The sequence below is a fragment of the Dermacentor andersoni genome, chromosome 6 (genome assembly GCF_023375885.2).
Source record: "Dermacentor andersoni chromosome 6, qqDerAnde1_hic_scaffold, whole genome shotgun sequence".
NCBI lineage: Eukaryota > Metazoa > Arthropoda > Arachnida > Ixodida > Ixodidae > Dermacentor > Dermacentor andersoni.
Window position 1 is genome coordinate 126645053 of NC_092819.1, and position 144179 is coordinate 126789231.

The 144179-nt window shown below is 45.9% G+C and overlaps 4 long non-coding RNA genes across 4 annotated transcripts; all 4 read right to left on the minus strand.

Annotated features, from left to right (window-relative positions):
- Nucleotides 1-30264: 30264 nt before the first annotated feature.
- Nucleotides 30265-32301, minus strand: LOC129382623 (uncharacterized). Its single transcript, XR_008610666.2, has 3 exons — nucleotides 31911-32301; nucleotides 31724-31845; nucleotides 30265-31249 (listed from the first exon to the last, which is right to left on the minus strand). It is a non-coding gene; the product is annotated as an uncharacterized lncRNA (long non-coding RNA).
- Nucleotides 32302-57205: 24904 nt separating this feature from the next.
- On the minus strand, nucleotides 57206-65280 carry LOC126523349 (uncharacterized). Its single transcript, XR_011894986.1, has 3 exons — nucleotides 65210-65280; nucleotides 60323-60409; nucleotides 57206-57372 (listed from the first exon to the last, which is right to left on the minus strand). It is a non-coding gene; the product is annotated as an uncharacterized lncRNA (long non-coding RNA).
- Nucleotides 65281-70036: 4756 nt separating this feature from the next.
- LOC129382624 (uncharacterized) lies at nucleotides 70037-74369 on the minus strand. The gene is made up of 3 exons (XR_008610667.2): nucleotides 74263-74369; nucleotides 71413-71501; nucleotides 70037-70140 (listed from the first exon to the last, which is right to left on the minus strand). It is a non-coding gene; the product is annotated as an uncharacterized lncRNA (long non-coding RNA).
- A 6111-nt stretch (nucleotides 74370-80480) lies between these two features.
- Nucleotides 80481-114958, minus strand: LOC129382567 (uncharacterized). The gene is made up of 3 exons (XR_011894987.1): nucleotides 114706-114958; nucleotides 104045-104202; nucleotides 80481-80609 (listed from the first exon to the last, which is right to left on the minus strand). It is a non-coding gene; the product is annotated as an uncharacterized lncRNA (long non-coding RNA).
- Nucleotides 114959-144179: the final 29221 nt, after the last annotated feature.

Consider the following 144179-nt stretch of genomic DNA (forward strand, 5'->3'; position numbering starts at 1 on the left):
TTACAAAGAAAGCCAATCGTCTATCGCTGAATGTGAAGCAACTTGCGTTTCTATTACTGCATGAGACCTATCATGACCACATACATATATATACCATTGGTTCGACTTCACCTAACAGGTCAACTACCGCATTCGTCGGTCCAGCTAAGCAGGTTACAGTTAGATTCAAATTGTCACACATGAATACATGTACGTTGGCAGAACTTGCAGCTCTCCATGCCGCTATGACGTACGTTACCGAAGAGTCCACAGAAAAGTGGGTCGTATTTTCTGACTCTAAGCCAGCTCTTCACGGTATCAAGCCAGCATTACATCCCAAAACTTACAAACAGATGATATCTGACATCAGGAAGCGCACCACCATGCTCTGGAAAGAGGACACAACATTATCTTCCAATAGATTCCTGCTCACTGTGGAATCAACGGCAAAAACCTTGCTGACAAGGATGTCCGGTCCGCCCGCAAAGACACGCAGACGCGTGCAATTCCTTTGGCGAGGTCGTACGCTGCCAGGGAACTTCGCCTACTTTCACGCAAAAAGTCGCATCATCTCTGGAGTTCACGTGCCTTCAATTGCCGATTGCATAAACTGGACCCCACGCTGTGGGTACAACTGTCATCTAGACTTTCCCGCGGCGAAACAACTTTGCTGTGCCGCTTGTGGCTACTCTTAACGCCTATTCCTATCGTATGGGAATGGCCGAGAGCCAGGTGTGCGACTCCTGTGGGTGTGAGGAAACCATCGAACACCTATTGTGTACCTGCCTCACTTCGATGTACAACGCCTTTCTCTGTGGGCATATTTAAACCAACTGGACTCAAGACCATTATCCGAGTCACAGACACTCGGACCGTGACCACACCCGTCACAGCCACAAAATCGATTCGTGCACTAGTACAATACTGAAAGTGCACCGGCTTACGAAACCGCTTATAGTGTCCCTGTGCATCCTCCCATAGGCACTCAGTGCTCACTGTCTTCGTTTTTCCTCTCTCTAATTTTCTTTCCCCCACCCACAGTGCAGGGTAGCAAACCGAGTGCTCGTCTGTTTGACCATCTTGCCAATCCTGTCCTTGTTCTCTCTCTCTTGCCGCGACACGTAGTTTTTGGTATCAAAGTTTCTGACATGCTCCACTGAAGAGAGACTTCGTACGCGTTCTCTGGCTTTAGTTAGCAAAAGAGAAAAAGGAATACAGAAGATATTCACGCTGAACATGGAGGGAAATATGCACTCAGTTGGTGGTCTTACCTCGAATATGGACGTTATTCGAAGGCGGTAGAGCACTGGGACGAACACGTGGGTGGACAATGGCATAAACACCAGAGGCATCACGTAAGCCCAGGACATGTGCCAGCCATAAGCGTAGTAGTGCGCCGGAAAGCCGACAAGTCCCGTCGAAGAGAAAAGCGACGCCACGGAGGAGGCCGCCAGAGGAATTGTCTTCAGCAGTCGGCTTCCAAGAAACACTTCCTCCGTCGTCGCACGTGCTCCGACTCCTGTGTTAGACTTCCGAAAGGAAAAGTACAACCCCAGGGAGAGGTTGCACACAATCAAGGCGCCGAAGATGGCGTACTCCAGGACGAGCGTCATTGGTTGCTCGGCTTCCTCCTTGCGATGCAGGTTTGGCAGGAAGCTGTCAATTGTAATTTCTATGTTTGATACAATAGAAGTAGCATCTGCACAGCGCTAACTCTTTTGAGAAATGGATACTGTAGTGCTAACTAAAAATGGCAAAATTGTAAAAAATTGCATCGAGAGGCCCAGATAACCAGTGAGCCCTGGGCACTGCATTGTACTAGTACAATGTATACACGAAGGCCTATTCGTAGGGAAGTGCATACGAATATTTACACAAGTTTCAGGGGCAGTTGGGGTTGCTCATTAAATAATTGACACTTAAGAAAATCGCCACCGACGCGCCGGCTATACTATAATAAAAAAGAACTTCGAGCGCCTAATAAATGTAGAAAAGAAAACAAAACAGAAAAAATATTAGAAGGATAAAGACCGAAAGAATAAAGCATCAATTAACGCACCGACTGCCTGGAATGCTATGCTAAACGCGTACTCTGAGCGCGGTGTATTGGCAACACGATAACGTACAATCTCAGCCCTTGTTAGTAAATCAGCCACTGTAGAAACTCTTACTACACGAAAACATACACAAAAAAGAACCTTCGCACAGCCAAGAATAAAGCACACCCATACGAATACTACATCTATACATTACCTGCGCATTCCACCAAAGCGAAAACAGGAAAGGCTGGTGCAAGTTGTGATGAGCGTGCACAAACTGCGTTTTTGGTAACTCGTCTGCAGCGGGGCCACTAAAGTGTGGACAACGCCAAAATACTTTTCAAATGTGCGAATCCAAGGCAATACTTTCTTTACCCGCGTGCATTTAGAAACTATCGCTGGACCTGCGTTCGCGTACGATTTCCAATTGAGTTCCCTTTGTCAAGCCGTAGTGTGGCTGTCCCTTTTGGCTCGCTTCAGTGATGAATGACCGCTCGGCTGACTAGTAGATTAATGCTGAATCTTGTGGCAAGCGGTGAAAAAAACAACACAACTGCTGTGCCAATTCTGTAGCACTGTACTTTTTCGAAGTGCGTGCGCAAAAAATGTTGCTTGATCAATCAACTGTAAAAAAGGTAACACCGTAGAGCTTTAGTAAAGCAATAAATGGAGCTAGATGGTGGATTTCATGATTGTATTGTGCTTACTGTTGCACGGCCGGAATAGGAATCCATTCGTTCTTCTATAACTGTAACACTAAGCGCAACACATATGTGGAAGACCGTAGAGCTATTCGATTTCGTAGTGGCTGACGTTCTCGGCGTAATTGGAAATAGCAGTCTAGTTTGTAAGCGCCAAATGGAGAGCAGCCGTGAAGAGGGTAACGTGTGATTTTTAATGATACCCACTAAAGCGTGGTTTTGCTTGACACATTACTAATTTAACAGCAATCTCACGCATGCGGTACAACATTGAAGTGTCGCTTTATCCATACACAAAAGCAGAAAAATGTTGCCGTCAAACTGCGCAACTGACGCTTTCGCTGCACTTGTACGGGTCACACAGGATGTTACAATCGAGCTGCCAAGCGTGAGAAGAATTCAGCGGTGCGATTCCGTGACGAGATAATTTGCCCCATACCAGGAAAAACTGTTCGTTTAAACCCGGACATCAACCTGTCAAATGTGAGAAACGTTCAAGCGTGTGTTCCCATGACGAGATAATTACCCTCTTACCCGAAATAGCGTCACCCATTTACGCCCTGTGATGACACAAAGGGAAGGACGAAGAGGAAGAGACACGAAGGGCACGAGCTCGTCGACTGCAGAACTTGATAGAGACACTGGCACTTCTACAAGTGTCCCAGCCTTTCCAAGAAAATGTCGACGACCACAAGACAGCGAGGGGTTATTTAAGGTCGTCCTGGCCCCATGGTAATCAGAACCGCTCGAGGCTCAGATAGAGTCACAACCATGTACCAATGAAGTGAATAGGTTCTTTTCAACTTCTTTTCATCATCATGATGCCCGCCTTCGTCGTAGTTTCCTGATTCTTTCAGTTAAGACCCACCTCGCCCAGTCGAGATCATATCAGCTGGTCGGCAGCAATGGGATACTGGACGCTTTGCCCTTGCTTCTGTAGAGTGGTGAGCGCTTGGCTTTCTTTGACGATTTGCCAGGGTTTAGCTCCGGTGTTTTCTAAAACGGAAAATTAGTTTCTCTATCTGCAGGCTCCTGTTGAAAGCTGCGTCAAGTCACAGTAGAGTAAGAAAGTTTTTGTTCGGGATTGACCACGGATTTAAGCAAACGAACAAAGCCAGAGTTCTTATTAATATATGCAGAGCTCGGAATTGAGGTCGGGGAAGGTCAAAGAAAACCGCAGCTTATTGAGGCGATTGAGAAGTTCGGGGCTCTGGAAGACGAAATTTCGGAAGCACAGGAAGAGATAGAAAAACGAGCTTAGAAAGCTGAACAAGATTGGGTAGTAGAAAGGCACAGAGCTGATCAAAAGAAAGCTGCAGAAAGAAAGAAACGAGAGGAATGGAGAGCTCACAAACGAAAGCTAAAAGAACTAGACGTATAGCGGCATCTGGCCGGGCAATCGGCAAATACCATCTCAATAAATGAAAGACGTTCAGATGAAGCTCGAGTAAAAATAAGGGATCTTATGCCGTCGTACAAGGTAAACGATGACATGACATTGTTTCTCGTTACTCTTGAACAAACCTGCCAGAAAAATGGGTTGTCACTAGAAAGTTGGCCACAAAAGATTCTGACCGTTCTTCCTGGCGAAGCAATCCAAATAGTTGCAAGGCTAATGAGAGATGACGCAGATGACTATCAGGAAGTAAAAGCTGCGTTGCGAAGGGAATACGCGCTCTCAGCGGAGGCTTTCCGTCACCGTTTTTGGGTGACAGCCAGAACGCCGGGTGAGTCTTTTTAAGATTTCTTATAAGCTGAAAGGCAATTTAATTGAATGGCTAAAAGGGGAAGATGCATTCGGTTGTCACGACAAGGTTGTTGAGTTAATCCGCATGAATCGCTTTTATGGGTCCTTGAGCGAAGAGATGTGCCTGTGGATTCAAGAAAGGTGAGGCGAAAAGGGATTGGAACGTGCTGCAGTGCTAGCAGATGAATTCGCTGCACGTCGTGAATCCGAGAAAATTCATGTCGGGCCATTCACTAAATTCAGCAAAGAGGAAAACAGGCGCCCTTTGACAACGAGAAAGATGGATGTGGGACTGAAGACGTGCCGACCAATAATTCAGGCCAGAATAACACCAAGAACATCACCAAGAACATTGGAGGCTACAAAGCCGGTCGTCTGTGCCCGTTGCCAGGAGCCTGGACACCTTGCGATCGGTTGTCGGAAGCCTAGAGTTGTTTTCTCTTCCCTCAATGGCGACGACGACAACTTGGCACTCTTGGAACCCTACCTTCATAACCTAGTAGTGAATGGAAAGTCATGCAAGGTACTTAAGGACTCAGCGGCGACAATGAACATTGTCCACTCCGGGTATGTGAAACCTGAGGATTTCACCAGGGAATGTACGTGGATCCGGAAGCTAGTTGAGGGCAATAGTGCTTGCTTGTCCATAGCCAGCTTGGAGATTAAGGGACCGTTCGGACTATTGCTGATTGAAGCGGCAGTATCGCAAAATATTTCCAAACATAATCCCTGCTTATTTTCTAATCGCTAAGCGATGCCGTTGAAAAAGAAGGGTTTCAGTTTTGGCGACCATACAGTCGATGCTCTCACGCGTTCAAAAGTTCGGGAGATCGCGGCGAAGACAAAACACGGCAATGAAGCCAAAATATGCCTAGTGACAAAGACACTCAGGAAACATAGGCCATAGCTAGTGAAAGCGCGGAGGAAGAAATTTGTGAGGAGGCATCCGGGGCTGTAGGAATACTGCAGCAAGGGCTAGCAGGCGAATTAGAGACTAATTTGGTACTGCCACATTCGGAAGGCTTTTTAGTCCTACTGAGGGTTGAAAAGAGGGACTCGCGGCAGAACAAGAGAGTGATGTATCCCTCGATAAGCTGAAAGAACTAAAGGAAAATGGGATAGCCAGAAATAACACTTTTCAGCGCCGGGGTGGTCTTTTGTACCGACAGTACAAGGACACGAAAGGAGTACAGCATGATCAGCTCCTTGTTCCCTCAAAATACAGAGCTCCATTCCTCAGCCTGTGCCATGGCAACCGCTGTGCGCGTCATTTAGGCATAAATAAGACTGAATACAGGTTTCTGCAAGAATTTATTATTTATTGGCCGGGATCCTTCAAAGATGTACAAAATTATGTCCAGACATGCGAGGCTTGTCAGAAAGTTTGGAAGCCACACGAAACGAGGAAAGTGCCTATGAAGTTGGTTCCTGTAATCACTGAACCCTTCAAACGCTTAGTGGTTGATGTGGTGGGACACCTTCCTGTGACTAGCTGAGGGTACAAATACATTTTCATAATGATTTGACCAGCAAGCAAGTTTTCGGAGGCCATTCCCCTAAAAGAAATCAATTCAGTCGAGGTAGTTGAAGCTTTACTCTCGGTGTTCTCCAGATTAGGTTTCCCATTTGAGCTGCAAAGCGATCAAGGCAGCATATTCACCTGCGTCATCACTACCACATTCCTAGGAAGATGCGGAATTCACATCATCCGCAGTTCAGTGTGGCATCAGCAGAGCAACAGTGTAAAAGTATGGCACTCTGTGCTGAAAAGGGTACAGTGTGCTTTCTGTTACTAGCAGAGAAAGGACTGGGAAGCGTGCTTAGCAGCCAATATGTTTGCATTGTGTTCGGTGTCGCATGAAGCCACAGGGCAAGCCTAGCCGATGTCGTTTAAAGGAGGTCGCTTCGATCTCCGCTTCAAATGGTGCGCGAGGCATGGGAAGGGCGTGGAGATGATCCTAGAGTTGTTGAGTGCGTATTAGAACTGTTAGAGCAGTTGCAATCTTGTCAAGAGCTGGTGGAAGCAAACATGAAATCCACCCAAAGGAAAGCTAAAGTAAACTACGATAGCAACGCTCGGAAGCGGACTTTCACTGTATTAGATAAGGTGCTTTTGCTAACCGCGTCCAAGTAAAACAAGGTAGACGCCATCAGATTACCGGGCAGACGTAAAGAGCTGAGGATCTGCCAAACGAACCTAATGTAGCCATACCAAGATAGCGAAACTATAGTTCGTCTAGCAGTAAATATACCTGAACGAGTGCGAACAGAATTTGCTTATAAGATGCCGCCAGCGGAGCTTCCATTTTCTAAAGTTTACACGGAATCTCAGCAGTCATGGAGGCATTACGAAACCAGGGTGTAGACGAGCCGTATGTAAAAATACTGAAAGATATCTATAGCGGCTCCATAGCCACCGTAGTCCCCAATAAAGAAAGCAACACAATCCCAATAAAGAAAGGCGTCAGGCAGGGAGATACGATCTCTCCAATGCTATTCACAGCGTGTCTACAGGAGGTATTCAGAGAATTGGATTGGGAAGAATTCGGGATAAAAGTTAAGGGAGAATACCTTAGTAACTTGCGATTCGCTGATGATATTGCCTTGCTTAGTAACTCAGGGGACCAGTTGCAATGCATGCTCACTGACCTGGAGAGGCAAAGCAGAAGAGTGGGTCTAAAAATTAATCTGCAGAAAACTAAAGCAATGTTTAACAGTCTCGAAAGAGAACAGCAATTTACAATAGGTAGCGAGGCACTGGAAGTGGTAAGGGAATACATCTACTTAGGGCAGGTAGTGACGGCGGATCCGGATCATGAGACGGAAATAATCAGAAGAATAAGAATGGGCTGGGGTGCGTTTGGCAGGCATTCTCAGATCATGAACAGCAGGTTGCCATTATCCCTCAAGAGGAAAGTGTATAATAGCTGTATCTTACCAGTACTCACCTACGGGGCAGAAACCTGTACGCTTACGAAAAGGATTCTATTCAAATTGAGGACGACGCAACGAGCTATGGAAAGAAGAATGATTGGTGTAACGTTAAGGGATAAGAAAAGAGCAGATTGGGTGAGGGAACAAACGCGAGTTAATGACATCTTAGTTGAAATCAAGAAAAATAAATGGGCATGGGCAGGACATGTAATGAGGAGGGAAGATAACCGATGGTCATTAAGGGTTACGGACTGGATTCCAAGGGAAGGGAAGCGTAGCAGGGGGCGGCAGAAAGTTAGGTGGGCGGATGAGATTAAGAAGTTTGCAGGGACAACATGGCCACAATTAGTACATGACCGGGGTTGTTGGAGAAGTATGGGAGAGGCCTTTGCCCTGCAGTGGGCGTAACAAGGCTGATGATGATGACACAGATATAAGCAAAAACCAAAACCATATGCACGCCAGCGAATCGAACTGCCAGAGCTCATGGGCGGCTTTGAAGACGGTTTTTTGGATTGAGGAAGTAGAACGAGCATGATAGGGCACAATAATAGGCTGGTATCTGACGCGCCCACTCAGTGCACGCCCTACATGATTTCACCTAAGCAGAAGAATATTTTGGAAATTGAGATCCAGAGGATGTTAGAGCTAGAGTTAGTTTCCTCCGTGTGGGAGTACACGTCCCCACTTATTCTGGTGGATGATCCGGGGGAAAGCCCTAGGCTTTGTATCGATTAACGCAAGCGAAATGCCATAACGATGGATCAGAATTACCCCATTCCTAATATGGAACAGCGGGTAGAATCCATCAGCAGTGCTGAATATGCATTTACCACGGGTTACTAGCAGGTACTATTGACAGAGCAAGATAGCCATTACGTCGCCTTTACATCTCCTCTAGGTACCTTTCGACCCCTTATCGTCACCTTCGGATTAAAAAACCCTCCGTTTCGCTTCTCACGACTTATGGACCAGCTTCTGCAAGGAATGCAGGACTACGCGCGTCCCTACTTAGTAGATGACGTCGGAGTCTTTTCTCATACTTGGAAATATCATTTGCAGCACCTTAAGAAGGTGCTGGAGAGTTGGCGTGCGGCAGGTTTCACCCTGAAAGGCGAAAAATGTGAACTAGGATAAGCCGAAGTTAGCTACTTCGGCCACAAGGTCGGGCGTGGCTGCAAACGCCCCCTTGAGATCAATGTAGCAGCCATATTCTATTACCCAAAACCACTGACGAAAACAGACGTGTGTTCTTTTTGGGGACTAACTGATTATTATCAAGCGCAGCGGTGGCGTAGAGGTAGAACACCCGCCTCGCGTGCAAGAGGTCCGTGGTTCGAATCCCGGTGCCGCGCAATTTTCCACCGGATTAAAAAAAAAAAAAAAAAAAAAATCCGCGTGTTGATAAAATTGCATAAACAGGCCTGGAGTGTGGCCTGATGCCGGTGACCAGAACCGGTAACGCACTCCCTCACCAGAGCAGGATTGGCCACCCTGGTGCAGTACTTGGCCACAACCTCCTATATGAACATATCGGAAGTTTGGAGGGTCAACATGGCCACAATTAGTACATGACCGGGGTAGTTGGAGAAGTATGGGAGAGGCCTTTGCCCTGCAGTGGGCGTAATCAGGCTGATGATGATGATGATGATTATTATCAACATTATATCCGCAACCTTCCGTAATCGCGAGTCCCCTCACGGACAGTTTACGAAAGAATGAGGCTCTTCTGGACGCTCTTCTGATGCGGTGTGTGCCACCCTAGCTCTGGCGTGAATGTTTCAGTCAACCGGGGGTATGTCCCTGTTCTTAACGTTATAGGCACCCCACAATTTCTTCGCGAAGGCATCACGTTGCGAAGAATATCATTTTTAGACAAACACGACCCTCTGGCCTTGACTATCGATGCTCCGAAGTCCTCACCTGGAAGCCCGGACACAAGAACTGCGTCTGACAATCATCTTGGTGGTTTGATTGCCCCGGACCTCTCCCCTTCTCACTCCGAAGATCTTCGCTGCGTTCTAGCATTTTACCGCGAAGTTTTCGAATTTTGTTCGCACCATCTGGGTAAGACATCGCTGGTAACCAATCGCATCTATACTGGGAATGCTAGATCCATCCTTAGGCGCCCTTATCGAATGTCTGCGACCAAATGCCGTGTCATTCAAACAGAAGTTAAGAAAATGCTGACTAATGACGACATTGAACCACCTGAAAGTCCTTAGGCGTCCTTTGTGGTGCTTGTCCGAAAAAAGGGAACACATGGTGGGTGTCTACCGACTCACGGTACCTGAACAATATTACAGAAAGGACGTTATGTATCCATGCATCGCCAATGGAAACAATGGAAACATTTGAAAAATTACAGACGATGTAATTAGATCAGAAAATATGAAGTTACAGGGTGTTTTCTTACATCGATTGAATAATTATGACTACTAAACAGTGCAGGCTTAAGTTTGCTTATGGTGATGCGAGCTGAGATATTTCGAGATTGTATTACCGTATTTAATAATGTAATGTTGTGAAAGCTCTCTTATGCGTAGCCGTAAGAATAAAGGGAATAAGTGCAGGTTCTAACCTTATAAGATTTGATCTGTAACTTTAACAGCCTTTTCACTGAATAATAAACTTTACGTATTTATTCAGTACTAGAAAAATACTATAAATGGCACGTGTTCTGGATAAATGAAGAAGAAAGTGTGGTTTTGTGAATTATGTCAACCCAATCTTGATTGCATCTGAACAGCGAAAAAGCAGATGTGCGTTGATAATAAAGACACTTGCGTATGGTACTTTTTTCAAAATACGGGTGAACCAATTGCTATGAATTCACGCAAAACTGTCAAGACATAGCGGTGTAATGCTTTCCGTTATAAAATGAGGTCTATGAGTGCAGATGGCTCTATTGAGGATACATTGTGACGTGATGTTGTCGCGAATATTCTCACTTACTTATGCTTCAGTTAAATTATGGGGTTTTACGTGCCAAAACCACTTTCTGATTATGAGGCACGCCGTAGTGGAGAATTCCGGAAATTTCGACCACCTGGGGTTCTTTAACGTGCACCTAAATCTAAGTACACGGGTGTTTTCGCATTTCGCCCCCATCGAAATGCGGCCGCCGTGGCCGGGATTCGATCCCGCGACCTCGTGCTCAGCAGCCCAACACCATAGCCACTGAGCAACCACGGCGGGTCTTATGCTTCAGTTTGTACTCTTGTGCGCTCGGTATATGCGATCTGATGTGAGCTGGCGCAATCAGTAATAGACGACTTGACGCAACAAGTCTCGAACAGCAAAGCTTGATTTTTGAAGTAAACAATGGACAGCAAAAGATCACGAGTGTTGCAATGTGGGCTTGTTTGTAATGCATCTTCAAGGGGAGTACGGTAGCGCGATTAAAAGACGGGACAAAAGAAGACACATAGGGAGACACAGAGCGCTAACTTCCAACAATGTTTATTATGAAAAACCAGGTCGTACTTATACACTCAGCCAACATGAGTCACAGCCACGTGAACAGATTAACAATCAGAGCGATACATTTTGCGATATGTTAAGCCATGCGCAAAAATTTGAGTTCTTTTTCAGAGAGAGCCAATGATGGTTTGCTCATACATGAATCCCCTAGGGCGTCAATCTGCTCGGCTTCCATTATAAGTCTAGTGAGTTCGCACTTATTTCTACCGGTAATGATTGTTGATTCAAAGAGAGGGGAGCACTTATGTTGCTTACAATGAAGGGAGAGAAACCGATCTGATACAAGCTTGTCGACTTTATTTTTGTGTTCGCGCAGTTTATCAATAATGCATCTGCCCGACTGTCCGACGTAATACTTCCCACACGATAAAAGTATACGATATATAATTGAAGTCTTACATTCTCGAAACTTCTTCCTATGTTTGACTTGGCAGCTAGGGGCACTTTCTTTCTTTTCTGGTCTTGTTTTCCTGCACAGGCTGATTAGTTTGTTGGGTGCAGAAAAAACCAAATCAGTGTTACCTCGGCGGGCAATTTTCTTTAGGTTGTGCGACAACCGGTGGATATAAGGTATCACTGTTGGTCTTTTTTTCTCTCGGTTACTATTTCCTTCCGCTCGTTCAGCAGTCCCTGATTGCTGCACTTGCCTAAGTATTCTCTCTGCAAATGATGCCAGCACATGATTGGCATAGCCTGCTTCATGTAGCCGCATGGCCTGTTGTGTGAATGCTTCGTCAGTGCAATGATGGCATGATTTAGTAAGTGCGTTAGTAAAACACATTTTCGCAATTCCTCTTTTTTACTAGTTTAGAGTTGGCTGAATGATATGACAACAACGGTTTATTTGTCCTGGGACTGTAACATCAGCAAGTTAGATCATCACCAAAGGTAAATTTAACATTCAGAAACTTGATCTTTTGTTCTATAGGCACTTCGAACGTAACTTCTAGTGGACAAAGGCACTCGCGTATAATATTACTAACAGCTGAACACTCTGTGTCAAAGTTGTCTAGCTTAACATTGACAAACACCAAAAAATCATCAACAAATCTAAATATTTTAAGAACTTTTGTATCATTGATGCGTGAGCACAGGTCTCTGTCTAGCTTGGTTAAGTACAGATTGCTTAAAACAGGCGCTAAGCAGGATCCTATACAGACCCCTTGTTTTTGAAGGTACGTGATGTCATTTCCTTGCACAAATGTTGACTTCATGTACAAGTCTAAAAGTTCTAAAAAATATTCAACGGTTGTGCCCGCTTTCGTACTAAATCTTACTGCACCAAATTCATCTGTACATGATTGAACGCAACTTAACAATTCATTCTGCGGCAAAGAATAATACAGGTCTTTCACATCTGCTGAGAAGGCCTTTAGTCCCACGTTACAGTTGGCCTCTACAAAGGCTAAAACTTCCTCGGAATTTTTCCTCGGACGGGTGCGTGAGCGCTGTGTGGGTCCCTATGTGTCTTCTTTGGTCCTGTCTTTTAATCGCGCTACCGTACTCCCCTTGAAGACAGCAAAAGAGGCGACATACGCAGACAAGTGCTGTTGAGGTCAAAAATAACGTACAGCGCGAAGGACAAGGACTGCGAAGACGACATACACGGCGCTGTGTATGTCGTCTTCGCAGTCCTTTTCCTTCGCGCTGAACGTTATTTTTGATCAGGAATTACCAACTAGCTCAAGCAACCACCCTAGTTCACTGCTGTTGAGGGTTACGAGAAAGGCCGAGTACCTAATCACCCAGTTATTAAGGCCTGAAGAACGAGAAATAAACGGTATTAAGGTATGCGACGGGGCTAGTTGGTGTTGATCCGTGAAATATGACAGCGCAGACAAACGCTATTGAGGGTTACGAGAAAAGACGGGTGCGTGAGCATTAAGTTATTACGTCCCGCAGAACTAGAGATAAACTGTAGAAGGTATGCGACAGGGACAGTTGGTGTTGATTCATCATGTTTTTCAGCGCGAACTAGTCACCTCTGTCTCCGACCTTTGTCTAAGTTCGCAGTGTCAAACATCATGATTTTTCATCGCACCGAGACGTTGGCCTCGCGAAATGTAGATGGCATTGCCCTGCCTCTACTAGCCGCCATTGCAGGACATATGGGCTTCTACGGCACCTTCGCTTCCATGAGCACATATACCTTGGTTGCTCGGCTATGGAGCGGTAGCACTGGCGGTGGGGCAGAAAATGGAATCCTCACTTGAACTAGCAAAGGCAAGGCGCAGAAGACCAGTACTCAAGAAGAACACAAACGACAGGACCGGCGCGTCCTGGTCTTCTGCGCCTTGCTTTTACTAATTCAAGCATGGACCAAGTAGCCCAAGCAAGAGTTTTGCTTGGAATCCTCACCATGGGGAATTTAATTGTTTTTAAACAAAGATGACGAAATTTGTTCGTTATTTTTCTGGCAAGGCTTTCCGATGACAGCGGGATGACAAAATAAGCGAAATACAGCTTATACTATTCAAACAAATTTTTCAGCATCATGGTCAGGGGGCCCTGCAATCTCTTCAACGTCTATGTAAAATCCCCCCAAATGTCAACATAGGCCGGCAAAAATGCTGACATCTTTGGAAAAGTGATACTACTTGAAATCTCAGGAGAGCACTAACGGAAATTTTCGTGATAACGTAAACATAAAAAGCCATAACTTCGACGGGGTGGCCAAATTTCGGAGCAAATAAATCTCCTTCAGGTGTTTAACTGAAACCCGATGTCACGCTAAAAGGCGAGAATGCCGGCAAGTGTTAAGGCGCCTACAGTTTCCTACAACATCTACGAGAGTGAACTCTGGCGCTGCAATCGTTCAGCCACCAAGAGAATTATGGCTAGTACATAGATTTGTCTGAGCTTCATTCTTGTTGGTTAAAACGTTGTTGTGGATTTCTTTATTATGTTTTAATTCTTTTGATGTGCTGAATTTCAGAGTGATATATACTTTTCTACGCATAGAAGACTGATCACGGACAATCGTGACTAAGTGCAGCAGTTCAGCCTGTCCAGATGGCCGAATTGGCAGACGCCAAGCATCTCATCGCACTGGCTTGCACGCGGTAAATTCATAAGGGCGTTGTAAGCCACTTGTCGATGCATGCATCCGTGGCGTAATTGTTTAGATATTGGGCTACCGTGCAAGAGGTATTTGTTCCAATCCAGCCACAGGAGAATTGTACCTATGTTTATTTAAATATTTATTACACAGTAATTCGTCTAAAATGATGAGTAGAAGTCACAAAGCCGTTGGCAGCCAGAAACAATGTACTTACTATCAATCAATCGTATGCTGGCCGAACCCCCGGGCTTTCAGCTTCAGAAGCAAGTAGCGCCAGAGTTCTCTCACGTGGTTATTCTAGGAAACTCATACTTGAGAGAGGTCCAGTAGGTTCTATGGCCCACGCCAGCGCCGGGCAATGGTCGGGCGATGTCCGACAGCCTGCGTCTCAAATTTCAGACTCTCGGACTGTGTCATTCGCAATCGCAGACATTGCAGACGTCCGCGTCCCAAATTTCAGATCCGACTATACCCGGAAACCCGCAAGTGTAGTCTGAAGTTTGGAACGCGGACTCCATCATATTCAATACACTGAGCGCTAAGGTACCAAGGATGCGAACAAGTTGTTTCCTGTGCCGTCTGTCACCTTCCTCGAACTGCCAACATTCCTTAATGAGGTCCTTGACAATGACACAACTCTCAAATACCAGTGTGAGGAGCTGTACGGGAGGCCTTTGAGCTTGTGAGCAGCCTTTCTGGCATTCGATATGTGCTAGTCTGCAATGCGGCGATGTTATAAAGGCGGAACGGTGACATGGTGGACAATATGGAGAACAGATAAATCTCGCATGTGTAACTGCGCAATAATAATAATAATGTGCAACTGTACACTAATAATGAATAACGCTTTTCCTTCACGCACGTGGATAACCTTGACAGAACAGCATTTGGACCCCTAAAGCATGTTCATGTCACACTAAATAGTGTATCTATCTTTGTGGCCAGTAAATGTGACACAATATTCTGAACAGTTTCTGTCATATGATGCGAACAGACTACGACACAGAGACAGTTTGCAGAATTCGTGTGTTTTGCTTTTTGCCTCAAGGTGCAAAACCAACTTGTCCATGTGTCTGTCTTATTACCTAGGCGCATATTCTCCCCATTTGCAGCCGTCACGCAAGCCCATGAGAACAGATAGGAACATTGCTTGGGAACGCCGAAACAGTTCATCATGTTCTTTGCCGGTACCCGCAGCACAGTGTGCTGAGGCAATCGCCTTCCGTCATGCTGAAACACTTGGGCGGCCAGCCTCTGTGTGAAAAGTAATTTCTAAACATTGACGCGGCTTAACATCTTGTTGTGACTCGGGGTCCGAAGATGGGGAATGTAGTTGTCTCGTGGAGGAGTAAGGGAACGTGTGGCTGCGCCCGATATCCAGGACGTTCTACAAACAAGATTATATTTACGTATTTACAAGAAAGTTCAAAGTAGCACAGAAAAAGTTTATGAACAAGTTGCAGGTGCCGATCCCTGTCCCCGTCCGTTGCTTCTTTTGTGCCCTGCGTGGTCATTGTTCAGTCACCTGCCCCAATCCTGCGTCAGGAGACCGATGACATCAGGTCCCACCAACCGGAAGGTCTGCTGCCCTTTCCCTCCGAAGGGAGCTTTGGCGGAACAACTCCCACATCACTGGGCACAAACAGGAGAAGGGGGATCGTACACTGACTCCGATCGTACACTGACTGCATCTTCAGCGTGGATGTGCCCATGTGGGCGGCTGACAAGTGAATGACCGTATCAGTGCTAAGCAGCAACTGCCGCGGCGGGCCCGGGAAACAGCAAGAGCCGCCGGAGACCTGAACTAAGGGCGCGTCCCGCACAACCAGAAAGACACCTGCTTGTCCTTTCTTTATTTAAAATAAATGTTCCTCCTCCTCCTCCTTCTGCGTGCTAATTGCCCAAACATCTCCTGACCGAGGTGCTCCATGGCTGGCTATAAATAATCTGTTTTGAGAGCCGTTTTGACAAGGTCGTTGGCCCATTCCCCATAATGGCGCTAGCCGGGACCGAAGATTGGCACGGGCTGAACGGCCGTTCACAACAATCCAGTCAGAAGGCCGCGCAGATACTGCTGCGTTTCTTTAGATCAACCGGCCTTTGAGGACGCCTGTGATTTGATTGGAACGCCTTTTCGGTTATTTGTTTTAATTTTTTTATCTTTTTTCGTCGTTTTTTGCTCATTCCTTTTTTTTCTTGCCCTTTGTCATCTTTACAACCCCTACATCCCCTACCCCAGTGAAGAGTATCAAACAGGAAGCCCGCCTATCGTTCACCTCCCTGCCTTTTTACTCTCTCTCCCTAGGTCAAAACCGACAGTTCAAAATCAAAAGCCGTTTACGACGGCGTCTCTCGTAGAGGCTGTGCGACGTTCACCCTCTAAGAATGTGTTCAGACCGAAGAATTGCTCCCGCGGAGTGCTTCCGACGATCCTTCAGCGTTCGTAAGGGTGGCTATGTAAGGGTGGGGGGGGGGGGGTCACCTACCACCCTTACGTAGCCAAGAAGTACCCAACACCTCCTCCTCCAACCCTGCTCTCTACTCTGCCGCCCCCCCCCCCACCCCCCTAAGCGGCATAACGACAACGTCAGAACATCCTCCAGAAAGTGACCTTGCCCCTTCAGTTGACAACACTCAGATGACACGGACTATATAGTTAATCTCGAAGAAATCGAACTTCTTACAACCGACACTAACCAACTAAAGTACAGCTTAAACCGTTCCAAAGGAAACTTATCGACAGGTTAAATTCACACTGTAAAAATAGAACTACCTCCGACCAAATACCACCCCATCCCCCACCTCGACGATGAGAACTTAAAAGTTGCGCCTCGTAATCTTTTTGGCAATTCCGCACGAGTTCGTTTCGAAATGTCTAGAAAATAAACCTACGTATTGGTTGGAACCACATGAAAATCATGTTATTTAATACAACCAGACAGGCAATTCTATCACAATGTTTAGGTTGTTTATATGTCTCTGGTGACCGCCATTCACCGGTAAAAAAAATATAAACATTGTCGCTCGGCACAGGAAACGTCTGCATGTGCCGGGAGTTTCTCGAGTGTTCTGGGTGGTTCTTTCCGTTGTATGTTGTCACCAGAAATAGTGTAATCTAAGTGTATACGTGACAATTGTGTAGTACTTTCTGGAAAGCACGCGGGCAGCAGCGATTACGCCGCAATGTTCGACGAGGTCATGCATAAAAGTCGGTGCGCTGAACACGTAAATCAGGTTTCTATGATAGCCGGCTGTGCTCGCCATCGAGCTGCGATTGTGTCGTCTAGTTCGCGCTTCGTGCGTCTTCTCTGTGATCGTGGCCTCTGTGAGAAATTCTGTTAGGTTGTTCCTAGGGTTGCACATAAGTTAAACGAAGAGCTTTTTTTTCACACCATGCATAAGGCAACAAAATGTCCTTTCTTCGGGCATGTCGGGTTCGGCGTGCCGCAACAGGCGAGTTATCTCCTTGTAGAAGGAGACAACTTGGGCAGCTCGATGCGGGTTTCTAGTAGTGTTTGGGGTCGAACTTCTCGCATTACGCTCGCGTAGGTCTCTAGGAAGCCGATGCGGAAACGTTCCCACGTGGTTAAGCTGGTTTCTTGATTCTCGAACCACAACCCTGCTGCGTCTTCCAATGAGAAAATGACATAGCACAGCTTGTCTCCGCTGTTTCATTTGTTAAATGCAGAGACCCTTTAATAAGTCACCAGCTACCTTACGGGAGACCAAATGTTGATCCGCGGAATGTCAGTGGCTCTCTAGGGTGCTGGAGCACGATTTGCTCACCGCACTGGGGCTGTCACTGTTGCCGCTGTTGTTGTCGTGTACTTCCTGGTCTCCGGAAAAAGTTGTTGTTGTTGTTGTTATAGCCTGTCACACGTGTGGCTCCTATCCACATGGGGAATGGGCCAAGAAATGGGGTGAATATACTAAATTAATATGGAGCATTAGTTTCCTAATATCTATAGAATCAGCATTGAATAACGTAGAATTACCTGTTAAAATAAGATCACGAAAGTCATATTGAATGAGTAATAAATAATTTAATAGAATTATAAATTAGAATTTAGCAGGAAATTTGTGTAGAATCTGTAAGAAATGTTTGGACAGCGAAGCAAGCATCCCTGTGGCTAAATCCCAAAGTGGACGCCCCGAACGAAAGAATAGCAGGTTCTGTCAAGTCCAGGCCAATTCTTCGAAATTATATTTCCAACAATCTTGTTCTTGCCGCAGTAAAGCGGCGACGTGATAGAAGAAAGTGATGCATCGTGTCCTCCATGAACAGAGGGAGGAGGGGTGACCAAACCCGACCTGTGTAAGTAGAAATTCAGGCGGGGAATGCGGCAACGCAATTTGGTGAGAGAGCGAGACCTCAAGCATCTTTGTGTTACAGCATTCGCTACGCCAGGGAGAGAGAAACTTTATTGCAATTGTAAAGATTTGAAGGAGGGGTGGTCGGAGCCTCTCAGTCCAGGGCCCCACTGGCCTCTGCCGCCTGCCTGACCTGGCTAATTAAGGACTTTTGTCCTGCCAGGTCGGAGCGGGCGAGCTGTGCCTCCCACTGCTCCATTGTCCTACTGCTATTTAGCCTATGAGGGTGCTTAGTGCACTCCCAGGTTATGTGTATTAGGGTAGGTATGCCACCGCACCAAGGACAGTTGGCCCTATAACGAGTGGGATACATGGCGTTTAGCAATTTTAAATGGGGGAACACCCCGGTCTGTATTTTACGCCAATCGGCGGCCTCCTCCCCGTTAAGTTGTGGGTGGGGCGGCGGGTATTTTCTGCGGACTCCACGCTGATGAGCAAGGATGTCTTCGGCATTTAAATTGGTGGAATTTTGTGAGGGATAGTGCGGGTGGTTGGGGTTAGAAGAGGACGCCGTCGCTCGGTTAGTGGACCCTCGAGCTAACGCGTTAGCCTTTTCGTTCCCCTGTACCCCCGCGTGGCCCGGGCACCAGAGTAGGCGATGATGGTGGTTGAAGGATTTGGGAATTATTGCGAGGCTAGCCGCAGTCACGTGCCCCTTGAGAAACATGCGACATGTCTCCTGGGAGTCCGTGACCACGACCGAGTCCCTTTGCGAACGCTCCGCGTGGGCGAGTGCGATCGCCACTGCTAATATTTCAGCCGAGGTGGGAGATCCTGCCGTGGCCGACGTGGTAATTTGCTGTTGGCTGATAGTGTTCACGGTCGCCTCTGCATACAGAGCTGCGTCCGTGTAGTACGTGTTGTACCTATGGTTATTAGAGTACGCTGATTGAATGTGTTGTGCGCGTACTTTGCGCCTTTCTTTGTTGTACTCGGGATGCATATTCTTTGGAATTGGGGCTACTGTAATTTTGGATCTCATCGAAAGAGGGAGAGGCACGGCCTGCTCTGTTAGATAAATGGGGTATGCTGGGATATTCAGTCTAGCCAATATTGCCCTACCAGTTTTTGTGAAGCTGAGGCGCTCCCTCTGTCGCATCAGGGTGGCTTGCCTCAGTTCGTCGAAAGTATTGTGCACTCCCAAAGCTAACATGCGCTCCGTTGAAGTACATTTAGGCATGCCCAGAGCAGCTTTGAAAGCGGTTCGGATTATTGTGTTAGCCTGCTTTTCCTCCTCCCTGTTCAGGATTTGGTACGGTAAGCCATACGTTATTCGACTAACCACTAAGGCCTGTGCGAGCCTTAGGGTATCGTCTTCTCGCATTCCCGCTTTTCGATACGCGACGTATCATTTGGGCTATGCTGTTGGCAGTGGATTTGAGGGTCTTGAGTGTCTGTACTGCTCTCCCGTCGCTCTGAAGCCACAAACCCAGGACTCGCATCGTGGGTACCTCTCGGACTGATTGGCCCTCAACCACGATGTTAATGGATCCTCTGGATTTGTAGCCTTTCGCGTGTATCCGGATAACCTCAGATTTTTCGGGTGCGCACTTCAGGCCACTCCATCTAGAAAACTTCTCCACCGCTAATACTGCGCTTTGGAGCGTATATTCCTTATCCCCTAGTGAACCTCTGCTCGTCCACAGCGTGATGTCGTCCGCGTAGAGCGTGTAACCTAGGTCGGGTATCCGATCCAGATCGCGCGCGAGGCGACACATCGCTATGTTGAAGAGAAGAGGAGATAATATAGCTCCTTGAGGTGTTCCTTTGTAAGGCATTTTTAATAAATCCGAAGTTATTTGGCCTATACCGATGCTCGCCTCGCGGTTGGAAAGAAACGCTCTTAAGTAATTGTATGTGCGCTCACCACAACCCGCGAGTTCGAGTTCCTCCAATATTGCGGCGTGAGAGACGTCGAAGGCTCCTTTCAGGTCTAGTGCTAGGACTAGTCTCTCGTCGCCGTATGGTATATTAGTTAGAATTTCGTCTCTAAGTAGGAGGAACGCGTCCTGGCAAGATAAACCCGTGCGAAATCCTATCACGGAGTCCGGGAACCAGCTCCGCTCTTCCAGGTATCGCTGCAATCTGCTATGGATAACCCTTTCATAGAGCTTACCTAGACAGGACGTGAGCGACACCGGCCGTAGTGTATCAATCGAGGGATTCTTTTTTGGTTTGGGGATCATGATTATTTTAGCCAATTTCCACTCTTGGGGCAACTCTCCCTTGGCCCAGCACTCGCTATTAAACGTCTTTGTGATTTTCGCTAGGGCTACCGAATCCATGTTTCGAATCATTGCATTTGTGATCGAGTCTGGGCCCGGTGCCGAGTTTTTAACTGCGGATTGTGCCGCCTCATACACTTCCGCGTACGTTATATCTTCGTCTAATTTAGGGTTCGCTTCCCCCGCGTATTGTCTCCTCGCGTACGACGATCCCGTGGCAGGTGAAGGTCCTATGTACTTTTTCTTTAGCGCATGGACGAGATCTTGGTCTGTACCCTCGAAGTTGTCTGCTATAATTTGGAGCTTCTTGTTATTCTCAGTACGCGTGCTCATCGGATCTAGCATGCTTCGTAGTATTCGCCACGTACTGGTCGCTCCAAGAGTTCCTGACAGGGTTCCACAGAACGTCGCCCACTCGTTTTTAGCGAGCTCGTTGGCATGGCCTTGGGCTTGCTCTGCCAAGAGAGCGATGCGTTGTCGCAGGTGCTTGTTTAGACGTTGCCTTTTCCACCTCTTGGCCAGTTTCCGCCTCTCTTCCCATAGGCTGACCAGGTGAGAGTCTATCACCGGCACCTCCGCTGTACGCTCAATGGCTTTAGTGGTGTCCCCGTGTGCTCGTCGAAGGAATTCAGTCCATTCTCGCATGTTGGTCGGGGCTGTATCCGACTCCTCCAGCCCTCTCTGGAGTTGTCTATAACGAGGCCAGTCAGTTAATTTAGTCATTCCTAATCTTCTCCGTATGTTGGGCGTGGAGAGCGCTATTCGGATTATGTCGTGATCGCTTCCCAAATTTTCGTCAAAGGAAACCCATTGTGCGTCTCTGATGTTAACTGTAAAGGCACGGTCGGGCGCCGTGTCTCTGCTGACGCTGTTACCTGTGCGCGTCGGTTTGCCGATCTGATTGATTGCCCGTAAGCCCAAGGCCTTTGCGGTGCGCTCGAGTAGGAACCCTTTGGGCGACGTTTTCGCGTATCCCCATATTATGTGGGGTGCATTGAAGTCACCCACTATCACCGCCTTATCCCTGGTGCCCGCTAAATCTTTTGTTGCTGAGAGAATGTGGGGTAGGTCGTCCCCTTTGCTTTTGGGAGGACTGTACAGATTTGTGATTAGTGTGTGTGCCTTACTTCGTTTCTTTGACATCACACTGATAACAATGGAATTAGTCTCTCCCTCAGTTTGCGGAAGTGTTAATAATTGAGCGTTTATCGACTTGCTCACCAGCGTGGCGACCTTCGAATTTTGAGGATCGCTCAGAGTGTAGTATCCCTGCAGTTTGGCCGGCTTGGCCCCCACCTCCTGCAGACATATCACATCCGGAGCGATTCCGGAGTTTTTGATAAACTGGTGGAACAGTGCTGCTTTCCTGGAAAAGGAGCGGCAGTTCCATTGCCATATCTCTATTTGGTCTGAATTTTGTATTCGTTGTGATTTCTTAGCGTGATTAGCCATGTTGCCCACTCTTATTTTAAGCCCGTGACGTTTCCGTGTCCGAGCCGTCGGATTCTGTTACGCAGTGGCTTATTTTAGTTTTTGCCGAACCCGCTCCTATCGCAATTGCGCGTTTTTTGGTTGGAACAGCCTTCGAGACTGCCTTAAGCTGTTCCGCCACGCATACCTTGTGTTTCTCGAAGTCCTTCGTGCATAGTTGTTGAAATTCCGTTAACCTTTGGGTAACTAACGTCATCATTTCATGCATAAATATTTTCAAGTTTTCCGCGATCATTGTCTGGATCTGCGCTGCCGTTATCTGCGTGTTTTTTGAGATTTGGGTTGTCGGAGACTGCGTGGAGACGGAGTTTATACCTGCCGCCGCTTTCGCTTTGGCTATTTCTTCAGACTGACGCGGTGTTTCCAGCTGTTGTATTGTGCTATTGAAGCGCGCCTCTAACTCTGATATTTGTTTCTCAAGTGATTGCCGTTTGCGTTCTTCTCCTGAGAGCTGTTCTCTTAGTCGCGCATTTTCCTTTTCCAATTTTTGAATACGCTTAACGTTTTCACCAGTATTCAGTTTTGGAGCAGTGGGAGAAACAACCCTCGCCCAGCTCACCTGCTGTTTTTTAGGCAGTGGCGAATTTGACCGCTGCGAAGCCCTGGAGCTGGAGGGGTCCCTCGAGTGGGTAGTGCTCTTCGCTCTGCTTGCGTGTGCTAGAAGTCCGGTAGAAGTCCTCCTCTTCCATGGACTCGAACCAGCGCCCCGGTGCCTTTTTGGTGTTCTGTCCCGACCGCTCCCGCGATCGAGACTGGCGAGTCGTCTTCACGCGCTTGGCGGCAACCAGTTTGTTCGGGCACCGACGCGTCTCGTGCCCCGCAGCCCTGCACACGGCGCACTTCACTTCACATTCGTGTCCTTGTGGGGGTGGGTTTTCGAGTCCGCAGCCACGGCATATGTTCTTGGGGTTCGGACAAACGTCCGAGCGGTGTCCCTCTTGCATGCACTCCAGGCACATTTGGATTGTTGGCCTGTATTCCGTACACCGCATCTCTACTCCCATGTAGTACACGCATTTGGGGCGCGTGCCTCCCGAGAAAGTGAGGAGAGCGGTATTAGAGCTTCCTAGCATTCGGGCCCTTTCGATGGTGACTCCTTGGGTCCTGACTCGCAGGTGTTGCTGGAGATCTGCTGATTCGGTGTGTGCTGGGAATCCGTGCACCACCCCTTTGTAGCTATCATCTGGATCCGCTACGTACACGTTGAAGGGGTGTTGCTTGCCTCGCAGCTGCATGCACGTGATTCGACGAATGACGTCGGCCACTTCCAGTGAAGGTGTGGACACGATGATGATATTTGTTCCCTCTCGGATTCGCAGTATGAAATCTTCTCCAGTGATTTTTCGATGGTTCGGTCCGTTTCCTGTGATTATCGTCCCGGTAGCCCGAATAATCGCTTGTGGTATTTCTGTTCTCAGATATTCCTTGAGCATTAGTCCTTTGTGGGGCTTCAGTATTATCTTGATGTCATTCTTCGGTAATGGTGGCAGAGGCTTCCCCTTCCTCGGGCGCATGTTGCGACGACCGATTTGCCCGTCTCCTTTCGCGCCGCCCGCTGATGGCTGTCCGTTTATGTTATTCTTGTTGTTGGGAGCCGTTTCCCTGTTGTTGCGCTTGACAGCATCTCGCTGTCGCCGCGATAGAACTAACTGCCAGCCGTCCATCGCCGGGTTGTGGGCGGCGATCTCTTGGCTTTTGCTAGTCCCCGCTTCGGAAATTATTCCTGTGTCCCCGTTTTCGTCCGCGTTGTTAACCGGATGCGGGGGTGTTATTTGGAGGTCCATGTCCTCTGATGTAGCCATCTCGTACGCTCAGCAGAGGCGATCCTGTTATTAAGTGGTGAGGCGGTCGCTCATGTGCTAAGCCTATCGAGGCCTAACGGGGCTTCCACCGCTTCGAATTTTCAAAGTCGCGTGGAATGACGAAAAATTCACTCACGGACTTGAACTTGGTCTTGAAAGGAAGCGTTTGTCGAGTGGAACCTGATAGGATAGTCGAATCTGGTGCAGTTGACGAGTTTTCGGCTAAAACGTCGATAGTCGGCGTAGCCCATGTGAATGAGCGTGCTCTGCCGGAACTTCTTTGTCTTCTGTCACCACGCCAGGGAAATGCCAGGTGCTTATAATCTGGAGAAGCAGTCAGATCTGGGTTTGATATGGCTATTCTAATTCATCGTAACCGAAATCTTACCGCCATGATCTGTGCTGGCACTGGTAGAATAGGAAGAACAGAGCCTGAAAGTGATGTCCTTGCCAGTGAATTGGCAGTTTCATTAAAAAACAAACCTTTATGACCAGGTACCCAAATCAAATTAACACATCGCACATGGGCAGGAACTGGCAAGTGCAAGTGTTTTAGCATGGGTGAATCATTAGTAGCGGTAAGGCAAGAGCATACAGATAGCGAGGCAGTAAGAATAGCAGCTGTTGTAATCATTTGGTCTCATTTACGTAAAGCTAGGATTACTGCTTAAAACTAGGCCAGAAAATAGACACAAAATCAGGCAGTCCAAAAGAAATAATACAAGTTGAGTGCAGGACACAATATTCCAATGCCTGTTTTTTCTTCGCACTGTGATGCATGTGTTCCAATGATAATGTTTGTTTCTAGAGCGCTTAGGTGGTCTTGCAACATGAAGTTTAAGATGCCGTAAGGGAGTAGTTTCGCGTGGTTTAGGAAAATGTAATTAAACCTGATCTCCAGGAAATTTAATGATTAATATTAGGAAGCACATTGCGAATTTGCACATTTAATGTTTCAAGTAATGTTCATACAAATATAATCGTGGTGTATGAAACCTGGGCCAATGAACGGGAAAAAATAATTATGGAACATAGATGAAAATTATTTGAGGATGGTTTAATGGTGATTCATATAGTCTTAAAGTTTGAATGGTCTGAAGGTGAAATCGGCATAAAATGGGTGGGATTCTTGTTTCCAGGTATAATATGGCATTCGCAACGTATTTTGGAAGGCCTAGGCACAGACGTAGCACCTCTCGTTCTAACAAAACTACAGGCCGAAGCTTGTATGATAGAACACCTGAGAATAAAGCACATCCAAATTCTAACACCGGAGGAATGTACACTTTCTATACCATCAAAAGGGGTTTTCTTCGCATACCTGTTCATCGATTGCTCAACTTGCGCAATATGCCCATTGTACGAGCTGCTTTTGTCGCAATATATTCAATATGCGGCTGCCAGCTAAGGTTTTCCTTTCAAATAACTCCAAGGTACTTGAGTGACTCTACATGTGGGATATCTTCGAGATGATAGGTAAACGATATCTATACTACGTCTTTAACGGGAAAAACAAGTATAAGGTATCTAGCCAGCCTTCCAGTTCCCTTAGATACAACTGCAAAATTTCGTAAAGAGAGTATACATCACTAGCCATACCAAAAAGGCAATGTGATCAGCATAAACGTAGGTAGAGACACCGGGGAGAATGGGGATTCGGCTCAGAAAAATATTAAATAATACTCGTGAAAGTACCGATCCCTGAGGCACACCTCTTGTTTGCTTGTGTTTATTAGAAGAATAGCCGTATTCGAAAGCAATATAATTCCCTGTCTTCTAAAAATGTATGCACCCATGCTACAATATAGGCTGGAAAGCAATGTCCCTGTAATCCATTTGTTAAAACTGTATGTTCAATGCTGGCATAGGCTTCACATACATCTAAGGTAACTAAAGCCGCATATGGTTTCTTCTGTCTGGCGATGTTAATACGACTTTCAAGGTCTACTTACGCGTGCCATGTTGAATAGCCAGATCTAGATCCAATTTGACAAGGACTGAACAATTGATTTTGTCAATAAACTATTATATGACCGTGAAGCACTCTTTCAATAAGTTTCACTATGTGTGATGTCAACACAATTGGTTTGATGTTGTCGACAGTAGACCCTGCCCCTTGCTTTTAAATAACGGAATAATTTTGGCAATCTTCCGTTCTTGTGGAAACCATGCATTACTAAAAGAGTAGTTTAGCAACTTGTGAAGCTCACTTGGAGCTTCTTAAAAGAAAATCTTTAACATTGCATTTCTTATTCCGTCCGGGCCAGGCGCTGTAGTTGGCAACCATAACATGACCTGTGCTACTTCCGAATAGGATATCTCTTTGTAGCCCGAAAATGCGGGAGTAAAAACAGAAGTTTGAAGGCTCGTTGTGAACCTGCCCTGGGGCCCTTTAGGCAATAGCTCTAAAGGACTCCTGCATTTCCTGTGAGGTATAGACGATTGAGTCTACATTAATGCTAATTGGGAGTCTGTTTCTAAAACGAAGGTAATTAAATAGAGTCCGTTTGTTTTTGGATTTAGATAGATAATCGAAATGTTTTTTATAGATCTCATCGTTTGCGTGTATAATAGCACGTTTGAAGGTTGGCGAAATAAATTGATAGTCTTTCCAGTTTTGTGGGTTCTGATTATGTAGAAGTTTTTTCCAAGCAGCTTTTCTTCTTCGATAAACTCGTGTGCCGTCCCTGTTCCACTATGGACTGGATGAGGTACGCTTAGCTTCCTGACTTACGAATTCAGCCTTTTGTCGGGACATCTCTAACGCTGAACAAGTATTGAAGCCAATTTCTTCGTCATGATTATTAGTTAATGACGCAATAGTGGACCGCAAGCAGTCTTTAAATATATTGCAATTCACAAATATTCTGGCTTGTCGTGCAACTGATGTTAAAGGGTATGCAATTTCAAAGTATACCAGGAAATGATCCCTGTTTGTACAGAACGCAATCGTAGTCCAAGATGTCACGGCGAAACTTGTGCTAGAAAACATCACATCTAACACTCAGCGAGATTGGCCACGGACAAATGTATGTCGTCCGATATTAAGGCATGAAATATTTTCATCTATGGCGCAGTTCCATAGACGTGTCCCACATGCATCTGTTCTGTAACCCCATGACACGTGATGCGAGTGGAAGTAACCAGTAAGGATGACTTCATTTTTGAAGCTGGCAAGCGCACTATCCAATTGGTATGTACTGTGTACACCCGTAGGGAAATAAGCATTTGTAATCGAAAATGAATGGTAGCCTGAGATGCTAAGGTGCACTGCCAAAATTTCACATTCTGGAGACATTAACTTGAAAGCTACTTTCGCCTTATGACCGAACTTATATGACATCAAAATAGTTAAACCACCTCCTCGTGAAAGGCGATCTAATCAAAAATATCGAAAATCTTTAAAATGAAAATATTTCTCAGCAGCAAGCCAGGTTTATTGCAAAATTACAACGCCAGGATTAAGGTGAGTTGTTAAGCAATTTAAGTCTGTTGAAGCAGAAACCAAGGAACTACAGTTCCACTGCAGTACTAAAAGAACTATGGTGGTCATCTAATTGATCTAATTATTTCAGCGACTATCGCCGCAATGTACTTTCTTGGATGGCAGAATGGGAAATCGGATTGCCCTTTTTATGTTTAGTATATGGACGAGACGCAGTTACTGGAGACCCAGTTCACGTCTGCGGCCTGGTATCCTGACCTGTTTCCATGTCAACCTGCGTGTCTGAGTGACGCGAAGGACAAGGATTGGATCCAACAAATGTTGAGTCCGATCTGGTACTCGGTGCTAGGACTGAACTGGCTACCTGTTCTGCAGCATCAGCAATCAGTTTTGTGATTCGTGTTGCAGCTCTTTGGAACAGCTGTGTAATCTGCGCTGTACACACTTGGGAAATACATTTGGTAACACTTGTGAGAATATGTTGCATAGCCTTTTTCATTGCTTTTTTTACTGCTGAGTCAATGAGTTTAGACAAGTTGTCTTCATGTAGATTGCCTCGTAGTGACGCTAGCGCATCCAAAGGTTCTTTCCTTAACGACTGCAATAGCTTCTCGCCGCGAACATCGTCGCCTGTCAAATACCTCGAGTAACTGTATTTCCTTAGATTTTGCAGAGCAGTTTCCATAGACAACAGCATGGTTTCCTCTACATAGGTAGCACGTTGGGGATTCAGCTGCGCACTCATTGGGGGAATGATATTCACCACAAATGCGACAGCGTGCATTTGATTTGCAGACTCCTGCACTATGTCCAAAACGCCGAAAATTCCGCCACTAAAGTAGGCGGGAAGCGAGAGGTCTCACTCTAAAAATAAGTGGTCACACTTTTAGTATAGATGGGCAGGACATGTCAGCAAACGTAGCAATAACCGGTTAAGTGGCAACTTTCCCCCGTTTACGAGTCGTCGGTATACATCGGTATATATCATCGGTATACATCGTTATACAGCTATGACGTTTCTCATGAGACGGTTTCTCCAGAGTCTCAGTTGGGCTCAATAAACAGTCTACCCCCCGGACAATGCCTTTAGTGCATGCTAGATGAGAAGGAATAAACGCACTCACCGGGACAGATGTGAAAGTCTTACACTTTAGGAGGAGTGCGACACAGGTCAAATCTGATGGCCTACAAACGACCCCACCTCTTCCAAATTGTCGGACATCGCTATCGTCTGGAAATTACGCGTCATGGCTTAGAGCTCGGCCTAACAGCCTGTGGGCTGTTCAACCGGATTATGCCACCGCTCAAGGGCACCAGCGGGACACGAATGCTGCTAACACCGCTGCGGAAGAAAGATTGCAAAGGCAAATCATCAGGAAAAAGAGAGGCTGACCAAGTCTGCACTCCGGAGGCTGATTTGGCAGCCCGAGGCTTGCTCGATAGTCGGGGACCGTCGGTGCTGTCTTCGCGGTTCGAGCTTCTTTCATGCCTTTGCGGGGGCGTCCAGTACATGAAAGCAAAGCATTACCCCCAAAAGATTTGTGTTCGTTTGCCGCATCAGGGCGATGCTTGTTTTTTTTTAAGCGGGGTGCACTGACACGTACACATTGTCATTCTCCGGTGACCCTTTTCACCGGACGAGAAATGTTAAATGTTATTACTCGGCGCAGGACGCGCCTACATGTGTCGGAAGTTTCTCGAATGTTATCTTTGGTTTTTCACGTAGTCTGTTGTCATCGGATCTTGTGTAATCTGATTTTATGGGGGTCGCCAATTGTGCAGTACTTTCTGGAAGACAAGCCCACACCAGCAGTTACGCTGCTACCTTTCACCGGTCATGTATAAATGTTCACGCGGTAGAGCTGCACATTAGATTTCGACGATCACTGAATTTACTCGCCCCTATCGTTGTGCTTGCACTGTCACTTGCTTTTATAGGCGCCAGTTCGCTTAACAAAAAGTTATTTTCGAGATTCAGTTTTGCTACAGTGTTGTTCAACGTCAGTACAACGTGTCGATATATATATGCATATATATTTAAACGCGCGCCACATGCAAAATTTGCGATGTTAGAAACTGATGCCAATAAATCTACACCACTAATCATTGGTGCGTGGCAGAACTGCGGCTGTACTACAAGCCTCACACATGACGTGTCTCGGGGGTGGTAGAACGATGTGTTGGAGCATTGCTTCAATGTTAATCGCTTTACCGTCGGCCTTCATTGTGATATGCGTTCTGGCGTCTTCTTTCGGAGTTCGAAGACAGCTTTAGGAGAGGTTTTTCAATACATTCTGGTTGTGAGTGGTTTTACAGCGAAGCTATATACCTCGACCGTCCACGGAAATTTTTTTCGTATTGCTGTGGTAAGCAAAAAACTCCCCATACGTGGGCCGATCCCGGAGATAGTACAATGGCGCGCCACCCGCGGCAGAGGTGAAGTAGGCGTTAAGCACTCCCCATAAGTCTGCCGATCCCGAAGATAGTGCAATGTAGGGCCGACCCGCGGTGGAGTGAAGCAGGCATTTAGCACTCCCCATACGTGGGCCGATCCCAAAGATAGTGCAATGCCGGGCTGACCCACTGCGGAGGTGCCGTTCGCCATGAAGGGGCCCTCATACACACCTTCGCTGGTCATCCTTCTTCACAAAGTGGAAGGGCACAGATATTCTTTCTATTACAGTATATTAGCAGAATAAAGAACACAGGACGAGCGCGGACTCACAACTGCCATGAGTCAGCGCTCGTTTTGTGTACTTTCATTTCGTCGTCGTCTTGATCGCGCTGTTACAATTGTGAATGAATACCAACTCGACCAACATTCCACTTTAGCACAGTCTACTTCGAGAGCTGCAGCCGGTTATTCCGAATGTGTCAGCTTTTACTCTTTTCCGTCAAATCGTGGTGGTTGAGGTGGGTTCCTTTTTCCTGCTGTGAAATCATGAGTCCTAGAAGGCAAATATCTGGTAAACGTTTTATTTTGGATATCCACCGGCGAATTTATGTGCGCAGCTTGAATGATAAGAGACATTCGCAGAAAAAAAATTAATGTGACTTCTAATACGAGTCGTCGCTTGTCGTTGTGGCACTCTCCGCTACTGTAAATGGGACGGGAGCGACTGCCCCCTGGAGATTGTGGACGTGGCACACTATGGGAAGCGACAGGGTGTGGCGAAGATTTTTGGTTGGCGCTGCCTAGCTCCTCGAAGCGTAAGAGACGCATTTGCAAACTGGCGTGGTTGATAATACCTGTATGGTGTCAGATTAGGGTGCTTACCGACACTGCAAGTTCCCGTGTACCGTGCTACGCTAGTGTTCACAAATATGACAAATGGAGTCACATGAACTGTGCTCACTGTCAATAATTATTGTGATAGTGACGTTAGGGCCTGTGGTTGCCAGGTGAGTGATGCATTTGCACGGGAAAATGGGTGAGAGGGTGTCAGGATTATCCTTGGGAATTCATGGGCCTATTTGATTTGTATTGTTCGCGGTGCGCAACTCGACAACCTTCACTGGTAAGAGCATTTCACCATCGAAGACGGGCGCTCAATGTAGGATCAACGTGCATTGCCAAATGTGCTTGCTCAGTGACTCCCATGCCTTGATGTCCAGATATCCGTCCCAAAACTAGCCGTAGGTTAGGATGTGAGGACACGAGTGTTTCGACAAGCGCGGAGGTGAAAACAACGGGGACTGCCGAGCCCGTCTTTGGTTCTCGGATCCAATAATAATTCTGTTGGCGGCGTGTGCAGGCTGGAACACGGCATGCGCAATGGCTTGTGTTTCAGTTCCATGACTGCTGGCACCTTTACGAATGAATCTGTAAACAAATAACACTGAAGTAAGCGTTTATTCCGGTGGATTGGCATCGTTACCATAGTGCGCGGTGTGCAGCGATACACGTGGCGTAGGCTTGTCGGTGCCGCGGCCACTACCGGCATTCACGTTTCGGAGTACCGGAAGTACGTCTGCCCACGGAATGGAGTCCCAGGTTGGAGGCGTTGGCGAAATAGACAGACGGTGGCTGTTAATGTGAAACATACCTTCCAATATCGATTCTTCGCTGCCGTACATGCCCGTCTGGCTAAGGAGAACTCCAAAATTATTTGCACTCAGAAGTACGGTTCGCAACACTATGATAGTCGTATCGATTATTTTTCTTCAGGGAGGATCGCTTTTTGCAGAGATAGCGCAACTGCAATCTACGTCGGTTATGTCGAACAACAGTGTAAAAACGCCTTTACTCTGAACACTGCAATATCCACTCAGCCTGTGTTTCCCATGACAGACTTGAGCTGACTTAGATTCTCGAAGTACGAATTAACGACGCTAGCTACGAATGAGGCTGCTTCGTTGAACCAGAAAAAAGCCCAAATTTACCAAACAATAATTAACGAAATACCTGAGGCTATTTAAGACTTGTAAAAGACTGAGCAACTTACAACAGACGTGGCGTGGTGTGTGGCGTCGCCTAAATATTTGTTTCTTTGGTGTATGTGAGGAGCTTTTCAATTTCATGTTTCTGGCTCTGCTGCTTTCCATGGTTATTCGGCGTTGTTGCACCCTGTAAAAAAGGTTCACATGAGGACTCGTTAATAAACAGTTCAAACGTCTTGAAATTATACGCACCTGAACTTTCTGCTGTTCAGAAGGAGCTATCAGTTTTCTCCAAAACGCGACAGCCCGGTCACAACAAAGATGACACTGCCATGTTGCGTTCTTCATTTCGCCTATATCAAAAATCAATTTGGAAAATATTAGGCACTAGATTAACGCTTTGAACAATTTTATATAAGGTAGCTAAGTGTTTGAACGAGCAGTATAGCAAAAAATCATAAATGTACTTTCAAGGAAACCATGCACAACAACAGGCAGGCGTCAGAGAAGTAGAAGCATGCAGTAGATCCACAGCTTGGGCAAAGTTTATTACTACATGTTGTCTTGTCTGCAGAAGGACTCGACTTTAAACAGAAATATTAGACAAACACCCAGCACATATTTAGGGACAGTAAAAACTGAAATGAACTTCACTAAAGGATGGAGTCCTTTGCAATGCATACGATTGCTCTGATCATGTAAAACGAAATCATACAAAAGATGTGTGTCAAAAAGGCACATTTTACTATAAAAAATGTACTCCACAGAGAAGGTGGGTTTCACAGCGAAATGGCGAGAGTAGCTCCCAACTTCACTTTTAAGAGCTCCTTGCGCCGCCTGATTTATTTATCGCAAGCACAAAATTAAAGTGCGTCATCTCTAACTACAAAGCGCCATCAAACCTGCGCAATTAGCTAGGTTGGCCGGTCTATATTTCTTGTTTTTTTTTCAAGAACGTGCTTGATGCTTGAAAAGCGCTTTTCCTTATTAATATTTTAATAGCTCTCCCCCCTTAGAAAGTGCTCGCTGGTTAATCCGTACAAAAAAGTTATTGAAAAGGCATTGAATTATCATTGGTCAATGTTGAGTTTTTCATTGAGGAATTGTGTAAATTTTGTTGGAGAATTGTTGTGCTGACTGTTGAGTAGTCTTGAATATTGGCCACTGAAATTTAAGTGAAACACCATTGGGTGTGTTAATGTTGAATAATTGTTAAAACACTATTGAAATTTCATTGCGCTTAGACGGCTCGTTGTGTTCATTTTGTTGAATGTTTGAATGCAGCATTGATGCTACATTAAACTGACGTGGTAGTTCTGTTGACCTATTGTTGAGTTATTGTTGTCACAGCACTGAAAAGTACATTGTTGTATCAAGTACCAGTTGAGATGGCATTGAGATTTGAGAAGTCGCCATTGAAATCTGATTGACATTTCGTTGGGCTAGGGGATTTTTATTCATATATTGAAATTGCTTTGCTATTCACACTTGCATGCCCCGGTGCCTGCTTATAACTTTCACAAACACAAACAAAAGCAAATGAGAGACTGATCAATTTGAAGTACCTTTATTTACACTAAAGATGCATGCCCATGAAACATTTTTACAGTACATAAGGCACCACTACATTGAACTTGGAGACATAGGCTAGTACCTACAGCACTCTTAACACTGTATATACATCTCAAAAAACCTATACGTATGAATTCAATCAATGCGATCATTGTGGTCTTCGCTTGCGACTTAAGTTTATGACTACAAGGCGAAGCGACTCAAAAGGCATGATTTAAGCATACCCCTTTAACAACCAACTTTAAACACATGAAAACTCGAAGCTGCTTGCGTGTGAATACACACAAGACATCTGAATACGTTACATTAAAATGTTTTGCACACTAACCCATCGCAGGAACAGTTGCGGCCGACTGTGAGAAGGCAAAATAACAGACTTGAAACAAATGACTACACGTAAATATATACAAGCTTTAGCACCACGTCTTTCACTGCGATTAAAATTTAATAATGTACCAAAGTAGACTTGTCTGAGCTTTTTGTCTTCGTGATGTATATATTTTCATGTTGCCCAATTCTTCTATAAAATAACATCACTCAACTTAGCTATTAATTCATGAGAGATCATTCAAAAAGTTGTCGGGCATGGTGACCACCTGAATCATGTTTCTGACGAACCAGGTTTGCAAGAACAGTACACCATTTGACTATGTTAAATTGGGGTACAGGAGAGTTTGTTGGTGGTATTTTCTCAATTTAGTGAGCTCATTTTCATTTAATTTTTCTGGACTTGTACAAAGCTAATTAGAGCACATTTTGGGCCCTTTTTACTATACCAACAACTAAGTGGTACCTCAGTCAATAAAGAGGTAAGGCAAGGCTAATACCTTGAACGATAAGAGAAAACATGAATATTTAGCACAGAAAATTGGTAGTAACACACGGCTAACACAATTCCAAAGAGCCAAATAGATGGTCGCCTGCACTTGCAATATCAAGTACCCCAGAAATCGCCATCAAGGATGGGAAAAGGTTTCAATGACTGGACAGCCACATCGGTGAGACAGTGAAAAACGCAAATGAATGCGTATACGAAAAACCAATGACCTCAATTGCACAGGTAAAATGTTATTAAAATGCTACCAAACTTTTATTGCATAATATGCATAAAAGTTGCATAAAAATTGGGACAAAGCAGTTACAAAGATAGAAGGATACAGCACCCGCGTTGAAAAAAAATACAAGTGATATACATGCATATTTAAGCTGAAGACAATTTTTTCTCCAATATATACTAAAACAACACATGCACTAACGGCATAACAGAATGTTCCTGCGCCTGGAGAATGCAGCACAGTACAAAGCAGCGTCATGAGAACCGAAAACTAGAGCTTAGTATGTTTAAAAAGTACGAATACTTGCATACCTACAGGCATGAGACATGTCATGCCTTGAATGGATGAAATTCATAAATCTTACACAAATGAAGTTACCATCACTCTTATTGGGTTCCTCAGGAGACTCCTTGAAGTTGAAATAGAAAAATGTACATCAGTGTTCAAAACAGAGAAAGCAAGGCCCTATAGCCTTCTTCCTGAAATAAACGGCGCCAATATTTCATGTACCAATTCTATGGACACTTCGCCAATTCGGTGCACATTTATATTTGACAACCACCCAAACTAAGACGAGAAGGATGAATTAAGGTAGGAACACGCATGAACACTGACTCAACTAGAACTTTATTCGTGAAGACAAAGATTTTAAACACATTGGCCAACTTCACAAAGAAAAAGCCATGGATGTGCAGCAGAAACAGCCCGGCACAACAAAAACGGACCGAAAGACATGTCCTATAGAACAAACATGTGCGTCAAAAACAAAAAAACACACGAAAACTGAAAGGTTTGTCCTGTAAGTGATATTAACGAGAAATCCTGCAGCAACTGTTTCCCACTAAGGGTCACAGAAATCTTGCTTATGAATTTTTCTTTGTGATCAATAAATAATTCTTCTATAAGTCTTCTTGTGTTCTGGTCTTCGTGATGAAACAACCGTTCTTTCTGCTCTATACCTCAACACCAGAGCAGTTCCAGAAGCAATATTTATTGATTACAAAGGAAATCAATGCATAACCAAGTTATCTGTTGCCCTTAGTGGGAAACACTTGCAGTTCTCAAGAATATTTCCCGTTGCGTAGTATCCCTCATCGCACAAATATTTCGCTTTTCCGAAAGATTTGTCCGATAGTTCTCGTTTTTCACGCACACTTATTCTACATGACACGGCTTTTTCATATTTTTATTCTTGTCGCTCGTGGCTGTTTCTGCCAGGCGTGCACGGCTTTTTACCTTTGTCAAGTTGACCAGTGCCTTTAATACCGCTGTCATCAAAAGTAAACCTTTAGTTGAGCTTGCGCTCGTGTGTGCTCCTACCTATTTCGTCATCCGTCGTCCGCCTCTGTTCGTGCTGCTGTTTACAGTACGCACGTATCACTTGGTTAGGCGGGTAAACATTCTCGCAAGCAAAAGGAAATACCTCCCCTCAAAAGGTAGCCCATCCTTCACTACTAAAAGCCAGAGCAAATCGAAAGTAAGCCTTCACAGCGTCCATGCGGCAGCTAGCACACCACAGAACAGCACGAAAAATAGTTAAAAATCCCACTTGATGGACAGTGGCAACAGAGATACGAGCTTGCTAGTGAATCAGCCACTTATCAACGGGTGTCTCTTGCACGACGCCAAGTTGCTCTTGACGTAGAACACTTTAGCATCTGGGCATTTGCTGCATGTGTAACCTGCGAGAAGGGAATGCGGACAGAAAATGAGATTGCGCGGATTCAGAATCTGCCACACACTGCACATAACTACGCACAAAATAAAAAAAAATTAAATTATGGTGTTTTACGTGCCAAAACCACTTTCTGATTATGAGGCACGCCGTAGTGGAGGACTCCGGAAATTCCGACCGCCTGGGGTTCTTTAACGTGCACCTAAATCTAAGTACACGGGTGTTTTCGCATTTCGCCCCCAACGAAATGCGGCCGCCGTGGCCGGGATTCGATCCCGCGACCTCGTGCTCAGCAGCCTAACACCATAGCCACTGAGCAACCACGGCGGGTCTACGCACAAAATAGAAGTACACACTATACTGGCAAGTAAAAATTTGCGACTCTTTACGAGTGCTATCTAGAAAAGGAAGAAATGGGTTGCTATGGTAAATGTTAGCTAAGACACGCACAGCGATGTTTCACAGCGGGGAGAAATATTCCCGGCTCTCTAGCAGAACCAAAGACCACGCGACAGTGCATAGCCGATACCAAGCAGATATCGAATCTTTGGGTAGAAGTCCAGCAGCAGCAATGACCTAAAGATACGCCTAGAGCGATGCGAGCGTGAGCGTGCCTGTACGAGTGAAGCTTCTTCGAGTGAAGCTTCTTTGAAGCTAGCCGTTCCGGCGTGTCTCCGATCATCCCACGCGATTTGTGTGCAGAACGTCGCGTACACGCCCTTGCTACAGTTTTATAGTTCACTATACCCTTGCGCCTTTTGCGCGGTAGCGTCTGCGTAGTGAGCTAGCTTCATGCACGCGTCATTCTTCACCGCGCAAACGGTGCTCGAGGCGACAGCGCGCAGAGTGGCGCTCCTTTCGCTTCTGCAAGCAACGCACATTCGGATCGGTCCAGCTCAAAGAGGCAGCAGAGAACGGTGGCATGTTTCGGTTATTGCCAATTAAAATTGTACAGTAGGCCTTCAACGGAAACGCGCCGCGCTAGATAAAGATGCTTACTGCGGTAGTTTTGGCGGTGATAGGCGATAAGGCGAGCCGGTCGGCGGCTGTGTTCTTTGCCGACGTCGACACCACACCTCTGTTCATTTGCGCTGTGTATCCGTGTACAGACACCGCGCGGAAGCTGCTACTTATCGGTTGGCCGTTCTCCGCAAATCCCTAAGAGGCGAAATATATTTTGCGGTGCGCCGCATCATTAGGCGCAACCTAAATCGAGGCGCGCTTAACCGCTACGGTAAAAAAGGTAATCACACCAACCGTACGGCATACGATGAGCCACTACGGATTAAAAAAAATTACTATGATGTCCTGCGTGCGAAACCAACGATCTGATTATGAGGCAGGTCGTAGTTCGGGACTCCGTAATAATTTTGACTTCCTGGAAATTTTATGTGCATACAATGCACAATGCACGAGCGTTTTTGCATTCCGCTCCTTTGGAATGCGGCCGCTGCAGGGATCGTATCGACGACCTCGAGCCCCAAATTGCCATGGCGGCCACCATAGTTACGAAATACGTAAGCGTGACGTGCAACACCGCCTTCCTGTACGAGTGTGGTACAAAAGTAGCACAGCTGCACACCTGCTGCACAATTATTTGTCGCGGTTCTCCTAAGCTCGTAGTGTCTGCCTAAATATCTTGAAAGGCAGCGCGCCTCTAGCGTATAGGAACGCGATAACAAGCGCTTAACCGACCCACGTGAGCCCCTATGAAAGATGGCGTGACCACTGTACAAAATTATCACTGCTCAGAGAAGCTGATCCTTATGTTTCAATCGCTTTCTCTCACACAAATTAAGGAAACGTCATTAGACAGGAACAAATCAAGCAATGCAACTTTAGGCACGTGGGGCGCCGCTACCTCTTCACCTACTATTGTTTCAAATGAAGTGACGACGGCAGCGACCGTTAGTATCGCGCGCTTTTGCTCCGGGGCATGCGGTTTGCTTGAAGAAAGTGAACGGTGTGCTTAACATGTCACGCTTCTCAATGTCAAAATAGAAAAAAGGCTACGTGCCCAAGAAAACGAGATTACTTACCTATCTGCAGAAGTTCGGCTGCGACTGTTTCGGGGTGCCTTCTCTCCAACAGGCATCATGACCTCTGCCGCGCAACTTATCAAAACAGCCAGGCTCGCACATCAGTCGAAGACTAGTGGCTTGGTCAGCCAATGACTTCAATGGATAAACGTCCCACTTATCGTCATGAAAGCATTTCCCTAAAATGTGCCTCGTGATGCCGGAAAAAAAAACTTTCATCAGAAAGCACGAGGCGTGAACCACCACTCAACGGCAACCAACTAACTGAGTCCGAAAGCCGTTCACAGCTTCACTATCGTACGGAGATATAAAAACCTTTCAACACAAAATAACCGCACGGGAAAACCACTAATTAATTAGTAATAATTTTTCATCCACTAACTTTCATAAAGTTTTAAGAAAATCCTAATTTGTAGCGTAAACAATAAATAATACGACCAAAATATGCGACTACGACACTAGCGGTAACGATGTGTACTGTTGCAAAAGTGTGCTCAAAACGAAGCTACAATGGTTGCGACCGCGTGCGCACACACACACACACACACACCCGAACGCTACCTTGACGTTGGTAGCGCCATCTAGAAATAAAAATTACTACTAATTTTATTATTTTTACAAAAGTAACGCTACTAGAATAGTTTATAACACCTTTGCAGATGACGAGGTGACAGGTAAGGTATGATAAGAGTCCGTTACCTGTATTTCTTCCATTTCCCTCTGGTGTTCTTCTATTTAACTGAACATATGGGACCTGTTCTGCAGGCTTGCGAGACGAGAGGACGACAGTTCGACGAGGCTCAAATAAATCCCATGCTTCTTGCAAGGCGAGAGTCGGGAGCAGCCGCAGATACAGCGATTAGCTGCGATACTGTTGCGGATGTTTCTGAATCAGAAGCTCTTTGAAGTCAATGGTTATAGCGGCTGCGCGCTGAGATCTCAAAGCGTGTTCGTTGTTTGATCTCTAGCACCACGGCCGTTCGGTAAAAAAAGCTATATTTACTTTCCGGACAGAGGGTGCGTCGCAGGGAATTCGACGATCTCTCACGTGTATCTTTGCAGCGTGTGCGCCGCATGCATCCTATGGTTCCCACAGCGCGTCGGATGTTCGAAGGTAGCGTCGTCGCGTGTCGGTGCTTGTATTATCGCCGGCCGCACTGCCGCCGTGTCTACATTTAGGGAACTCCACATGCGCGTAGTCACCGTGTTTGCGAGTGAACTTCGCATTCTTCTGCTCCCCGAAACGTGCTCATTTTGGATCGTACCAATTTCTATGTCATCTAGTGTATGTTAAAACGACGATGGCATTTGTACACCAGCGAAGAAATAAATCGGTATGAACTTGGCGGTCATGAAGCTAGTGTAACGCTGCAGTTTTTACAGAGCGAAAACAGCTACGAAAGTGGGGCGGTCCCGGAGCTGTAGCGACAGCACGAGGAAGTGGCACGCTGCGCACGCGCCAAGCATTTCAGAACTTACTGGCTTTCGAACGAAAGGAGCATTCACGCGTTCGTGGCCTAATGGTTAGAGTACCGGGCTCAACGGCCGACGTTCAATGCCACCCCATCGGTCAAACATTATTTGATTTTTATAAAAACGAGGCAAAGAAGAACCTACCTGCCGCAAAGTGACAGGAATGAGGTTGGAACGCTTCGCATTAAATTTTTGGAATATCTTCATATGCGAGTCTAATTACTGTATACGGGACTCAACTGCTACACAACAAAAAACAACTACAAAGATCAACACAACTGACCCAATAAATTGTTTATTGAGAACACTCAACGGTAATATTGTTGTGCAAGTGTTGAGCAAACTCAATTGCTTTTAAATATTTGTTGAAGTCCGTTGTTTCAACAATTCCCCAACAATATATCAATGGTTAATCAACAATCATTTTTGTATGGGAAGGCAGCAATTTCTGCTGTTGGTTTAATCGATTAAAATGAAATGCAACCATACACTAAAGAATAGTTGCAGATTCCCATTTCCAATTCATTGTAGTTGTTTCGCGGTGCTCCAACTAGCTCTTCCGTAATGAAGCACTGCAGTATAAAGCTGTAGAATTTTCAAAATTTTAGCATGTTTATTTCATATAAAACGATTGGTTACAAAACTAATCCCAATTACCAGACCATTGTAGTGAATAGGTAAGAAAGAAATGTAATTTATAAATAAGAAGCTTGATTTACCTGTGGCAGCACTCACGGCAACGCCAATTATAACCGTTGTAAATATAGCAAAAAAGCTAGTCCACAGGTAGGACATACGAAAGAGGGCGAATGGTTCTTCCAGGCTAGAAAAGAAATTCAGTGATGCAGAGGTCCTGTACCTGTTGTATCAAAATATAAATCTGGAATACGCATTAACAAACCACCAAAGCATTGATATTGCTGTGAGCTTGATCTAAAATCGCTGTAACCTATCTGAATATAACATTACATTAAAAATAAAAGTATATGCTGCATAATAATTATGCAATTTTTGAAACTCAGTTTTCTTCATTATTTTTTTTTGCTTGAGCTAGCACAGTGTATCCGTATCCAGCTTTTCTGGACATGAGGGTTTAGTTCGCGTGAGTGCCACCACGTGGCGTACTAACCTTAAACTTTTCAAACTTCCCGCGGTGACGTGTGATGACGTCAACTAAACAAAATAAAAAATAAAATAAAAGCTATCCCTGCGCATTGAACTTCGCCACAATGCTTGTCCCACCGGTGTTATCAGTGTTCTTGATCAATCGTATTCGCTCGTCGCCTAGAAATTAGTCGTCATCCTAAGAGCGTTTAGTCCCGACGAGCAATGGTTGATTCTGGGCTTTTGACGCGATCCTTTGTTTTTCTTGTTTACCTTTTTCTTTTCCTTTTCTTTTTCTTTTTTTTTTCATTCTACGGAGTAAAGAGCTAGCCTAATCGTCAGAAGTACTTCGCGGCAGCCTTTCTTCAGTCGGCACACATTGTTAACGTCCGAACATCGCACAGTGTCTACTAGAGACGCCGTCGTGGACGGATTTTGATTTTCCGCTATCGATTTCGTTAAGGTGCACACAATTGTTTCACTAGCGACTTTGCAATGCGCACTCATGGGCTACCGCCGCAGCTGCAAATCTAGATGTGCCTAAGTATTAAGACATATACATGCATTAGTTGGTTTTTTACTTTGACACAAAAGTCACGATACAAGAGTTGAGTAAACTGCCCCTGTGTCGTCGCAGGGTGTGAGACTGGGCTAGTTGGTATTCCATGCTAAAGTGACTAACGCAAGAGTGGACACTGGACACTAAAGAGGCGACAAGGATAAGCGCAAATATCCAACTGGGCGCTTGTCCTTGTAGCGTCTTTAGTGTTCCCTGTCCACTCTTGCGCTAGTCACTTCAGTTTGTGTCGTCGTCCGTTAGCATGCTATGGCCGAAGCTGCTCGCATTATTACGTCCCATTTACGGGCCACCAGGCCAGGTACACCCTTGGGTACGACATATACAGTACTTGCAGTTAGTTTCCAAAGTAGTCTCCTATGGCGGCTATCCACGTGCGTGAAACAAGAACGCTATTTAAAATTATTGTGCAGTAATATATGCGGGATTTGTATGTTCTCCACATTCTCTACCATGTGGCCGTTACGCCTTTATTATATAGCCACAATGTACACTCTCCTGACACTTCCTGGCACAACTCCTGACACTTAATTGTATTAAAGAGTTGTGCGACTGCCAGGACATCCTTAACGAATGTTACATAGCAGATTATGAGGTTTACTTGCCAAAACCACGATTTCATTATGATGCACGCCGTAGTAGAGGATTCGGGATTAATTTAGACCACTTGGGATTTTTTAACGTGCGCCTAACCCTAAGTACGCGGGTTTTCGCATTTCACACCCATTGAAATACGGCTGCCGTGGTTGGGATTCGATCCCAAGACCTCGTGATTAGCAGCCGAACCCAATAAAAACTAAGCAACTACGGAGGGGTAGGAATGTTGCCAGTAGGAGGAAGGTGACAGCCGGCACGTGAGACAATTTGTTCCCATCCTCATTGCGCGAGAATCGGTACCATCTGTCGAAGAATGACACCGTAGAATGCACTGTATTCAATGTGATGGAGTCCGCGTCCAATATTTCAAACCCGAATCGTACTGTAACTACTGACGGCCAGGCATCTCGCTAATACGTGCAGTCGCTTGACAGCTGCCGAGCGCTGGCGTCGGCCACAGGACCTACTTGACCTTTGTTCAACACTTCCCGACATTCTCGCCTTATTTCGCACCATTGCGTTTCAACTGAACTGCTTGAACAGCCAATTCATTTGCGCCAAAGTTTGGCCACCCTGTCAACGTTATGGTTTCTTATTTTTAAGTCATCTTTTATATTTAGGCTAATGCTGTCCTGAAATTTCCAGCTGTTTCACCTTTCCCGAAATGCCTGCGTTATTGTCGGCCCCTGTTCATATTTTGGAGGATATTTAATAGACGTGGAAACCATTGCGTGGCCCCCTTGACCAAGCTGCTCAAAAAGTCATTTTATATCCCTGAGGTCTTTTGCAAGCTTCTGCCTTCTTGCCGTTCATCAACCCTGTCAACTGTATCCCATTTTGACGACTCCAATCCCACGGAAGTTGGCAACGATATAGTGTCCACGGGATTAAAGCCAATTAAATCAATTCTACTGTGGATACGACAGCCGCTTTTGCTCACTGTGAATGGAAATATTGCGTTAATGAGCGCCATTCCTAAGCATTTAAATTGACAGTGAAAACATTATGCGAATCCCATGTATGTGCGAATCGATGTAAGCAAAGCTTTCTGTGTTTGTTGTCATTGTCATACGTAATCTCCACAGAGTAGAGAGGCACTCTCTAATGAAATGCTGTCAATGTTTTCCTGATTACGCCTGCCATTGTGATGCAAATAAACGGGCCTTCAACTCTTTTTCTCAGAAATAAATGCTGAATGAAATGCTGAGGTGATCCTAAACAAAATCAACAAGCGCCGTAGTGCTCGATCTTATGACGTCCATATTCGTAAGCTTATATTCGGGATTTTTTTTTTTTTTTTGTGGGGGGGGGGGGGGGTCGATGTGCTCTTATACCCTAGAAATGTCCCTCGGACGTCTCTTATGTGCTCGTTTTTATTCTCAAGTACCCAATGAAAACTCCCATCACTGCAAGTTCATGATGTCCGGGTGGCAGGCCACGATGGCGTGTCGCGCAAGTATGACCACACTGATTCATTTGGGTTGACATATTGTCACGTGGTCGTGACGTCAAAGAACACAGTAGCAATACTGTGAAAGGCAAAAACTAGCTTTTATTGGGCGAACCTGTGCCCACAAAACAGGCTACACTTATAGCACAACGATAGCGGCGAACACGCTCGGCGATCGTCGAAAATCTGATCAGTGGGTCAAGGGCGTCGGCTTTTATACAGCAGTCATCGAATGTTCCAGACTAATCGTTCGGACCCGCGTGCCTTCCACAAAGATCTACACCATTCGCGTCACGCGATGAAATCAGATAACACAAGGTTCGGCGACAACAGACAACCGGGTAGAAGCATCGATAACTTTCCAGAAACGTCGGATACATGCAGGCGCGTCCCGCGCTGCGCGATTACATTTGTTAGGCGGCGAAACGCGGTCGCCCTATAAAGATAAGTACACGTGTCAGTATACTATTTTGTGCGTCATACTTCGCCACATTCATTTTTCAAACTATGCCAGAGCTCGAAAAGGGCGGCCAACTCACTACGTCCCTTTCCTCTGTTTACTTCCGCAAAATGTGTGTTTATCGCTGTGGTTACCAAATACGCCCAGCGGTATGCTACGACTCAAGCCTTTCTGGCGGCTGAGCAACTGAAGTCGCAGGCTTTATTCAACATGGCGTCGACGTTCAATATGGCTATCCTCAATTACTTTTGCGGACTTCGCTCACCGCCTTCTTTACAGTGTCTTCTCTTACACTACTCGCTCCTGCTAGACACAACACAAACACGCAACGACCTTAATGAAGTATCAATTACACGCTAGTTGACACGCTGTCTATGTATATTTCCGCTGAGCACCGGGATTGGAGCGTGGTCCTGTCTATGGTGACATTATCCGTCTACAGCCTCGCTCAACAACACCGCTTGTTACTCATCACGTTTTTTTTTTTTCCGCAAGAGCATAGTGTATTTCCTCTGAATGTGCTTTCGGCTTTAGGCGTGTCCTTGCACGACCGCTTATTCTGTTACGTTGACGGCGACCGTTGTCGTCAGGCTACCGCCTCATTCTGAGCTTCGCAGTCACCAGAGAGCACAGAAAGCTGTCTTCACAAAAAAGCCACCGGGATTCGAGCCGATCTCCCAAATGCTCCATCTTGCATTTGAGAAATGGGCACGCTAACCATTACGCCACCACCTGCCTCCACCAATTTCTGTTTATCTATCTGCCTTCCCACTTCACGTTTTTGCCGCAGACGCAGGCAGAACGGATGCAGAAACGAAAAAAAAAAGATTGCTTGAGCCGCAAGCTGGCACGTGATATTAACTTTGGCAGGTTATTCTAATTGGGGCGCATGTAGGCTTGCGTCTGCGTGCAGATTGTGGGTGGCCTTAGCTTTATTGTAAATTTGCTTTCACCGACTCTTTTTAGGTAGAACTGAAATGCCGGACAAAAATTTGACCTACCGTTGAATATTTTTTTCTTTTTTTCTTTGTTTCAACCAAAAACGCTCATTTACACGAATAGTAATTTTTTTAGGAAATGGCATAAGGAGGCATATTTCGAGGTCATGTCGTTGTGTCAATACCGGCCGGCACCACGTATCGACGAAAGGGCATCACAATGCCGATGCACGCGGCAGGTTACTGAATGATGAATACAGGAAACGACAGTTTTTCAGTTCTCGCAACATATTGTACACAGAACGCAAGGCACCCACCACCATTACATTTTATTTTTGAACATTGCGACACACAATGGCGGACTGTTATACTTCCTAAAGGGGTTTCATTTTATTTTTTCATCGCAGAACCGCAAGCACAGGTTGCGTCGCACGTATACCGCAGCTACGTACTGTGGCCGCGCTCCTTTTCCTTTTACAATGTGGCCCTCGGCAGCTTCACGCGCTCCCGTAGGTGGCGGATTGGACTGTCACTCCAGAAGTTTAAATACATAACCTCTTTGCATAGAAACGACGGCATGATTGTTAACATATTGTTGGCTTGGATATGTTTGGCACGAGGCCCAAGACCCTGTCTTCTAACGCGTTCTTATGTTTGCGTTCGCATCTCTGTCTTGAAGGGACGCGCACCGTAACATGCTGCATTGGTGCTTACGTTAAGCGTATGTGAGGCGAAAAACGCGGTTCTAAAATGCCTGTTCACTAACTTGTGCAATAAACTCATCTATATAGTATTCGCGCAGCATAGTAGTAGTATAGTAAGAGTCACGAGTATGGCATCCGTAACCGCAAGCGTCACGTTATGGTCGTAACTTGTCGGGACAGCGTAGTTGTAATCCACAGACCCTGCCACTAAGGAATACGTGGCAAGGCATGGCCGATGAATAAGTAAGTGCGAAGATTGGTTTTCAGTAAAGGTTTGTCAACAAGAACGGCGGGAGCTTATACTGCCGCAAAGGACGGATGCTGGGCGGTGACTCCAATTATTTACTCGGCACATCACACATCTACACTGGAATTCCACTGGTTTCGCCAACTCTTGCTTATATTCTCTCATCCCTAAGCTGCGACTTAGCCTGCCACCCGGGCCCCAGCTTTTCCTCTTTGTCCCCCGCTTCTTTCCCAATCTGCTGAGACGTGCTTCCACTGATGCTTGCTCCTCCCTTTTCTCAATAAATGAAGGCATTCATTCATGCATTCCTGAGTTACTGCAGAAAATAGCGTGTCTTTATCTCCATAACCACCCTGTCTATCACCTGGACTCTCCCATCGCAAAACAAAGTTGCTGTGTTGCAAATGGCTGGGCGTCACATATACAATATTCTAGGAATGGCCAGTAGCACGGCGGGCACTTTTCAGTGGGTGACGAGACAGTATATAGAACAGCTTCTCTGCCATATTCACACTCAGTGCTCTGCTTCGTGAGCTACTATTAGCCACTACGACGAAGTACGGAATGAAAGAAACCTAGCTGCGCTGGTCGCGGGCAGCTCTTTCTGGGTTCGTGATGCGTCGATTTAATATATATATATATATTTCTTATCCAAGCCTACATGACAGCGATATAGACGAGGTGAGTTACGGTAGCTAGTTGGCATGGACTAACGACGCTCTTCACGCAGCACTTTCGTCTTATGCGTGTTTGCGAGCGGGAATGAAAGACAGAAGGGTAACACGCCTTCTTGAAATGAAACATTCGGAATAACCCTTTGTTTGGCGGTTGGACATATGTCGAGGGTCCCCGATACGAACAATCTGCAAGTCTGTATCACCTTGCAAAGGGGAACTAACTCAGAAAAAACGTTGTCAAACGAATAGGGTTTTAATTATCGTAAGTATATCTTTATTGAAAATCCTTACCATGAGGTGAAAGCCGACTAATAAGCATTTAAATTTTCTGTGTTATTAAAACATCCTGTTAATAAAAGGTTGCTGTGCTTTACAGCCCCCTAAATTAAAACGTAAGTTATAGAAAATAAATTGGTGCGGTAAATGTGTAAACGCAGACGCAAGAAAAGGCCTAGTCCGTTCCCCAGTATTCACTCGATGAAGATGGAGCACCTCGATACTCTGACGTTGTAGTAATGTCAAGAACAAAACATTTCCAAAAGAGTCAGTCACGAATGTTACTCATTATAAGATGAGCTTGCGCTGGAAAAGAAAATAGCACTCAAAGATAACGATGGCTGCGCGCAAAGTGCTTCCTCTGATTCCGATCTACGGATCAAGGCGTCGGTTCGTCAGATTGGAATGCTCGTACATCGCAGCGCAATCTCGGGTCGGAAAATGTGATGGAGAATGTGCGCCAGTATTCGCTTCACGCGCGCAATCTGATAAGATAACGCTCTTTCGCTATTGAATCCGTGCCAGCATACTGGATATTAGAAACACATGCAGGCGCATCTTGAGCTAACTGATAACTTTGGAACTGTGGTTAGACGCTAAAAAAAGCTCCCCCCCCCCCCCTTTAATAGAAAGAATACAGTTGCTTTCAATATTAGCTGAAACATAGTCCTGGTGGTATAGAAAGGGCCCCCAACACTGCACAGCGGCGCCGATCGACATACAGGAAATTCAAGAGCGAGCCACTTTACAATTACTGGTATTTATCAAACCAGCATATCGTGGTTCAATGTAGCCCTGTAGTCCAGGGGCCAGTTCCACCATGGGTACTGTGTCGGAGCTCATATTTCATGTCAGCAATAATAGTCACAAAATGAAAGCATTTTTTTTTTGGATCTTAACATTAGACAGCCAAAATACATGCAGCGAAACCCTCACCTTAATATTTCAGTACTTTTCGTTCTAACGTACACATCCGTGCTGATCCATATGTTACAAAGTGCTGAAAATGTACCCAATGCGTTCCTCCAGGAAGCTGTTTTTATTCCTTATGATGCCAGGAAACCGAGTCTGATGCCACCAACGCTCAGAAACCTAATCGGGAGCGCGCACAATGTTCTCGCACACCTTGTGGGATGTACCGTAGCGCTGAGGTTCTTCTTGTATAATGTATGAGAATCGGTTGTAAAGGCAGTCGTGCAAGGTTGGGCACATGTGCTTAAGCTCATGAAGTTGATTTGTGCCAAGATAACCAGTCCAAGCTTTCACACTTACTTTATAAGAAGTCTACAGCACCATCAATATGCCGGCTCCTTTTAACTGCACCAAACAAAACTATTCGAACGATACAAACAATGTTAACATCATTTTATCATTCAAGTGTTCAGATTGGTAACCTCTAGATGCGGAGTAAGTTGAGAAGTTGTTGGCGTAATTAACAGAGCTACGTTAATTAAATTTTCAGTAATGGTTCTTATGTGGCTAAAGAAAATGAGCAGTTTGGAGCCCGTCCTCGAGATTATGCAGCCAAGCGAACAAATTTCGACTAAACATGCTTCTGTAAGAGCCATGCGAACAAAAATTTTCCAAGTAAACACTCTTGGAAGACGTAACTGACGCAGAAAAAGAACATCTGTAAAGTCACAGAAAGATCAGAACTTCACGACGGCACACAAAGGAGGAAGCACACACAAACTGCGCTAACTTTAAGCACTGTTCTTTATGTGATAATGAAGCAACTAGCCCGTCAATCATTTCTTCCAGACCTGTAAAGTCAACCTGACCACATCTAGCCTTTTGTGGTGCTGTCATCAATAGTATGGCCTCGTGAACATGTTCCCCATGGCCACATAATCGCGTTCCATTTTTATTCATGCTGCTTTCTCGAAGGCAAGCATTTTAAAGTTTTAGTGTCAATACGGCAGTGAACGTGTGCCGCCGAAAGCTTGCTTGGTCGCGGAAGCAATGCATGACGGAATGATGGGGCAGATTTAGCGTGTCGTTGGCATCAAGACAATGCGCTGCCGCCGAGGGTAGGAAGATAACGGAAGTGAACAGCTTGGTAGCTGCTCACGGAGCCGTGCCGATGGTGGCGGTGCCATCATGACAAAATCTGAGGCGACGATATTGACGGCTGAGGCTTTTTTTTTCTTTTATTCATTTATTCCTTTTTTTTTACAACGAAGTCGTTAAGAGTATGCTTAAACTCGGGCCCAACTCCGACGCGACCTATTCACGTAGAAGTAAAACGCCGAAACGATTTTCTGAGATAATCCCTGGGGCGATTTGAATCAATTTTGTTGGGTTCGGGAGAGAAAGGTAAATTCTAGTGACTATTGGAAGCGGAATTTCTATTTCGGGTTTTAATTCTGGTAAAATATTCTCAAAAATTCGAAAGTGCGAAAAATACAGAAGCACGAAGTTTACAAATTAATAACCCCGCATCAAGAACTGATATCGCGGTTCTGTAAACAGCATCCTTTAGACAATTCAAAGCGGACAAATCCAATATGCCGATTTATATCTTACGTAAAGTCGTTACGTTGTGAACAAGGGTTGTGGAAAAGCTGTATTTCCACATTATAATTTTTTTAGATTCATGCGTACTATATCAATTTTGTCCGCTTTAGACGTGCTGTTACATGCAATGTACAGAACTGTGATATCAGTTTTCATTGCCGAAAGACAGAGTTGTAAACTTGGTTTCGTTTTCTGAAAATTTGCGATTTTTGACAATTTCGAAAAAGAACAAATGATCACCTAAATAAAAAATTTTAAACCAACAGTCACTAGATTTTAAGTATTTCTTTTAAGTGCAACAAACTTTGTAAAATTTGATGCAGTGGTTATGGAGCAAAACGAATTCTCCTTTTACATGTATTTAGATAGGACCACTAAAGCTAAAGGTTCCTCTGACGGGCTACTTTCCGCACTATCTGGTGCGCGTATAGAGCAAAATCCCGAAGATAGCGTAATGCCGGCCTGGCCCGCAGCAGAGGTGCAGCAAGCGTTCAGCTCTCCCCATACGTGGGCTGATCCCGAATGTAACGCCATGCCAGGCCGACCAGCGGCGGAGGTGAAGCAGGCATTAAGCACTCCCCATACGTGGGCCGATCTTTAACACTGAACAACTTATCATAATAATACTCGATTTACATTAGCTAACAACTTTTGATAACCCAAAATCAGAATTAATTTTGGCAAATTCACTTCTTCGTTCACAGCGATGTCTTACTGGAACTGTATTCCAACGGACATAAAGCTGTTTCCTAGTATAGGCAGCTTTAAAAAGCATTTATTTTCATATTTACTTAACTTGTGAATGCTGTAATGTAATTTAACATGTGCTGTTTGCTTCATAATGGGTAAACCATTATATCTCTTTAACATTTCACATTTCACCATTTCACCAACATTTCATCATGTCTGTCCACTTGTTTCCTTGTGTCAGTTATTGTTAGAACACTGCCTCATAGGCTACATTTCCCTTCCCACGTTTTGTTTTGTTTTTAATTCAGTACATGATGTAATTCTGTACAGTGTTATGCCATGTCTTCAGTTGACTTGTTTTCTTGCATTAATACATGTTAACAATTCTACCTCTTTGCTGTATTTGCATTAACCTGAATTGTTTTGTTACTTTTATTTGTTCATAACGCCATTCTTTGTACTATTATATGCTTCGGTTCTTTTGCTGTCATGTGTAATTATTTGTAGACAACTTTAAAACTTTGCTGCGTTTGCTGTAACCTAACTTGTTTTGATCTTTCTAATTAGAACAGGAGGTCCCCCTACAGCCTTGCGCTTTGGGACCTCCTTCTGTATATCTTGTTACTGTCATTTTATTTTCTTGAGTGAATAAATAAAATTCTTCTTCTTCTTCTAAAAAAGATCCCGGAGACAGTGCAATGCGGTGCCGACATACGGCGGGGGTGCAGTTCGCCATTAAGGGGCCCACATACACAGCTTTGCTGGTCATCTTTCTTCACAGAGTGGGAGGGCACTGAGATTTTTTACTTACCAAACATCAGGTCATCGACGGCGAAACCAGGGACACCAAAGCCGTCCTCGGGCTCCACCTAGAAAGCGCCTTCGACAAAGTGACGCACTCTGCCATCCTCGCGCAGGTATCGCATCTAAACCTAGGCGAGAGGTCGTACGAATATCTCAAATGCTTCCTCACCGGCAGAACGACGGAACTCAGAGCCGGTGACCTGAAGACGGACGAGAAGAGATTAGGGAGCCAGGGCACTCCGCAAGGCTCCGTCATCTCACCCATGCTATTTAACCTTGTTATGATTGAAGTTGCCAATAGACTATGCCAGCTTGAAGGACTGAAGCACACGATATACGCGGACGACATTACGCTGTGGGTGGACGGGGGCAGTGATGCCTGCATAGAATTCACACTGCAGACGGCCGTCGACACGATGGAAGAAAGCCTGGAAGGTACGGGACTGCGTTGCTCCCCAAGTAAGTCGGAGCTCCTGCTTTACCAACGGATCAAAACGCACAGAATCAAGAAGCAACGGGAACAAGAAAAGATTAAGATCCGCACCAGGGATGGTAGCACAATACCGACGGTCAGCAAGATCCGAGTCCTGGGCATGAGCATCGAACCACTCGGCACGAACGGAGACATCGTCACCCGCATCACGGGAAAGACGGCCAACGCGACCAGACTGCTCAAGCGCGTTACCACCAAGAAGGAAGGCATGAAGGAGGAAAACCTCATCAGACTTATACACTCCTTCGTACTCTGCCAGTGTACGTGGCAGCCTTCCACAAGTGGGTGAAAAGCGAAAAGAACAAGCTAGACATCCTAATCCGGAGGGCTTACAAGACACGCCTCGGTCTACCTGAAACTACCAACACGAAACGTCTCCTCCATCTGGGCATACACAACACGCTCGACGACTTCGCCGAAGCGCAGAGCCGCTCAGTTGGAAAGATTGCCATCATCAAAGGCCGGCAGAAAGATCCTGTGCAGTCTAGGCATCGGTTATCACGAACAGCAGGGACCAAAATGCCCCGTCCCCGACCACGTACGATGGAACGTGCGGGTTGACCCCTTGCCGAGGAACATGCACCCGGAATTCAACGAAGGCAGAAGACGCGCTAGAGCCGAGGCACTGACGGGTCTGCACGCGGAAGACACCGATGCCAGATACGTGGATGCAGCCGAATATGCCGGCCGCAACTGCTTCGCGATCGCGGTGATCAACTCCGGAGGCAACGTGCGGGTGACCGCCAGCACATCGAGCAAGCAAGTGGAGGAAGCAGAAGAAATAGCCATCGCCCTGGCCATCGTAGACCGAGAATGCCACATGATCCTCAGTGACTCCAGACAAGCGGTGAGGAACTAAGCCAAAGGAAGAATTAACCCAACGGTCTCACGCGTCCTGCTCCGATAGGCATACCGCGACAAGAGGACTCCAATCAAGTGGTTCCCGGTGCACGCAGGACAAGCGTCGGAGAAGCATGCCGATCGCAACGAAACGGCACACGCCAGAGCACGAGGATTAACCGACCGCGCCCAAGGCAACGGCTGCCCGCTGTGTTTCAGCGCCAGAGACCGGACGACCACCTATAACGAACTGACCAAGGCTTTCGGCTGGCCCGCAGACTTCTCCCGCCGCCCTGCAAAGGGCTGAGCAGGTCGCAGGCCGTGCTGTTCAGACAACTACAAAAATAACGCTTCCAAGCCCAGCGCTATTGCACAGGATGTACCCAGAATCGCACCCCCATGAAAAGTGCAGAGCGTGCTGCAGGGAGAAGGCCACATTCGAGCACATGCTATAGGATTGCTACAAACATCCAAGCCAAGCTAACTCAGGACGTATACCGCCGCAGCTTGAGGAAGCAACGTGGAGCGAAGACCAAGAAAAACAACTACAGGCCGTCCAGCACGTCATCGAGGCGCTGGCTAGGCAGGAGCCTGGCGAGCCGGCAACGGCGAGCGGGGAACCTCGCTGAGCACCCGCCACGATGACGACGTAGGCCAAGTCTGAAGCGCACCTTCGCGCTTTGCTGCAGGCTCAATGAACGTTTTCACAATCCAATCCAATTACTTATCCGCGGTTGTCCTGCATACGTGTGCGATAGAAACAAGAAGCAGGTATGCATAGAAAATCTGAGGTGGTGGCGGCAGGTCGTAGCGCAGAAGTTAGCATGCCCAGCCCCTCCATGTACTTACATCTGCATTGACATGGGTTCGTGGTAGTGATAGCGACCACAGCTCTACTTTTTCTGCGCGCGCTAGCTAGCATTGTGAAACTAAGGATGTAGTTAGCATGCCCAGCCACTTAATGCAAATTGCAGCAGTTCCGAGTGGTGGAACCCCGCTGGGGCTCATTGTGAAGAAAGCTTCCTTTCTCTGTGCGCTCTCGCGATGGCGAAGCTAAAATGAGGAGGAGGCCTGACGGACACATTGATGGCCACCATAACAGAATGGATGGACGACCTGCGGAAAGGACAAAGCACACCAAGTTTTTAGCGCTTGGCCTAGAGTAAAGCGCTACAATGGCTAGTATGGCCTCATGGGGATGATAGACCGAACTGCTTCTCACTGCTAACACTGGACTGATACTAAGAAAATACTCCGTTCGCAGACACCACGCTACACTGAAATTAGCAAAACAATATCACTTTATAAACCGATAGTGTCAATTATCTGGTGTCCTTCTGTGTGTGGGCATAAAGGTCCTCGCAATGAAATGGTAGTATCTTTGTTTTTGCTGCAGTTGCACACAAACAAATTTCATTGAACTGATGGGACAGCGATCTACCAGCAGAGAAGACCAACCCGCAAATTAAAAATAATCGCTGGTTTCAGATCTTCCAATGTACTTTGCGCTCAGCTACTATCTGTAATATTTTTTTTTCGTTTTGTGCTCTTATGCAGAGGAAAACTCCACATTACTACAATATCAACAACATTACACAAAATAGACTGGCTTTGAAGCTGTGACCACGCACCGCACTTTTGTACATTCGACACATGTAGTATTGGGGCAACGCGCTTGAGCAAAATGATTAGGTTTTCGGTCAAAACACTGTGACCGCCGGGAAGAAATCGTTGTCATGCCCGGCCGAAATAATACCATCTGAAATCTTATTTACCTATACATATGTTTTGAAAAATCAATATAACCCTTTATACATTTGCTTCGTATGAATTATATACTAGCTTGCCTTGTCAATCTCAAGAATGCATTCTCTTTGTGGGAGAAGGCTTTCGTGAAAAGCGACCCAACATAACAGTAAAACATCCATCATGGTTCCGATCAAGATGATTGACGAAATTGTGCACTGAGAACGTGTCGACTAGCGTGCGATTGAAAGTTGAATTATGATCGTTGTAAGCTTGTGTTGCGTCTAGCACGAGCGAGTAGTGTTAGCGATGGCATTGCTGTGAAAATGGTCAGCTCGGTCTGCGATTTGTTTTTGTGGATCTCCACATTGAACGTCGCAGTCGTCACGATGAGAGCACTCCTGTGACATTATTACCTCAGTGGGCTGTGAAGGCTCGAGTGGTAGCTCACCTTGAGGGGTATTGGTAACAATTATTAATATACGTACTTTGCAATGGTGAAAAATATGCAGAAACACCCCTGGTGTTGTTTAACTATTCGTAAACAGGCCCCCAAATTTCAATTGGCCCACCCCAAACATTAAGTAGGCCCACCCCCAAATTTCAAGTTGGCACACCCTCAAATTTAAATTGGCCCACCCTCAAATTTAAAGTCGGCCACGCGCGATTTTCTTTTCGCCCAGCCTTAAACTTCAAGTTGGCTCAACCCCGAATTTCAATTGGGCCACCCCTAATTTTCAAGTTGGTCCACGCACGAATTTCCATAAATCGTCCTCCAAATTTCGAGTCGATGCACCCCAAAATTTAGGTTGGCCCACCCCCATATCGTCCCCAAATTCAGATTGGCCGACCCCGAGATTGCCCTCACATTTAGGTAGGACCAACCCCATATCACCCCCAAATACAGATTGGCCCGCCTCCACAACACTACCAAATTTAGGTTGGCCCACTCCAATACCACCTGCAACTCGAGGTTGGCCCACCCCGATATCCACCCGAAACTAACGCTGGCCCACCCCTCGATCACCTCAAATTTAGGATGGCCCACCGCAAATCACCCACCAATTAAGGTTAGTCCACCCATATATCACCCTCCAATTCAGCTTGGCCCAGCCGCGCATCTCCCCCATGGTTAGGTTAGCCCGTCCCCATGTCACCCCCAAATTTAGGTTGACCCACCCCCATATCATACCCAAATCCAGGTTGGCCCACCCCCATATCAGCCCCAAACTTAGCCTAGCCCACCCCTCTATCACCTCAAATTTAGGATGGCCCACCGCAAATCACTCCCACATTTAGGTTAGCCCATCCCCATATGACCCCCGATTCAGCTTCGCCCAGCCCCATATCAGCCCCATGGTTAGGGTGGCCCACCCCCCATATCGCTCCCAAATTTAGGTTCTCCCCCCCCCAGTATCCTCCCCAAATCTAGGCTGGCCCACCCCCCATATTCCCCCAAACTTAGGCTTACCCACCCCTATATCACCTCAAATTTAGGTTGAGCCACAGCCATATCAGCCTCAAATTCAGTTTGGCTCATTACCATTTCACCCCAAATTTAGGTTGGGCCGCTCCCATATCACTACCAAATTCAACTTGACCAATCCCTGTATCACGCCCTAATTTATGCTGATGCCACTTCCAATTTCAAGTTGACCATCCCAACCTTTTTTATAAAGACCTATCTATTCATATGGGAAATGCGTCAAGTTCTTTGGCGTTACAGACACGATTTCGCACGATTTTGCTACCAGATCGCTGGGGCACTCACCAAAGAATGCTTCGCATTAAAAGCAACTGCACCGAACGAGCGACGCCATAAGTTGATCCTAAATACTGACGGCTAACTAAGCTAGCTTCTCTGTAGAGCGACCGGGGCAGACACAGCACGGGACATTTATTCAAATATTTTGTTACGGCCACACCTACGGATTCATACCACTTGGCTGTAGGGAACACATTACCAGTAGCTATTAATCCACATGCTGCACATCTTCTCCTAGTTGGTGCGTTTCTTAATTGGATGAATCTTTAGAAATAATTAACGTTCGGGCAGCGACTCAGCTTAGCAGACACTTTGTTCCACACGAATGTTGCATAGGAATGGCACTGGCCACCGGGTGGCATTGTGGCCCAGGTGAACCTCATTCGCTCGGAGTATGTGCCATTAAGGACAGGCGAAAGTCGAAGAAAACGGACCTTCCAGAAGAACGCAAAAAGAATGGCCATTTTGTTCTCCCAGGTTCCACGCTACAAAACACGAAAGTTTTTTTTTTTATTTTTTGCATAGCACAAAGCTATGCGCAAGCTTCTAGTTATGATGTCCAATGAATAAAATATTCATAAATGCGATGACCTAACTAATGAACACGACACTGCTATGATTAGGAAGGAAAAATACAAAACATAATATTTCAAGAGAACCACTGGAAAACCAGAACCGAAAGCAAATCATAAGTTTTGTGTTTCTGCCATCTGGTGGGAGACTGTAAAACTAAGTCCTATGCGGCTTTAAAAAAAAAAAAAAAAACTGCGCCGCTGCAAAACCAGAACCGAAAGGAAATATTGGATTTTGTGTTCCTGCCATCTAGTGACAGACTATAAAACTAGGCCCTATGCGGCTTAAAAAAAAGTGCGAAGCGGTAATCAAACCACGGCAACCGCGACGGGAGACGACAAGTGCGCGCGATTCTACCACTCAGCCACGGCTTCCGAGGCTTCGCGCAGTGGTACGCTCATGTTTATATAGATACCACGTGAATTTTCATGACAGTGTTACAAAAAACGCTTTTGGGAACAGTGTTGCGCCATGTGTGGTGAGTCGAGATAGGCATCAATCGAAAGCTGAGTCTCTGGACTACATACGCTGCACTGCGTATTACGATAGACGTCGTAGGTTAATTACAGGCACCGTTCGTGCCTCGAAAATCGAGTACAAATTTTCGTCGTTTCCATAGGCTTCCATTGCTAAACCTTTAACCGCTGTGGGAACAAACTTCTTACGTGCCATAGCGTGATCACTCCATTTGGATCGTGTGGATTGTCTTGCAGAACACGTCTGTCGCCTGCGTTTTTCGATAATCGACCTGCAGCTTTTGTTATTCGCGAAAAACTCGCTCGTTCCATTGAAAACGCGCTAGCTTCGTGCCGGGGCCGCTTGGGGCGCTAGTTGGTACGTGTCCACTAAAGCTGGATATGGCTAAATAAATATCCATAGAATGCATTACTGTCATGCAACATGCACTGGTCCTTGTTAGCCACTTCCGGTGCTTCTCAGCCTAGTCAATTATATCAAAGTAATTGGCGAGCGAATGAGCTGAAATGCATGAGTCCCAGCAATTACAGAAGACATTGTTATTACTTGCACATATATGTGTTATGCGAATATTCTCATTGCGCAGATTGCGCGCTTGGGATGTGCTGTTTTTTCCGACACGTATTTCTTCCTTCTACAGTACAAATGTCCACACAAATATAGATTAAACTATGCAAGGAAGAAAGGAAGATCCGCGGCATAACGAGGAGAAATAGTGCGAATTTAAAAAAATGCCATCTCTTACTTTAAAACACACAGCACCACTAAGGTATCTAAGAGCCGCCAACTTACTCTGTGTGCGTGTCAACGAATGTAGCATTAATGGCTGAAACAATGCTGCTTTCATTTCCTGGGCAGCTGTCGAGTGAGGCTTCCATTCTGGGAGGCCTTCGTCCACTACGAATAATGGTCGTTATGTGACAAAGTTGGTAGACGACCATTGAAAGCGTTGCCACGCCAGCACCCTGCGAGAGCAAAGTTTTGCCTTACAAAGGTAGCAGCAAGGCATAGAGCCCAAGGAAAACCGATGCACAGAGTCACTGTTTTGTCAAAACAATTCTTAACCATAAATAATACATCTTGTACGAAATGGTTGATGGACTGTTTGTTGCCCAGTTGGCGATCAGTTTGAAGTCTTTGTCTTATTTGGACCCCCATCGGCTTCACTGGACAGATGAAGGGTGTTTGTCTTGTGAAATGACGTTGCATGGCTAATATCACATTGAGCATCATCGCACAAAGGGTCTGTACAAGGGACTCTGCTACCGATCTTCATAGTTTTGAAGTGACGACGCCATGTGGCGCGCTGCTGATAGTAACGCAGACCCTCACCTTGACTAATGCAACAACGCAGGAAAGACTTAATCAAAATAAACGTAAAACTGGCACCACGAGCGCGGAGTTTTGTAGTTACGTTTAAAATTATGTTTTCAAGTTTATCCAGGAATGTAAATATTGACATTCTATCAATCGCCTCCTTTTTCTTGTCTCCTATATTCTAACCGTCTGTTGCTTATCTCGACTGCTGACTAGTCTTGAAATGCGAAGAATTCATTTGCCTAGTCCAAGCCAAAATCCAACCTGAGGCCGCTCAAGAATGCAGAGTTTGTCACCGATGTGGGCGTGACCCAATGCACCCGATCGCTCGCATCTGCTGGGGCGGCGCCTCGTTGCTTGACTCGCCGGCACGGACGCATGCGTATCAAAAAGACATGGCTCGGTTGCGCTTGTTGGACTATGTGGCGCGTAGGCCTCTAATTGCAGGTGCAACAATGGGCCCTCAAAAGTGTCACACAGAAGAGGAACGTAAGGTTGCAAAAGCTCTGCACAGATCACAGTGGTTTGCGATACATAGCGAAGCGGTGGGGGCGGAGAGATTGGAGGCGAAGCAACGGGCCGACAAGATTGGCGCTGCCATGGAGCGCAAGCAATGAGATTAGGCGCCGCCGGGTAGCCGAGCGAGCAGGGCGGGGCATGACGAGTGGCCGAAGGACAGCGACACGCGAAGAGGATGGCCACTGAACAGGCCATAGAGACCAAGAGGCGCTGATTGGAGTACCGGCTCTTGCTGGGAGCAAAGACGTACTTTCAAAAGCACTTCGTGGAACCCAAATTTAGTGCGGGCAGTAGCGTCTGCGGTCACCTGTAGTTCCGATCGGACGCCATCTGGGTGTCGCAGCCCGCGCTTGTAATGATCCTCGAGTGAGGGTTTCCTTGTGATGACGTGACCTTCGTCTGGGCTGTGTGCCACGTGCGCGGGTTTCCTTCGAAGGGGCGCGTTCCCACGCATCTCACGAAACGATGGACTCTCACCACGAAAGGCACTCGTAGCTGCCGCCCCTCAACGATATCACCCACCACGAGGTGTCGCTCCGGACACTGTTCGTGCTACTGAAACTTTTCATGCATGGTGACCAGTCTGAAATGGTCGGCCAGATCGTCAACCGTCCGCTCGATGTATAGGAGGTATAGTGTGCTCGCTGTCCCGCAACGTGGCAGCAGCTCCTCTACTGCCAACACCAGCAACAGTGACAAAAGGGGAACGAAAAGAAAAGGACGGAAGGCAGTGAAGGCAGCTCAGAGCTCTGTGGTAGGGCCGAATAGATCCATCAGAAAACAAAGCGGCCCCAAAACACACATGAGGGCATTTTTTTTACATGCGATACGCGCATGTTCGTGCAGACGAGTGTAGTGCCTGGCAAAGGCTATGACCTCGTGTGTTGCACTTGCCTGATTGAAGTGTAGCCAATTAGCGCAGACTGCGCGTCGTCTTCTGCATCAGCAGAATAAAAGCTCCTGACTTCGCACCTTCTGGCTATGCTTATGCACTTGCCTGAAGCTATACGTCAGCGTATGATTTTTCTTTCAGCAACAAATCTAGTCGAACTGGGGAAGACGATGGCGCAGCGCAAGAAAACAGCTATTCTACTTTTATGCATACATTACAGCGCGCAGTTTTAAATAGCCTACACCATCTATGAGATCATTTTACCTTCTTGCAACATTGGTTCTCCGTCATCTTTGACACACGGTCACGCGAGCGCTTCGCTGCCGCCCCTGCTTCCGCCACTCTCTAGCGCAGTTATATCTACGCCAACAATCATGAAAAAAGGGCGGAAGCGTTTGCAAGGCCAGCCGGTAAGTATCAACGATAATATATAAGCAGCTCTGTTTCGCAGCTCCACCGGAAAGCCTCTCCAAAGCGCTGCTTGGTAAAACTAGCAGCACTGCAGTCGCGGCTTTACATGTCATGCTCCACGTAGAAGCTTAGCGGTTAGACGGTTAGTCTGGTGCAGGTGCACATTTTCACATTTTATCTAGAACATATTCTAGAACATCTAGAACACCGTTTTCAGAGCCAGGTTTCAACAACGGACCCGGCTGACGACTGCACGCGGCTTAGGCCAATCGCGCGAGGCGAAACTAAACGCAAAGATTCCTGTCCGCTTCTCACGCTTACGGGGAACAGCAGCTTATACGTAACCGTAATGTTTACCAGAAAACGCTGGCGGCAAAGAATCTTCGCAAGAAGGCGAGCTTTGAGGCAGAAACGCGGCCTGTTGCATGGGCCAATCTTTTGTGATTGCTTCGCATTTTTGATAGTTTAGTGTAAGATTTAACATAAAATTTGTAGGCCGTCGGTGTTATTTTTTTCATCACGTTTTTGTTGGTTGCCATATTCAAAATTCCGAGGAATACCTTTGTAAACAACTAAGACAAAGTATGAGCAACTTTGATGATAGAATAACAACTTCAGTGCCGTATACAGGTTACGTCGTTCGGGATGGTTCTCTCGGGCACGAACGCCGACGCCGACGCCGACGCCTACGTCGATGCCTACCCCTGGTCGACGCCTACACATGGTCCTTAACGGTATCGCGTTGAAACTTAAATCATCACATCGGTAGCACATACCTTTGAGTGAACAAATGGAAACAAAACAGCCAGCAGACATAATCCTACGAATGGTGCTGTGATGCCATTGTAAACCATCAAGAAAGCCTGCAAAGAGAATGAATATGCCAGACCAAATTTGATAACTGAGATGTTGAAAATAGTGGACAACGAGGTTGCTTCTCCATTTTGACTTTTCGCATTTAACAAGCTTGTACCCGAGGTAAAGATCTCTAAGGCACTTCATAAGTGAAAGTTGAGTGCGTAAATAACTTTTTTCTTGCGTATCGACCCTGGATACGCATGTATATATGGCGTCCCTGCTATCGTAAGTGAAGTTCTTGAAATAAATAAAAGGCGAAAACAACATTGTGTACAATACAACCTTGACGTCTACGGTGTTCGGTCGTCGGACCCCTGACAACCGAACACCGTGCGTTTTATAATCGTGATTTGCACATCTTTAAATATTCTGTGCTTTGAATGATTTGGCTGTCGTTAGCCGAAACGAACAGTGCATATATGTATTAGTTTGTCAATTAAACATAATGCCCTTTTTGTCTTGTCCACAAAGAAAGCGTAGATGCACAAAATAATCTGTTGCTGGCCTTCAGCGAAGTTCTGCAGGTGTCCTCCCAGGCCACACATACATGCTGGTACAGGACATCAGCCTATCTATTTATTTAGGAAATCAGTCCCCAGAGGACCTTCTGTCGCACGTGAACAATGGTGCACTCCGACCTCCGCACGCGACCATCGGGTCCGATCCGTCAGTAACAGACGCCATTTGTAATTCCCTTTTTACTCTTGCTTTCTGATTCATCAAAGGAGAGACTTCTAATAAAATTAGGCGTGCATATAACGAGTGTGCATAACGCGAACTGCTGTCCACATATATGGGTGGCTTGGCCAGATGTAACTACGTAGCTAGGGAACGCGGATTGGAAGTTCATTTGTTGTATTTTCGAAAAGCATATCGTTGTCGCTTTTATTACTACTAATATTCGCCTGGGGACTGGTGGAGCCGTGTGTTTCACACAACAGCACTAATCGAAGAAATGTGAAAATGTCGCCACTCCTGAAGTGCATGAGCAAAACCAACGGGGTACCGATTATTGCTTGTGTCGATGAGCCTTCCTATAGCTTTGGTGACTTTGCAACAGTTGATGACATTAAAAATGCAAGATGTTGCAGACTTCTTGGATGTCAGTAAAAAAGACACACTCGCTGAACAAATTCGACGTGCAACTTCATTTACATGGTGAGCAAAACACCCTTAAAAGCTTCTGGACTAAAGTATAAGTAGTTCAGGATGCAGCTTTCATTTTCCTAGCCTCAAAAGCTTTTACACTGACGATAACGGCTCCAAAAGTGAATGTCTTCATCATATTTTGCCGACTGAAATAAAAGCCCAGCTCAACCGAGCTGCAAAATCCAGCCCAGCTGCAAAATGAAGAAGCGAACAGTTTAATTCGTTGAGGGAAGACATATTTTAGAGGACGACAAGGCAAATATTTTGATAAGGTAATTGCGGTCCACTTTTATGCTGACGCGTCAGCATGAAATGGCGAGTCCATGTGTGCTCGCGCGAGCGATTGCACATGCTTATGCAAAGTTCGCAGAGCAAAAGCGCCTGCAGTAGTCCGGACGCGCCCTTTGCTTTAAGCAGCCTGACCACATATACGTGCAATCATAGCGCTAATAGTCATAATCATCAAGCTGATGTGTAACGTGGGGCATTACCGAATCTCCAAATGGGCTGCCGTAACCGGCACTGCAACTTTTTCCCTGAGCACCCTAATCACCGTCGCCTACAGTAGCAACGCTTGGCCGGAAGGGACCTTCCACTCCATCATAACATCAAGGATCTCGCAATGTGGATGGATGGATTTTATGAGCGTCCACTTTGGAACGTGGTGGTGGGTTGAGCCACCAAGCTCGTGCTATTATACTGCCTAATGTCCTACCTAGGTTAAATAATATAAAAAAAACGCTATGAACGCCTACAACCAAATTTTCTGATCCCCTATTGTGAACTGTGCTTTTGTACGTCCCCGTTTTTTGGTCGTTTCCCTACTTTTCATCCACCAATCCTCCAATCGCATCTTACTAATCCCTATTGCGGACATGTTTACTTTTCCACTGCTCTCGCTGAAACCAAGGGCTTCGAGGAAGCCAATGGTGCATAAATTCACCGCTGGGTATACGTCTTCACATTCTAATAAAACATGCTCCATAGTTTCCCTAGCTTTACCGCAGCAAGCACATGCTTCTTCCTTCTTATATCTCGCTTTATAAATGCCTGTTGTAAGGCATCCCAATCTCGCTTCGAAAAGTAATGAGCTTCCCTTTGAGTTACCACAAATTGTTCCTTTCCTGATTTCGCTTTTTCCTCTTAAGTAGTCACTCATGGCAGGTTTCTTTTCCACTGCCGCCAGCCACGAAATTATTTCAGCCTCTCTGACTTTCCGCTTGACGTTCTTTGTTGCTGTGTTGCCCACCCTACAGGCCGCATACTTGCTGGTAAGCTTCCTAGTTCTTTTCCTCCACTGTGAATAAATGTTTTTCCTCTACAGATAGCTTAACACTCCCCCAACCCATTCACTTTCTTCCATATTCCTCTGTCGTTTTTCATACTCAATTTTACTGCGAGCTTTCCTCACTTCAAAACTATAGTATGGCCCATATCACCCTGCACAGCTTCATTTGTAGTCTTCTCGTGAGCGCCCAATGGGAGGCGATCCACTGTCCTTTGGTTCCCATCGAGTCCTGATTGTACCCCTGATTTAAAGCAAACAACCTAATTTTCAAAAGCAAGTCCTGGAGCCATTACACCTTTCCACATACTTCGGAGCTCCTCGTGCCAATATGGCGTCATGGACAGTGCCCGATGGCGAGAGTATTTGCGAATTAAAGCATCTCCAAAGCCGTGAACTGGAGCTTCCCGCTTCTAGGAACCCGTCACAGTTATTATCATTAGGCTGCCGTGCTTGGTGAAGGCGCTTATCTTTTAGTAATAATGTTTCCCATTTATTGGTCAATTGCTATGGCGGTTTGACTTGCGCTGTTGTATGTTTAGCACAGTCTGCATGCCTTAGCCCAGTCCCAGCCTTAAGTACCCAGGTACTTTGTTGCACAAAGCGAGTATACTTTCTTCCACAAAAACAACTAGCCATTCCTAACATTTCTTTCTGGTTCGGACTTGAATTCTTGCATTAGCCAGCAACGACGTTATCATTGTCTCTATATGCTTGAGGGCGTTCTTCAGGAGTATATAACTACGCCTCAAGCTAGAATTAAAAAGACCTGTTCAGCAAAGGGAAGCCGGTTCGCTGTGTGCCTTCTGAAGGGTTGTCTCTCTAAGAGATTAAGCAGTTTTGTGTAGGTGTGGTGGTGTTTCCTGCAGGCAATACACGCATAACAAATTCTTTTAAAGTGAAAGCACTCTCTTACTGAGATCTCAAATATTAGAAGCGTGACTTATATAAAATCTAAAAGCCTTTTTAGGAGCTATCACGTCCAAAATGCTGGTGGCACATCCCACATCCACAAAGTTTTGACATTGTTCCCTGTGACTATTTTTGTTTTCACCAGTGAGGCCATTCATGGGATGTCAGCACATCAGCATTCCCAATGAGGTCAAGCAAGCTGTCCGTTCATCTCTGCAAAGCAAAGAGAAACCTTTCTACGGGCAAGGCATGAATGCGCTGCGCAAGAGCTTGGATATGTATGTTACTTTCAAGACGGATAACCTCAAGTAATAAGACCAATTCCACGAGTCTAATGAATCACGTTTCACAGTCTTGAGAAATAAAAGTCCGTGCTTGACTTGTTGAAAGTTGTTGCTTGAAGCGTGACTGATGTTATTTTAACCGGCTTTCTCTCACTACACCGACCTTTAATTTTGCTTTATCCAAGGAAGGCAAAACACACCACATGGATTTCATCGTCGCGTTGCGCTTCAAGTATTGCTGAACCAGATGCCTTTTGGAAATTTATTGAGGCAGGTGTTTGTCAACGTAAGTTGAGGCTTTGCAAGGAGGGCTGTACGAAACGATTAGACTTGTTGTCTTATTCGTGGGGTGCACATGTCTTCTCTTTAAATCCTACCCCAGAATAACATGCCCGTACCCATCGAAGATAAACCGTCGATACATGATATGAGAAAACATGCTTTGATGGTTCGTAAAGGTTTTAGAAATCTGCATGCGTTTTCGCTAACGCCTTCTGGCGAATCCGCAACACGGAGGAAAGTTTACGGAGGGGAAACATTTTCATCCCTCCCCAGAGTAGAACGAAGCTACAAAGAAAACCCCCACAAGGTTTCTCAGAAAGAAAACTTTGTAGTTGAAGAAAAATTTGCGAGGAGTTAGTGATTAGGCATCATTTTTTCTTCAACTGCAAAGTTTTCATCCCGGGAAGCCCCTTGAGTTTCCGTTGTAATTTTGTGCTTCAACTGCAAAGTTTTCATCCCAGCAGGCCCCTTGAGTTTCCGTTGTAGTTTTGTGCTATAGCCTGGTGGATTGGAATTTTTCCTTTCCATGTAACTTTTTCTTTACACGTGTCAACACAACCGTTTGGTTAAATGAATAAAATCCAGCAGAACTTAGCTTCAAATGCGTATTGTGAAAAGCATTGTTTAGGAACTAGCCTAAACTTGCCTAAAACTTGCTAAACTAGCCTAAAATTTGTTTGCTTGTAGAAGCAAACAAAGAAATATGGCTGTTTCACTTTTCGCAAGGTTGTGAATAGCACTCTACATAAGGATCAAAGATTGTGTTCTGCTTCAAGGCGTTCATCGACAAGCGTAAAAGTAGGGTCGCAAATGCAGATATAGTGAAGGATGCCATAATCAGAAAAAGAAAAACAACTCCAGCGGTCTATTAGAAATGTATCTGAAGTACTTACTCTTGTCACAGAGCCCATACGTGCGCAGAGCATGCTGTAGATCGTCATTAGAATGCCCAAACCTAAAGCTGAAATAAAGCAAGAGGTTTTACTAGTTAGCCCTTCTGAGGGGTTCATTTGACGCTCAATTTGACAAAATAACTTGCGTTTGACTACGACGTAACTACCTTACTGAAATGAGTATGTCTAAAGCGGGAATTCTGACCCTGAAAATTTTGCAAACTTTCTCACAATGAAAAGATGCTCGTCTCATTTAAATTATATCTCGGTCATGGCTGTGGTATTCTTTCCTTTTTAATATTGGAAATTGATTATGGTCTCAGCTTTACAGCTACTACCCAAGCTCAAAAATTCTTTACTTCATCGTTGATCAGCCGGGACGCGTATTACGCAAAGATTCTTCCCTCGTTTAGTTTAAATTATTTCTCCCCACCCGATCCACTGAGTCACCAGACTCTGAGATGGCAGAGCTGCGGCTTTGTGTGAACCAATCTGAAAGGGCAAAACCAACAACAAGTGATAGAAGCGTTTCTTAATACACACCGAGGAGAAAAGTTTCCAAGCACTCTTAAAAAAATCAACTAATCTCACAGCGTACAGATAAAGCTTGCTATGGAACAATTTTTTAAGTACACAACTTAGCCTTGTCAATGTCATGCCTCCTGGCAATAGTTTTCGGCCGGGAAACGTATTCCTCTTTGTTCAAATCATTGGTGGGGAAGTCAGAGAGAGAGAAAGCCCTCTAATTAATATCCGGAGAATTCTTTGAGAGCGTATTTAGCCGTCTACAGTCGACTCTGCGCGGGTAAAGATACCGGGAACAGAAATGCCAAGGCTCTTAAATCGGGAACATGTCTGTAGACGGCGCTGCAAGAATGGCCACGCCATTGGGAGTACTTCTACCGAATTCCGGCCTCCTAGCCGTGTGGGTAAGCACCGATTCAAAGCAACCATACATTTTATTAAGCAGAATGTGTGCTACCATCTCTCTGGTAAAGTTATGAATGGTGGTGACACGCCTCTTTTCTAGATGGCGCCACTTAGATTTACTTAGGTTTACTGCTAACTGGCGAAGGGCTTCTACAGCCTTACCTGTCCCTCGCCACGAAGATAAGTGCAAAAAAAAGCATTTTTTATTATTAAAAATATTTCCTGCCATGTCTCCGGAATAAATTGTGACCGTGGCTGAGATGTTCTTTTTTTTTAGATATCGTCACTTGGATGTTAAAGACAGGAAGGAATATGATGAGTACGTGGTGTGGAGTGCGTCTTCAGACGGATGATTTTCTGGGCATGGTTACTTTTGATGTTTTTGCAAGTTGTTCCACAGTTTCAAGCATTCCGAGAAGTAACGAAAACCTTTCGCAGACAGCAAGATTGCGGTGTTGTTGGAACACAGTGACTACTTTGACAATGAATACGTGTTGGATCTCGACAATAACTCTGACAATGAATATAACGACAGAACACGAGAACGACATGGAAGAGCTAGTCACCACTGGGAATTCTAAAGAATGGCATGGAAGTGGATCCGCAAGAACTCGGTCTTTTTTTTTTTCAAGGAAATCCTGGGTTGAAACGGGATGTTGCTTCAATATATTCATACGGAAACGAGCTCCTCAAACTAAAAAGAGTGCAACACAATGTTAAGTAATCAAGTATATTCGCTTATCACAGCTTTCTTCTTGTTTCATTTTGTTTAAAATAAAATGTAGCTGCCCAAGGAGTAGTAGTTCTCAAGTAGAGATTAGGGGATATTAAAGACGTCAAGTGTCACCTCTCGGCTTGTAGCAAAGCTTAGACTCCATCGTGCAGTGGAACACGGAAAAATGAAACTGCTCGTTTGACAAGATAGTTACACGCATAGCTGCTACATTCACCCAAGTTACACGTTGTCATCCCACTACTACTAACTTTTGTATGCGAAGAAAGGGGTTTGTGGCAACGCCGATAACAAGGTAGGCTTGGTTTCTTATACAATAGATGATAAATTGGCGAATATAATAGAGTGCGCCTATTGAACATTGGCCGACGCTGACGACGTAATCCGCTTGATTTCCCCCGTTTCTATTTGTGTGCTGCGACGTGTTCACTTCACCGCTTTGGTTTTTCACATCAATTTTGCCTAAATTAGTGCCGAAAGGCAAATCTTGCTTGCGTATGAATAATTGCTTCGTAAAGCGACTGCCCGTTTAAGATATATCAGTGTAACTACGTTTGTAATATTTTCGAGACGGCACTGCTGTTGTATATACAACACATTTGTATCTCAAGAAATAACTTCACAAGAGAATAGAAAAATCCCCCACAATTTGTTACAGCACTAAATTCACTCTATTTTGCAAACAAAAAAAAACTTGAAAATGCTTGTGAGAAGACAGCGCGGTGATCACAAAAGTTTAATTTGGATTCCCATCCCCAAAGAAATAAAGTGAAAAACTGAAAATGCGCGTTCACAATTAGCAATGACGTGCAGATAGAGCATTTAATACTGGCGTTCATTGACTGGAAGGCTTACAGAGCAAACGAAATTCCAACAAAGCAGGTACCGCTACGAGAGAGAAGTCGCAGTTTCCCCTGAAGGTCGAAGCTAGTTGCTCACAACTCTTTGGGCAGCTAGCTGTAGGAAGTAAGGATAGTAGTTTTATCGGTTGTATTAACTTGTAAACATAGGCATACTGACTAAATTAACAAGCACGGTGATACGCGCGCAAAAGCCGTGGGATGACAACGTGGAACTTGGGTGAATGTAGCAGCTATGCGTGTAACTATTTTGTCAAGTGAGCCGTTTCATTTTTCGGTGTTCCACTACACAATGGAGTTTAAGCTTTGCTACAAGCCAAACACGAACACATCGCGCTCGATGACCGCTGAAACTCGCTTTCAAAACACTGGAGTGAGGAAGCGCGGCAGCCGCAACGAGCGAATTGACCTTCGTTCAGCTCCTCGCATCAACGCGAACAAAACTGCAAAAAGCGAGCGCGCGGCCGCCCGGTCGGCCCAAAGGAGAATGCGCTCCCGCCTCCATGTCCTTCCCACGGATCGCTGCGCGCGACGGAAGACGGCGCGCTTTTTCTCCGCTTCCTTCGCTCGCGTCCGTGAGATTAAGCCGCGAGCGCCACCTCGCCCTCGCGCACTTTTACTCGTGCATTCAGCAAACGTTTCGCGGCGACGAATATACCGACCTTAGAATTTATACTCAACCTCACGGTGACGGCCACTGCGACGCCGACGGCGGAAATCACATAATTGCTATCGCAATAAATATCAATTGAGTGGGCAGGACGCCGGTGTACATCGCCCTATCTTTACAACAGTTCACCAACGGCACAGAGAACGAGGAAGCCTGCACGCTGTATCATCAAGCTAAACCACGCAGCGTGCCGTAGGAACACATCAGCGCTCGTCTTTGTTATTTCCATTTGACATTTAACGGCCGTGTACCTTTCTTCGCGTACTGCTTTGGTAGGTAGACGCCGCGCTAGAGGGTGTGCCTAACCACTAATTTGCAGGGCGACTTGTTTCTATTTCGCCGTGCTTCAAGTCGGAGTGCCTGTAAGCAGATTGGTCCACAATAATTAGGAACGCCTGCATGCACAAGAAAACCGGTGCGTGGAACGCGAGCGACAGAGAACACACGCAACGCCGTATCGCGCGAAAATTCGGTACTTGTGGCGACGAGTGGCACAAATATGGCCACGGAACGAGTCAACTACGACCGTCAACTCGCAGGTGACGTCTGTCCTTCGTTTTCACGGGACTTGCTTGTGTGACCTCACTCGCAGAATTTCCGTTCACACGTTCTAAGCGTAAATCGAACTCGAGCGAAGCAGCCACAGGGCTCATTCGTTCCGTGTATGAAGCTTTATCTGCTACGACGAAGAGCACTGGTAACGCGCATATTCGATTTGCGGCAACGCATTTTCAAATCAGACGGGTTTCTTGCGAAAGCAATGAATCTGTGGGATCGTGATGCAAGGCAAAGTTGTTTTAAAGGCTTGAGTCGAAAATTAATGAGCGTATAAGCAATTCTACATGCGCTACTTAACTCGGATTCGAAGCGCACATCACCGCGAAAATAGGCTCGGCCAAGGTTTCAGTTTCAACGCAGTACGCTTCTTAAGACTCACGTACATACGGATTAAAAAGGGTGAAAAAACGAGTAGCCATGGCTTTGTTTATACGTGGGACACAGCGACGTTGAATATTCATTAAACGCTGGGCGATGAAGGCGCCTGTTGCATTTTTAGAGTCCTAAAAGGCCACACCCCCATTATAGATGCTGGGCGCGGCCAGTGTTGCCAGACCATTATGCTTTTCACGCATTCCATATTCCAGAATTAACAAGCTAAGAGGACGAAAGTGGAACAAGGGCAAAATGACCAAGAATATTACTATTTAGATAGATGTATCTACATTTGAGACGATGGCGAAGGGCAGACCTAAATATGCCGCAGCTTGTCAATAAAGCCAATGTCTGAAGGAAAGGAACGACAGAGGAAAATTTAAAGCCTAACGTTACTATGATGGAGCACGCATAGGTGCTAGGATGGCTTCTAGATTACAAAGTAGCCCATTCTTATATTTTGTTACCTCCTAGTTCATGCAGTTCTTAGTAAGCAGAGCCTATCCTAAAACTCTGTACATCTCTGTAAGCTGGGCATTCGAACAGATGTGGTTTCGTGCTTCCTAAAGCACCACACTTATTACAATAAGCACTGATTGCTAGCCAGAGATGCAGCGTTGAGGCAAAGTTGATTGACTCAAGGTGACGAGGAAGCTTATGCGGAAATATTGAAATGAACGAACTGTTACACTTACCTGTGCCACGCGTAATCCACAGCACGTGGTTCTCAGCATTTTTCCATCGATGTGCAATGACATCCACGTACAAAATAGCAGCTTGGGAATTCACTGTCGAGGACACTGTACTTCAAGAGAAGAGAGAAGGAAAAGTAACGAACACGCATTGTAATTAGGCATAGTCATTTTAGTGTCATTATATACAGAACTAACACTTATTCCCCTACCACTGTTGAGCAAGATTTTGAAAGACCTAACTCGTGTGCAATCGTGTGATTCAGTAATGTCTGAACATGAGAACACAAACACTTATAAGTCAAGCTCGGTGAATCATTTGAAATTATGAAATACCGATGGGTTTCGTAAAAGTGCAAGTGACGAAAGAGAAGCTATCCAAAGAGGTGAAGACATCTTTTGTAAAAGATTATTGGAGGCTCATTTGTCTCGATAGGCTTTTTATTGTTCTCGACAAGTTATGCAAATGTACCAGCTTTTCTTTTTTCGGAGAAAGTACCTGACCACCCGAGTAATGTTGAGAAATTTTTACACTGTGAGAGAATACGCGGTAGTTATTTGCGCGGTTGGCGATGGACTAAAGCATTAGGTTACGCATGCTTCAAGAAGCTGAACCACCGACGTCCAACCACCAGTATTCTAAACACGCCTGCAATATCTCTAACATTCCTGCGCAAAAAATAGGCATTAATATAACTAGATACTAGAATATCATCCCACCTGACACAAACAAACCAGTAGTGATGAGTCATATCGGAAATAACAAAATAAAATTATATACGTACATTTGGCTAAAACGGCAGTATCAAATTGATTTGTTATGGCTTGCCACATGTTGTCGTGAAACTCTTTCGGAATGGGTAGATCTGCCTTCTTTCACAGGCATTGTTTCGAATATTTGGAATGATGCATCTCACTGAGACAGCGCTTAGCGATGTAACGTGTCGCTACAATTATTTCAGTTATACCAAGCACCTTGATCGGTATAGCGTTTAGTTAAATATTATTAGAATGCTTAATTTTGTTCTGACTGGTATTGCGATAGGTTCTTGTGATATTACTGTGGCAAATTAAAGTACTGTAGTATCGAATTATAGTGCATGTGGATTGCTGTACTTTCTTTAATACGAATCTGCCTTCTTAGAAAAAAAATTCAAAATTCTTTTGTTGGCTTGAACAATACAATCACGATTATTATGCCTCAATATAGATAACAAGGGTGTTTTTGCAAGAAGCCAGAAATGAAAGTTCGCACAATGTTGTTACCTGCAGAACAATATATAGCATTTATAACTAAATGTTCCTACATGCAAAAGCAGAATGACCGGAAGCTTGGCTAAAACAAAATTTGCATGAAATTCTAGACAAGACACCTGTTTCAGTACCTTGTTGCAGCGCTCACGATACCAGCGAGAAATAATCCAGAAAATCCAGGAACCTCCATCAGGTATGTGTTGATATAATAAGGCACAATCTGCAAATTGACAAAAAAAAATTGAATAAAAAATACATTAACCAATCCCACCAAAAATCTGAGAGCAGTTTTTGTATTATGGCGCTAATTTCAGCAGTAAAGTTCAAAACACTTTTTCTCCTATTCAAGAACGCGAATGCAAAATGTTAGGTAAGACAAAATGTTAAGGCTGGACTTCTGAAATAGCAAATCAGTCATTCGTAGCGAGAACCGAGCTTTTCTACGCCATAAAATGACATAACTGACAAATCGTAGTGGTTCTATCTGTAGTAGGCTAAGGTGCGTCTGATGTGTTGTTAGCACTGGTTGATTCTATGAGAGCAGCAGTGAGCGAGGTCAGGTGCTGATTGAGCAAATTCGTTCGTTCTTGCGCAGGTGGTCCATATTGAGAAGCAACAACGGGGCCTTGGGCGGCTATTTTTTACGCAAAAAAGTGATATATTGGAGCACGGAAGACGACGATGTACTTTTAGGCAAGAAATCTATCTATGTAGGTGTACCTAATATTTTCCACCAGCATTCCTTACGGTGCGCGATAGCCACCGTGTCACAGAGTGCATGCCCGCGCCCCTCTCAAGATGGCCGCCATTGCCGCAGCTGCTGCAACGCCGCTTGCACAGCGATGGGGAAGAGGGCTTCCCATTGTCCCTGTGCTCGCCGGACCGGTTGGTGACGTGGGTCGCCTGAGCGCGACGGAGGTACGAGGCGGCTCGGCGAGCGGCAGAGCGGTTTGGAAGACGGAGCAGCGTGGCCGTGCACCGGGAGACAGCTGAAGATGTGGTCGGCAGGCTGAGACCTCCAGGCCGAAGTCTTCGCCGTTCGATCGACAGACGGTGCAAGTCCGTCAAGATCTTCGGCAGCGAGGTACCAGCAGCCCGACGCTCTTCAGATCGGGATCTCGGCAAGCACGCCACAGATAAGCCGCGTGTTCCAGCCCGCTCTCAGAACTTTCCGCTGGACTGTACTTTTGTTATCGCGTTTAATCTTTCGTTTAATTATCTATCGAGTGTTGATTCTTATATGTCCTGTTAGTTTAGTCTTGGCCGCGTTTATTGTCGCGTATACTTTGTATTCGTGTCGCGTATTTTATTTGTTTTTCGCGAGTCTTAGGGGCTCCCACGTGGTGGGCTTAGTGTCGCGCGAGTGGCGTCAGGGCGTGCGTTGTGTGACCCGCACGCCTTCCGCGAACTAGGCCCCACTGCTTGTGATTTGTATGTTTCTTTTTTCGGTATGTCTGGCGCATGATGTTATTTTATTCAATCGAGGGTGTGTTTTTACGTCGCCTCCCGTCTCATGCCTCTGGTTCACGGTCGATCAGGCGTGGACCTTATCGCCGGTCAGCAGTCGAACCCTCAATAAACGCACGCGGGGTGGGTTTGTTGTCGCCCCATCCCCTCCGGTTTGGAGAGTGCGATTACCTCACCATCAACCCTTGACACACCGACATCGTTGGGTGGCAATTGTTTTTTTTTTAATTGCGAGGACACAGCATTCATTTATGCGAATGACTGTAAATGTATTCAAGTGATGAACAAGGACAGAAAACGGGATGCCTCTAGAGAGACGTTCTTATAGGAGAGCAATGGTGGGGGGTCATGCCATTTTGTCCAAACATTGACCTACTCTACATTCACTCCTACATTCATTGGTAGGGATCAGTACGTTTTTACCCAGCCATTCTAACCCTTCACGCGCAGTCATGTACCGATCAAGGAGAGTGCCAAAAAAGTGCTTGCATATTTTAATGCGCCACGTCGCCTATTCTGCACGTTTTTGAGATGAGCGGCTTAACTGTCATCGTGAGAGGTTTCCTTCTTTTCCATATCAAGAAATCGAGGTTTGCATCACGAAGAACACCTTTGAATTGCGTAGAAGTTTACAGGAACTATGGACCATTTTATTCCGTTTTCCTACCATTTTACTTCAGTGTTTTCGTTTCTTTCGTAGCAATGCCTACAGGATAGCCGGTAGGCAAGTATACGCGGGCTAAACACTCTCAGCTTCGACAAAGAGCGTTTGCTCTTTCATATTTCTAGAGGGAATATGCGCTGAAATTTTGCGTACTAGTATCAGCGCCCTGGCGCACAGCATTGTGGGCGGACAAAACGGTATTTAGTTGTAATTGCTTTGCGTTCGCGTCAGCAAAGTTATAGGTCATCTTGAGGCACACCTTTTCAGCGTCTGACGAGTGGAAACCGCGACGCATGGGTTTCTCAGGACCTGCTTTACAATGGATATTGGATCGCCGAATGCAGCGGGCGTTATCGAAGGATGGTACTATTCTATCTCAAAGTTGATAAGGCGCACATAAGGCAGGCATCGCCTCGTTCAACCTTTCTATAATTTGCGCGGTGTCCGAATTGGGTGGAGCCGGTGTATTTTAGGACACTAAAATTGCTGTAGCGCCCACTGGCCACTGCTGGTTACCCTTACATAGTTTTTTTGATGATTGCATTATGCAGTGTCTTTAGTTTCGGGTAGTAGCCACAAGTACGAGCAAAATCAGGCGGGGCCATTCTTCTCAACTCTCTTGCGATTACTAGCTGAATTTCCAGTCTTCAAGTGTCAAATAGCTGCAGTTATGCGCGGCATATCTGTATGATTTCTTATCCGGGGCTCAGTAAACGTTGCTTCAAATGCATAATTAGTTGCTTTTCTATATTGGCTCGGTCTGATCTCGGTGCAATTCTTGTGATGTACACCATATGCGACCCTGGGTTGCTCTACTTTATTAATTAGCCAGAGGAAATGCATTGCTTACTTGGTCTATGCTGGAAATTTCTCCCAGCAACGTCGGGTCACAGCCCCGAAACCATACAGTTAGAGCTACTCCCAGGAAGAGACCTGTGAAATATATCAGCACGAGAAGCAGGCCGCTTGTCTGGGCGGTCCTGCAACAGGATGATGCAAAAACAAGCATTATACGTACTATTAGCTTACGCATACACAGTTCCGGTGAAATAGAGTTCATTGTATGGTTTTGAAGAGATACATGTGTTATCCAAACAAATAGAAGTCTGAAGAAAGTGGGAGACTGGAAGTGACCATCAGATGTTGACGAAAAATGTCACTGGATCCGAGATTTTGAAAGCGCCTTGTCGAAACATCGGCTCAAGCGACATTCCTTGTTCGACCGTTCTGGATCACTGCACGTATTACGTAGTCTATAATACATCTGTCACTTTTATTTCCTTTCCCCAGAATTAAAGATGTGGCAATAGGATGAGGGGCGTCTGGGAACCTTTTGCAATTAATAGCACAGCTTAGTGACTGCATATCACAAATTCTCAATTTCGATTAAATGCGAACTCCAGACGCATTTCCGTCAAGGGCGCCACCGTAATGAGATCGCGGTCACTTGCCGTGTGCTGCAAGGATGAAGGAATGCATGCAAGCTGAGAAGAATTATGCATTTGTCTTTGTGCGGCGTGGGTAGGCTGTGCCCCACATTTTCGCATGCACATGGGGGGGGGGGGGAGGGCAGAGATGTGCGCGCGTTATGAGGAAGGAGGAGGAGGAGGAGAAGTGGAACAGGGAAGCGCGCCTCTTCCCTTCTACTGCGACCGAGGCTGCGCGCGCGCTGTCTCAGAGATAATCTGCGGTATGTTCGGAGGCTAGCCGAGCAGAGATATCTGATGTCGCCGTCTGGCGCGCCTACCTGACGTTCAAGCGAGCGGTAGCGCGAAGGGCAACTTGCTCGCCGCTGCCGCCGCTCTTGACTACTCGAGCTTTCTGGCACAGAATGTCTGCGGTCATCGAGAAAGATTTGTTCATGTTTACCTGCGCGTGCGTGACCACGTGTTTTTTAGTTCATTCAGAATGCGAATGTTTAGAACAGTTTATACAATTGTTAAGACTACTTGCGGCGATTAGCAGTCTAATAATTTATTTCCCAATCAATGTGTTCCCACTCGGGAAATACTACATTTTTATTCAAAGGGGCCCTGGACGACCTCTGGGGCTTGATGAAATAACATAGTCCACGCGTAGCATACGCTGCTGTGAACATCTCAGCCAACGTTTCGGTCGTACGCGCAGCGTTCAGCTCGCAAGGCGATCGCAAAATCACTTTTCTTTCAAACGCTCAGTTTTAAACATAAGGCCCTGTCCTCACTCTTTCTTCTATACTCACTATTTTCTCATCGGATGCAATATTTTGTGGTAGCCTTAGACGGTTGCTATTGGCCGATAGCAGACATCAAGTTGCGGTCGGCTAGATGGCGTAGATACAATGGCCGCCACGGGGTGCCGCCACGAGTCCACTGGCTAAGCACACTGTGACTCGTGAAGGACAACAGTGTTTGGCTTATGTTTAGTGCTTCCTAGGCACCTAAAGTGGACGTCGTGGCATCTAGTTTAACATCCAAAATGAAGTTTGAACTGCGCGCGGCGGTGACATTTAGAACGCCCGACTGCCCCGCAGGCTTCACAGTGCAAGGCGTTCAAGAAGGAACGCGGGCACAGCGGAGGGTGTGTTTGATTGCCAATTTTTCCGCTTCTGCCGAATGCATTAAGTGCTTATTACGGCAAAGTATTTCTGAAATGACTTCCTTTCACTTCAAATGTCTTACTCCCCTTCAATAAAAACTGGTTCAGGGCACTTTTAGGCATTAAAATACATTACCACAAACTTGTGGTGCTAGTGGCCACAGCTGGATTTAATGTGCCGGACGTTTGGGAAAGACCAGCACGGAAAGGGAAACCCCCCTCATGTCGGCCCTTGCTGTCCAGCACTGGTCTCCCCCAGATGTCATTTGCAGGTGAACTACCTTGGGGAAAGCTATCGTGCCTTTGTAATACTTATCTTATATGGCTATGGCCTACCTCAAAACCAACTACATCATAAGAAGCAACACAATGGTAGTCAAAACAGAGGGAATAAGAAAGAGAGAGAAACAAAAGAAAAAAGAAAAAAATGAATAAACCACAAACGACAACTAGAAATGTGAACGAACGGGTGACAAATTCCCAAGGAACATCTACACTATTTTTCTACATCTGTTGAGACAAATTAAGCTGCTGCGAAGGACGCAGACACTTTAACAAGCCAGATCAGAACGTGAGAGACCCAAGGTCTTGCCTAACTCCAATGTTTCTCGACAGGTCATACTTCTAGCTCGGAAAACCAAACCATGAGAGGGAGGAGAATTTCTTACGTGGATCGAAGCAGCTCCATAATGGAGCCTACTTTGCTGCCTTCTCACGTGTCTTGTCTTTAAGCACCCCCACATTGGCGTCCCAGACGACAGCCAAATCGACCACCAACACTTCGTCCACAGTCTTAAGGACTGTGTCAGGCTTCAGCCTAGTACCCTCCCGAGTCGTTAAACGGGGTTTTTCTTGAACCGTAACGCACGGGCCCTTTTCCTGTACTAGACGGGCAACCTGCTTCGCTACGAAGTTGTGTCGTTCAGTACATGCGAGTTGCACCGACTCACACTCCTGCAAAATATGAAATGAAGTTTCTGGCTTTTCATGACAGCGACGGCATAGCCGTGACGTCAGACCTAGTCGGGGGGGGGGGGGGGGGATACAGATTAGTACTAACGCGCAAAGCCTTAAGGCGATCCCCTTCCTTCAACAACTTGCAATCGTAATTCAACCAAGTGTTAGCCATGGCCTGGTCTTGATGTGTCAGGAGGTCCTTACTGGTGTATTTAGACTTTCGATCGGACCACCACTTTTGGCATCCTCTATTTATTGATGACTGAATATTTATGCTTATTGTGCGTTGTGCAGCACTTGTAACATACATTTTTGAGAAACAGCTTAGCAAGTACTATACAGCGTTTGTTACGTATAACAATATCGCAACAGGAGGCATAAGCATACGCATTAAACGTTATATGAGAACTGTCCTGTTTGGTATGACGAAGCCGTTTACAAAGCTTGAAAATACGCACAATTGAATCTGGTACCATGAAACGCGTGCACATCACCATCAGCTATCCTTGACCAGTTCGCCACAAAGGGCTAACAAAATATGGTATTCTTTGTGCAGTTCGCTCTGGAAAGAACGCATTTGAAAAATCATCAAATCAGTGATTTCAACGTCAACATTACCGTGCTTCAGGTAGACGAACTGTAGGTGCATCGAAAATGAGCCAGTTAGACGCCTAGCAATTGGTGGCCCCTTGTCAAAGAGTTCTGTATACAAGTTTCTACACACACTAGTATAACTAACAAGAAAAAAACATCGGAAGAGAACGAGTAAGGTTTAGTATATTATAAGGCGAATTGCTTGAATTTCTTGTTGCTCTGCATTATCCATTTTTCCCACACGTCAGACAACACTGGATTAAATTTAGGTCGCAATTACGAAGTAAGCCTAACTTGGCTGTGAGTAAGAGAGAAGTGCAGCCTGATTAAGAAGTGCCCCGTCTGATTTTTGTCCTGTGTTTTCCCTTACACCTACTGTCACACGGATGGTACCTATGCATTTCTCTTCTTACGACGGCTTTGTTCTTCCCGACCTGGTCCCAAAACTCCACATGAAGGTCGCTGAAACGATGGAACATCGTTCTGCATTTAACTCTCTTTAATATTAAAAGATGTACCAAGGAACGACCGCCCTGTGACATTAAAGGTACCTAAATCACATCATTTCAATAGAATTAAGAAACAATATAGCGCAATCACCCCCTCTGTGCGCTGCCTTTTGAGTTAGATTTGCAATCAATACAAAACCTTCATTCAAAGGGCCCCTGAAACGGTTCAGACAAATTTTGTAGACGCGTAGGGTACAGCTTAAGCAGTACATTCACACCACAATTTAAGTGAAGCGTTACGTAATAATGGAGCTACAAGTGATTGCAAGTTACCCTCCTCCCTAGCCATGCTTTTCCTCCTCAACTCGTTCGCCGAGCGATCGGGACTAAGCTCCGCCTTCACTGGTGCTGCGTCACGATGCCACGTCACATCGTCCACTTCCGGTTGTTTTGGAGCACGCCCCCTCCCGCGCGAAACGTCTCCGCTTGCAGCTTGGCCGTCAACCCCAAGCGAGAGCTATCGAAGCAGTTTGCGTTGCGAGCATTCTGTCGTAGCGCCGAATGTGTCTGGCATTGCGGTAATCACACACTAGCAGAATGTTTCGACGGAACGGTGAAAGCATAAACTAAAGCTGATGAAGGAACTTTAGCGTAGACGTACATGAGCTGCCTGATCGGTCTCTACGGTCCAGCCACCTGTTGGCGCAGAGCTTAACCTGCCAAAGGAAGAGCTAATATTGGTCTAACCAAGTGTAAAACATTTTAAACATTTACAATAAGAACGTGTCAACGATTACACTCCTGCTAAACATTTACACCAGCAGCAAAGAAGTATACATTTCATTACTGCTACTGTGTGTGGCTGAGCTCTACGCCACCAGGTGGCTGCACCGTGCAGACCATTCACATTTGCGCTTCTGTTCATCCCCTGAAACGACACGCAGGGGGACACGGCCAGGCCCTGTACCCTTGCGCTTGCGTTTACCCTAATACCGGACCCGTGAAACGCTATTGCGTTAGTAATCTTCCGGTGTAAAGTGAAGGCCGAAACCGCGCAAATCCTGGCGCCCATCGGATAGCGGCAGTCCAATGCGCTGCAGCCAGCCCGCTCGTCTACTGGCTTGCAGAAGGACTCGATGTCGCAGCTTGACATATTGCCAATCGCTACGTTTGCAGTCCACAACGCAACAAAGTCGGATCATAGCGCTCGCGAAAAGACAGACTGACACTGACTGCGGAGCTCTCGTCAAAGACGGAGCACGTTGTAACACCAGCAGACGACACTTGCTGTGTGCCGGAAGTGCTTAAGTGTACTGAAAAATTGTTCTTGTGCATTCTCTTTATGTTACTTTCTTTTTATAAAAACAAATGAACTAACATTCCAACTATTACAAACAGCATTTGTTTACCATGAAGTTGGAAAAATTATCGATTACGCACCCTGGTCAGCCAATCGGATAGCCCGCCCCACTGATGTCATATGGGCGATTTCCGTCATATGGGTAGGGGCGGCTTAAAATTCCGTCGAGCAGTGTGCTACGATCGGCAGTGATGTACATTTTTAAAACCTTATAATAAATTACACGCTTTACGCGGAGCACTTAGATGTGTCAATTAATGATCAGAAGGACCTACTCTAACGTCTCAGTACGTTTGTAGAAAATCGTCAAAATCGTTTCAGGGTCCCTTTAAAAATGCCTTTTTCTTTAGCATGACTGCTTGCTTTTTTGGCAAAGGTTGCGTATCCCGCACGCGTTATTCTGGAGCTTATGAGTTCAAACCTGTTAACGACTTTGCGATACCGATTTAGCGACTCGATAATTCAAGCAAGTGGACTCGCCAAACATCGACCCCCTTCCATCCAAAGATGGAAGGGGGTCGCCAAAGATCGAGGCACATCTCAAGGAGTTGGGTTCTAACGCACTTTTCCACGCGTTATTAATCAGACCTAGTAAATACTGCCTTCTCAAAGAGCACTAGTAATCAATAACGGTTATCCATGTTTAGTGGCTTCTGCGAGTGGTTCTTTCTAAGTAAATGTGATGCAATACGAATGCCTCAGAGCGAGAGACAGACCGCACAAAGGAAATTTTTCACCCCCAAAATACCAGATCACGGGAAGGAACGACAGTCAGACAAACAGTTATTTGTAAAATAGAGTTGGTCCCTCTTAGCCTCTCATTCTGGCTGCACGCACTCGTGATATTCGATAGCGATACAATATTTTACCCCATACAGCTAATATCTTCAATGAACACGTATGTGCCACAGCATGAACAATTTGCGATGTGGAATATTGTCACGTCTAAAGTGGCATGCACTGCAATCACACATTTGACAGCACAAATGTCGAGATTGCCTTGAATTGGGCGTAATATTGGAAAAGCATGATACCTTAGTGGCGCATTAGTTCCTCTCATTAAACATGTCGGCAGTCGCAAACACCGCTCCTCTGTAAAGCACAGTTACAGCCTCGCACCTTTGAGCGTCCGTGAGTGTTCGAGATGCCAGGAGCCTTTGAGCAACAACTTGATCCAAACATACGCGGTAGATCGCCATAGCCGAGGTTCCCAAGGAACAGGCCCAAATTGTTTCGTCACTGGTCAGATCAAAGCTGTAGCTGTTGCCGAGAAAAAAACTTGCAATTAGTGAAGCCAGTGGGGATCCACACAATGCATAGCATGCACTTATGAAATATTGCTCTCATGATAAATATCCTGACGTTAGAGAGGGAAGTGGTTTAGAAAAGCAGCGAATTCTAACGCCTATAAACTGAAGAACACAGAAATCAAGTATCAAATATAAGCTACTGACCTCTTAGCAAAGAGAAGTAGGAGTTAGGTGTATAGAGGTTTGCGGAGCAATCCTTTGTAAAGTGATAAGAAATGTATTCCAATATATTTTTGAGAAGCGTCCACCAAAGCAATTTTTTTTTCGAGGTGGGCGCTTCTTTTTGTTCACAGTTAGCTGAAAGGATTGGCGGAAGACGGCATAGGTTATTGCTTCAGGTTATTAGCTCCAAGTCCTCCGAGCGGCGCCTTCTCGCGAGTGATGTCATGCGGGCAACTCCGCTGCCGCACCTCGCCTGCGCTCGCTGCGTAAGGAAACATGAGGCAACACGATATTGTCGACCGGCCTGTCGTGCTCAAATTTATGAATAGTGAGTTCCCATGTTTGTAGAACAGCATCTACATTATGTTCCAGAGCATTCTGTTTGCAAGATACAGTGAAGCCACCGTCATTACCACGCTGAGTGTGGACTGTTGTGGTTGCCGTCTGCTAACGATTAGTACGTACACGTGCGGGTGTGGCGACAGATTGTAGTTATTGCTCTTTTGCTGTCGTGGCACACTCATAGACTTATCAGCCCTTTTAATGCGTTATCATTCTTACGGTGCTTCAGTAACTCGCCTCGGTTTTATCTCTCTCTCTCTCTCTGACTGTATATTATATATATATATATATATATATATATATATATATATATATATATATATATATATATGGTCAACTGGTCAAATGAGTACCGCATCGGGCTGCTGTGATCAATTTGGATGGCTAAGTATGTGCCAGGGTGTTCATATGTGCCACTCATTATTTTCTCTTAATGTTTGACGTGCAACTGATAGCACGCGGCATGGATGAAGCAGTGATGATGATGTGTGGTGTTTTATGGCGCAAGGGCCAGGTATGGCCAAAGAGCGCCATGACAAGTGGTAATGTCCACGATGTATTATGGATGGCGTGCACAATGAATTCCTCATGGTAGATGTCACATAGCTGTAGAAGGGCCTAGAACCTGTAGCTGTAAGTGGCGTAGAATATATAGTTGCTAAAATAATGACGGTGACTAGGCAGTGATATGGGCTAAGGCAATGGGCTTTCGTTAAAGCATTATACAATAAAACAACACTGACACCAGAGTTTCAAGAGAGCCCTTGAATGCAGGGGCGTTAGTCATGTGCTAAAAATTGCCTGGCCAAATGATTTTCAGGATGTTGGTTTCGGCTAAAAAATCTAAGACTATTTGCAGTTTAAAAAATGGTTCGTCACTAAGCAAAAATGCAGGATGGAGAGGTATATTTTCCCGATATGCAGAAGGGAAATACTTTTTCCTCTCTGTTTCTATTGCGGGGCACTGGATAAGAACATGGAGGACTGTGAGGCTATCGCCGCACCTACTACAAGTAGGAGGATCCCCGCCAGTCAAGAAGTATGAGTGAGTGCTGTGCGTCCTATTCTTAATCGGCAAAGAAGTACTTCCTTGTACCGTGCTGTTTTGTCACTTATCCAATTCCGCAATCTTGGTTTTATAATATGTAACTTATTCAATGTTTGTGTATTCCACTCTGCTTGCCAATGATTCCTCAATTTACGGCGCAGAAAGGGCTTTAGGTCTCTGGCAGGAATGGGGATATTTCGATCTGTGTCGCTAAAACTCACTGACGTAGCGTTTTCGTCTGCAGCTACGTTGCCTTTTATACCTTTATGGCCAGGTACCCAGCATAGGATAATCGCTTGGTTGGACATATATGCGAAGCACAACGAGCTATACAGCTCTTTCAAAACGGGATTACTATGCTTCCGTAAGCTAATTAGGGCTCTCACGACACTTAATGAGCCTGTAAATACAACAGCCTTAGCGACATTTCTGCGCCTTATGTTTTTAATAGCCGAAAGTATAGCGTACGCTTCTGCCGTGAAGATACTGGTGTGTGGGTTTAGTGGCCCTGATGTTGAAAATGAGGGTCCGAAAGCTGCGTAAGCAACACCAGCAGGAGACTTCGAAGCATCTGTGTAATATTCGTCACAGGAATACTTCTCTTTAAGTTCGAGAAAATGCGATTGTATGTGAGCCTCAGGTGCTTGTTTCGATATTTCTAAGAAAGAGATGTCACATCTTATAGTCTGCCACTCCCAAGGCGGTGGAAGCCGTGTAGGTGTCATTAGGACGTTGTAAAAAAGAGGGACCCCTGTGTTTTCTGAGAGTGCTTCCAACCGGAGGGACAGAGGAGGCCTAGTGGCCGGGCGGTTACGAAACAGCCTAGCAGTGGACAAGTCGATATAGTAGAATGACAAGGATGTTTAACATCTGAGCTAACTTTCAGGGCGTAGGAGAAGGTTAAATATGTCCTTTGGTAGTGCAATGACCAGTCGTTTGATTCGACGTAGAGGCTTTGCAGAGGGCTAGTCCTAAAGGCGCCTGTAGCAAGGCGGATACCTAAGTGGTGAATAGGATCTAGCATTTTCAAAGCGCTAGGTGCAGCAGAATTATAGTCTATTGCTCCGTAGTCAAGCCGTGTTAATATTAGACTTTTGTAAAGCTTTAGAAGGCACCGTCTGTCACTTCCCCAAGATGTACGTGATAAGAGCTTCAGCAAATTCATAGTCTTGAAGCACTTTGATTTCATATACTTCAGGTGTGGTACAAAATTCAGCTTACTGTCTAAAAGGATTCCTAGAAATTTGTGCTCATGGCTCACAGATAGCCGCTCTCCATTTAGATCTATTGCGGGGTCCGCAAGTATGCCTCTCTTGTTAGAAAACAGGACGCATGTACTTTTTTGTGGGTTTAGCTTGAAACCGTTTTTGTCCGCCCACATACACAATTTATTTATGCAAAGCTGTACTTACCGCTCGCAGATACTTAGGTTACATGATTTGAAACCTATCTTGATGTCATCCACATATACAGAATAAAACATAGTATGTGGTATGGCAGTCTTGATCGAGTTCATTTTAACAATAAAAAGAGTGCAGCTTAGCACACCACCTTGCGGAACACCAGCCTCTTGCGTAAATGGACGAGACAGAACGTTACCAACTCTAACACGGAACGTGCGATTGGAGAGGTAACTCTGAATCACGTTCAGCAAGTTGCCTCGAACTCCCATTTCAGACAGGTCACGGAGGATTCCATAGCGCCAGGTTGTGTCGTATGCCTTTTCCATATCTAAAGATACTGATAGAAAAAATTGTTTGTGGACAAAGGCATCTCGGATATTTGTCTCGATGCGGACAAGGTGATCTGTTGTGCATCTACCCTCCCTAAAACCGCATTGAAAGGGATCGAGTATCTTGTTGCTTTCAAGAAAATGGATGAGGGGACGGTTAATCATTTTCTCAAATAATTTGCATAGACAACTTGTCAGAGCTATAGGCCTATAACTGTTGGGTGAGGAAGGGTCCTTGCCCTCTTTGAGAATAGGGATTACGATTGCTTCTTTCCAGGCAGAAGGAATGTAGCCGGCATAGAACATGGAATTGAAGAGTGACAGTAGTGTTTTTTGGGTTTCAGGGTGTAAGTGTCTGATCATCTCATACATTATTCTGTCACTTCCTGGAGCGGACTTGTTGCTACAGTTCAGTGAGGCCTGGAACTCAGCCATACTAAATGGACGATTGTATGCTTCATTTGATGTGCTTTTCCGATCCAAATGCAGCTGTTCTGCTATTCGCTGGTATTTTAGGAATGTTTCTGTGTAATGAGATGTACTTGAAATGTGCTTGAAATGTGCTCCTAGACAATGAGCTTGGTCCTCAAGAGTGTCTGCTTGTGTGTTTACTAATGGTAGAGGATGAGTTTCGCGGCCTTTTAATTTGTTTACCCTGTTCCAGGCTTTTCTTTCGTCTGTATAAGAGTTAATTCCGGAAATGTATTTTTGCGAGCTATCCCTTTTGGCACGGCGGCGCGTTCTTCTGCCTTCTGATTTCATTTTTTTAAAGCTGATAGGGTTTTCGATAGTCGGAGAGTCACGGAGCTGATTCCAAGCCTTATTCTGTTTCGTTCGTGCTTCCTTACATTCATCATTCCACCAGGGAACACGTCGTTTATTAGGCGATGCATTCGTTTGCGGGATACATATCGACGCTACGTCGACAATAAATGCGGTTAAATATGACACTGCATCGTCGATACTAAGCGCACGAATATCATCGCAGGTCATATATGTCACCTCTCCATATCGCTGCCAGTTCACTGAGTAAGCTTTCCACTGGGGTACATGTGGATAACATTCGTCCCGTTTCCTTAATTTTAATACAATCGGGAAATGATCACTCCCGTATGGATTCTTATGTACTTTCCACTCCAAGTACGGCACAACTGTACTTCAAACAATGGATAGATCTATAGATGAAAACGCTCCTTCTTATTTAGCAAACATGCAACTGCATTGAAGAGGAAGTTTTCAATCAGCCGTCCTCTGGCATCACACCGAGAGTCACCCCATAAGGTATGATGAGCAATTAAGTCTCCAACGACAATGTAGGGTTCCGGGAGTTGCGCAATAAAGCCATCAAATTCAGTTTCGAAGAGTTCACAATTGGGAGGAATGTATAAAGATGCAATTGTCAGCAGCTTACTAAAAAGCACTGCTCTCACTGCAACTGCCTCTAGGGGCGTTTTAATGGGTAAATGCCGGCAAACAACACACTTATCTACTATTATTGCCACACCGCCCGACGAGGCAAGGGCCTCGTTGCGGTCTTTCCGGAAAATGGCATACTGACGGCGAAAGTTTGTTTGTGAAGGTTTAAGGTGTGTTTATTGGACACACAGCGCCTTTGGGGTGTACCTATGTAAACGTTCCTTAATGTCGTCTAGGTTGTGGAGTAAACCCCTCACATTCCACTGTATTATCTGTGTATCCATAATGTATGTGTTTTGTGCTGTGTGCCTATCAAATATAGATTAGATTGTCTCACGGGACCTTTCCAGGCCCCGTGAAATGAGATCTCTCTATCTTCCGGACGCGCTCGAGGGAGCTGCGCCGTTCCTTGGGCGTCTCAGACATCGGATATGTGTTCGTATCCATCACCTCGTCTGAGGCGGTGGATAGTGCCTACGCAGCGGGCACGTTCGCGGGGGTGGTGAGCCTATCTGCACGCGTAGTGGCCCTGGGTTCAACAGGCCCGAGGGTCTGCTGTTCCTCCTTCGAGGGGGCCCGAACAGCACTGGCTGTTCCGACCGGGGGGGCTGGTGGCGTACCGCCGTCACACTCCGTGTGACTTGGGCGGCCGCCGAATGATGTAGCGCTGCCCCCCCGGCGCGCCACATCGGTGTAAGACGGACTAGATTGGTTCATCGAGAAGCGCTTCCGCGCCTCTTGGAAGGAAAGGTTCAGTTTGATTTTCATTTCGATTATTTGTTTTTCTTTTTTCCAGGATGGGCAAGAATGGGAGTACGCTGGGTGATCCCCGTCACAGTTAGCACAATGGGTGGTGGAAGTGCAAGTGTCAGATGAGTGCTCGTTTGATGCACATTTTGCACAAGTAGTGCGCCCTCGGCAGCTTTGTGAACCGTGCCCCACCACTGACACTTGAAGCATCGGCGTGGATTAGGAATGTATGGCCTTACATGAAGTTTGCAGTATCCTGTTTCTATTGAGTCTGGCAAATTGCTAGTTCCAAAAGTTAAATTATGTGTTTTGTGGGGATTTCCTTGCCGTCCCGCCTAATCGTTATTCTCTGGACCTTTACTACATTTTGATCTTGCCATCCTTCAAGTAGCTCACTTTCACTAAGGTCATCTTCAGAGACGACACCGCGGACAGTGTTCAAAGATCTATGTGGGCCTACTGAAACTGGAATGTCCCCAAAAGCAATTAGTTTTGACAATTTACTGTACTGTGTCTTGTCACGAAGTTCAAGAAGCTCGCCGCTTCCCATTTTGGTTACTTTGTAACCTGGGCCGATGGAGTTTGCCAATGATTTTGTCACAACAAACAGAGATATTGTTCGAACTGTCTTGCTTTCATGTTGACTGTGAATAACATGGTATTTTGGGAATGTTTCTTTCTGACTCATGAAGTAGTTGAAGGAATCTTCGGTGCGTCCCCTCTGGAAGGAGCGATCAGGGAGTGGAGGGAAAGTTGATTCCATAAGTAATAGTATATATTCGGCAGGGATGGCCGCCACCCACCATGGAGCCCAACCAGGGGACGACACAGGACGAAAAGTATTCCGTTCTGCGCACGCCAGCGGTACGTCCCCACTATAACCAAATGCCTATACCCGAGGCTGGGCATAATGCACAAGGTTAACCCTTGCCGCCAGGAAATACGGAAGTATTAAGAAGTGAAGAGAAGACAGGAAAGAGGAAAAGGTGAGAGAGAAAGACGAAGATGGAGAGGAGGACAGGAAAAGGCGACTACCGATTTCCCCCAGGTGGGTCAGCCTGGAGGTGCCATCTATGTGAAGCCGAGGCCGAAGAGGTGTGTCGCCTCCGCCGGGGGGCCTTAAAGGTCCAAACACCCAGCATCGGCTCAACCCCCAGGATCCCCCTTTCCCCAGACACGGCTAAGCCGCGCACGGCTACACGCGGGAGGGGCCAACCCTCGTGTGCTCGGGTACGTGGGATGGAGCAGTGATCTCGATTTTCATTTGGGTGGTCTCGATGTGCTGATAGTGCGCCGCAAAAGCATCCACTTTGCTGGTTTATTGTGTCGCATATATATATATATATATATATATATATATATATATATATATATATATATATATATATATATATATATATATATATATATATATATTGCTACGGAAACATATGTGCGATCATGAAAAGGCGAGCAGTGCGAAGACGACGACGACGATGAGAAGCTGGCGCGGGCTGTTGCCTCTTGGCCAAGCGCAGCGCATTTTCTTGTAAATATACTTGTACATAGCTTTTCCTCTGCGTCTTCCTACGTAAAATATCTGCTGGAGGTGGACGTTCCCTGTACCTCGTCACGGAGCTTCGCAGTGGACGGTACGTCGAGCCTTCCTTCATGGCTCCCGGCAACGACAACTGGACTCCCCCGGCTCCGACACCTGCTGCCACTTCGACGACCTACATCACTCTCCCCCCTCCCCGTGATCCTGGCGTATTCTCGGGCAAAGATGGGGAAGACGTCGATGACTGGATCAGCCTGTATGAACACGTCAGCCGCAATAACCGGTGGGACCCTACTATTATGCTCGCCAACGTAGTCTTTTACCTCGGTGGCACACCTAGAGTTTGTTATCACACGCACGAAGATGAGCTCACCAGTTGGGATTCACTTAAGACACAGCTTCGGGACTTGTTCGGCAACCCCTATGGTCACCAACTTGCCGCGCAGAAGGCGCTTTCCGGCCGTGTGCAGACGTTAACAGAGCCCTATGTCACGTACATTCAGGACGTCTAGGCTCTGTGCCGCAAAGTTGACACCCACATGACTGAGTCAGGCAAGGTTGTCCACATCCTCAAAGGCATTGCCGATGACGCGATCAACTTGCTCGTTTGCAACAACGTAGCGACGGTGCATGCTGTTATAAAAAATTGGAGGCTTATCAAGGTTAAGCCCAGTGGATGCGAAGCATGTTAAGCAACACCCTCGGAGCGTTGTCGTCGAGCCGCATATTGCGCGCGCCGCTTGGCTAGGCGTTCTTCGCGTTCTTCATCGGTTTCCGTAGCACGCTGCAGCCTTCGTTTTGCATTCCTATTATTAACGTCCTTAGCGTTTGGAGGCATGTGGACCGCATACACGCCCGGCGCAAAGACGCTGGCGCGGTTGCGGGCACAGAGACTGACGCGACGGCGGGCGCGCGCCGCTTCATCCCTCGCGTGACGTCACATATCACGTGATGCAGCGATGGTGGCGCCGCCGCCGCGTCGCGCGCGACGGCGCGAACCGAAGCGTGGAGGCCTCCGCCGGGCGACGTCCGACGGCGCGATATGAGGCCCCATCTGCAGCCGGTGTGACGTCATCACGTGACGTCACATCATGTGATCTCACTTCAGGGTCAATGGTGGCCACCGCCGGGAGGCGACCGACGGCGCGATATGAGGCCCCATCTGCAGCCGGTGTGACGTCATCACGTGACGTCATGTCACGTGACCTACTTGAAGGTCACTTGAAGGTCAATGGTGGCCACCGCCGGGAGGCGACCGACGGCGCGATATGAGGCCCCATCTGCAGCCTGTGTGACGTCATCACGTGACGTCATGTCACGTGACCCCACTTCAGGGTCAATGGTGGCCACCGCCGGGCGTCGCGCGAAGGCCCGAAACCTACGTTAATATGCTTCGCATAAAAGAGTGCCGCCGCCTGGAACTCGCTAAAAGCCGACGTATTGACCAGCAGTTTGCCCGTCTGCCCAACACCCCAGCGACATCTTCCTGTGCCGACACTCCTCGTCCCAACAACACTGCCGATGTTACCAGGATCGTCCGGCGTGAGATCGAGGCCGCCTATCCGGCTGCCTTCGACTCCAGTCCCACCAACACATCTGCAGTCACGGTCTCACTGATCCAGGCAGTTATCCGCCAAGAGTTCGAAAACATGGGTCTTCACACCATCTGCTCGGCCCAACGTCCTAATACCCGCCCGGCTTCTTCGATTTCGCCCCGTCCCGCACCTTCTTACCCACCCCGTTTCCGCAACCCATCTGAATGGCGCACTGCTGACGACAAGCCCATTTGTTTCCACTGCCATCGAATCGGGCACATTTCTCGGCACTGTCGCAGTCGCTGGAGTTCCCCGACCCGGTCTACTTACACCGCCTACTCTCGCCCCCCAGGTGGCCCTTCTCGTCCCTATGCCGCACGCTCCGATAACGCCGCCGCTGATTCTCCTGCACCGAACCGCTCCTATTCTCGTTCGCCTTCGCCCCAACAACGACAATCTCGCTCTCCCCAGCCCCGTCGCTCCTATTCGCCGACTCCCTTCGGACGCCGCTCCCAGCCGGAAAACTAGACGATGCAGCGCCTCGAGGTGACGCTGCATTGCTCCCTACGCTGCCAAATCCTCTACTGACGTTGCCCACTCATCTGAACCTTCTTGACGTGCAAGTCAACGGTGTTTCTGTGTCTGCACTCATAGACACTGGGGCGCATTTGTCTGTAATGAGCGCTGACCTTCGTAACCGGCTCAAGAAAATTATCACGCCCGCCAAGACGCCTGTTCGTGTCGCCGATGGAGGAACAGCCCCCGTAATTGGTATGTGTACCGCCCGCGTCTCCTTCGCCGAGCGCTCAACAATCGTGCTATTCACAGTCATCGCCCACTGTCCCCATGACATCATCCTCGGCTTAGACTTCCTCTCCGCACCCCCGCAGGGGCGTCTGCGTCAGCAGGCGTTTGGTGCGTTGCGACACCACGTACCCGAGCACACGAGGGTTGGACCCTCCCGCGTGTAGCCGTGCGCGGCTTAGCCGTGTCTGGGGAAAAGGGGATCCTGGGGGTTGAGCCGATGCCGGGTGTTTGGACCTTTAAGGCCCCCCGGCGGAGGCAACACACCTCTTCGGCCTCGGCTTCACATAGACGGCACCTCCAGACTGACCCACCTGGAGGAAATCGGCAGTCGCCTTTTCCTGTTTCTCTCTTCTCAAACCTTCGTCTTTATTTCTCACTTTATATCTTTCCTGTCTTCTTCTCTCTTCCATTTACTTCCTTTCTCCACGGCGGCAAGGGTTAACCTTGTGTGGATATCCTACCTTGGGTACACCATATTGGGTTATAGTGATGGCGTACGGCTGGCGTCGTGCAGGCTTGTACACAAGCTCTGCCGCGTCCCCTCGTTGGGCTCCGTGGTGGGCGGTCGGCGCTGTTGCCGAATCTTATATATTCTTATGGAAACTTCTTTCCCCAAACTTCCTGATCGCCCTCGGAAACGAGGGCGCACCGGAGATGTATTTCAGTTTTTCGGACGCAACCCAGAACTTTCCCCGCTTCCATGTTATTCATTCCGAAAAGCCAAACAAAGCAGTGCGAAACATTTCACCATTCCTTGTTTCAAAGTCCCTAACTGATATTTTTGGTCCAGGTCACAAGGTGTCGAGGATGGCAAGCGGCGACCTCCTCCTGGAGCTCCGCGATGTAAAACAGTATGAGAAACTACCGCAACTAGTGTCATTTGGAGAGACCCCCATAACAGTAACCGCGCACCGTACAATGAACACCACCCGTGGTGTCGTGTCAGATGATGATTTGCTTGAGCTGTCTGAAGCGGAACTACTGGAGGGCTTCAGTGAGCAAAATGTTATCAATGTTAGAAGAATAAAAATAAGGCGAGATGGTAAAGAGATTCAGACGAAGCACTTAATAATCACCTTTGGTTCAAGTGTCCTGCCCGAGTCAATCGATGCCGGGTACATCAAGCTCCGTGTTAGGCCGTACGTGCCCAACCCACTCCGTTGTTTCAAATGCCAGCGCTTTGGCCACAGCTCGCAGAGCTGCCGAGGCCGCCAAACTTGTGCTAAATGTAGTGCCCACGAACACACATCTGAAGCTTGTGAGAATGCTCTCCATTGTGTAAACTGTGACGGGGAGCACGCCGCATACTCGCGGTCGTGCCCCTCCTGGAAGAAGGAAAAAGAAATCGTGACGATCAAAGTTAAAGAGAATATTTCATTCAAAGAGGCACGTAGGCGGGTATCGTACCTGCCCAAGAAAGCATTTGCCGATGTGGCGCGTCAGGGGGCAGCGTCACAACGGCCTCCGGCGGCTGTCCGACCCACAAGCAGTGAGTCGGCAGCTACGCCATCTGCCCCCGCGGCGGTTGCAGCTAGCGCTGCTCCGCCAACCCAACAGACGGGGCCATCGACCCCGAAGGTGGGCGCAGCCGAAGCTGCCCCAACCTCCGAGACCCCTTCCAGCGCTGGCAACGGCCAGCGCAGCCAAATCCCTCAGGGAGCCCCATCGACCTCCGGGCTGGTGGGCGCAGGGGTCTTGCCTTCCAAGGCGGGACTCCCCCTGAAAACTCGCTCGCAAGAGCGCTTGTCCGGCGTCTCACAGGAGGCAATGGACACACCTGTCCCCAAGGCGCACCAAACGCCTAAGGAGCGTCGAGACTCGCTAGAACGCTTCAGAAAGAACAAAACACCTATTACAGGGCCTCGAAAAGGCTCTGTAATGTAAGGCATCCCTTCCGTTTCCGTAAACACAGCACCTATATTTCTTTAAATATGGATACACAAATCATTCAATGGAATGTCAGAGGTCTTCTTAGGAATCTTGATGATGTGCAAGAACTCATCCATACACACAATCCAAAAGTGCTGTGTTTACAGGAAACACACTTAAAATCAAAATACACAAACTTTCTTCGACAATATGTTACTTTTCGGAAAGATCGCGATGATGCTGTCGCATCATCGGGTGGTGTTGCAATTATAATTCAAAAAAGCGTAGCCTGTCAACGTTTACAGCTACGAACGCCCCTTGAAGCAGTGGCGGTTCGAGCTGTTCTTTTAAATAAACTCGTCACCATTTGCTCGCTTTATGTACCCTCACACTTCAAATTAAACAAGCATGAATTTCAGTCATTTATAGACGAATTGCCAGAACCTTATGTTGTTCTTGGCGATTTCAATGCGCACAGCTCCCTGTGGGGCGACTCTCGTACAGACGCGCGAGGTCGTCTTGTTGAACAGTTCCTCTTTTCTTCCGGTGCGTGCTTGCTGAATAAAAAGGAACCCACATATTACTCTCTAGCAAACAGAACATTTTCTTCAATAGATCTTAGTATAGTTTCCCCGTCTATACTGCTCGAACTTGAATGGGAAGTTACGAAGAATCCTTACGGGAGCGACCACTTTCCCATACTGATAAGAACATCTAAAGAAAACGAATATCCTCCGCAAGCTCCTAGGTGGAAGATAGACACAGCCGACTGGGAGAAATTTCGAACTCTCACTAACATCTCATGGGCCGACATGTCTTCTCTAGAAATTGATGCTGCTGTAGAGTATCTTACATCATTCATAATAGATGCCGCATCAAAATGCATATCCGAAGTGAGTGGTCTGGCATGCAAACGACGTGTACCGTGGTGGAACAGCGAATGTAGGATCGCCCGTAAGAATCAGAACAAGGCGTGGGCGTTGCTACGCGCTTCTCCCACTGCAGAGAATCTTATAAACTTTAAGAAAATAAAGTCCCAAGGCAGGCGAACCCGCCGACAGGCCAGAAGAGAAAGCTGGCAAAAGTTTTCATCGAGTATTAACTCGTTTAGAGATGAGGCCAAAGCCTGGAACAGAGTTAATAGGTTTAGAGGGCGGCAAACACATTCACTCCCCCTGGTAAACACACAGGGCGATACACTACAAGACCAGGCAGACTCACTTGGGGAGTATTTTGAGAACGTGTCAAGTTCATCAAATTATTCACAATCCTTCCTCAAATACAAACAAATAGAAGAACGTAAGCCTTTCAACAGAAATTCGTCAAAATCAACCATACAACCGTCCTTTTAGTATTGCAGAGTTCAGAGCTGCCTTGAGCGCATGCAAGAGCTCTGCACCGGGATCTGACAGAATCATGTATGAAATGCTGAAAAACTTACACAATGACACGCAAGTTACACTACTTACACTTTTCAACACTATCTGGGACGCAGGGTACCTTCCGACTGCATGGAAAGAAGCCATTGTGGTCCCTGTTTTAAAACAAGGCAAAGATCCTTCCTCAGTGGCAAGCTACCGCCCGATAGCCCTCACAAGTTGCATGTGTAAGGTCTTTGAAAAAATGATAAAACGGCGCCTCATCCATTTCCTTGAACAGAACAAAATACTTGATCCTTATCAGTGTGGCTTCAGGGAAGGGCGCTCCACAACTGATCACCTTGTACGTATTGAAGCAAACATCCGTGACGCATTTGTACACAGTTTTTCCTATCCATATTCCTCGATATGGAGAAGGCATACGACACAACGTGGCGATACGGAATCTTAAGAGACCTGTCAGAAATGGGCATTCATGGTAATATGCTAAACCTCACAGAAAGCTATTTGTCCAATCGCACATTCCGTGTAAAAGTCGGCAATGTACTGTCACGTCCTTTTACACAAGAAACTGGTGTACCCCAGGGAGGCGTGCTTAGCTGCACGCTCTTTATAGTGAAGATGAACACGCTCCGTGCTTCATTACCTCCGGCCATTTTTTACTCTATCTATGTGGACGACATTCAAATAGCTTTTAAATCCTGTAACCTCGCAGTGTGCGAGAGACAGGTACAGCATGGTTTAAACAAAGTATCAAAATGGGCAGAGAAAAACCGATTTAAAATCAATCCTCACAAATGTTCTTGTGTACTTTTTAAACGAAAGAGATGCCTGGTCCCGGATCCTTGCTTAGAACTGTGTGGACAACAAATTCCTATCAACAAAGAGCACAAATTCCTAGGTATTATACTTGACGATAGACTCACCTTCATTCCACACATCAAATATCTCAAAGAAAAATGTCTAAAAACAATGAACATAATAAAACTTCTATCCAAGACTACGTGGGGTAGTGACAGAAAGTGTCTAATGAATCTCTACAAGAGCCTAATACGGTCACGATTGGATTATGGGGCCGTAGTGTATAACTCTGCCGCCCCGAGCGCGCTAAGGATGCTGGATCCTGTCCATCATCTAGGTATTCGCCTAGCCACTGGTGCTTTCAGAACAAGCCCGATCGAAAGCCTATATGCCGAATCGAATGAGTGGCCGCTCCACTTACAGAGATCATACGTCAGCTTTACTTATTTCCTTAAAGTGCATTCCATTCCTGAACACCCATGTTTTAATACCATTACCGATATGACGTATGCTACACTTTTCCGCAACCGTCCGTCTATAAGACAGCCTTTCTCGCTGCGTGTGAAGGAGCTTAGCGATGAAATGCATGTCGCACTCCTGGAGCACCGCTTAATGCGCCCAACCAAGCTATTACCTCCTTGGGACTGGCAGGTCACAGAATGTGACGTATCCTTTCTAAAAGTATCACAGCATGCTCCAGAGGTAGAAATTCGAATGCATTTCCTAGAACTTCAGTACAAACACTCGTGCACAGAGTTCTACACAGACGCTTCCAAGTCACATGCCGGAGTATCCTATGCAGCCGTCGGTCCTTCTTTTTCGGAATGCGATGTACTACATCCAGAAACAAGTATCTTTACGGCAGAGGCCTACGCTATATGGTGGGCTGTAAAGCATGTAAAGAAAGCAAAATTCCAAAAAGCCGTAATATATACAGACTCCCTAAGTGTGGTGAAGGCCTTAATGTCACCCTACGAACATAAACATCCTGTACTTACTGAGGTCTATTCCGACATGTGCAAAGCTTATCTATCTAACCAGCAAATCATCATATGCTGGGTACCCGGCCACAGGGGAATCGAAGGTAACGTCTTGGCAGACCAGATGGCTACGTCAATTGCACTCCCTGCTGTTAATAATACTGATTTGGTGCCTCTCACAGATCTGAAACCTTACATACAAAAGAAACTGCGAAACCACTGGCAACGCATGTGGGACGCAGAGATAAATAATAAACTGCACGTTATAAAGCCGCAGTTAGGTTATTGGCCCTCCCCAACAAAATCTCGGCGAACAGATGTCCTATTCTGTCGCCTCAGAATAGGACACACATTTGGCACCCATAATTATCTGCTTACTGGAAGTGAACCTCCAATCTGTGGTAGATGCGGTGAGATGCTTACTGTCCTCCACCTGCTCCTGGAGTGTCGGGAAGCCGAAACGGAGAGAAAGAAACATTTTCCGCTTGCTTACAAACATCACATCCCTCTACACCCGGTTATGTTTCTTGGTAAGGAACCGCTTTTTGACACCAAGACAGTCCTGAGCTTCTTAAATGATGTCGTACTACACGTTATATGCCCAAGAAATTCGTAGAGCATCCTCGCTCCAGAGGATGCCGCTGCGATAACAGTTTTGCCTAGCACATGCCTCCAGGCCCTTGTTTTTTCAAGGGCTCTAAGGAGGCAGTAGTGCTCGAGCATATCTTATAACCTTAGATATTTTTACGCATCGTATCATTCTATTTAAATGCATCTTAATGTTCATAGTACACGTCATAAGTCATCGCCATAATCTTATTATACAGATTTTGCGCACTTTAGCGCGACCGTTTTTAAGGCCCCTCTACAGCCACGTCACACCTACTTCATCGAACTCATGATTTCACTGCAAGCCCATTAACACGGACATGGCGCTCTTTCGCCATACTTGGCCCTTGCGCCACAAAACATCAAACATTCATTCGTTCATTCCTCTCCGCACATTCTGCTCTCATCGATTGTTCCGCCAGTACTCTCCGCCTTGACCTGCCTGTTCTGGATCCTGCTGAACTACATCCCAGTCGCCTCAGTTTCGTCGACTTCGTTCGCTTGCCACCTTCGGCACTGACCTACGTTGACCTAGTGTCTTCCCCACCAGTCCCCGACGGTCACTACATCGCGGCTCCTATGCAAGACGTCCTCCTTACACACGGGATCACAGTACCTCATACAGTTTTATCTATTACGGCGAATCACGTCTGTCTGCCAGTGGTCAACTTTGGCTTGACGACACAAGTGCTGCCACGCGGGATGTCTCTGGCCCAGCTTTGCTCATTCGCGGATCACTCAGTAGCATCCATTGCAGTAGACGACACTTCATCCGATGCTCCTCTACCATCGCAATCGGCCAAGTGTACCATCGCTGACTTACAGAAAATGATTGCGCCTGACTTGCCGTCCGAGCACGCTCGTGAACTCTACCGCGTTCTGTTTTCCTACCACGATAATTTTGACTTTAACGATCGTCCTTTGGCCCAAACTACAGCTGTCAAACATCGCCTTAATACCGGCGATGCCCCTCCTATTTATCGCCGCCCCTATCGAGCGTCACCAGCTGAGCGTCAAGTTATTCACGCAGAAGTTCGCAAAATGCTTGCCAAGAACATTATTGAACCATCATATAGTCCATGGGCGTCACCTGTTCTACTGGTCAAAAAGAAGGATGGCTCATGGCGCCTTTGCGTGGACTATCGGCACCTTAACAGGGTTACCAAAAAGGATGTGTATCCCCTACCTCGGATTGATGACGCCCTTGACTGCCTCCACGGTGCTCGCTATTTCTCCTCTACTGACCTTCGCTCCGGCTACTGGCAGATTGCCGTGGACGATCTCGACCGCGAGAAGACTGCTTTTGTAACACCCGACGGTCTTTATCAATTCAAAGTGATGCCGTTCGGTCTATGTAACGCCTCTGCCACTTTTGAACGCATGATGGACTCCCTTCTTCACGGTTTCGAATGGTCCACGTGCCTATGCTACTTGGATGATGTTATCATATTCTCCCCAACGTTCGCTACGCACCTCGAGCGCCTCTCAGCAGTCCTGGACGTTTTTCGTCGAGCCGGTCTGCAACTCAACGCATCGAAGTGTCAATCCGGCCGTCGCCAGATTACCGTCCTTGGATATCTCTTTGACGCGAACGGAGTGCAACCGGACCCAGGCAACATCAATGCTGTGGCGCACTTCCCTGTTCCGAAGTGTGTCAAGGATGTGCGCAGCTTCATTGGCCTTTGTTCGTACTTCCGCCGTTTCGTGAGAAATTTCGCCGCCATACCACGACCACTAACCGAGCTTTTGAAAAAAGACGCCCCTTTCCAGTGGGGCGATCACGAGGCCTCTGCATTCTCACAGGTAATCGACATTCTCACAACGCCTCCCGTTCTGGCCCATTTCGATCCTTCTGCGCCTACCGAAGTCCGTACTGATGCCAGCGGTCACGGAATTGCCGCAGTACTGGCACAACGCCAGCATGGCCACGACCGTGTTATCACTTACGCCAGCAGGCTCCTCTCACCCGCGGAGCGCAACTATTCCATCACTGACCGTGAGTGTCTGGCCCTAGTTTGGGCGGTTGTGAAATTCCGCCCATACTTATATGGCCGACCCTTTTCCGTTGTCACAGACCATCACGCGCTTTGCTGGTTATGCTCACTGAAAGATCCAACAGGAAGACTTGGTCGCTGGGCCTTACGCCTCCAAGAATATTCGTATACTGTCACCTATAAATCTGGCCGTCTACACAAGGACGCTGACTGCCTATCTCGCTACCCGGTCGACGAGCCTGACGACGCCGACAGTAGTAGCGCCAACGGCATTTTCTCTGTGTCTGCCTTCGCTAACATCGCCGACGAGCAGTACCGAGACCTATCGCTGCGAGCACTTATCGAGCGTCTGCGCTCAACACCTACCGACGCATCCGTTCGCCGGTATGTCCGCCAGGGCGGCATTCTGTATCGAAGGAACTTCCTCCCTGACGGCTCTGACCTTCTTGTCGTGCCAAAACAGCTACGACAGACTGTGCTCTTTGAGATGCATGACGCACCCACTGCAGGACACCTTGGGGTAACCCGCACATACGACCGCGTCCGCCGCCGCTTCTATTGGCCTGGTCTCGCTCGCTCCGTTCGACGCTATGTTGCTGCCTGTGATCCCTGCCAGCGTCGGAAAACACCTCAGGTGCTACCTGCCGGTCATCTCCAGCCGATCACCGTCCCTGTAGAACTGTTCTTTCGTGTTCTATTAGACTTGCTCGGTCCCTTTCCCACGTCATCCTCTGGGAACAAATTGGTAGCCGTCGCGACTGATTACGCCACCCGATACGCTATCACTCGGGCTCTCCCTAGCAGTTGCGCCACTGACGTTGCGGACTTTCTCTTGCGTGACATTGTCTTGCTTCATGGCGCCTCGCGACAGCTGCTTACTGACCGTGGTCGAAACTTCCTCTCGAAAGTTATCGCTGACATTTTGCGTTCCTGCTCCATTCAACACAAACTGACTACCTCATACCATCCTCAAACCAATGGCCTGACAGAGCGGTTAAACCGTACTCTTACCGATATGCTGTCCAAGTACGTTTCCAAAGACCACTACGACTGGGACATTGCCCTTCCTTACGTAACATTTGCGTACAATTCTTCCCGGCACGACACCGCCGGATTTTCTCCATTTTATCTACTGTACGGTCGCGAACCTACCTTGCCCCTAGACACGGCACTTCCTCCTGCTGCGATCTCAACAAGCGAGTATGCGCGCGGCGCCATCGCCCTCGCCGACCATGCACGCCAGCTTGCCCGTGCTCGACTGACGGCCTCACAAGCCACTAAGCAGTGTCATTACAACGCCCGCCATCGTGACGTACAGTTTTCGCCTGGTGCGCTCGTGCTCCTGTGGTCGCCCTCCCGTAACGTCGGACTTTCAGAGAAGCTCCTTTCGCGATACACAGGGCCCTACCGCGTGCTGCGCCAGGTGACGCCTGTGACTTACGAAATTGCTCCTGTGGGTTCAACGTCGTTCTCTCTTCTGGCATCAAGTGATGTCGTGCATGTCAGTAGGCTCAAGGCCTACTACACCGCTTCCGAGTCCGATCTTTAGTCGCTCCGGGACGGTGCTTTTGCAGCCGGGGGTAGTGCTACGGAACAATATGTGCGATCACGAAAAGGCGAGCAGTGCGAAGACGACGACGACGATAAGCTAGCGCGGGCTGTTGCCTCTTGGCCAAGCGCAGCGCATTTTCTTGTAAATATACTTGTACATAGCTTTTCCTCTGCGTCTTCCTACGTAAATATATATATATACACACACACACACACACACACACACACACACACACTATATATATATATATATATATATATATATATAACACACATTATATATATATATATATGTGTGTGTGTGTGTGTGTGTGTGTGTGTCGTTACGCGTGAAGAAAACGAAGACCGGTGAACGTGCTTGCGGTCCCGAGCGGGAGAAAGAAGAAGAGAACGACGCTGAGTTCATCAACCAGCTGGCCGCTCTTGCCCTCACCTTCGCGACCTAAAGTAAAGAGCCCCATTCATCCTTAAGGCCGATAAACGGTCTCCTTCGTGCGTAACAAAGTGGTGGAGGTGTGGGGTAGCGCTCACAACAACGGAACCGTCACTGCAGCAGCTTCGTCGAAGCCGTCGAGTTGCCGGCCTACCGCCATCAGCCTTCACTGTCTCCGACATGCCAGGAGAAGTAGCTGCTCCGAGGGTAGCGCCTAGCAGTCCACAGCTATGCTACCGAGTTCCGCCCACCTTTGGAGACAAAGCGGGGGAAGATGGCGGCAAGTGGCTCATTCACTACAAGCGAGTGAGCAATTCCAGCGGGTGAGATGCAACCGCCCCGCTCACCAGTGTGGTGTTCTCCCTGACCAATACCGCCCTCATGTGGTAGGACGCGCTTACGACGTGGGAACATTTTGTTGGCGAGTTAAAGGCGTGTTTTGGGGACTCAGTCGTGAAAAAGAAATATGCAGAGCAGACACTGTCGCAACAGAAGCAGCTATCAGGTGAGACATGCACAACATATATCGAAGAAGTGTTAAAGCTATGCAAGGTGGTCAGTGCTCGCATGTCGGAAGAAAATAAACTTGTACATTTGCTGGAAGGAGTGGCTGAGGATGTGTACAATTTTGTAATTGGGAATGAAAGCCTCAGTTCTGTGTCCGACGTCATTCGGCATTGCAGAACTTTTAAAACGCTCAATATGCGTCGGACTGCGCCAAAGTTCGGTCGGTTGGCAAACGTTACGATGGTTGCCAGTGTGAATACGAGCCCTTGCCTCCACCTTCCTTCGACCATCCGACAGATTGTCCGCGAAGAACTTTCCCGCCGCGAAGAGATGTTACATTCTACTGCTGACCACCATGGCGTGCACACGTCACGTGAGGTTATGACGGCGCCACATTCGGCCCCTTGGCAACCGATGGTCACCGCAGCGGCCGTAGAGTACAGCGCAGCCCCACAGTCGAGGATGACAACACGCCCTCCGACTCCGCGCTATGACCAACGCGCTCAGCGCACGCCTTCTCGACGCCCGATTTATCGTCGTGACACACGCCATGAACCAACCCATTACACGAGGGCAAATGATAATATCCGCTCCATCTAAGAACAACCAAGGTTTCGATCTCTCCCGGTGTCTTATTCCTGGGGTGTCCCGGGTCATATATCGCGGTTTTGCAACCAGTGTATGACCACGTGGTATGGCCAGCTGGTTAATGAACTCAGCATCGTTCTCTTCTTCTTTACCCTACTTGGGACCGCGAGCACTTTCGCCGGTCTTCGTTTTCTTCATGCTTAACAATATATATACCCACACAGGGTGGGTATATTTATGTTTTACAGAATTTTTGAAGATTTCCTGTTGTAGATAACATAATTCCATTACTTGAGTTCGATTATTTAGAGACGCGGGCCTTATTTACACGAGAACCAAGAACGCCTATTCTATTAGCTAAGAAATATTCAGTAATCATCTTCCAAAATAATTACATTTACGGCATTTATTGTAACTTGAGAATTGTAGTGGTGAGATGACAAGGCATATCGACTTGGAAATAATTTCCATAATGACGATAGAACTCGCCGTAAAAATGCACCATTGCTCCACATACTTTATTGACAAAAGGCACTTTTATTCATTGAAGCACAAAAGTAACGGGAACGCCCATGTGTTTCATTCCTCACTTTGGGAAATAATATCACGAATCTGGTGTCATCCTGAGAATTCATTTCAAGTCTATGCATCCTGAAAGCTCAACACCTACAATTCGTAAATTGAAATATGGGCCACAAAGTAAGCAAGCTAATCACGCAGTTTTCGTTATTTAGTTGAATATGTTATTCGATTTTGTGTTCCAGTAGTGTGCGCCTCTTCCAGCTCAAGGGCAACAATTACGTTATCTGCCTCATGTGATTTTTAAAAATTCCATAAAGCTCAAATGTGATCACCCTTTATGTAGTGATATAATGTGTATAACTATCGGTATATCCTTTCCTGTTTCGGGGTTGTCAATATTTCGCTATCCCCTTGTCGGCACAAGCGAAGAATGCAATCTACTGTGTTTTTTGTTTAAAGGCATTTACAACATTCTAAACCAGTCACGTGCGTCACTTAATCAGTTCTTCACCATTACTAAATATTTCTTTCGCTGTATCTCTTAGGAAGTTCGAACAAATGTATCAGTCAATCATAGCGAGAGACAATATGTCTGCGGCCGCTTGAATTGAAGTGCCATTTTTCTGCAACTTCTTTTTTGAGCTGCCTCTAATTCTAGGTATTAGGACAGAAACCCTGCTCCCACAATATGTGTGCCGGAAACGGAACACCATATTTTGCGTCTTCTTGGAGAAATAAAGCTAACTGATCAAGTAATTTAAGTCTGTTCGGGTCTTGCGTGGTCAGGTGAAAGACCACAGAAACAATAAGAAAGTATGCCGGGCGTACGTATTTATTGGGAAAGAAGCATTACTGTTAACAAAGGAAAATATGAAACTAATATTACAATTATTAAGCCAGTTTAAATAAAACAACGCAACTGTTTTGACTGAAAGTATCAGCATAATTTTTTTAGATATCTGGTTGTAGCGATTGCTTTGTAGAACGCTTGACAGCACAAAATGAATATATGGCCCAAGCAATCATGATTTAAGCGACAGTGTTATGCGTGCCATTGTTGCAGCGCCTCTACCATAGTTCCATTTGCACCCGTCATCCCACATGGCACTTATATTATTACAGTTGTATCAGCGTTGAAGTAACCATGAAAAGCCAAGGACCAATTTCTGATGCCGCCTAATATCTCTGTAAGCATTATTTTTTTTTAGTTTATTGTACACGCCCTTAAATTTAGCTTTGAGTACAACGTCAATAATAACGCTACAGCTTATTAAGTAAATGTTATGTAAATTGTATTTAAGCAAAAATTCTGAAACTAATGTTCAACATTTGTCAAGAAATTCCGTATTTTTGCAATGAACGCTGAACCTATGCCCAAAATAACTCATTCACACTAACATACAGTTTTTAATCGCAACTCAAGAAAAATATCAATAAGGTATGACGCAGATATTCTCATTGGAAGAATCAGCTTTCATGTGAGTGCACAGTAACATGCTCTCCTTCCTAAGAGGCCATGTATGCATGTCGCATTATCTTTTATACGTGTCTTGCATTTTAATAGATTATTGTAAAATGATTGACGTGATTATTGTAAAATGATAAATGACGAGATTATTGTAAAATGATTACTTCTTGCTTTCCGCTGTGCGCGAGGTAAATACAATCGCGTCTTGCGCATGCGCAAGCTCATAAATGTTTATTTCCGTCTTTCCCGCGCCTTCATGATTGTTGAGTGGACAGAATACACTTTGTTTCTTTTGCTTTCCACATCAACGTCACTTGTTTAACGACGTAAACAAACTGTGGTTCAAAAACGTTTGAATAAACTATGGTTTATCGTTGATTTGCTTCTTTTACGGTTTACTTAAAAGCTGGTTTAACCTGCTCAGGGATTCTCACCTGTCTGGGCCCAAATTTTCGAATCTGGTCAAAATGATGACGCGGTGAGATAACTTATTGCTAAAATTTTGATATTCACCTAAGCGGTTGATTTCTCAGTATTCCATCGCAGCCACTTATCAGGAACAGTTGACCCATCAGTTTTACCGCACCGCCATGGCGGCGTATTCAAACTAATGTGGTATAAAAGGAATCGTCTTATCTGCAGAGATAGCCTCTCCCGCCTGTCCCCTTTCTAGTGGTTTGCAATTAGGCAACCGATTACGGTGCAACAAGCTCAAAAAGCTAAAGGAACTCTTTGGTTTTAGTCGCCAGAACTGCTCCGTACTTCGGTACAGCAGATTTCTTTCCATCTGGGTTTCCTCACGTGTCATTTCTGCTATGCGATGAATTTCGTGCAGAAGCCTTCGGAGACATTTGGCGCCCAGCTCGGGGAATCACTCCGCGCGGGACCTTGAAACAGGCAATAATTTCTTGCACTTAGCAAGTTGGTGAGAGTTGCCATTTGTGCGTGATGACGTTATGTCGCATGATTGTTTTATTTCCTTGTGGGAATTGTATTGTACCCCCCCAGAAAGAAGTCCACACAAAGCCGAAGGCGTTCGAACCGCGTCGTTGGTTTAGTGCTTGTCGTGGTCTCGTAGAATTGTCGGTAAGCAAGTCGTCTTTTACCCCAGTTACGTCCCAGTGTTAGACGATTATTCTTACATGGCTCGCTCATGGCATGAAAAAGTTCCTGTGGACTAGTCAAGGTCATCGACAAGAATTTTCGATTGCCTGCTTCTGCCGCTGCTCGCTAAGCTTTTCTTGAAACTCTAGGGCTGAGTTAGCCATGACATCCGGCCTCTGCACATGCCGATAAGTCACAATATGTTAGATATGGTTAACGGCAAAATATTTTATGGCGGATGCTTTCCTTACTTGCCGATATATCTTGCGACGTCTGTACCGGTGAGTGGCTGAATTGTAGAATTGGGTGCAGAAGCATCGATAAAGATCTTCGCTACAACTGCCATTGGGGCAAGCAGTGCAATCATGAATTGCATGCAGTCAGTCCACACCACTCCTCGAAGTCCTCCCTGAGGGAACGCAAAACAGGTAGTCATTGTTGGTCTAGGCCCGGGGTAGGTTATCCCTCGCGAAGGCCGCTTGAGACATTCAAAGCAAGTCTCACCACATTTCATTGTTTAACCACTATAACTTCTTTGGAAACGCCTTCTGATAGCGCGCATTCTAGATGGTGCATAAAGAAGGTTCCGTGATGCTTCATCAGGCATCACCGAACCATCACAGTCAAATGGCACAATGTAGCTTTAGCAAGGTGAAAAAACTGCCATAATTTTCTTTGCTGAAGCAGAATGTATTTTGACTGAATATTGTAGTATTATTGGCGTGTTCCTCGTAAGAGCCAATTAACCTTTGCCCGTTATTTTTCTATTATACTGTAGCACGTAGTCGCACATTGTGGCCGCCTCTCCGTTCGCAACCGGATAAAGGCCCAGAAATATGCCCTTGTACGGAAGTACTCCTCCGAAAAGAACAAAACCGCGCAATGCATAGTCTTGAATAGTTCGCTCATGCAGCCTTGTATCGTAAAACAATACTACAGTCGTGTATTTTGACGGCTTCTTGTGTGCGCTTTATTGTTCAGTCAAATAGACATTTAGCAAGCGCTGCAAGATCTTACCTCTCTATAGCTGATAGAGAAAGAGAAAAATAAACTTTGCCTAAAGAGCAGACAGAGCTTTACAACAATTAAGCAAGGTACTTTCTATTAAAATGACATTAGAAGTTCGCGCATCCATTGTGCAGTGTAGTAGGTTTATATACATTCTGAGTGTATAGCGTCCCCCTTCGACCCACTCCGCATCCTGCGACACAGCGTTGCAGCCATAGTTCAAAATGAGAGCAGGGGTGCTATGCAGGATGCGCCGAGTTTGGCGAAACTCGGGATCTTCACGAGCTCTGGCGACACCCCAAGATGAAAGCACGAATGGTACCGAGACACAGTTTATCTTTCGACAAGCCTCCAGTTTCATTGGTTTATCTAGATTCACTCTGGCTGGCTATCATTCCTTGGGCGTTGCCTTCTGGGCGGTCGACAAACTGGGGCTCACGTGATCATATCGTCGGTGCATGGTCGTGCCTTCTTTCACTTGTTTGTCGTTCCACCGAGTGCATTACAAGCACAAGCAAGTTATAAAACAAACGCATTTAGTACAATATTATTAGTTACTTTAACGTGGTATAGAAGCATTTTAAAGCTTACATGTACACTGAATATGCATTAGACTAATTTGTAATTTAGTACGCTTCGCATTATACCACGAGGGAACGCTGTGGTGGCGTCATCACATCCATTCACCGGGCGAGCATGGCGGCTAAACATCGAAGAGGCCCAGTGTAAACAAACTCGTACAACGAGCTTGCAGTGCGCGACGTAGTGATCAGGCTCGACAATGACCACTATTTCTTGGATAGTTCTGTTCCTCCGTCAGCAATCTTTCCGGGCACACCGTAAGACTGCCAATAGCTTCGGCGATTTTACATTTCGCAACGCGCACCTACTGTTCACGGCGCCGTGCTGAAGAAACAACTTGTCCGGTGCTGCTTCTGCGAGTTCATCCACCCAGCGTGACTGCGAGCGTCACGAACATTACATAGTGTGTAAAAAAGGAAGACAGCCTATATAGCTACGATGCGACAAGGAGGTGGTACCGACGATGGATCTCGCTACCAACACAGTGAAGGAGACATCGACAAACTGCAGATAAGTATATTTCTACTGTTTCATATCTAGCATAATAAGAGTGCACGGATTAAGTCACTTTCGTAGTAACGAACTGAATGTCCAGCAGCTTAAAGAAGGCAGTGAGAACCAATGAGTGTTCGTGCTTTTACATGCAAGCGGGCCAGCGAAAATATGGAAAAGATGAAGGTAACCTTCACTAACTTCGCGAGATAACAGAAATTCATGAGTGACATCAAGCCCGCAAAATTTATGGAAGAGTATCTTTATCCAGGTGAAATATCAATAGCAGGTACTGATATAAAGCAGGAAACTTATACAAAAATTTCACGGGTTGAACAGCACATGGAAGGCATTACCGAATCGTGATCGCCACGTTACCGATATCCTTGAAAAAAGTTTAGAATCATTGCATTCTACCGGTTATGCAATATGGGACATAAACCTGGAGGTTAACAAGGAAACTTGAGATGTCAAGGACTGTGCAGAAAGCGGCAGGCAGGCCATGCACGTATTCGATCACTTGTTGCCAATTCATAACAGGTGATTACATAAGCGTGACAGAATAGACGTCAAGGAGAGAAAACTACAGCCGAGTATGGTAGAACATTGCGTAATGGGATAAAAATATGTTTGTAGGCATAGGATGCAATCAGCTCGTATAAGACGGGATTGTAGGGTGAAGCATTTGTTTTGCAGCGAACAAAAATAGGTTTGTGGTGCTGACAGTAGAGACTCGTGAAGGTGGGGGGCACCTCAGCTGCTGGCACACTAATCAACATGACAATTGGCTCTGAAAAAGAAAACCCTAGTTATGAAAAATAAAGCAATGTTGTCCCGACAGATTGTTTTATTATGCATACTACACTAAAGGCTTCCACAGTTAATGGCACTTGGTACTAATAGTGCAACGAGCATTTTTCTTTGTAAATAATGGTTTGTATGCGGCTGATTCATTCCAATACACTTTTTTTGCAGCAAAACATTCTGCTGCTGGAGGCACTCAACCGCCTGGTGGCTGTAGGCGAGCGCCAGGCACGTGCTCTTGAGTGTGTGGCAGAGGTCCAGAGGGCTGCTCTGCAACAGTAGTATCGGTGCCCTCACTGCTCTCCTGTCGAGCCCACAGAAGGCACCTTATAAAGGAGCTTTCAGTTTAATATTTTGTTTATTATTCAAGAAGATGAATAAAATTATTGCAGTAAACATTGTGCTGTGCATATTAGAAGACTTGTAACATGCACTTGGTGTCCCTTCAAAATAGGCAAAAACGTAAGACAACCTGTGCCACTCTTTGACCATGTAAATAAAACATACACTAATGCAGCATACACGTCATTGTGCTGTTTGTTCTTTCTATGTGCAAGAATACAGTGCGTGTTGATTAGCCACAAGATGAACGGTGTGCATAATTCACAATGAAGACAGGAAACAGCAGGAGTTTAATCATGCTATCACCTATAGACTGTGCATATGACTACAACACTCCCCGATTCAAATGTGCCATTACATACATTTTCGATACCACATATTCTTTAACATTGTCTTATAATTGCATGTACTAATTTTCACACATCTTAAGCCCTTGCATAGCACACTTCTCGTCTATCTATTTCATAGGCCAAATAATTGTACACTTTGTCCTTTCGTGTCGTATGAAAAGCAGCATCCTTTAGATTCGGATAAAACTTCAGAAGACAGGAGAGGCCCCGCCCAGATGACCAAAGCGCAGCAGTCGATTGCCTCCATGTCTAAAGAAATAGTCCCTTTCCAACGAGGAGGTATTAGGCTGTCTGGCGGCACGATGTCAGTCTAGAGTGCGTGCCCATTGGTGCAGGCTTGTGTTCACCTGCCTTAAAGTGCAGATTCCGCAGCCTCCTAAAGTTGTATAGGACTAGAGAAACCTGTAATGCCTTGCACCAGTTGCATAGACTTCTGCAACTTGATAGCACACAATGATCAGGAGCAGAAATCTATAAAGGCATCCAAGCAAAGCTGGCTGGCCACACTTCCATTATGAGGGGCTGTAAAAAGGTCTCGCCAAATATTCCCATGACATCCTTGAAAAAGAGGTGGTGTTTGGCATTTCTTTAGAATCAAAAACAGATTACAGTGAATGTTCTGTAGCACGTCAAAACAAACTGAACTTGGTTATCTGCACAGCATGTAATGGAAGGTTGTGCTTCACAAAGGAAACAAACTGCTCTGTCCAGTACAATTTTGAGGCCGGTATGGCACCTATTGTGTCAACAGTGTAAATATACAAATTACACTTTTCACAGGCCATTGATTTTACCATTATTTTTGTATGATGATTCTTTCAATCAGTGCTTGTATTACATGAGCAGGTGGATGTGAAAGCAAAGCTTTGTTTGCAAACCTTCCGACTTCCATAATTGTGTGGCAAGGCACTGGCATATTGTCGAATAGCTCACACTTCCTCGGTCCTGCACCAAAGAAGCCCAATGCTCTATTTGAACTTGGATCGCACAACAATTCAATGGCACACGAAGAAGAGTAACACATACAGCAGAGCATTCTGCTGTCTGTATTTCTCTTTGTGTCCCGTCGAATTGTTGTGCAATTCAATTTCAAGCTTCTATACCAATACACCCAGTCTTCAACCTCACCAATGCTCTAGTTATTAGGCCACAATGGCGCACATCTTTGAAATACCCCAACACAAATTAGCTCTCCAAAAAATCACAAGTGTTAAATTTTGCAGCACAGGTGTATGTATGCACGTGCCATATTTTTTACCACTAAACTCACACGAATCAAAGGGGCAAGCATTAACCAGCCTTGCTGCTGCCGTTACCATTACCATCATGACACCAACGGAAAGACAGTGCCACGTTTCAGTAAAGGGAGTGCCGGAGGGAAAGGTGTGACAGAGAGGGCTTACAATAAAAATAATGGTTACGAGACATGTTCAATGCCAATATATGCTGCATGTCGCTCATCCTACTTTGGCATTGTGGCAAGCGTTTACTCATTTGAGCATATCACATTTTGTGTAATCATTGCTCTAAAGCTGTACAAATGGTCTATATGCTCTGCAATATTTATTTTTATTATGGTGGGTTAAAGACCCACTTTTCATTGGCATCTGCACCACATTTCCCCCGATATGTAATTTTGCCTTGGTGCTTCATGACATCTTCACGTACAGAGAGTTCTGCAGAGCATTGGAAGTGCATTGTTCTACAGCTTAAGAATTAGAGCCCCATTATGAGACGAAAATATATGATTTATCAATCCAGAATAACGCCGCCCCCCCCTCCAAAAAAAAGAAGATGCATTGACCCTCTGGCACATGCATCGACAGTGAACAGAGCAAACACTCTGAAGTATTTTCTTCATGCAAGCCAACACACCAAGATTCTTAATGCATTTTCATTTCGCCACAAATGCATAGGCACAACCGGCTTGGCGCAACATCCACATCTCGCGCTGCAACAAATTGTGCAATGCCTCGCTGTTTCATAGTGCGGCCGATAGATTACGCATGACCAAAGTTCAGCATTGTGCATTCTAAGTTACTTCACCAATGAAGAACCCCAAGTTCTTTATGAAATTAGCATTCATAGGTTACTTCACACAATTTGTGATATCCATTTATCTATTTATACTTAATTAACCTCTTTCCCAAGAAAGTGAGCCATTTGGAAGGCACCCTGACAGACAAGTAGAACAACCGGACAAAAGTCATCAACCAGCGAAAAAGTCAGTATCATAAGCAGCCGCATGTGAGATGTCGCTAACACAAAATTTCAGTCGGCTACACAGAAGTGACAAATTTGGCAGTATGGCACGTCTAAATATTGCTTCAATGTTAATCACAGTAACGCTGACATTGAAGGCGAATTCATTCCTACGTACGTTCCGTCGACACACCCGACTACGTTCGTAATGTTCCCACGAAGTAGGAAGCATTCTTTTATATATGCCCGCTCAGCCGCAGTATTCGGGAAAGCTAGCCACCGCTTACGCACTGCCGCATCGATAAGCGCGTCAGACACATCTCTGACACAGTGGCTAACAGTAGTTTGATGGCGTCCAATGTAACGCTCGGCGCCGACGCTTCCCTGAAAAGTCCCAGTCCCGTAAAAACAGAGGGCACAGAGGACTCGCTCTACGACGGTGAGCGAATGAAGCCCGCCACGCTGTCTCCGCAGACGAGAGCCTTCGCCTAGCACGTCACACAGCAAGCTCACTGATGTCTTCGACAGGCGAAAATGACGCTGAAACTTTCCGTCGGTCATGTAGGTGAACGGGTCCGGATGGTCATACTGACGCTTGCTGCCGCTGGACGCATTGACACAGGCTGCTGCTGCCGCCGCCATGTTCCCGAGTTGAACTCGGAGGGGGTTTCGCGATGTACGAGTTTAGCACGAGTTCGCCTGTCAATCAAAACCAGAGGTCACGCACCACGCGAGGCATGTAACTCTTGTGCGCGCACCCACTACAGTTGGGCCACGCCCAACTTATCTTCCGGCAACAGCGACGCGGTGTCGAGCTGAGAGGCATCAACAATCTTGACCGCCGACATAAAGCACGCACAACGCACTGTCATCGGTGATGTACTGAGCACCACTATCAAAAACAAAGCGTTGACTGTCGCTGGCTTATGCATACATCTTCTCGGGCTCAGATGGCCCCACAACACGGTTTCATTGCCTGCATTGTGGCGCGTAGCGCACAGTAAATTGTCGGCACGTCACTGTAGCTGCTTGCAAGGCGTCGATGCGCCGAGGGGGACGACGATGCTGAGGAGTGCTTATCGCAGCAGTCGTATGAGATGGCTGCTCTGTCATCGGTGATGAAACGGAGCCACAGCGTCGTAAACACGATCCGCGTCCGAGAATCGCTCGTCTTCTAGACCCAGTGCAATGGCATTTCTTCATCACAAGCACTGCGCACTCAACAGTTCCAACACCTCTCTCCGTTCGAAGTCTGATTTCATAACTGCACACAAGAGCCCTCACCTGCCAAATGCGATTGCTGCGGTGTCGTTACGATATCCATCTGCGATCGCTGCTGGCTCCAGCAGAGATAATCCGCATGCACCTTCGACTGCACAACACACTCATATACAGCGTACATGCACTCAGAGGCACCTTCACTGGGCAAGCGATGACAAGCGATGAATTGTGTCGCTGGGAAGCACGCACTTTTCGCAATGTATCGCAGAGGCTTCGCGCACAAAGATAAACTGATACATTTTCACTGAACTGCGTCACTACGGGCTCTAAAATAACATACCGCCATTTTGCAACGACAGCCGTTGTGTCGTTTTTAGTTGCTAAAGCGGGGGCCTTAATAGCCTAGTGAAGCGCCTGCGATGAACAGCCGTACCGCGGCGCTGCGTTTCTATTCCCCTAATAGAGAAAGAGTGGCCATGACCCTCCATGGATCATGACTGACTTTATTGAGAATGGTACTGCAGCGCCCCTAGGCAACTTATCACTGTATGAATGCCCTCGTGTGTGTGACCCTCTTTAATGTATATGCTTCTAAGCTTTCGCCTCACTGTCGCCACTCGCGGCAAGAAGTGCAAAATTTAATAATTTGCTCGATCTCCGTTTGTCATCACAAATTTCTAGCACTTAACACAAAAAAACAGATACTTAAAGCAATAAAAATGTTCGTTATTTTATTTGTTGTACTTAAACGTATTCGTTTGAGTGAAAGTGTGGGTGCAAGATTGCGCCGCATGTACCCTGTCCGCATTCGAAGGAGGAAAGAATGATAGTGCACGAAAGAGGAGGCACGCCCTAGACGCGCCCGGGAAAGGCGTGGCAAGCGGTTCACGGCAAGTGTGCAGACAGACAGCGGGACAGTCACGGCATTGCTAAGTTGTGATAATCCGCTGATAACAATACGCGGCGCTGGCGCGTTTCGTTGTGCAGCCTTCTGCGCTTGAAACGTGGAAGCAGCGTGCCGCGCAGGGTGCGCTCACGTTGTCATACGCGGCTTTTTGTCTACATATTTTTTTGCCTGTAGCTTTTGCGCGTTCTGCGCTATCTCCGTTCACTGACTGCCGTCGGGCAAACTCGGGTAAAACTCGTGTGAACGAGAAACTCGGCGCATCCTGCATAGCACCCCAGAAGTCTGTTACGAAGGCGGATTTGTTCACCTCATTCTTATCAATTCAAATCGGTAAGTTCGCCTCAGTACAGGAAACATGTGGGTGTTTCAATAAACCTCTAAAGGATAGTACATTTTTGTATGTTCTATCGTCGGTTACACTGCTGTATAAGAATGAGATGTATAAGAATGACTTAGATTGTTTCCAAAACGTGCGTTGTGAATAATATTCATTGGAGCAAAATGCAAACCAGCCTGTTAATTTTTGTTCTGGCATCCTAGGTATCATATTATGCAACAGAATATTCACAAAGTTTTCAATTTTCCCCAAACATTCTCGTGCTGGAAATATTCGTACCATTTACACTTTCAGGCTAAATTTGTGTAAGTGGTGAAAAATTATTTTCATTTAGAAACAACCTTACATTGGTTGGGACAGCCCACTTACCTAAAAATTTCTCCAGGAGGTATGTTTTGGCATAATTTTACTAAAAATGTAAACGTCGCTGTTTCTTGATGTAAATTTTGTCGTTAAATATGTCGTAAATAGCGTATCGAAAATCTGGCAACATGTAATGATTTTTTAGACAGAACAGTGGTTTTACAAAGATCACTAGATCCCATATCGTCGATCCCACAAACAGGCAAAATTTTGCTACTGCGGATTATTTCCTATGAAAAGCAGTGTGATTTGAAAACGGATGGAAAGGAAAAATACCAAAACGACCGGTGCTTGAAACTGACGCTTCATTGGAAACACGCGAATTTCTAAAAAATATTTTGTGGGAAACTGAGATAAGAAAAGCAAAGAAAGCAAACGCCACCCCTACCATGAGCCGCTATCAACACACGTAATAAGCACGTGTGTTTGTAATCCTATTTCTTCTAACATATGTGAGTAAGATTTTGCGCTTCCAATGAAGTGTCAGTTGCGAATTGGCCCTCGCCCTTGTGCTCCTGCTGTCCATCCTTGTTACATCACACAGCCTTTCATAATCAGCGTAACGCAGGGGTGCTATCTAAAAAAACTGCAGCTAAATACATGGCGGATGCGCAGTGCACGATGTCAGTGCACAGTCTGAAACCACCTGCACCATCCATGAATAAGATAATTTCACCTTCTTGGAAGATTAGCTCACCTCCCTCTGGGACACATGGGAAGTTATGACGTAAAGCTATTCCAAACTTTTCTATTCCAATTCTGCAATCAGCCCTCCGCGATTGGTCACAAACTTTTTTGGACCACTCCCACTTCAACTGTCTGTCACGCAACGTCACGAAAACCGCGACAGCTCCCGATATGATATGACGTCTTCACACTAATTATGCATGATTTGACCGAAAAAAGAAAAACAGTTGTTTCTGATTAGTTGCTTTTTCGCCATTAGCCCCCAGCTATTGGTCAAAATTTATCGGGCTGCACCCACTTCACCTGCCTGTCACGCGACATCACAAAACCGCAAAAACACATCGCGTCAAAGTGACGTGTACGCGTTAAAGATGCATTATTATGCCGAACAAAACGGAATTTTCTTCTGAGTAGCTTCCAGGCTGCCCTGTTCCGAAAAAAATAAAAGATGGCTGCCGCCGATCGCTCAGGCGCTGGGTACTCGCACCTGCCGGAGAGCATGGGTTTATTTGCGTCTGATAAAACTTCTTGCGGGGCCGTGTAACGTTTTCGAGCAGTTTCGGCACGTTTACGACCTCATTCTTGCAACTCTTCTTTGCTGAGGATCCTTTTAACGTCATTCTTAAGCTTCTGTTGCATGCCGCCGCGATCGTCGACGAGCGACCGCAAGCTAAGTAAGGGAAAGCGGACCAATCGCAGACGCCGGCGCCGCCTTCATCCGGTTATCGACTTTCAGTGCAGTGGCTAGGCCCCATCGAATCCCTCTCCACTTGAGCGTGGTCCTCGCCTCTTGTCAGCCAATTAGATAAGACAAGCCGCGCAGTGTAGGCAATGTTATTCGTTTTTCAAGCAAACAAAACTGACCTCCTATGAACGAGGAGAGCGTTTAATTGCTCTGTTCAGACAACCCTGCCGGCGACTACCCGGTGCTTGCGTCAGCGGTTCCGCAAATTTGACGTCAAAAGATGGGAATAAAAACATATTAGAATAGTTTGACGTTATACGGCCATTTGCCAGCCTTTGATACTTTCTTGGCCACTTCAAGCGATAGTGAGACTGTAAAACTGTATCAGGGAACATTTATTTTTGAATACTGAAAGAATCGTGAACATAGACTCATGAACAGCACATTACCATAGAACATAGCTAATTTTACTTCAGAGCATATAAGTACTATACAACACAGAGGATTACAGAGCTTGTTCTGTGATTGTGGTGCTACATTCGATGCAAACTCCATTATTCCGGCGCCTTACCAGCTACGTTTACTTATAGACTTTGAACAAAACTTTCGTGGCATTTGAAATTACCGCAGCATTATTATACATTCGACGAAGCCAGGTCAGGCGAAACTTATTAGAAACCTAAAGAGGGCTCAAAAATTATTGTTATGAGTTGAAGTATGTAGCAATTTGCTAAAGGACTTGGTCGCTGGGCGACCTAACTTCATAACAAAACAACGTAATCACTCGCCACTTAATTGTTATCCGTTTATTTTTGTGGCTCCGTACGTCTAACGCGCCCTCAAGATTGCACTGAGTTCATTTTATTTGCACCATTATGTGAAATATATGCTCCGAAATAAAGAAGCGAGGGTACTTAAAAAAATGGACTCACCAGGACTGTGTAAAGTGTCCCCGACAGTCCGATAAATATGTTGCACCAAAAAAGTGGCGTCTTGAAAACTGTAAATTGAGAATCACAGACGCCAAGAGTTGGATGTTGGGTGTTGTGGACAGGCATGTGCAATTTCTATGTTGTGACCTCTAGTTTGTTACTTTCATATAAGGTCGAAATTTTATTTATTTTTCATGAGATGTATTTCTGGTAATTGATCTACTTATACTTTAGAACTTTTCTTCGTATATTATTTTTTCATATACGACGTCCACTTGAGCACTATTGGCGATATTCTTAGCCACCACAATTTGCTGTAAAACAATCTCAATGCTTTCTCTTGACGCTTTCCTAGTGGGGTATAAAAAGTTGACCAGTTAGACCGACAGTTCTTTGAGGCACCGTAAAATGTTGCCATTGAAATTCTGCTGTACACCATGCACTGTATGAAATGGCAAGTGCACTTTAATTATTGATAATATTTACAACTTTTTGCCACACCAGCAAAACCCGAATGAAGTAACTTCAACAGGAAGTAGCGCTGTAACTAAACTCTAGTGCTGCTAGCTCTTGCCTAATCAAAGACTGCAAAATTTGTGCTTTGGTTAACTGGGCAACATAATTTTTAGATGACAGCTGCAGCAAAGACTCAAGAACTTCTGTTAGGGTACATACTTTTCGGATCCGACATCTGGGCTGTTTTAACGATGTTTCAAATTCGTACTTGCTCTGGAGAGCGTGAAGACTTGATGACTCTTAAACTAATATGAAGTTTACCTGGATAATCACCACATGGGCTTTTTATTTATCAGCATTTAGACAGTGTGGTATTACTTGTTCCGTTTTCAGTCCTACAAAAAACACACTGTCCATTTCAGATCTAATTTCGGCGGAAGGTTTACTAGCAGTCTAATCTTTACCTTTTCAAACACTCCCGGTGCAAACCTCATTATTCATTGCCACGAGGTATTGTGCAACACTCGTCATTGCTGTAGCCGAGTTTGCGCACAGAAAGCTGATAGAACGCGGAAAAGGATTATGAGCTTTGTGTGCGCTCCCCAATTTCACAACCATTACTTCCAGAGCAAAGAAAAAAAAACGTCGTGAAAAGGGTATATGTGTGTGCGTTTGCTACAGGGAGTGAAAAAAATGCTCCTTGCATCACAGGCGCTTACTATTGCAAACTTGGCTAAGCCATAGCTTTCCAGGATGGCATAGACATCATAGTAGTTCTGCGGAAACCCGCAAGGTGGAGAGAAGTAATTGATAAAGGGAAAATCAGACATCCACCCGATCGTAGCAATTGCTACAAAGGAAACCCATGCGGGTTCCTCGAAAGAAAAGCCTCAGAGTTGAAGAAAAATTTGTCCTGGTCCGGGACTAGTCAGATGATGGACTTCATGATGTTTGCAATGTAATTAACACAAATGGCTACTTAAAAAAAACTTTTATGGAACGAAGGGCAGTGCTTCTCTGCATAGGGATAACTGTATTTATAATTCAGGTATCGATTTGAACATTCACACCCAGGTCAATAAAAAATGCTTCAAAGCGTAGCAAGAGAATGGCGTTTAGTCATTGACATTTAACCTATAAAATTGGTACAAGAGTACATTTGCTTGCCCTAATTAGTCACAGGATACCTAGATCATGTGAACGAAGTCGGCAAGAGAATAAGAATTGGTTTGTAGTCCATACGGCAAGCAATAACTAGTCACCATCATTATTAACAAAACATCATTAACAAAAACTAACTATGATTGCTTTTTACCGGCATTAACATAGTGTACTAAAGACTGAAGGCTAACAAAAAGCGAAAGGAGGGGGGTATTAAGGAAACGCTGAGATCTCTATGTGTCTCTTCAAAGAAACTTGAAATGAAGCTCATTACCACACAAGAAATGCAAGAACGAAAAATGATAGGCCTAACGTTAAGATATGTAGAGGAAAACACTGGTTTATTCTAGAGACCAAACCAAAGCAACTCATAATCTAGTTGAAGTTGACCGGAAAATAAAGAGTTGAGCTAGCTATGCGGCATAAAGGGTAGCCAACCGGCGGTCTATAAGAGTCACAGAATTCGTACTAAGCGAACAAACCCGTAGTCAATAATTATAGAGAACTAGGTAATGTGATGAGATTAAGATATATGCAGTCATAAGATAGTGTCAGCAAGAGCTAGACAAGGTTAACAGGAAACCGATGGCACATGGCTTCGTGCTCCAGCGGTGGACATAAAAATAGGTTGATTATATATACCTTCTTCAATTATTGCAGTTAAGTGCCTCTATTGCAGTCCACAACACAAGTCGTCACGTGTCACTCTCGTATTATGTAAAGCATAACTATTTTGAGAAATTCAAAAGCTTAAGGTTGCCAAATTCATTACAACGGCGAGTGATTTATTGGCGTGAAGATGAATCCACAGCTATGTTGTTTCTATTGCGAAGTCACCTTTTCTTCTCTTTTTCATGGACGTCTACATATGAACATTCGCATAGAACGCACATTACCATGACATGTTTTTCGTCAGTGTTCTTCTAAAACGGTCATCTTGCTTCAAGTACACGTCAAGTACTCATCTATGGGGCTTGATTATGTTACTAAGAGGTATATGATATATTTTGAAGCGCAGGAAAATACGTAAAACAGACTTACCCGTTACAAGCGTGATCGACGCGGCAAAAATGGAGATTGCCCCAACGCTTTGCTGAGTAAAAGGAGAAGTGTATTGTTGTGTTTAAGTTTTCACTTTTTTATATAGTATATACGATGTCCAAGTTACCGCATTATTTTGGTAGCTGGACATAAAAAGCAGTCAAATATGTTCAGTTAATACCTCAATCTACATCGTAATGCCCACAGGAGATCACAATAGATAAACTATGAGCTTCGAAAGAATAACAGTTGCAAAAAAGGTGACCAAAGAAATCATGTTGACCCTTTTTCCAGTCCGCGGCGCACTCTCAACAAAAACATGAGCTCAATCAAGCATTAGATCACGTGCTTGCATATATTATGATTGCACATATACGGCACAAGTAAATGAAACAAACTTTTCTGTTATTTCTACAAAAGTAAAAACGTTGTCGTTGCCTCATTTATCATTATCGCGTTCGCCACCATGCCACAATAAATCATCTAGAAAACCTTTGTTTTGTGCCATAAAACTTCACCCAAAGATTGAAACGCTTTTCACCGGAAGGCTAATGGCCGTAGCAGGTCGATGCTCTGTTTATGTTGGCAGAACTTTCTTCCTAGAATATGTACGTTTCGGTGTTCAGCCTCTACACTGTTGTACCGGATAATTGAATTGCTCAGTTGCACCATTCGAAATTAGCATTTGCTGAAAGGGCACTTCTGAAATAACTTCGAAATATTTTCCTAGAACTGCAAACGACAAGAAAGAAGTTCTTGCGTTAAAATAAAATGCCATTCTAAACGCGGACAAGAGAAACAGAGACGTTTGATTATATGAAGCAAGCGGGCAAGAGAGAGAGATAGAGAGAGAGAGAGAGAGGAATATACGAAGGCAGGGATGTTAACCAGTCAAGAATGAAGCCAATGAAAGTATAGGGATAATAATTTGTGTTTGTTGAAATGTTGAAAAGAATGAAGAAAACGGGAAACGAAAGCGTACAAAAACTTAACTTGACACCTGTGGGTACATAACCATGTCCTTAGTGTTACATGTGTGATGCGCTACCAACATTGCTACAGCGGCGGCCATCAATCCATCCACTAAAGTGGATATTTATGGGCACTAGATCTAGCCATGAGAGTCTAATCCTCTGCTACTCAGTGTCAGGGGTGTGAATGTGAAACGTCTTTTTTTATTTTTTTGCTTGAAGGCCTCATGTAACACGTCAAATGAGAGCAGATTACTGGCTAATAAACACTCGTATTCTACTTGCTGGCACCAAATTTGCCAGTTCGGGGCCGAGCAGGCAATGAAGAAAAAGAAAGAAAAGGGGAAGTTAGCTGCGGCTGAACTTGAAAGGTATGAAGGAATTAAAAATAGCAGAGGGAAATAAATTGGATTAAATGATTATTTGTCACTATTGGCAACCGAACCGATAACCTTCGCATTACGTAAAAATGCTGCCACATGTTTTGGGAGATCACCTTTGACAACCCACGGGGAGCACACTTGAAGTAATTAGTTCGTCGAAGTTAAACTATCGGACAAAATGGCAGCATTAAAAATTTCACTAATGATTGCGACACCACTTGATGGAAATTTTGAGCGCAGCTGTTCAGGTGTTTTGAATTCATTATCAAATGTGCGCTCTGCGAGGGAAATCACGTCACGGCAAGCAAGGAATGCACGAACCGCTTCCAACTCCCCTACGTCGTCCGAAGAAGACGAGTTGACAGAAGAACCGCAGCAAACGCAAGCAAAAGCACCACGAGATCAGGACCAATCGCCCTGAGTCAGCACGACTTTCCGCCGCTCAAGGACGCCGAGTGTAGCGCCATCAACGACAACGTGGCCGCCAACGCAGATGCTCTCTTGTCCGGTGAGCGGGGCCGCTCGAGATCGAGGAACCGATCGCGAGGACGCTCCAGGAACCCGAGCCAGCGATCCTCGTCAAGGATCCGATTCGCCCCCAGCCCACGAGTTGGCGGTGATGACCGGTTGACGTGGGCCCAACGAGTTCAGCAGCACCAACAACAGGAGCGACAAGAACAACAGCAGCAACAGCAGGCCGCCAGCCAGGTGAGTCCGATGGCACGGCCAGAGCAAGTAGAAATAGCAAATACGATTAAAAGACTAGAACACGAAAACAAAGAGTTAAGGCAAACAATCACACAACTTGTCGAGGAAATCAGACAACTCAAAACGCCACCACCCCCCGATTCTAATCAAACCGAAGTCACATCAGAACCCATGGTAGTGGAAGTACCGGTCGCGGAATCCACGCGCAATCCGCATAAGAGAAAAGCCGTGACAAACACACATCCATCGAGCACGGACAACGACATTAGGGAAATCAAGGAACTGCTCAGCGGGCTTGCAACTACCGTCCGGTCACTGAAGGAAGGTCAAGACAAACTTGCGACGACAGTAGGGACCCTCAAGGAAGGTTACGACAGGATAACGCTACAGATCAACCACATGATGGAGACGATTAACATCCATGGTAAGAGGCTCAACGCGCTAGAAATGGCAGACCACCCGTCGGTGACGTCACAGCCTACTATCACCAAGCTACCTCGGGCGTTGTCGCCAGATAGACACAGCAACAACGTGGCCTCACAAAGGCCACCCAACGCCAACAACAAAGATGGCTGTGCAAACTGAAACGTTTCGCCTTTGGCAATGGAATTGTAGGGGCTACGTCCGCAAAAAGGCCCCCCTGCAACAATATATTCGAGCCAAAAAATACAAACCCCAAGTCATTCTCCTACAAGAGACAAATACCGCTACACCCTCGCTACCCGGCTATGACGTGACCGCAACGACACCGCAACACAAATGTAGAGGCATCGCCACATTGGTCAGCAACAAGCTAGCCCACACGACACACAACGTTAATCGCGACCGCAGCAATTGCGAATTCATTCTCACGGAAGTCTTCCCTAGAGCCAAAAACGCCAAGAGCATATTCATCCTAAACGTTTACAGCAGCCCCAAGCACAGAGCACAAAAATTTAAGCAAATACTACAGCTCGCCCGCAACCGTGCCGGCGACAACCCCGTGATCGTGGCCGGGGACTTCAACGCCCCTAACACGGCCTGGGGATACGTCGCCAGCAGAGCCAAGGGCAAGGACTTACTAAACGACGCCGATGAACTTGACCTAACGCTCATCACGAACGCCGAGTACCCCACAAGAACGGGTAATTCTGTCAACCGCGACACAACGCCAGATCTCACTTTCGTCCGCAACGTTCCAAATTATCAGTGGAACAACCTCTTCGAGGATCTGGGCAGCGATCATCACATTGTTGAGACAGCGATTGACACCCCATCCAGAGAACCCAGAAAAATGACGTACGTCGACTGGGACAAGTTCCGCGAGTTCAGACACGAACGCCGAACAGGCAAAGAATCAATGGAACAATGGACGTCGCAACTAAAGGCCGACATTAAGGCGGCCACGAAGGAAATAGCGACAGATCTCCCCGTTCAAAGCATGGACAGCCGACTGGCTCACATGCTTGAAGCCAAACAATCGCTCACCAGGAGATGGAAAGAACAAAGACACAATCGACGGCTCAGGAAAAGAATTTCTTCCCTCAATCGGCTGATTGCAGAATATTGCGCGCAACTATCTAACCAGCAATGGAATGAGGTGTGCGACGCCGCGGACGCCCGCATCAACAGCGGGACGACGTGGCACCTGCTCAAACATCTTTTAGATAGAACCAAAACTAAAGCGGACCAGGGTCGTACACTGAACAAGATCATGCACGAGGAACTCAAAATTACCACAGAAAATGAGCTCATTGACCGTCTAGCCGACAAGTACCTCCCACTGTCCAAAAATGCTAGAGGCACGACCGCCGATGCATATCGCGGCAAAGCCAACCCAGAGCTAGATCAGGACTTCTCAACCGAAGAGATACGCACGGCGCTTCAGAACCTAAACAGCAAGTCAGCGCCGGGGCCGGACGGCGTAACTAACAAGGCACTTAGAAACCTCGACGAAACCTCAATCGAAACCCTCACAGAGGAAATCAACAAAATTTGGAGGAATGGAGCACTACCAGAAGACTGGAAAACGGCCCTTATCGTGCTCATCCCAAAGCCTGGCAAGGCGCCCAACATCAATAACCTCAGACCTATCTCGCTGACGTCTTGCGTCGGCAAGGTAGCCGAGCACGCGGTCCTAAACAGGCTCTCGAAACATCTCGAAGATAAAGATGTCTACCCCGCAGCAATGATCGGCTTTAGACCAGGGCTATCCACCCAAGACGCCATGAAGCTCCTCAAGCATCAGATCATTGACGCAGACACGAGAGACGCGAGAGTAATCCTAGGGCTAGACCTCGAAAAGGCATTCGATAATTTATCACATGACTACATACTCGACACGATCTCCAACCTCGACCTCGGCACGAGACTCTACGCTTATACAAAATCGTTCCTGAGCGACAGAACGGCCACCCTCCGTCTAGGGGAAATCAAGTCGCAGAAATACAAACTCGGAGGCAGGGGCACCCCGCAAGGTTCTGTCATCTCTCCGACGCTTTTTAACCTTGCGCTAGCCGGCCTAGGCAAGAAACTCGATCAAATAGAGAACGTCAAATACACGATATACGCCGATGACGTGACGCTCTGGGTCCCCGGAGGTAGCCTGGGATCAATTGAAAGCGCTCTGCAGGAAGCGATCGACGTGATCGAGGAATACCTCGCTCCCACCGGCCTGCGATGTTCGCCTGCGAAGTCGGAGCTCCTCGTCTACAAACCGTCGAGGAGCGGTCCCAAACCAAAGAACGAAATCAGAGACACACACGTCATTACTCTCAGAACAAAAGACGGAGGAACCATTCCACACGTCAGCAAAATCAGAGTCCTTGGGATGTTCATTGAGAGCAACGGCTCTAATGCCGCGACAGTGGAGAAGATCGTGACAAAGTCGAATAATGCCTTGAATCTCATACGACGCGTAGCCAACAGACAACACGACCTTAAGGAAGAAAATCTCCTCAAGCTAACACACGCCTTTGCGCTATGCCACTTCACCTACGAGGCGGCCATGCACAGATGGAAGGTAGCGGAGAAGGACAAACTCAATGTACAACTGAGGAAGCTAGTCAAACTGGCGCTGGGAATCCCCAAGAATACCGAGACAGAGCTCCTGCTGCAACTGGGGGTACACAACACACTAGAAGAAATCGCCGAAGCTCAAGAACGGGCTCAATGGACAAGACTCTCTGGAACCAAACCGGGTAGAGAAATCCTAGCCAAACTAGGTCATGACACCACAGTAATCGAGAATCTATATCAAAGCGTTCCGACGGACACACGCAACTCCTACACGGTTCGCCCACTGCCACGGAACATGAACCCCGCGCACCATCAACCCAGAAGGCTGGCACGCGGATCGTTCATCCTGCGCGAAATACGTGATAAGAAGATCCTAGCCTGTTTCGTTGACGCGGCACAGTACCCGACCAGGAAGGCCTTCGTTGCCACCACGATCAATAAGCAAGGTCAAGTCAGAAACGCTCTCACAGTCAAGACCCACAAGTCCGAGATAGCAGAACAGGTTGCCATCGCACTCGCGCTCACAGACCCGACCATCACCCACGTCTACAGCGATTCACGCTCGGCCGTCAAAGCCTTTCAGAAAGGAGCAGTTGCAAGCCAAGCACTACAAATAATAAATAGATCCGCACCGCTGCAGCATCACACCATCTGCTGGTTCCCGGCACACCTCGGAGAGATCGAGGACGCCCCTCGCAATCTTAATGAGATGGCTCACAGGAGCGCGCGAGACCTAACCCTCCGCGACGCCACCTATTCTGGTCGTGACCATCCCAGCGAGAATCGGGACCCTCCCTCCACATATAACGAGATCATAAAGCACTTTTATCTAGACCGCAGAATATTCAGCACACCTCACAATAAGCTCACCAGGCCTCAAGCCCTGACGTTCAGAATGCTTCAAACAAACACGTACCCTACGCAGAACAGACTACATCACTACATGCCTGACCTATACAAAACATCATATTGCGAAAATTGCCATAGCACACTAGACGTCCATCACTTGCTCTGGCCGTGTGGTCGGACCCACGCAAACAAGGATCAAGAGTCCGCCAGGCTACAAGACGCATTACGCAGCACGGATCTGGCGGAGCAGCTCTGGGCTGTCCAGCGAGCCCACGATGCGTCCAGGGAGTTACAACTCCCGGTCCCAACGTGGGAGTAGCCCGCTCTATGGGACCTTGCGCCCCGTAGCTCGCAGGACCTTTCAATAAAGTTACTCCATCCATCCATCCATCCAATTCATTATATATAATGGCAAATACCTTATGCTGATGGGCAACGTAGTCTCGGCGGCGACGCTGAGCCTCTGCTTGGGCAGCTAGTTTAGCAGCGGCGGTAGACGAATCATATCCACCGGTTGCGCCGCTCATTTTCCGGAAGCAAATCACGAACCAGAGGGGAACGCGTGGCGGCGCGGAGCGCATTCTCTGGTGGTGGTGGCGCCACAGGCAAAGCAGAGCTAAAGTCCCTTGATAATTTTAAAATAGCGACACTCTTTGAACTCTGCCACCGCCGCGCGACCTCCTCGCCTCCTCCTCGCCCCTTGCGCGTTCCCCCGCGACAGCCAGTTTTGCCCCCGTTTTTCTGCACGACGATTGGTCTCCCTGCCGTTGCCCTTGGAAACGCGCGGATCTTGAGTTTTGCTTGTGTTTTTCTTTTTCGTTCGCGCCATTTTCCTCCTGAGCACGGCTGGCTCGGCGCTTTAGCTCGGCGTAGCGAACGTTGTACGCTGTGTTTCTGGTCTATGTGCTAACGCTATGCCGGGCTGTTGCGCATATAACTGCAGCAAGAAGCCTGAAGAGGGTTAGGCCGTTTTTATGATACCACAATGAAAGCGTGACGGCTTGCGTAGGAAGCAGTGTCTGAATGACATTGGACGAAAGAACTTTGTTCCGACAAAAAACAGCGTTGTTTGAGAGCTGATGAGTCTTTCTTATAGCTCGTAGCAAAGCATCCCGTAATGCGACATTATTTTTTTCATTCTTCCGGCCTGCTCACCAGCGTTTTTGTTGCGGTTGTCCTCAGTATGCTTAATATTCTGGGGCGGCTCCATCACTTCGCACGTCGCTAACTGTTGTTATTCAGTCGGAAGTGCAGTATTATTGATTCTGCTTTGCGCCCTGAAAAAATTAGTGGCAAGTAAGCCCGTAGTATTGCAGGTGATGAGCGTTAACTAGTGAAAATTGAGCTTTTTTTAAGTTTTAAGGCGAAAGCCTTTAGATGTTTAGGTTTCAAGGTCGCGTTGTAAACTGGAAGTATCACGTGGCCCAAGGAAGGCCAGAGGGGACCCAAAGCATGTCCACCCCTGTATAAGAGAATGATTACCCAAGTTAATTAATGAATCATTAGTGGTTGACATAAAGTGGATTAGGGAGAATTAAGGTTGATTAGAGTGTATTAAAGAAGATTAAGGTGGATTAGAGTGCATTACGAAGGATTAGGATGCATGAATAAAGGTTAAGGTGCGTGCAGGAGGATTAAGTCGGATTATGGTGGATTAAGGTGAAGTGTTGATGAAAGGGTATTAAGACCGATTGGGGTGGATTAGGGTGCATGAACAAGGATTAGGGAGGATTAAGGTGGATAAAGGAAGATTAAGGTCGACTAATGTAGATTAAGGTGAATTGGGGTTGATAAAGGAGGATTAAGACCGATTTGGATGGACTAGGGTAGGTTAATGTGGATTAGGGACCATGGAGCTGGATTAGGTTTGATAGAGGCGGATTAGGGTGTATTAAGGTAGATTTTGACCATTAAGCAGGATTGAGTGGGATTAAAGTGCGTGAATAAGGATTAAGGTGGATGAAGGAGGATTAAGGCGGATTATGATGGATTACGGTTGATAAAGGAGGGTTAAGACCGCATAGGGTAGGCTAAGTGGCATTAGGGGCGATGTAGCTTGATTAGGTTGTATTAGGTGGATGAAGGAGCATTAAGGTGGATTAGGGTGGACTAAGGTGAATTGGGGTTCATTGAGTATTAAGACCGATTAGTCTACCATAATCCTCCTAATGCACATTCATCGACCTCAATCCTCCTTCATTCACTTTAATCCACCGTAATCCATGAAAGTCCTCCTTAATGCACCCTAATCTACCTTCATCGACCTTAATCTACTCTAACCCTCCTTAATGCACTTTAATCCTCCTTAATCAACCGTAATGCTTCCTCATTAACTTTGATACACCCTAGCCCACCATAATCCTCTTTAATCCCTCTTAATCCACCCTTATCCCTCCTTATGCACTTTAATCCACCATAATCCACTATGATCGTCCTCAATGCACATCAACGCACCTTCATCAACCTAATTAACCTCATCGACCTTAATCCAACCTAGTCCTCCTTTATGCACCTTAATCCACCTTCATTCACCCTAATGCACCTTCATCGACTTTAATCCACCTTAATCATCCTTAATACACGCGAATTCATCTTAATCCAATCACTAATCAATCATTACTTTGCTAATCATTATTCATTTCTTATACGCGGCTGCATATGCTTTGGTTCACTTCCCGCCTTCCTTCGGTCACGTTACATTTTCTGTAGCTCACAAGGGGACCTTGAAACAGAGGTCTAAGGCTTTCGCTTAATAAGCCACACACAAAGGGGTGTGTCACAAGCAATACTAGATCCGACGCACGAAGTAAAGCGTCTGATCGTGTGGCAGAAAAATTGTCTGGAGTATAGAACTCGCCTCAAAGCTCCCTTTAAACCAGTATACCCCGCTCATACGGCTTTAAGAAAAAACCAACCTCCTCATAAACGTTGCCTCCAGCATTATCGATGCTGTTATTAGCATTTCTCAAAATTTTCAACCCCACTGGGGCGCGCAAATGGCCCAAAATAACACACCTCCATAGAATCCTGCGGCCCGTCCGCGGGAGCCGAGGAGGAATAGCGTGCCGTGCGCAGCCGGCGGGCGAGGAGAATCGAGGAGGAAAGCGCCGTGAGGAGGAGAGTGTCGCTACTTTCAAATTATCAAGGGGCTTTAAGCAGAGCATGCGCAGTGAGTCCGAAGCCCACGCCAGTGCTTTGTTTTCTGCGCGGTCCGCATGCCTATTTATGTCGGCACGCATAAATAGGCATGCTTCAGCTTTCCTCATCGCCTTTTTCGCCAATCCCTCCTCCGGTTTTGTCCTTCTGTCTCCACCGCACCTTCCTTTCCGTTTTTCTCCTCGGGGTTTTAATTCCCCCCCCCCCTCTGCGCTCCACATCTTTTCATCGTTCGATGTGTAGTTTGCTCGGTTACGCCGGCGCCGAGGTCCACGCTCGCCGTAGGAACGGGAGCCCAAAAGCTGCGCTATAAAATTTAAAGTGTATCTTTGATGAAGGACCATAGAGGTCTTTCCTGTTAGAAGGGGATGATGTAAAAGGGATGAGCAATGCATTCTTAATACACTTTCGTTACCGCTGAACTAGCTCCTCACCTGATCCTTCCACATCAACCACTAATGCAAGTGAGCTTTTTAAGCACTTATTATATATTTTGAATTTTTAAAAGCAGCTTTGTTGCACATATTGTCCCATAACTGAATTCGCGTGTGCCTGTCGACAGCTAAAGCCATAATTTATTACTCGTTTAGTAATACCAACAGAGTTTGAGTGAATCTGTACGTAGGGTGTTCCAACGCACCCACTAATATTAGTTAACATAAGAAGCCAACAAACACTGACACCAAGGACAACATAGGGGAAATTACTTGTGCTCAATAAATGAAATAAAGAAACACGATGAACTAATGGAAATGAAAGTGGATGAAGAAACAACTTGGGGCAGGTGATGAACGATCCCACAGCCTTCGCATTTCGCGCGCGATGCTCTTCCAATTGAGATACCGCGGCGCCATTTCGCCGCCCATATGCTTGAGTATTTGTGTTTCCTTGTATAACCCTGGGAATGTTAGCCAGCGCCACCACTCACAGACCTTGGCGGTGGACATTGAACATCCTTACTGCCGCAGGCGTCACGAGAACGTGATCTTTTCGGTGAAGGTAACCGGTCAATAAACCCACACATGCTACCTGAAAGCATCAATGTTGCGGGATTTTAGACCCTCGATATGTAATATATATGAATCGTTCCCCACCTACGGCAAGCTTTTTCATCCACTTTTATTTCCATTAGTTTATCGTTTCTTTATTTCATTTATTAAGCACAAGTAATTTCCCCTATGTTGTCCTTCATGTCAATGTTTGTTGGCTTCTTATGATATGACTAATAAAACTCGCGCCCTTCGGTTAACCCCTTTCTTCTCGTTTATTACATATGGAGGGTCTCGAATCCCGAAACATTGATGCCTTCATGTAGCATGTTCGGGTGTATTGACCACTTGCCTTCACCCAAAAGGATCACGTACTCATGACGCCTGCGGCCGAAATGATGTTCCACGTCCGCCGCCAAGGTCTGTGAATAGTGGGGTTGGCTAACACTCCCACGGTTCTACAAGCAAACATTTCCCCGCCCAAGAAAATGGGCGGGGAAATGGCGCCACGGTAGCAAAATTGGTAGAGCATCGCACGCGAAATGCGAAGGTTGTGGGATCGTTCACCACCTGCGGCAAGTATTTTTTTTCGTCCACTTTCACTTCAATTAGTTTATCGTTTCGTTATTTCATTTGTTGAGCACAAGTAACTTCCGCTATGTTGTCCTTGGCGTCAGTGTTTGTTGGCTTCTTATGATAAGACAAATAAAAATCGGGCCCCTCAGTTAACCCCCTTTCTTCTAATATTAGTTAACGTATGATGCCTCTTCAAGTCATTCTGCTTGCTTTCACGTTTTTTCAGCTATTTTTTATGTGTAGTACATGTGTAAATATAAAAGATGCTTGTCATCATACGTCTACTCTTTCAATCTTTGTTCTGCGCCCCAACTTTAGGGAGAAATAAACTATTTTTTGCGACCCTCTCGTTTATACCATATGTCGTGACTCCAGCCACAATATTCTGGAAAATACCTATCGCATTATTTCAATGTGTTAATCTTAAATGACAATACTATTTCAAAGCAATTGTTTAAAGCACGTCAGAGGCCGCACTTCACATTTGCCACGATTTCGATCGTTGTTTTTGCTACCGCACTCAACCTAGACGTTTTTAACTCGTTTAGTCGATGAAGGATGGAGTCACGTTATTCACACAGACGCGGATATGCTTTTTTGTGCCCGCGCATTTGTGCCCATATGTCTTTACGAGAGATTTAGCGCTAACAGATATTCCACAGACTTTCTCTTAAAACACCTAAAAAAGTGTTTCGAAGTGTTCAAAACACTTTGAATTTCAATACTTGTTTTCTTACCGTAAAGAAAATGTAGATCGCACATGCCGTCAGTGAAATGGTGGCGTTGAAACGCAGACGAATGTACTGTGCATTGGAGAGAAGAGAAACATTATATATTTATCGTGCTGTCAACTTAAATAGAACAGTTATAGTGACTAGTTGCCTTCTCTACTCATGTGATGCTTTTCTGGAACATTTTTAATGCTGCTTTCAGTTCATGAGAATTATTACATACGAGGAACTTAATGTATCACGTACTCGTGTTATCTTTAAGGCAATTGATAGTGGCTAATACAATACACTACTTGTATTGTTATTTCTATATTGCCCATCCTGGAACTGCGGAGTTTGATAGTATGTTTGCGCAAGACTTGCGGCCTCTTAGTAATGCAAAGACTACCATAAGTTCCAAGATAAGCATCCTGAACCTCTCCAACGCAAGGTATGTCTGTAAATCTTTGTTCTAGAAAACAATCTGTTTTATTTTACTGTAATACAGAACACAACACGTAGAACCCCTGCCTGTTTCTTGGCAAGATTTGACAGACGTGGTTTCAGAAATGGCACTAGTAGCCGCAATAAATGTGAGGTGGTCGGGGAGTCAGGCTGACGGCTGTATGTGTAGAAACGAAGCCATTAATTTAGGCCACCATTCTCTGGCAGAGGTCCAGCTTCGAGGTCATCGCCTGCGCAGTAAATGACGCTTGTTTTCTTGACAAAGCATCGCTCGACGTTGGACACACCAGTTTCCTTGATTTAGACGGCACAAAAGATAATGCACGTGAAGCCTCGCATTATATCGATGACTGCTATACACAGTATTTATTCTTTGAGAACTATTTTTTCAGCTAAATTTTGATACCGTAATGAACTGCCGGTATTGCAAACATACGTACATCTATTTTGTGCTGAAGTTGAATATTGTATGTCTGCATTTGTGACTTGTCGTACACTTTGCGTTGTCTAGCATTTGGTGCCTAGTGTTCATCCGAGATCACTGAGTTTTCGAGCTTGCATTCAAATTCGGCTAATGAGTGTAAAGTTCCTATACTGCTCAGCAAATTGGAAACTGTAATGCGCTCATGTCATCACGCGTGGAACACGAAGCATGATTTCTCCGCTGCCACATGAAAGACATTTATCTTCATCCTCATGGGAAGGACAAAAACATGTGACTTCCATTATTAAACTTTATATACTTCTGGCTTAACATGAGGCCTGAAATTGTCCTAGAGAGTGCACGCTACCAAGTTTTGTTGATACACAAATATTCAACTTTGTGTAGACGCGCAGAAGAACAGTACCTAACTTCGATGTCTCCGTTAATAAATGATATATGGTTCTTAACACATGCGACCAGAAAGTGTTCGTATCATCTTGTCGAAACGACGCCAGAAAACCACGTTTCACTGAGTAGTGACGCGAGGTGAAAACCCTACAGCGACAAGTGGATGAAAAACACTTCTCACGATTTGCAGTGATGGGACAATTCGTGACCGTAAAGTATGGAGCCAGTTTCGTTCCACAGTTGTTACAGTTTCTGAATGTGCCTCCGAACAATCAAAATACGTTTGTCACTCTTGACGCTATTATTTGAATGAAGACTGCCCCTACGACTATAAAGTCGCTTCACGACATAAATGTAATGATGAGAACAAATGGGAACAACATTTTTTTATGAACTAAGGCAAAATTTTACTACGCAGCTTAACACTACGTTTAAAGCGGTTGTACTGAAATAAAGCGGAATGAACACCCAGCAACTACATTTAGTGTGCTCAGCAAGCATTTCTATCCTTACCACAACCAGTGTTGTCTCCTAACAGGACATTTTCTATTTTTCAATTTGGCAAACTGTGCGAGACAATACGCCAATCTGTTAAATTGCATTGATGGCTAGACGAAATAACTGGAACATGAGGAAGGCGCCGGATTCTTTGCATTTCGCCCAAGTTCATGAAATATTTAGCAAAAAGCATCGTCCCCCGTGTATCCTAGTTTTCTAAGCCTAGGGACAACTAGGGATTGGATGTACCGCAATGAGCCTTATGGCATCATCAGCTCGTTGTTCCGGATCACTGAAGCTCGCACTCACAGGAACCTTTATCTTTCGATGGTTGCAAAAGAGCACGTGCCTGCGTTCGGCTGCCAGGTAGTACTAGTGAGGCTATCAGCACAACTGGCAGCCTCAGTACAGATATTGTGAGAGGCAGGCTCAGCTTCTTCTGACGCTTGCGGCGCCACTATTCATTAAAGTATAAGTGCGGGTCTGTCGTACTAGCTGAATTTACTAGAGATTGACCCAGCATGGGAATTACGGGAAGTACATTGATTTGTCTAAACATCGTCCTTCTGGGTTCAAACGCCTTCGTGCCTTTGTATACTCGTCATTTTCAACAATGCACTGCTTAATAAATAATCAAGTAAATATTATAAAATTGTCCAGCGGCATGATTCGAGCACACGACCTCGAACGCGGAAGCCTCATATTGAAACCATCACGCAACGCACGCATGCATCGACGAGGGACGTGAACCATCCTTAGGAATTTATGGCGGGCATGCCAGTGCCTTGAGACGCTTGGCGCCTTTCAATTTGGCCACCTTGACAAACTCAGTTGTTGCAATTACTAGCTATTCTCTGCGTTTGCAGCGCCTTCTGAACTTCGAAGAGTATACATTGCTCTGAAATTTACAACAATGGAGGCATATAAAGCGCAACAAACAAAGCCAGAAGAACCCATGAATCCACACGCACGAAGATCAGACAAATCTATGTATTGCAATTCATTCCCATGATGGGTCAGCGACTGCAGTGCCAGTGTTCCCGCTGATATACTGTAGGAAACTTTATGGCAATCCGCATCATATCCGCCAATAAATAGCATTCCAGCTACAGAGCTATGTGCGTACCAGACAGTAGTGCATACAGTGGTCTGAGTGAAACCGACCGAAAACTTGAAACTTAAAACGACAACCATTTTGCCGAAATTTTCACCCACGAGGCTTGTAAAACGTAGCCCCTTTTCATGTATCAACGAGGTTCAAAGACTGAAATGCCGCTGGTGGCAATCCTCATCAGCCCAACATTGTGAGATGCCTGGTAGCTTACACTGCGCCCTAGAGTGTTTTCCTCTTTTGGTGAAAATTCGTCGTGAAGGAGCCACGGCATTTGCTATGTATATTTTAGCTGCAGGCGAAATGAGATCGTCTCGGATGCCTGTCAGCTACCCCGTAAACGGCCTTAGGTGTCTGCACAATTTATCGTAGCTGCCAGCAACGCAGTGTGACCTTCTCCAACGGTTGCTTTCATAGTGACTGTGCCTGGTTGTGAAGATTGCACATTTCGGAATGGGCGGAAGAACTGGAGTTTCGCCAGACTGCCACCATAAATTTTACCTCCACGATCCACAGCCGCAAGATGACGGCAAGGAGGCTCAGTGCTGACCTCACTGCTACGTGCAGAGCTCGTAGCACGTGGACTGAAACGTGTGTGCCGCCTTCCTTCAGCGAATAGCTTGCAGCTAATGCTTATCCTGCCATGTAGCCCTAGTCGCATTGCTGCCGAAATGTAACTCACCTGCAGGTGCACTTGCGACACAAGACTCCTGTTCAGGACTCATCGTATAGCAGTGAAATTGACGCAGCTTCAGAGAGAAACGTCACAGCATCATGCGGTATATTGAACACATGCATTTCTTAAGCAGAAGTCATTTTTTTCTGAGGGACACCCGTAAGCTTTGATATAATCTTCCTGGAGATTTATTTACAAATCCATAAATCAGGACTACGGCATGTCTATGCTAATAAGCTGCTAATTAGGCTGCTAATGCTTGAACTTTTCTTTCCACCAGCGCCCGCAAGCACGAGAGGCAGCTTCTTCGCCTGCTTCATGTCTACATTCGCTCCAAATTCCGCTATGCAAATTTCGGCGCACAGGTTGGAGTGGAGCAGTGGTAGGGTCCCACTTATTGCGGCTGAATTCTTACTTTCGTTGTTTCCCACATTGGTACCGAATCTTTGGCGTGAGAGGCATGTCAGATGAGTCTAATAAAACTGCCCCCTCTTTCTCGTATCCTCCTCCATAAATTCCGCACCTCACATGCTCAACACTTAAATGCAGTCATAACAAAGCCAGCTAGTACGACAGACCCGCACTTATACTTTAATGAATAGTGGCACCGCAAGCGTCAGAAGAAACTGAGCCTGCCTCTCACAATATCTGTACTGAGGCAGCCAGTTGTGCTGCTAGCCTCACTGGTACTACCTGGCACAAAGTTTATCAGAAACCAAGTGGTAGTCTCAGTACCGAGCGCACATGATTCTACGCTAGGTCATCGAATATCACCTATATAACCAAGCCAAATTATACAAGCAGCATTCGAAAACTTCGCCACACAATTAACGTCAACTCACAATGTCCTGCCCATTTACAACAGCACTATGTTCCACAAATAAACAAGCCACCTTATGCGGATTACACGGGTCCTCATAACAAGCTGGATTATTTTAATACGCCCATAACTTCCATTGAGATTCGCGGTGTGCTTATGAACATTCGATGCGCTCGCACTGAATCTGCATTTTGTATATCTTAACATATCTCTCCAAATATTCTACATACTAAAAAACCAAATCAACTACTATACTACAGATGAGACGCTGATAGAAAGCACTAAAGATGGCGACAAATTCGCATGGTTATTTTTGATGTGCTGCGTTCGCAAGTGTCGTAGACGAACTCGAGTTATTCTTCCCGGTACTTAGCAGAAGTAAGTGTCGTGGACAGAATTGGTGTAAATGTTACCATTCCTCACATTCACCAGATGAAATTAATCGTATTCTTTGCAAATTAGGTCGTCTGGATGAAGATGTAAGTCTGTCTTCTAGAGGAAGCTTCCGTTGGGAAAATCTCCGGGTTGATCCTATCGCTCTTCACCAAGCAAATAAAGCCGAAAAGACATTAAGCTCTCGTAGAACTAGGCTGTTTGTCATATATGTTGTCAGAAAAAGACAGACTTACATAGACTCTGGCATCTTTTTCTTTTCAGGACGTATGCAGATAAGCAGATATTTGTGTTAGGACGATGACCTCGAGTAGGGGCCACTCATCGTGTCAACGGGCTCCGTCGCAACGCAGTTACAACAGTGCAGGTGACGCATACACAATATAGAGCTTTTCACAATGATCCACGAAAGAAAGAAAGCTTTGCAGAAATGTAAAAATTCGGTAGCTTACTATATTGACATAGGTCAGAAAATTTACGGTGATGATTGCAACGCGGAAATAATACGAATCTGTATTTCGGTAGAAATCATACTAATTTTATTTATACTCATAAAATAATAAATATTTTCTGAAGTTGTCACTGCATTGATGGTTTTCCGAATCGTCGAGCAACATACGTGCATGTTCTGCCATAACTGGTTATCAGACTATCTTTACAGTTTTACTACACCAGGGTTTTGAATGTGCGCTTTTGAATAGAACTTAAAGGGAGGTACAAGAAAATCCGCGCTGATTTCCGGCAATCAGGTAACATACGCAATAAGGCGACCATCAAGAAAATTAAGCCCATGTTTTCATTCCAGCTATTTCACCTTATTATAAGTTTTCGAGTAACGTAAGAGAGGACTGAAAACATTACTTTTCATGCACTAAGTGTCCTGACGCCCGTCACCGTAAACTAAGATCCATCGCGCTATACACAACGTTTCCAGACACACACAGTACTGGTATCAAAGTTGCTGACGTGCTCCACTGAAGAGTGACTTCGTACGCGTTCTCTGGATTTCATTAGCAAAATAAAAAAAGAAACACAAGATATACACGCTGAACATAGAGGGTAACAAGCACTCAGTTGATAATCGTACCTCGAATATGGACGTTATCCGAAGGCGGTACAGCACTGGGACGAACACGTGGCTGGACAATGGTATAAACACCAGAGGCATCACGTAGCACCAGGACATGTGCCAGCCGTAGGCGTAGTAGTGCGCTGGAAAGCCGACGAGTCCCGTCGAAGAAAAGAGCGACGCCACGGAGGAGGCCGCCAGAGGAATTGTCTTCAGCAGTCGACTTCCGAGAAACACTTCCGCCGTCGTCGCACGTGTCCCGACTCCTGCGCTAGACTTCCGAAAGGAAAAGTACAACCCCAGCGAGAGGTTGCACGCAACCAAGGCGCCGAAGATGGCGTACTCCAGGACTCGTACCATTGGTTACTTGGCTTCCTCCTTGTGATGCAAGTTTGGCAGAAAGCTGTCAAATCAATGGTAAATTCTACGTTAAATGCAGTAGAAGTAGCATCTGAAACGCGCTAACACTTTTGAGAAATGTGCACCATCGTGCTTACATACACTCGTATCAGCTAATTACTTTACATGTCCGTTAGAGAAGCGTCTTTCATTTATGGTGTCCTAGTTACAGTCCGTGAGTAAAATAACACATTACAAATCGGTCAAAATGTTCGGTCTGCTTCCCAGGGTTACTCGATACCGTAGCCGTGCTAAACATGTCATAGCGCACGCATCGCAACATTGCTTGAAGAAGAAAAAATATAATAAACTAGTACAATGTATATGCGAAGGCCTATTCGTAGGGAAGTGCATACGAATATTTACCAGAATTGTAGGACCAGTTGTGGCTGCTTATTAAATAATAGACACTTGTGAAAATGGTCACCGAAGCGCCGGCTGGGCTAATAATAAAAAAGTAAACTGGAGTGACTAATAAATGTAAAAAGAACAATTAGATGAACGATATCGTAAGGACAAACAAGGAAGGAATAAAGCATCAACTAACTCACCGACTGCCTGCATTGCTATGCTAAACGCGTACGCTGAGTGCGGTCTATCGGCAACACGATAACCTACAGTCGCAGCCCTTGTTAGTGCATCAGCCACTATACATACCGTGTCTAGAAGAAAACACACGCGCACAAAAAAAGAACATTCGTGCGGTCAGGAATATAGCACATCCATGCGAATATTGCATTTAGAACATTACCTCCGCATTCCACCAAAGCAGAGATAGGAAATATTGGTACGAGTTCTAATGAGCCTGCACAAAGTGTGTCTTTCTTGTCTTGTTGCGAAGTGATACTGCGATGTGGGCAACACGAAATTACTTTTAAAATGCGTGGATACAGGGCCGAACTTTCTGTACCAGCGTGCATTTAAAAACTTTCGCAGCACATGTCTTCGTGCACGATTTTCAATTGAGTTCCCTTTGACACATCGTCGTATATCTGTCCATTTTAGGTCAGACAGTCTGGCTGGCTAGTACGACAGGACTCAATCCTGTGGCAAGGGGAGAAAAAATGACACGACTGCTGCGCCAGTTTTGTAACTCTGTACTTTGTCCAGATGCGTCTGCAAAAAATATCGCTCGATCTATCAATTGTTCAAGAAGTAACACCGTAGAATTTTAGTAAAGGAATGAATTCTAGTAAAGATGACGGACGGACATGATTGTACTGAGCTTTTTGTTACACTGTCAGAATTGAAACCGATTCCTTCTTCTGTAAGTGTAGCAGTAGGCGCAATACAACCATGAACGACCATCGATCATAGTGGCTGACATTTTGGGCGTGATTGGAAATACCAGTCTAGATTGAAAGCGCCAGGCAGAAAGCAGTCGTCAAGAGGGTCACGTGTGATTTTTGGCGATTCCCACTAAAGCGCGGTTTTTCCGTGACACATTACTAATTTAACATCAATCTCTCCCATACAGTGCAGCATTGACGTGTCGCATTATCCGTACACACAAACACAAAAATGATGCCACACAACTGTGCAATTGGCACAGAGGTTTACTCCTTAGCGATGAAAAATTTTTTTTCGCCTCAGTTATTAGAATTATATTAAATGTGCACACTGTGCAAGCAAAAAAAAAAGCGAAGTCAATTTTTAAAGTTTAGATATAGTTAATGAATATAAGTCAGCGTTGTAGCAGGCTTGGCACCGTCATGGCAAATATGTATCTACTTGATATCTAGAGTCCTAGATGAGCACTTTCTCAAGCCTTACAGCCAGTTCAGTAGCAGCAGAACATAACCTGAGGCATACAAATATCCTGGCTTTATCTGTAAAATTAGCGTGGATGGGGTCTGGCGTTGATCTGGGTCGACATTATCTCATGGTATGACTTATAATGTAATGAAGCATCTTTCCACATCTAAAAAGAATTCTTGTGAAGCCAACGTGTATGTTGAAGACTACGCCAAACGAGGCTTTCTTGAAGCTCTTAAACAAAAGTATTATATGCAACTAAAAGCAATCCGTACACTTTTGTTTCTTTTTAACCTATGAAACATGTAATTTTACGCAACGTTTCTGTTAATGGATCGTGCAGTCCGCTGCTTTCATTTAATGCAGGGGTCACGTTCGTACTAATTCTTGGGCATGCTGAAGATCGGGCACATATTGAAGGGAACATACCCAGTGGCCCACTAATAACGCACACCAAATATTGTAAATATTGGAAAATTAGAAAGGAAGCTGTTCAATATCGAGCGTAATTTGTGTTCGATATTGTGTTCAATATCGTGCGTAATAATATGTGCAGATATTTTATATAAACTTTATTGTTCAAATAAGCAGAACAGAAGTGCGCTGATTGGTACTACTGTTTTGATAAGAAGAAAAACAAGCGGTGAAAGGTACAAACGGAAACCAGAATAATTGTCTTGTTGCCTAGTCTGCGCATGGGAAAGGGTAAGATCAGAAAAGTCTATGAGAACAGATGAGAAAAAATAGAACTGTACACGCAACTACAGTTTTTTTTTTCTCATTCCGCTGCGATGAATTTAAAAGGAATTCCGTGCCATTCCACTCTGTGAAGGTGGCCGACCAGCTAAGCTGTGCATGTGGGCCCCTTAATGGCGAACTGCCCATTGCCAAGCGTCAAACGCTGTAAGCACATAAATGGAAGGCGAGGCGCGACTAGTCGCTCCTCTACAATGTTGAGCCTCGGAAAATGATGAGGCTCCCGGGGACCGGTGTCGGTGGCGGGCGTTCTCGGCCTCGTGGTACTCTGGTTCCTGGTGGGCGCACCGCTTTCGGTTGGCGTTAGCGGCCCGCTCGTCGCCGATCATTTCGGCCAGCCGTCATCGCAGATATATTCCCGTTGTTGATCAGACGGGAACCCTGTTCTTCGTCCGTGAGAAAACCGCTACTCAGTGACTCCCAATGAACCGCGCGCCCATTCGACCTTCTGTTCTCGCTACCGCTCCTTGAGGGCACGTTCTTGTTCGGAGCAAACGATACGCGTCTAGCCCATAGCGCGGCCAAAGTACAACTGATAACATCGCTCGAGAAATGACTACATCAGGACAGAATGAGGGAAAACTATGGAATGATGGACTATAAGCGCTAAAGGCGTGTTGGACCACTAGACACGGCTCGATAGACGCACGCAATTTTTAGCTATACAGGGTGTTCAAAATTAAGTTTTATGGTTTTGTTAAAATTAGGCACTGGGAGGTACGCGATAACCACCTGTGCAACTAAGTTATGTTGCCAGGGGGGCACAAAGTGAGGTGATAATTTTCGCTCTTAGCAGCTCAAATAACTCAAATTGAATAATTAACGTTTTGTTGACTGCAGTAAGGGGGTATGTTTGTATTGAAAATTTAGAGGCAGTTGTGTTTCAACGCAATATCAGTTGGAAGAATGCTTCTAGCGTGTCTGTGCTTCGAGATATCGTACTCGAATTTTAATTTGTCGTTCGTATGATTACGCACGCAAGAGAGTTGGGATCGGCGCAAAGCTTCTCTCTGATGTGACGCGTCTGTTGCGTGCGGCATTTAATCTGACAACAGGGCGGAGGCATTGGCAAAGATGATAACTGCCCCTCTTCCCCTCTCGGCTGGCGAAATAAAAAATCGAAGAACCCGGAACCGCTGTCGTAACATGCGATGTAACGATGGCGGCAGGCTGCCATGCCGAAATAATGGCGCGTGCGGAGAAGCCGGCTGCAGTGTTCGTGTGTAATGGCGACTAGAAGAGCGAGCAGGGTCCTTGCCTGGGCTAGGCAAATAAAGTGACTGCTGATTTCCAAGTATTACAAGTTTTATTGAAATCAAGAGCAACAACTGCACAGCACACCGTGCTGTCATATCTTGATTTCGCCAGCGGAGAGGGGAACGGGAACAGTTATCATCTTTATCTATACCTCCACCCTGTTGTCAGAATAAACGCTGCACGCAACAGCCCCGTCACATCAGGGAACGACAAATAAAATTTGGATTCGGATATCTTGGAGCACACAAATCAATCAATCAATCATACAATCAATCAATCAATCAATCAATCAATCAATCAATCAATCAATCAATCAATCAATCAATCAATGAATCAATCAATCAAAGAAACTTTTATTTCTCCACGAGAAATATGGGGGTGACGGATAAACAAGGCGTAACTGCATCTCTGCAAGGCCCCGGCGCCCTACAATGTACAGCAGCAAATAAGCCGCAGTACACTTCTAAATAAATGCGTATAGGAAGCGAGTAAACTTGCATATTGAAAAAAGATACGGTTTGACAGAAGACAGACAAACAACCTATAATTACCTAACAGATCAGAAGGGGTTTTAAATCGGAATACAACGTGGGAATATCTCAAATACAGGATCAAAACGAATTTGAAAGCCGTGAAATAAAAAAAACTTATAAAAGTAAAATGAAAAACAAGGGAAAAAACATCTCGCAATATATGAGTCTGCCCCCCATTTGCACTCACCTGTAAATAACATAACCTCAGAAATCTGAAAGAATAAACATGAAGAAAAAGCCAAGAAGACATGAAAAGAAAACAATTATGACGTATAGCAAGTATTTAGTACCACCAAAACTGAAAACAACATTCGAGAAAAAGAAAGGAACAAGGCAGTCATTGAGGCATAGATACGCCATAAATGCGACTGACAGCCTTGCGACTGCTGCAATAAATAATGCGCAGTGTGGCTGAACCTAAGCAATCTGCAGCCGGCAAACAGCTTGATGGGTATATTAGCTGAGTCATATCTTGACCTGGTAAGAACAAGTAAAACGTGCGCGTGGATGCAGTATCAACGATTATGCCATGTTTGGCAAATTTGTTCAAGAGTGCAGCTGGTTGGAACGCTATACTGATTTCCGCAATTCGTGCGGCATATTCGCTGAAGCCAAGGGTCTGAATTCTTGTGTGGTATAGGTAGTGTCGTTTTTCTAAACGAAAGGAACCGATGAAGTCCGTGTTATTGGTTTCAATGGCAACATGGTAAGTACAGGAAAGACGGAATGCGTAGATAAATTCCACTTTTAGTACTTTAAATGCCCATGAATGAGTAGCCTATGAAACGTTAGAAATTGCACAAACTGAGCGCTTTTGACATAGACTGAGTTTATTAACGTTGTGGAATGATGTATAGCCTAGTACAAGGTTGTAATAATTTAGTGTTGGTAAAAAAATACATTGTATATAAAACCTGTAACTTTTCCTGGTAATATAAGGCAGGTTTTAATAATCAGTCCATTGACGCAATTTCTTGCAGATATTTTCCACTTGCTTGTTCCATTATAGTGTCTGTGAAAATGTAACTCCCAGCGCTTTAATTTCGTTAACAATACTAACTACATCATTATCTAGATATAAGGTTTCTGTCAATTCAACAACTGTGTGCTTAGTGCGATAAAATATATCTTGTCTTTTTTAGTGTGTTGATTTTGAAGCAATTTCTTCTTGACCAACTTAATACTTTTGCGAATTATGCAAATGAGCAACCATATGCAATGGTGGCCGAGTGAATTGTGTATCGCCACATTTTCCCCGTCTTCTGCCACGATGAAAATCTTTTGTTCATAACGCGTGCTCATAGCATTTGCATCGCCCTCAGGTCGTGCTGGCATTTATGCTTCCGGCCATCATTTTCTAAACGAACGCGTTTATATGAAATAATATTGGCTGAACATAGCAAACTTTCTGCAACTTTGTCCACATTTCCCTGTTGCGTTTGTAATGTAGTCAGAATTAACGCCTTTTCGCACAATTAGAAGTTACGACAACGGAGTCTTTTTAATTTATAAAAAGGAATGCACGTAAGGCGGCGTCTCGAAATTTCCTCACGTGGTGCGAGTAAGCAGCGAAGTGAACAAGAGATGGCAGCGCCGGCGCTTGCATCACGCAAGCGGATGCCTGTGGGACGCGCAACTCTATTAGTGATATCTGGCCGTTTCTCAGCCAGCTGAGTCGACCTAAGTCACTTGCGTTTCGCAAGATAACGATAACGTGGCCGAGAACGCATGCTCATCACCACTGGTAGGTCGTGTATGTTGCCTCAAGGTAGAAAACAAGCGCGTTGGCGCCAGCGTACTATGACTCATTGCGTTTCCCAGGGACACGCAACCTATCTAATGAAGCAGACGACGGCTTGTACGCAGCAGGCGACGGAAGCGAGAAGCGTTTTCGACGGAATAATCGTGCACTTTGAGTTAGCTGCTTTATTTTAACTATGGAGGGAAATTGTTTTGCTTTATCAAGAACGTTAGGTTCAGTGCCTTCCTTTCAGTTTCTTAGGCAAAATATCAAGCTTGAGTCACGTTACGAAAGCAAAATGGGGCCACCAGCGCCATTTTGCATGCGTCGCGCCTACGTCAGGCCTCGAAGAAAATGTCGGAATGTCCAGAATAGAGTCCCAGGAGTGCTTCAAAAGTCTCTTCCTGTTCGCTTTCCAATCGTCATTTATTTTCACCTTTTCGCAGCAGCTGATTCAGTGGCCAATAGATGTCAGCGCAGCACGGAATGAAGTGCCCGTAAAAAGCGGCAAGATGGAGAAACCGCGGCCAACCTTTCATGTTGTCTGGAGGCGTGGACTGTGTTATCGCAGGCACTTTACCTGGACGCGAATTAGCGTGCTGTTACTCACAGCAAAACTAAGGATTGACTACGTTAATCGCAATCTGTATATTATATACAGGCTGCTTTTTTTCTAGATTGCCTATAGCAAATAGCACACTTCTAACCCTTGATCTAAATTGGCCGATGAGGCGGCCATTACTTCTAGGTGCAATTAAAATGTTCAATAAAACAACTAACCTAATTACGCTAATTACATATTTAATTATTTAGTATACGCCACATATGCCAATCTACGAATTATAGCCGCCGAGTTCACACGTCGTATCCCCTTGAAACGAATTCTCTGGACAGCGCTAGGTCCAAGATATTAATTTTCAAAGTGTCTGACGAAATGGACTGACGTCCTAGTTACTATTCTTAAGAAACCAGTGTTTTGTGCATTGAAGCCCGAAAGTAACTGGAAGGCCAATTTAGTGCAGCTAAAAAAAACGACACCCTGTATATTCTCACACGGTGAGTTGGTACAGCTGCATCACGCATTAACAACAACGTGCTGTTGAAATGATTGAGAAGCCCTTGAAACCTACGAGAAAACACAATTACTTCATCTAGATAGCAGGATTCATACTGGTATTCTGCTGAACAAATTGCGGTCACTGGCCAAGTCAAGGTCGAAAAACACACAAATACATTTCGGATCCGTATGTGTAATATCCCTGTCACACGGGAAGATTTAATGTCATTCGAATCGAATGGTATTCGATGCATCGAATGCGATTCGGTCTCTTGTGGTGCTGCATACTAAAGTGTAATAGCATTCGCAAATGATAGCAATTACGCTCCTGGTGCAATGAGTAATAGCGCTTGAGCACAGTGCGTGGCGAAAATATAGTCGCGGCAAAAATAATTATTCCTTTTTATAAGTCTAAAAAAATATGTTGTGACTTTGCTGATGCACGCATTATTTTTTCGCGTTGCGTGTCGCTGCTGTCCATCTCGGGTCAGGGGTATACATTCGGTTCTAAATCGAATACGAATGAGTTCCCCCAACTCATTGGATGGCAAATGCCATTCCATTCAAATGACATCAAATTTTCCCGTGTAAATCCCGATTAATGTGACTATATGCGAATGCCATTCGATTCGAATGACATTGAATATTCCCGTGTTACAGGGGTATTACTTCACCACACGGCAAGGGTGGTAAGTCGCTTTTCTGCCGAAATATGGTGTAAGGTGCAAACTTAGTCAGCAGGCAGATTTTTATCGGTCCTGTTGATAATGTAGTTGGTCATTTAAATAAATAAAGAATCCAACGAAAGGAATGTCATTGGAGAATTTTCTTTGGACCCATTATAACAACGTTTTCCCAATCGATGCGGTGACTGCGATCATCTGCGCATTCAGCAAGGGCGTTCGAAGTTTTTTTTGGTGTTGGAGCCGCCCCTTCTGTGGTCCTTTAATCATGTGAACTTGCCGGTTTCGCCGATGTAACTGCAGCTGCAGTCTGCGCATGGTATCTTGTAGGTAACATCGGGGTAATTCTTGCTTTTTAGGTGATCCCTTACAGTAACAGGCTGATTTCTCAGTTAGATGGACGGCCATGTTTGCTATTCTAAGATCTTCTCTTGAGAATACGCGGCTAAGAGCAATGCAGCGCGTTTCTTAATCAACTTGACTAGAGACTTCTTGGGATGGAGGACACGAACTTCACTTTTGGTAATAAACTTTTTGGGTACCCGGTCGTGGATAATTCGTGACAAATGGTCTTGAGTTACTTCTGAATTTCATCGTTACTTGAACAGACGCGTGTGGCCCACGTCCGCGAGGTGAGACAACGTATTGCTTGTGGGAAGCCAGGTTGCATGAATTAAAGTTTGAGTAAGGGTCGGTATGAATTCCCCGTCACGAGAACAGCAAGTGAGAGGGGCTTCGCCGCACGAGGGCGTCGAGGAAGGGGAGACTATTTGGACTCTCCTATACTGTAGTAAATTATACGGCTGCCTCTGCTGAGCAGAGAAGACGCAGGAGGCATGGAGCGTTTGCCTTCGCATGATGCCGTAGCAGGTGTCTATGTAGCGAATGAAAACCTTTGACGTGGGTGCGAATTCAGGGAGGGCCTTCTCTTCAATGACCTCAATGACCAAGATGGAGGTAGTAACGCAAATGGAAGCACCCATGGCAGTTCCACTGATCAGTCTGTAACACTGTTTGCCATAAGCAGGTGTCGAAAACATCTTGTTTCTCCAGAAGTGTGCGATCAGCGAGCGTCTTGTCAACCAGGATACCCCCATGTTGCTGGGGCCAGGTCGACAGGAACTGAAGTGAACAGCGACTTGCGTCAAATGACACCATATGGTCGCTCATTTCTGGTAGCAGGACGCTCATTTCTAATATAAATGCTGCGTAATAGAAAGTCCGTCTCCTAGGTCGCTCCATGAACATATAAAAAATGGGTTTGAGAAAACTCGCTGGTAGACCACATTTATGAGAAGTGCCAATGTATTGGTTCAGGGCTGTCATCACAGGTTAGGAAACGGTTGGCTGCAAGGTTGCTATACTGATGAGTCTTGCTGTTGAAAGTACGCTGTGCTCAGTGAAACGATAGTTTCGGACTCCCTTGGAAGGT